Source organism: Thamnophis sirtalis, unplaced genomic scaffold, assembly GCF_051295495.1.
Source record: "Thamnophis sirtalis isolate CommonGarterSnake01/CBP01778 unplaced genomic scaffold, rThaSir2_p1.2 scaffold_2, whole genome shotgun sequence".
NCBI classification, from domain to species: Eukaryota; Metazoa; Chordata; class Lepidosauria; order Squamata; family Natricidae; genus Thamnophis; species Thamnophis sirtalis.
This window is the reverse complement of record NW_028261382.1, coordinates 54,546,100-54,689,513: the sequence shown is the minus strand read 5'-3', so window position 1 is coordinate 54,689,513 and position 143,414 is coordinate 54,546,100. Positions and strand designations below refer to the sequence as shown.

At 43.6% G+C, this 143,414-nt stretch overlaps 4 protein-coding genes across 10 annotated transcripts; 2 read left to right on the top strand and 2 right to left on the bottom strand.

Annotated features, from left to right (window-relative positions):
- Positions 1–18,171: 18,171 nt before the first annotated feature.
- On the bottom strand, positions 18,172–34,796 carry HORMAD2 (HORMA domain containing 2). The gene is made up of 12 exons (XM_087703484.1): positions 34,746–34,796; positions 34,498–34,642; positions 32,868–32,931; positions 31,780–31,816; positions 30,606–30,626; positions 28,572–28,598; positions 27,720–27,787; positions 25,230–25,381; positions 24,037–24,305; positions 22,129–22,222; positions 19,573–19,637; positions 18,172–18,264 (listed from the first exon to the last, which is right to left on the bottom strand). The coding sequence occupies exons 1-12, from the start codon at positions 34,794–34,796 to the stop codon at positions 18,172–18,174; spliced, it is 1,086 nt and encodes a 361-aa protein (XP_087559610.1).
- A 5,816-nt stretch (positions 34,797–40,612) lies between these two features.
- On the top strand, positions 40,613–51,571 carry LOC148048839 (acyl-CoA dehydrogenase family member 11-like). The gene is made up of 14 exons (XM_087705633.1): positions 40,613–40,731; positions 41,536–41,768; positions 42,885–42,984; positions 44,386–44,503; positions 45,550–45,692; positions 45,810–45,956; positions 46,521–46,615; positions 47,200–47,299; positions 47,797–47,937; positions 48,548–48,640; positions 49,121–49,228; positions 49,876–50,047; positions 50,842–50,908; positions 51,260–51,571. Exons 1-14 carry the CDS (start codon positions 40,651–40,653, stop codon positions 51,384–51,386), a joined length of 1,725 nt encoding a protein of 574 aa, XP_087561759.1. The 5' UTR covers positions 40,613–40,650; the 3' UTR covers positions 51,387–51,571.
- Positions 51,572–60,846: 9,275 nt separating this feature from the next.
- Positions 60,847–80,057, top strand: LOC106550432 (acyl-CoA dehydrogenase family member 11). Its single transcript, XM_087705632.1, has 14 exons — positions 60,847–61,028; positions 62,833–63,065; positions 64,800–64,899; positions 66,033–66,150; positions 66,840–66,982; positions 67,100–67,246; positions 68,283–68,377; positions 70,181–70,280; positions 70,777–70,917; positions 71,449–71,541; positions 76,774–76,881; positions 77,601–77,772; positions 78,664–78,730; positions 79,728–80,057. Exons 1-14 carry the CDS (start codon positions 60,948–60,950, stop codon positions 79,852–79,854), a joined length of 1,725 nt encoding a protein of 574 aa, XP_087561758.1. The 5' UTR covers positions 60,847–60,947; the 3' UTR covers positions 79,855–80,057.
- Positions 80,058–82,528: 2,471 nt separating this feature from the next.
- MTMR3 (myotubularin related protein 3) lies at positions 82,529–140,525 on the bottom strand. Of its 7 annotated transcripts, XM_087705624.1 has the most exons (23): positions 140,381–140,525; positions 118,898–118,967; positions 116,044–116,120; positions 114,309–114,398; positions 113,261–113,377; positions 107,905–107,937; positions 105,977–106,093; positions 104,253–104,335; positions 103,586–103,752; positions 102,454–102,550; positions 100,933–101,046; positions 98,343–98,548; positions 97,377–97,508; positions 96,906–97,017; positions 96,056–96,251; positions 95,316–95,501; positions 94,242–94,412; positions 92,423–92,568; positions 89,983–91,384; positions 88,287–88,397; positions 87,719–87,807; positions 86,526–86,552; positions 82,529–84,878 (listed from the first exon to the last, which is right to left on the bottom strand). In XM_087705624.1, exons 3-23 carry the CDS (start codon positions 116,110–116,112, stop codon positions 84,707–84,709), a joined length of 3,837 nt encoding a protein of 1,278 aa, XP_087561750.1. In that variant the 5' UTR covers positions 116,113–116,120; positions 118,898–118,967; positions 140,381–140,525; the 3' UTR covers positions 82,529–84,706. The 7 variants fall into 7 exon arrangements, with proteins under 7 accessions (XP_087561750.1, XP_087561751.1, XP_087561752.1 ...); XM_087705625.1 differs by lacking the exons at positions 105,977–106,093; positions 107,905–107,937; XM_087705626.1 differs by lacking the exons at positions 86,526–86,552; positions 105,977–106,093; positions 107,905–107,937.
- Between the last annotated feature and the right edge of the window lie 2,889 nt (positions 140,526–143,414).

Below are 143,414 nucleotides of genomic sequence, written 5' to 3'. Positions count from 1 at the left end.
CCTGACAGATGGCAGTCTAGTCTCTTCTTGAAAGCCTCCAAGGATGAAGCTCCCACAACTTCCAAAGGCAACTTCTGTTCCATGGGTTGATTCTTCTCAAGGTCTGAAAATTCCTCCTTATTTCCAGGTTGAATCTCTCCTTGGTCGGTTTCCATCCATTCTTCCTTGTCTGGCCTCCAGGTGCCTTGGGAAATAGCTTGAGCCCCTCCTCTCTGTGGGGGAGAAGGCTTGCTTTACAATCTTTTGAGAAGCCTTTTTAAATTAGGGGGCTTCCACTTTTTCTCTTTGCTCCTGCTCTGTCATATTCCCGAAATATATTGCAAACCAGGAATCCTAAAGCAGCGACATCCCCGTGCAAATGAATTTGCTTCTCTTCGTCAACGATAGTCAAATTGCACTCATTTCTATGAGCACGTTTTCCTAAGGATTCGCACCCTGTTCAACGTTTAGGCCTGCAAGGGTGGCTCCTTTAAAAAAAGAGGCTGCGTGCCTCCGATCACATTTCCTGGGCCTTGTGACTTCAAAGGGTATAAAGACTGAGAATTTCCAGGATGCGAGTTGTTTTTGTTCTTACTCAGCAGAACTCTTGGTAGCTCTTGATGTCTTAAATAATTATTACAAGGGTATCACCGGAAGCCAAAGGACTTGGCAGGGAGCCAGGCTCCGAGCTTAGGTTGCAAACAGCTGTTTCGGTTGTGCCTCAGCAGTGTGTTTTTGCTGCCCCTTGTGTTGTTCCTTCGCAAAACGCGTGAATCAGATCCGATCCAGCTTGTCTCCCCCCCCCCCCCCACACTACCACCACCACCACCGCCGTCGCCAATCCCTTTCCAGGAAAAGCCGGCTTCCATTGATGAAAAGCGAATTCTGCATTTCACTTTGCAAAGTAAAAGTTGTGTGTTTTTGTTTTCCTCTGTGGCAACCGAGCTGTTGGCTTGAATCAGTGGAGTTTAGCAGACGGTCAGCAGACGGTGGGAATTTCTGAGATTCCTCAATGAGGAGCAGATGTTTATGGGATGGAAGTTCGTGTTTCACATTGGCTCAGGCAGATGCCCTTCAAATGGATGGAAGCGACACTTGGAATTCCCGCATGGGCACTTAAACAGGTGTAATAAGAAGGATAGGTGGCTCAGTGGCTAAGACGCTGAGCTTGTCGATTGGAAAGGTCGGCAGTTCGGCGGTTCAAATCCCTAGTGCCGCATAACGGAGTGAGCTCCCGCTACTTGTTCCAGCTTCTGCCAACCTAGCAGTTCGAAAGCACGTAAAAAATGCAAGTAGAAAAATAGGGAGCGTCTTTGGTGGGAAGGGAACAGCGTTCCGTGCGCCTTCAGCATTGAGTCATGCCGGCCACATGACCATGGAGATGTCTTCGGACAGCGCTGGCTCTTCGGCTTTGAAATGGAGATGAGCAGCGCCCCCTAGAGTTGGGAATGACTAGCACATATTTGCACGCATATTTACCTAATAAGAAGGATATTGATGCCTGCCTTAGAGATGGATAAAACAACTGACTTGGAAATAGGGGTGACCCTCATAAAACTAGTCATGATTGGAGCTGCCTCCTACTGTTTTACTTTAGCCCAATTCTATTTTTTTATTGGAATACCCTTTATTAATTCATTCATTTGAACTTGAGGCTGTTTAGTTCCTCGATAATTCTGGGGAAGTTACAGAAAATTAAAAATTAAAATGTTTTAATAAAAAATAATAATAATAATAATATTTTAAGAAAGTCCTTGGTTGATATCTAGGACGCTGGCAGCAACTTGTATCAACCATTAGCACCAGTCAATGGTATTTGTGATGCATTTCTGAATGTCCAGTTGACTGAATTTCATGTTTAATGAATAAAGTATAATAATAATAGTGATAAAATAATAATAATAATAATAATAATAATAATAATAATAATAATAATATATTTTAAGAAGGTCCTTAGTTGATACCTAGGACGCTGGCAGCAAACCGTATCAACCATTAGCACCAGTCAATGGTATTTGTGATGCATTTCTGAATGTCCAGTTGACTGAGTTCCATGTTTAATGAATAAAGTATAATAATAATAATTTAAAAAAAAAAAGAAAAAAAAGGAAAATATATCTATAAATGTTAGTTTTTTTAAAATTGCCTGATAGGAAGAATGACACACCCCGCCTTAGTCAAACACTACTAATTGTAACTAATTTCCTAGACGTTCATTTCAATTTAAATGATTTTTTAAAAGTTGATTTTAAAAAGATGAACAAAAACATGGACACAATTGCAATAATGGAGGAGGTAATAATGATTGACTTTTAAGGCTGAAATGTTAAAATGATAAATTGATAAAAACTATATCATCTATCTATCTATCTATCTATCTATCTATCTATCTATCTATCTATCTATCTATCTATCATCTATCTTGTCACTGTAATCATTTTTTGTAATAACTTTCCATGGCTTTCCATCAGAACTGGCTGAATTTCACCCCTGGTTTAGGATTTCCTTCTTGAGCAAGGGGTTGCACTAGAATCCCTCCTCAAGGTCCCTTCCAACTCTGTTACTCTGCTAAATTATCAGCCTTATGTTTCAGCCATTATATCATCCTGTTTTTTGTGTACAAATAGTCCTCAATTTATAAACATTCCTAAAGAGCCAAGGTGGCGCAGTGGTTAAATGCAGCACTGCAGGCTACTGCTAGATCAGCAGTTCAGCGGTTCAAATCTCACCGGCTCAGGGTTGACTCAGCCTTCCATCCTTCCGAGGTGGGTAAAATGAGGACCCAGATTGTTGGGGGCAATATGCTGACTCTCTGTAAACCGCTTAGAGAGGGCTGAAAGCCCTATGAAGCGGTATATAAGTCTACTGCTATTGCTAAAACAGGGGGATCAAGCTATTCTCCAAAGCACCTGAAGGCAGGACAAGAAGACATGGATGGAAACTAATCAAAGAGAGAAGCAAGAAGGACTAAGAAGGAATTTCCTAAGAGTGAGAACAATGCATCATGGAATGGCTTGCCTTCAGAAGTTGATGGTGCTCCATCATTGGAGACTCTTAAGAAGAGGTTGGACCAGCATTTGCCCTGAATGGTATAAGGACTTCTGGTTTGGATTAGAAGACCGCCAAGGTCCCTTCCAACTCTGTTATTCTGCTGGAGAATTTCTACAACTTCTTCCTCGAAGCAGGTTGAAAAGGGGACAGACGATGGATTGCATATTTCTTTAGATACCTTCATCAATTGAAATAATGGGCGCATTTCTCAGGCCAATCACAACCAGCCGAGTTTATTAAACAGGGAGGGTAAGTTTAGGAAGTGTCAGAGAAATGCCTTGGGTTGTATCACAGTGGAGTTTCCTGCTGATGAAAAAGAAATGGGGCACGCCAACCCAGGAGCTTCATTCGTTTGAAATCATTGCCAGCCACAACATGGTTTGCTTCTGTGGAACAGGGATGCCTAGTGAGATGTTTTCTTTGCCCTCTGGATTGTAAGGAAGGGGGAGGGAGGGGAACCAAAAGAGCAACAAGCATGGAAACCACCATGGCTTGGAGAAATGCTCGCCCTCACCATCAAGGAAACCAAACAGGAGGACTGGTTTAATAGAGAGGGACATGATCAAAAGGCCAAGAAAGTTCAATTTTTGCATTTTGGCCTCTTGTGCGCGATTTCCGCAAGCGGATGGGAATTTCTTGGCTCGGTGCTAGGATTTCTTCAATCCCACGAGTCTGCTCCTGGGGAAGATGCCAGTTGTTTGAATTGCCTGCTACTCATGTCCCAAGGCCCACGTTGTTCGCTGTTACCGTGGCTAGCGACCACGGACGGAGGAAGCTGGCAAACACGCATACTCTTGACGTGCTGCTTTGCAAGCAGAGAAGCCCTGAGTCAGGAAAGCAATGATGCCAAAGAGCTGGCAGGGCAGGATTACTAACATCCAGAGAAATTCAGTTCATTCATATGGAGAGACATGACTTAATGGGCATTACTTACCTAATGATGTCATGATTCTTCATTCATGTGCAAATTGGACATTATTCGGTTTAGTTTGACTCATGGCTGAGATAGGCTTTGTCACCACAAAGCCAATCCAACCTTTTGTGATGCTTTATTAGCTATTTTTTTGACCCAATAACTGTTCTTCAAAATTGCTGCTTTCGGGGCATTTTGTAGGAAGATGTGGTAAAGTATGGGTACATGACTACTTTTATACCTCCTGCTCTGTTATTCCTAACAAAAACTGTACATAGTTGATATGGCCAAATCTAAATTTGCCAACTTACGATAAAGGTAAAGGTTCCCCTCGCACATATGTGCTAATCGTTCCCGACTCTAGGGGGCGGTGCTCATCTCCGTTTCAAAGCTGAAAAGCCAGCTCTGTCTGAAGACGTCACCGTGGTCATGTGGCCGGCATGACTCAATGCCGAAGGCGCACGGAACGCTGTTCTCTCCCCACTAAAAGTTGTTCCTATTTTTCTACTTGCATTTTTTACGTGCTTTTGAACTGCCAGGTTGGCAGAAGCTGCGACAAGTCACGGGAGCTCACTACGGTATGCGGTGCTAGGGATTCGAACCGCCAAACTGCCGACCTTCGTGATTGACAAGATCAGTGCCTTAGCCACTGAGCCACCACTTTAGATACCACTATATACCTCAATTATTAGGGCTGAGAGGATTTAAGGTGACACTAGTTGTTTTTCTAGATCACATGTACTGGTGTGGATTTACACTAGATCACTTGTACTAACTGAGGATTTATTACTGTTTCTAGAGATTCTTAGACTTAGAGCACAGAACATAGAATAATAGGATTGGAAGGGACCTTAGAGGTCTTCCAGTCCAACCCCCCTGCTCAAGCAGGAGACCCTGTATTATCCCAGTCAAATGGCTGTCCAGTCTCTTCTTGAAAACCCCCAGTGATGGAGCATCCACAACTTCAGGAAGCAAGCTGTAGGTTAATTTCCATCCATTGCTTCTTGTCCTGCCCTCAGGTGCCTTGGAGAATAGTTTGACTCCCTCTTCTTTGTGGCAGCACCTGAGATAGTGGAACTCTGCTATCATGTCTCCCCTGGTTCTTCTTTTCATTAAACTTGACATACCCAGTTCCTGCAACCGTTCTTCATATATTTTAGCCTCCTAATTATCTTTGTTGCTCTTCTTTGCACTCTTTCCAGTGTCTTTTTCTTTTGTATTGTGGTTACCAAAAATGGACACCGTATTCCAAATGTGGTTTAATTCTTTTTAGTTCTGCTGGGTAAATAATGGTCAATGTTCTTACCGAGCTTTCCTTCCGGTGCCCGAAAAGAAGGTTGTTCTGAAGTAATTTCCGAGATCTGGGGTAAAATTATGCTGAGTCTGTAGCATCAGGGTCTTCTAAAAAAAAAAAGAGAAGAGAGATATTGCATGGCTAAAACTGTTAAGCAACTGGTTTTGTGTAATAGTTAAAGCCAACAACAACATACAGAACCCATCTTAATCTAATAATGCCTTGCTAAGAAAAAGCTGCAGATTTCTGTGTATAAATTATTTGCTGTAAGCAAACGAGCAAGCCAGCACTGTTTTTCCAAGTTTCCAGATCACTAGTGAGATGTTTACTGGATATTATTCTCCTAAGCTGGAAATCAAATGGTCTTATAGGAAGAAATGGAAATAAAGACTGAACCCATCTCCAGGAATTTAAATGTAACCTTTTAAATAGGAGCCAGCAGGGTTTCATCAGCTGCCAAAAAAGCCAACTCAGTTCTAGGCTGCATCAACAGAGGGATAGAATCAAGATCATGTGAAGTGTTAATGCTACTTTATAATGCCTTTGGTAAGGCCACACTTGGAATACGGCATCCAGTTTTGGTCGCCATGATGTAGAAAAGATGTGGAGACTCTAGAAAGAGTGCAGAGAAGAGCAACAAAGATGATCAGGGGACTGGAGGCTAAAACACATGAAGAACGGTTGCAGGAACTGGGTATCTCTAATTTAATGAAAAGAAGGACTAGGGGAGATATGATAGGAGTGTTCCGATATCTCAGGGGTTGCCACAAAGAGGAGGGAGTCAAGCTATTCTCCAAAGCACCTTCAGGCAGGACAGGAAGCAATGGATGGAAACTAATCAAGGAGAAAAGCAACCTAGAACTAAAAGGAAATTTCCTGACAGTTAGAACAATTAATCAGTGGAACAACTTGCCTCCAGAAGTTGTGAATGCTCCAACCCTGGATATATAAATATATACCAGTGGTGTAGGGTTTCCTGCCTAGGCAGGGGGTTGGACTAGAAGACCTCCAAGATCCTTTCCAACTCTGTTATTCTATTTTAAATTATTAGCATGTGTCATGGAGAAGTGGTGCACATCTGGGGGAGACCAGCTTAGGGGAGGCATGTGGCAATCGAAACCATTGACTTCTTCCTTTCCATCAAAACAGACTTTTCAAATAATAGTTATAGGTAGCCCTGAATTTTCAGGCAATTTGTTTAGTAACTATCCAAAGTTACATCAGCACTGGGGAGAAAAGAAAGTGACTCACAATGATGCCTGTTGCAGCATTCCCACAGTCATGGGATCAAAAATCAGGCATCTGGCAACCGCCCTGTCGTTTGTGATGGTTGCAGCATCTTGGGGTCATGGGATCACCATGTGCAACCTTCCCAAATGGCTTCTGACAAGCAAAGTCAATGGGGGAAGCCGGATTCACTTACTGGCTGCAGGATTGATTTAACTGCAGAGATCCGCTCAAGGAACATGGCAAAATAGGTTGTAAAATCTGGCACACCTCCTTTAATAACTGCCTTGCTTAGCAATGGAAATCCTGGTCTCCATTGCAGTTGTAAATTGAGGACTGTTTGCATCGGCCCTTCCAATAACTGGAACATTGGACTGAACAGTTAGGGTATTAATAGCCTGGATACAACAAATGTTTAGTCCTTACCAGGGGTGGGTTTCTTGCCCCGTTCCAACCGGTTCGGTTGGAACGGGGCCGGCGGCGTCCTCGTGCACGCGCGCGGTGCACGCATGCGTACTAGCGTCTGCGCGACGCTCCAGCTGCTCCTGGACGATCGCGCAGGCGCTGTATGCGTCCTGTGCATGCGTGGAAGCGCAGAACTCGTCAAAACCGGGTAAGGACCGCGGGCGGGCGCGCCCTTCGCCGTTCCTGGAAGTTACTTAATTCCGGGTTCGGCGACCAACCGGTTCGCAGGGACCGTTGCGAACCGGTTGAAACCCACCCCTGGTCCTTACACAAAAAAGTACCAACAACCTGCCTTTGAATTCTTTCATCATAACAGGGAGGTAGCTTAGTCACTGAATGGATAGACTGTAGTCCACTTTACCTTATGCAGGATGTACAACAGATCCCCGATGTACAACAGATCATTTAGTGAATGTTTGAAGTTACAACGCCACTGGAAAAAAGTGGCTTATGACCGTTGTTCAAACCGTCGCCATGGTTCAATAGCAATAGCAATAGCAGTTAGACTTACATACCGCTTCATAGGGCTTTCAGCCCTCTCTAAGCGGTTTACAGAGTCAGCATATTGCCCCCAACAACAATCCTCATTTTACCCACCTCGGAAGGATGGAAGGCTGAGTCAACCTTTGAGCCAGTGAGATTTGAACCGCTGAACTGCAGATAACAGTCAGCTGAAGTGGAATTGGAATTGGAATTGGAATTGGAAAGTTTATTTATAGGCCGCCCTTTTCCCTGAGGGGACTCAGGGCGGCTTACAATTCATGGGGAAGGAAATACAAACAATGACACAAGAAGAATGCATAATTAAAATAGAACACAACATTCATCATTTGGGTGGGGACGGATTACAATCTTAACCCCAGGCCTGACGGGATAGCCAGATTTTAAGGGCTGTGCGGAAGGTCTGGAGGGTGGTGAGGGTACGAATCTCCACGGGGAGACCGTTCCAAAGGGTCGGAGCTACTACCAAGAAGGCTCTCCTCCGTGTAGTTGCCAGTCGACACTGACTGGCAGATGGAATTCGGAGGAGGCCTAATCTATGTGATCTAATTGGTCGCGAGGAGGTGATTGGCAGGAGGCGGTCTCTCAAGTACTGCATCCTAAGGCGATTGACATTCGAATGCTTGGCAATGGACTCGCGTTTATGACCGTTCCACTGCCCCGGGATCACGTGATCTCCTTTTGCGACCATCTGATGAGCCAAGTCAATGGGGATACGCTTAACAACTGGGTTACTAATTTAAGAACTGCAGCGGCTCTCTTAACAAACGGGGCAAGGGAAGTCGTAAAATGGGGCAAAACTCCTCACTTAGCGATATAAATTTTGGGCTGAATTGAGGTCGCACGTTGAGGACTACCTGTACTCAGTCCTAAATATTGTTTTTGAGCTGAAAACTAAGGAGCGGGGAACACACACACACACACACACACCAATAACCTTGAAGAAAAGAGCCCGCTCTCTCTCTCTCTCTCTTGCTCGCTTTAAAACAAAGATGATTTATTTCAGTTTGGATGCTGCCCAATTCCAATCAGCTCTTTTCACGGAGGTCTGTTTTTCTCACTTCTTGAAGCCTTTGAAGATTGTTTTGGGGGGGGGGGAGCTTCCTGAAAAGAACCCAGGTGCTGCCCAATGAGATCATGGGAAACCGTAGCGGAAGAAAGGAATTGTCAAGAGGTGAATCACCCCTTTTGCCCAGTGATGCCTGGCTGAGTTTGGAGGTGAGAACTAAGTGGGTGAAGCCACGTGGGGCCATTGTCTCCTACTGCATCACCGAATGAACTCTGCAAGGAGCTGAATGATGATCTGGAACTTTTATTACTCACTGCGAATTAAGAAAGGTCAACACTCCATTGACCAGACAGATCAAATGAGATTTGGCTCCGCAGAGCAGGAAACCAAAACTGTTTTCTGCTCAGTACAGCCCCCTACTTTTCCCTGTAATGAAAAGAAAAACAAGACAGTAATCCTAGACGGGACTCCCCTGAGCTCACACACGGAGTAATAGTCCTAGACTTACATACGTCACTGCTCCCGGAATTTCCACTCAAACTCATTGGGATTGTAAATGTTCTGACCCAGCCTTAGCAGAAGCAAGAAAACAGACTCTTGTCACGAAACCCCCTCTTTATTTACCTCTTGTGAATTAATTGCATTCACCCACCGAAAAGTGGGTGCTGGGTGCAGAAAAGTGGGTGCTGAAAAAGAGTTAACGGCAGCAACACACCTTATCAGTTCCTTGCGATAATTGCAAGGCCGCGAGCTCCCAGCCAAAAGGCTGCAAATTAAGTTCTGGCAAGCAGCCTCTGTGGCACGAAAGACAATGAGCAAAATCTTCAGAAGTACGAACTGTTGTCCTCTACGACAACCATTCCCCTTTCCTTCTATTTATTCCCCAGCCAGGGAAGGGCCATTTAGCGTTTGCTTTGCTTCCCGAGTCAACTCCTTGTTCTCCGTTGTTCACCTCTCCTAACTGCTCTGTGCGTACATGCATCTTGAACAGGCCCCAGCTGTTCTTTCTCCACACTTATTTCAGCCTCCAAAGACAGCTGCGTCTCCGGTGGCTGGGAAATGTCGGACGGCCCTGGCTCTATCTCTACGTCTGACGCAGAGAATCCATCAGAGCTTTCCCCAGGCCCTAGAACTGACCCAACTTCCTCCCCAACCTCTTCATCGACCGAGTCTGGCAGGCCACAACAGTAAATGAAGTCAGATCAAATTTTATAACAATTCATTAAGTGGTTATTTAGTGCTTATGCAGTCCTGAAGTGAATTTTGTTGGTGGAAATCGGCAAAAAAAGATGGCAAACTGCAATCACAGGACATCACAAAGGTGACTCAGTTGCCAATTGCAGCTACGAAACTGCCACAGTGGTGCGACGGCTGTAAGTAGGGGTCAGAAGGTGTTTTTTTCTGAGGGCATTGTAATTTTGAACCTTTATTAGATAAATAAATCAAGAAGTACCTGTCCTTGCCATGTCCTTTCTAAACCAGGTGAACAGGAGCAGGTCATTTCACCTCAAAGGAAAAGGGCCAAACCAAGTGAAGAAGGGGAAAATCATGAATGTTGGCCTAGAGCCACGTCACACAGTCACGGCTGCTTACACATGCTCTGCCTAGCAGCTCTGTTTTGAAAACTTGAAATCGGGTTGAAGCATAAGGAAGTGGCTTACACGGAGTGTCTTTTCCGGAAAAGCAGTGTGTCTTTAATACAAGAAGCGATTCCTGGCTAGTGGGGTGAGTAAGAGACCTCGGTGAAGGCAGGTGTATTCCGAGTTTGTAAGGCAAGGTTGGTGGGAGAATTCCCCTTGGTGAGCAGTTTCTTGAAACTAGGTAAAGGAGGCTGTGACTTGCAACACACACACATACACACGAAACACACACAAATTTGCATTGCCTCTGTTTAAGTTGGACAAGAGCTGAAATGGGAAATATTTCGATGCTGGTTTACACACCTCACAGTTTCCCCTGCTGCTTTTCCTCCCTCATCCAGAACATAATAAACAAGACAAGGAGTAACGGAGGGAGGATCATCAAAGGGAGAGCCAACTGAGAATTAAGGAGCAATTTGTTGACAGTGAGAATGATTCATCGAGGGAGTAGCTTGTCTCCCAGGATTAGGGGTGCTCCCTCACTGGTGGGGGGGGGAGATTCAAGAATAAAAGTTTATCTGGAATGGTATAGAGTTTTCTGCATGAGCAAGGGGTTGGACTAGAACAGGGGTCTCCAACTTTGGCAACTTTAAGCCTGGAGGACTTCAACTCCCAGAAGTCCCCTGGGGAATTCTGGGAGTTGAATTCCTCCAGGGTTAAATTGCCAAAGTTGGAGACCCCCTGGACTAGAAGACTTCCAAGACCCCTTCCAACTCTCTTATTCTATGCTCTAAGACAGCACTTACCTTGAATAAGTCTGTTATACCTGAGCTGCAGAATTCCAAGGAACCAGTCGATGGTTTCTCACTGCTGCCCTCCAGGGGAATCTGGATTATTGCAGCCCTGTAGTGTAGGGTACAATCACACAAAATTCAGTCCTTTTTATTCTTCGCGCACCCAGCTGAATGTTTGGAAAGAAACCACATAAAGGGTCTCGGTGCAGTGGTGGGACTCAAAGACTTTTACTACCAGTTCTGTGGGCGTGGCTTAAGAATGCTGCAAAATCTCCATTCCCTCCCCACCCCACTAACTTGCTTTACTGCTCTGTCCTCCTGTTCAGGGCAACCAAAGAAGACCAATCCAATAAGCTGGGACTCAGGAGGCAGCAAATAGATTGGGGCCAGCCAGAGGAGGTATTTGCCGGTTCTCCGAACTACTCAAAATTTCTTATCCAGTTAGCAATAGCAATAGCAATAGCAGCTAGACTTATATACCGCTTCATAGGGCTTTCAGCCCTCTCTAAGCGGTTTTACAGAGTCAGCATATTGCCCCCAACAACAATCCGGGTCCTCATTTTACCCACCTCGGAAGGATGGAAGGCTGAGTCAACCCTGAGCCGGTGAGATTTGAACAGCCGAACTGCAGAACTGCAGTCAGCTGAAGTAGCCTGCAGTGCTGCATTTAACCACCTGCGCCACCTCGGCTCTTCAGCAGAACTGGTCAGAACCGGTTGAATACCCCCTCTTGGGATTGTGTCTGCCATCAGCAGGATAACTCTCCTAAACCTGAACTGAACAGAGCCAAACTTGCTATTGTGGGAGGGTGATAAGAAAAGCATTCCAGAAAAATATCTTTTAGCGTGGAAGGAGGAAGAGCTGCAGCCTAGGCAACGGTCTGATCAATGAAATTTGAATCCAAAGGAGGAGGGGGTGGAGAATGCATCCCAGAAGAGACCCTCCTTAGTTTTACAGAGAGTTAAAAACAAGGGATGGGAGGGGTACTGTCGGGCTTGCAAGACTGATGTTAGCCCATCGACGTAGTGTAGACAAGAAGCAGAACAGAAGTACTAGCTGTATCATATCCTCCGTAGTCTGAAATGCGTGGTAGAAATTGCTCAATATACAGCAAATTGTATGGCATGAGTAGAAGATTCTCTTACTTCTAAAGCTGAGTTGGTGAAAACAATACGCAGAATGTGAGAGGCTTGTTTATATTCACTTGACTTTGGTTTCTCTGCAAAATGGTACCCAGTAGCGTGAGAGAAATCCCAATGGCCATCTTTTGCAAGATGCAAGAAAAAGCCAACACAGTTCTAGGCTGCATCAACAGAGGGATAGAATCAAGATCACGTGAAGTGTTAATACTACTTTATAAGGCCTTGGTAAGGTCAAAACTTGCAAGTCGTAAAAACTTTTTTTTCTTGAATGCACAGGCACAGTATAGTTGGTACCTTGCTCGATAGTAGTAACTGTGAGAGGGATCTTGGAATCCTAGTGGACAACCATTTAAATAGGAGCCATCCATGTGCAGCAGCTGCCAAAAAAGCCAACATAGTTCTAGGCTTCATAAACAGAGGGATAGAATCAAGATCATGTCAAATGTTAATACTGCTTTATAAAGCCTTGGTAAGGCCACACTTGGAATAATGCATTCAGTTTTGGTTGCCACGATGTAGAAAAGATGTGGATACTCTGGAAACAGTGCAGAGAAGAGCAACCAAGATGATCAGTGGATTGGAGGCTAAAACATAGGAAGAACGGTTGCAAGAACTGGGTATGTCTAGTTTAATAGAAAGAAGGACTAGGGGAGACATGATAGAAGTCTTCCAATATCTCAGGAGCTGCCCCAAAGAAGAGGGAGTCAAACTATTCTCCAAAGCACCTGAGGGTAGAACAAGAAGCAATGGGTGGAAACTCATCAAGGAGAGAAGCAACTTAGAACGAATGAGAAATTTCCTGACTTTAGAACAATTAATCAGTGGAACAGAAATTGCCTCCAGAAGTTGTGAATGCTCCAACAGTGGAAGTTTTTAAGAAGATGTTGGATAACCATTTGTCTGAAGTGGTGTAGGGTTTCCTGCCTAAGCAGGGGATTGGGCTAGAAGACCTCCAAGATCCCTTCCAACTCTGTTATTCTATTGTAAACCATATGCACTTCAGGCACAGCCTGTATTAGGATACAGAGTTAATATCAATGTAATAAACAAACCGACAAATTTTCATATAAATACTAGCTGCTAGATACAATCCATCAATCTACTTTTTAGCGAATAACTTAAAGCTATCATTTAACGCAATCACCGGGTTTTTTAACCAGAACTGAAAAGCTTCTTCCTGCTAGATTTTATCTCTCACACTAGAAGATCAGTTCCATCATTTACAAATAGGAAGGGGAAGATCACAAAGTTTTGCATCAAAAATCTCTGAAAGGTTTGCATCAATATTGTGTGCTTGGCCTCATGCAGCAGTATGCTTTACAAATTTACATGAAAAAGCAACCCCCCCCACCGCCCCCCAAAATGAAAAGAAGCAAAAGTACCTAGAAAATAACACTCCATTACGGGAAAACAAAATGTTTTCTAGAAATGACTAAGATGAGACTCGAGATAAGTCTAGCCATGCAAACTGAGGAAATGACTTTTTTTTTTGCTCGGTTCTTGCGTAGCTTAATCAAGTTAGAAGTAATGATAGCTATTTAAATTAGCACTGGTATTTTTGATAACTGGAGGCTCCATATACCCTACTGAGTAATATCACCAAGAAATGCAATCTATCTATATAAAAATGGCTCTGTGTGTGTGTGTATAACTCTGAAACTCCTCGAGCAATTTCAACCAAACTTGGTACACAGATTATTTACTCTCTGGGGAAAAAATGTGGATGTAAAACACCCCTCGGTGTGTGTGTTCTGTTAAGATACAGCCTGTTGTGCCTTAAAATGGCTTCTACTGTACTGCCGTAAAATGGCACAGTGGAGTTGCCATGGTAACAGCTTCACAGTACTCCGCAAGGGGGCTCCCTCTGGTAAGGGGGAAAATCCAACATTAGAAATTACGTTTGGTCCGGACATTTTCCATTTATTATAAATAAATACCCAGGCAATGCCAGGTTATTAGCTAGTTATTAATTAATAAACCCAAACTGTGGTTAAGAATGAGAGCTATACATGTGATTCTTCTGTATTTATTCGAAAATAAAGCGAAAACGGGGAGAATACACAGAACACATACACATCTCCAATGCATTCTCCTCCATGTAGAATAATCCACAACAAACATTTCTGGAAATTGTGTGCCCAGAGAAGCACAATGACACAAAGGTACCATACTACAGTTTAGCTGTATTTCTAAGCTTCTAAATTGTTAACCGACAGGATGATAGAATCTCTTTACATTGACAGAAATGTTTATCAAAGACAAGAATGGGAGATGCCTTCGTAAGTGACAGAATCAGTTTGCTCCAAGGCAGCTAGGCTGATAAGGGACCATTTTTTTCCCCCTTATTCCAAGTGGGTTCAAAATTGCCATTGTCCCAAATATATGCTTTCTGTAGAAATTTACCCAAAGTAGGTAACAGATCAGAAAGTACTGTCCAGGTGCATTACAGTCACAGCTATTGCTTCCAAGGTTGTCATAACTTTTGAGGGGCAAGAATCAAATCAAGTGTGTAGCGCTGACTTTCTTTTTCTTCTTCTGTGGTGCCCTCGTGTTTCCTTGGCTGGAAGCAAAGTCCATTTGCCATGTCTGCAAGAACCACCAAAGGGAACATTTAATGCAAGAATTCATATTCATATTTACTCATTCTGTTTTATTTTGAAATTTTCAATATTGCCCTTCACTCACAAAAATGGATTGCTGGACTCGGTACAAAGGTAAGTGAATAATGCTAATACGATTTGTGTTTATCTTACACAAATGAAAGAAAGAAGTACAAAAGAGGCAGCAAACAACATCCTTAGAATAAAAATAAAATTAATAGGTCTGAAGATATATTTTTTTCATTCATTTGAGATTTTCTGATTTCTTTTCTCCCCGCCCCGCCCCCATGTTAGGTTCTTAAATCTGCCTTGTAACATAATATATAATATGTGCTATATATGAAAGCCATTCTTGCCTAAATTTGTCAAAACATCTGTTATTAATATGAGATGGCATCATATGCATGTTCTCCAAGTTTAAATTCCCAATGTAATATGGTTGGTAAGGAATTTCTTGTTTTCAAAACGTTGCTCAATTGCTGATTTTCCTTACATATTCCTGATCGGAAATCTGAATGCTTGTAAATTACAAAATAACTTTGTGTAAGAAAGGAAAACATTTGTAACATAGAAAATGGGAGGTAAAATGCTGCAAGGGTTATTGCGACCATGTTTACATGGCAGTTAATTAATCCAAAGATGTTTTTTGATGAAACAGCAGGAAATGGGTCACAATTCTGTGAAGATATTGATTCCATATTCTAAAAACCTTGCGTGCAGTTTACGAATCCTGTATGATATCATGTTTCATAGAATCATACTATTGCCTTACCAGGGAAGAGTGACAGATCATTCTTTGAAATATAGTATTTACATCCTAAACAATATACTGCATGCAGGATTTAATTACCAATCCAAAGGTTGTTTCAGCCACACTGAGTAACTTCATTGAGGACATGTTGTAGCTCAGTAGCAAGCAGAGTTACAGCACTTGCAAAATTACTTCGGTTCAATCTCTGATATTATCCAAGAAATCTGGAAAATGCTATTACAGTAAAATGTCATCGCAACGGGACTAACTGGAACCCTTTGTTATTCACAAATGTCTGTTAAATATGGAAGCATCATGTGAGCAATCCTTAAATATGACAATTATACAAGCTTATGCTCTGATCAAGAGGACAAAAGTTGAGCTTTATGTTCAGTCAAGCAAAATTCACTCGTTGAGGAATTACAAAACTGAAAAAAAATAAAAGGAAGTGAATTGATGATAGAAAGATTTGGGGACCTCTGCTCTTAAAACATCACAGCTAAAGGGGTTTTTTTTTGGGGGGGGGTAGAATTCTGCCATGCCCCTGGTAGAATACACTGTGTTGTCCCAGAGTTGCAGAGGTTCACCTCCCACTCAGAAAGTTGAGAGGTCAATCCTAGGCAAGGACAGATGTTTCTCTATCGGGGCACAAAGAGAAACTATCTGCTGTGAACTTTGTGTAGGTATCACGAAGGGCATCTGGTCAATTAACACTCAACTCCAGAGTAGATTTAATAATTCTATGTATTCTATACACTTTTTGCGCAATTTTACACACATCAACAGTGACAGAACTGCAGCTCCATCAGTCAGGTTTTCTCTGCAGAAACATTATTTGAGCTGCGGTGGCGCAGTGGTTAGAATGCAATACTGTAGGCTACTTCTGCCGACTGCCGGCTGCCTGAAATTTGATGGTTTGAATCTCTGTAGTCTCAAGGTTGAACTCAGCCGTCCATCCTTCTGAGGTGGGTAAAATGAGGACTCAGATTGTTGGGGCCAAGAGGCTGACTCTGTAAACCACTTAGAGAGGGCTGTAAAAGCACTGTGAAGCGGTATATACGTCTAAGGGCTATTGCTATTTCTTTTAAACATTTTTTTTATTTTGATTAACGAATAAACCATCTTCATGGAATAGAAATCTCAACTAGATTTTTTTTAAAAATCACTTCTACCTTAAAGGGAAACCTGGTATTCCCAAAGAGAGAAGAGAATGTTTCCACAGTTCTCCAAATTAACTAGCCAGAGGATCTTTGTCCCACATTAGAAAAAGTCTTAAGTGTACTTTACAAGCCTCCCCAGTTAGCCATGTGAATCATATCTTCCTTCAGATCTCTAAGATGATAGGATTTATTGTTGGGCCAGTAACGGTCCACTAATGACCAAATAGATTCACTTAGCTGGTCCAGTAATGGCTCATGTAATTCTTCACAGGGAAACCATTATACCTTCAAAGTCTCAGTATTTAGTCATCCAAAATTGAAGACATGTCTGTTGTTGGAAGAAAAGTATCTTGGGAGGGTCATTTTAATATTTAATTCTGCTAGTGTTCAAATCTTCAGCTTAACTTTCTTCATCGTTTTAAAAGAAGGTAGGGTGAAAATATTTCTCAACCAATAGAAAGGTTACTGATATGCCTCTCTGGGTTAATTAACCAATAACTCTTAATTAGATTAAATTAGATTAAACACAAGAACTTTCGAAAACTCAAATGCGTTTAAAGACTCACAAAAAAATTTTTTTTTACCAAATACAGTAAGGAAAAACACAAAAGGGAAATGAAAAATTATGTGGAATTCTTTCCATATAAGCACGTCCATTGAAAAGTGACGTGGCAAGAAAGGCATCTTCTGGAGACCTGCTCTCTGCCTTCTCACAGACAGATGTTCCTTGTGCACTTCCCTTGAATGGAGACAAGAGAGGAGATCGCGATCCGCCCTCTGGCCTTTGGGAACTGCCAAGACCAATATTAGGGATGGGGAGATGGTAGAGTTTCCTAGGAAAGGATGGAAAAGGGTCCCCACCCTGTCTGCTACAATATTTTCCCTGCCATTCTTCTACCGAGAAGGGTGGGTAGGAAAGAACTGGAAAACTAACTTTTAGAGGAGGCTCAACATTTCCCAACACTAGCAAATTATACTCTGTTTGCGATCCTAGACAGTTCAATTTCTTTGTAATGGGTGTGGCCTCTCTATAAAATGAAGGAAATGTAATTGTCATGTTTTAAAAATAAAAAGACATTTGGACAGTTACCAGATTTAAGAGGCAGGCAAAGGACAATTTTTAAAAACTATTAAGGTACATACAAGGAGTTGCACTTGTCTCCTCTAATTTCTACATTATTCTGCTATTTAATGTCACTTTTCTCACCTCAAAGCTCAAAACTGATCTCTTCTAAAGTTGTATGCCTCACAGAGTCACCTTGCAGGGGGAATGGGTGGCACAGAAATTAAACCAGCCAATCAACCAACAAATAAAATCTATACAGGCTTATTTTTTTTTCCAAGTATTGCAAGCTTGCATTAAAAAAAACCTCGCAAGTGATATGCGTTAGCATATTTAGGTTTATACTGTAGAGCCCCATGATAATTAATTTGAAATTAATCAAAGGAAAATAAAGATGGATTGAGGAGAGCCATTAATCTGCAGACAAAATTAAATGTGCAAAGTCAATTAGAGTTTATGTGCAATTTTCTGTCAAAACTAGAAATCCTGTTTTTTTAGTTCTGCATTTCATAATATCTAGTCAAATGAAGTGGCATCCGGATATATCAATAGATCATATCCTGGTAGCATCATTTCCTGACCTTGCCCCATATTTCTAGGTACTTATCAATGTCTAATTAATGATTTCAGGACTGGGCGAATTTAACGAAATAGAAGAAAAAGAGAAGTAGGAACTAAGGATATGGTTACCATTCTAGTTTCCACTGAGTCTTTAAAAGAACATTTTTCTTGGACATGGGAGAAAGGGAAATTAAAAATTTAAAAACTAATAGGGTAAATTCTACAACATTGGTTAACAGAGCTGGAAGGGACCTTGGAGGTTTCTCTAATCTCCACTCAAGCAGGGAACCCTATATACCGGTAATTTCACACAAATGCTTGTTAAATGTTCTAAGAAATTTCTCCTTAGTTCTAGTTTTCATCCATTGTTTCTTGTTCTGCTTTTAGATGCTTGTGGCAGCCTCTTAGATATTGGAAGACTGCTATCATGTCACACCTAGTCCCTCTTTTAATTAAACTGTACAAATTCAGTAGTTTAGGGTTTAGTGCATTGTGCAAATACAGAAAAGGAAGTACAGTTCAGGAAGCCAAGTCATCTTAATTTAGTTGTTCAGTAAAATGCAAGGAAAGAGACTAAATCACACCCCCGTACATTCTTTAGCTTCCTTTGCCTACATTTTATGGTATTTGGCACAATCTAGATCCAAATATCTCACCCACGATGTGTCAAGTTGTGGTTTTTTTTGAACTGCCATCGCATGGATTCCAATGAGCGACCTGCTGCTCAATAATTTTGCTTACCTATTTCCTAATGAGACAATAGGTAGGGAAAGTCCCTCTGCTAAGCAAAACAGAATTAATGAATCATTCATAAAGTAATAGCTTTTCCAGACAAATAAACTATTTTGCCTGGTGGCTTGATTTCCATTTTTCCATGAAATGAGTCGCATGATCATTTAAGCCTACCAGTCCTGCAAAATAGGGAACAACAGTTTCCCCATGAAAAAAATAAAATAAAAACCTATCAGCGAACTGAACAATTGTTGGTGCTATAAAAGTACAGCTTGGGCACCAAAAGGTAGAAGAAACAACAGGCTCATATCAATTCTTCATTGATGAAATGTTCTCTTGCGAATATACACCAAATTGTAATATAAGCCATTAATTGGTGTTTCTGGAGAAGGCACAGTGTCACGGTATTTTAATGAGGACTGCTGTCCAGTGAATGACTCAGCAAATCTGGGATTGCTGACTCAAGAAAAGTGTCTAATTTTAAGCAAGAAATGGGGCTTAAGGGAACAAGCGGACCAGAAACCTACTCAGCCATTACTTCAAACAAAATACCAGATCATCATTTCAACTCTACCAGGCAAACTGATTTGATTTCTGAGATCAGAAATAGACGGAAGGCTAAGATTCTGTCTCAATTTTAAATGTTTAGTGAACAGACACAGGTTCTCAGTTAGATTCTTGTCCAATACAAACTTCTGGCTAGCACCAGATGACACCCCCCCCAAAAAAAGTCAAAACAGTGAGGCTCACTTTGTGAGATGTCTTAGTACCGCATTGTTTCTCTGCGTCTTCAACTCCATCCTTTCTGATTGTTTCTGAAATAAACAGTTTATATAATTTGCAGACACACATCAAAAATATTTCATATATAAAAGTAAACAAAGCTGGGGGAAATGACAATAATCTATCTAAACAGAAATTTGTCTGTGTGAAAGTAGGCATTATTTGTTAATTGAAAAATATTATAATCCCAGTCTTGAGCCAAAAACATCCATTTCCGTATAATCAAAGGCCAGAATAGTTCCTACCCACAGGCATCCAAAATTATTAGATTCATACAGCTATAGAAATGTGCACATTGAAGCAATATGACAAGCAAAAATAACATCTAAAACATATTAGGGGAGTGAATTATTTACAAATAAATATTGTAGTCCAGAAATTGAAGTGACTTGGGTAACCTTGTATAAAACTTACATGATGCATTATTTATGGCCTTTCATGAAAGAAAACAGAAACTGTAATATTTGAAAAATCTTCTCTTATGTCCATCAAAACCAGCTGGCAATAGCAATGCAGAAGTAGTTGATAATCGAAGGGACATGACATAAGAATACAGGATAAAAGAAAGGAGGGCACTACCTCCTAAGAGGTGGCGCAGTGGTTAAATGCAGCATTGCAGGCTACTTCAGCTGACTGCAGTTCTGCAGTTCGGCTGTTCAAATCTCACCGGCTCAGGGTTGACTCAGCTTTCCATCCTTCCGAGGTGGGTAAAATGAGGACCCGGATTGTTGTTGGGGGCAATGTGCTGACTCTGTAAACCGCTTAGAGAGGGCTGAAAGCCCCATGAAGCGGTATATAAGTCTAACTGCTATTGCTATTGCTATTGCTACCTCTGCTTTGATAACCATTTAGTCTTTGGGATTTTATACATTTTGATTTCATGTTTAAGTGGTAAATTTTAACCTTGTTCTTAATTTTGTTTCCAATGTTTGGTTTTAATCGTGTGTTTATATTGTTTTATTAATTTGTTTGTAAACAGTTGAGATAGGCAGTGTAGATTTTCAACAAAAAGTTAGACAATCATTTGTCTGGGATGACCTAAAATCTACTGCTCTGGGTAGGGAGTTGGACTAGAACAACTTTAGGGTCCCTTCCAGCCCTATGATTGTAGAAATTTAATAGCAATAGCAATAGCAATAGCAGTTAGACTTATATACCGCTTCATAGGGCTTTCAGCCCTCTCTAAGCGGTTTACAGAGTCAGCATATTGCCCCCAACAATCCGGGTCCTCATTTTACCCACCTCGGAAGGATGGAAGGCTGAGTCAACCTTGAGCCAGTGAGATTTGAATCGCTGAACTGCAGAACTGCAGTCAGCTGAAGTAGCCTGCAGTGCTGCATTTAACCACTGTGCCACCTTGGCTCAGTCTAATGACTGACTAACTGATTGACAAAAGAGAGAGGGGCGGAAAGAAAGGGGGAGAGGGAGAGAAAAGGGGAGAGGGGGGAGAGATACTTTGATAGATTATAATTAGACTGATTACATTGGGCGGGGGGATAAAAGCCAAACCAGGAAAGGGGGCAAACTTAAAAGACATTGATAAGGATTAGAAAAAAAAATCATTTATGTTTCTAACTTTGCTTTACAAAAGAAAATTCAAGAGTAGAACAAAGAACCGCCTTGCAGAAACACATATTCTATTAAAAATGTCTAAAATCAAATAATGTACGTACATTTATTTTTTAAAAGGCAATTCAATTCCTGTATTTTCCATATGAATGTAAAACACAGTGCATGAAGTGATAAGCATTTATATGGTTAAAGTTGTGTGTCCAACATAAACGATCAAAGTGAGTTTTGGAAGAACACATAAACTGAAAAGACAGCTTTCTGAAATAAAGGACTGGGAGCATTCATCTGTGTCCTTTGTAATGAAGAACATGGGGTTACTGTAAATAGAGTCCAGGAAACCATTATAAAATACATTTGATGAATGCTTCTATTCATTTGTGAGATTTTGCAGAGGGAAGCAAGGGATGACACATTTGCTACATGCAAATATTGTGACTTACGTATCTAATGGATGATACCACTGTTAGGAGGAGGAACATTAGGCTCCTCAGATACCTGGGCGATGCTGACTGTGACTTATGACCATTTTTCACACTTAACGATCGTTGCAGCATTCCCATGGTCACACAATCAAAATTCAGACACTTGGCAACTGGCTCGGATTTATGAGGGTTGCCTTGTTGACGTGATCACCTTTTGTGACCTTGTAGTCAAAGGGGAAGCCAGATTCGTTTAACAACTGTGTTGCTAACTTAGCGGCAGTGATTCACTTAACAACTGTGGCAAAAAAAGGTTGTAAAATGGGGCAAAACTCACTGACTGCTTAGCAGTGGAAATTTTGGACTGAATTGTGATCATAAGTGAAGGATGACCTGTACCTCAAAACCAAGCAATGTCATATTTATATGTCATATAAATGTCATATTTATATGTCATATAAATCTAATGTCCAATTAATGAGAATAAAGGCCTCTGGGATGTACACATGATGTATGCTTTAAATAGTTATACCTGTTATATCTGGATTCAAAGGGAGCATGTGCTGTGACACTGCCTTTTCTTCAAACATCCTATTTTTATCCATATAAGCAGCCATAAACTTCCTCTGCAAAACAAGTTCTATTTCTTTAATTCCAGTTAAAGGAAAACATAACTACATTTTTTTGCCTAACTGACAATAAAAGGCATTGTTCCCTTCACTGCCTGATACATTGCATGAATTTGGTTAACCCACAGGCTAAATATACCAGAATTGAAAGTTTTGCTATAAAAGTGAAAGTCATGAGGGAATTTAAAAACTCTTAGAATAAACCACAGGGGAGTAAATGGGTAGGTTTCTCTATCAGTTTTCTAATTATTTAACCAACATCACTTTCTCCAGAACACCCACTATATGAGAAACGAGAATGATAGGTATTTTCCATTAGAAATGTAAAACGTACTTTCATTAACAGATCCCTGCAGGAGAAGTTTCCTTTTCAGCGAGGATTCCACCTTCATTCATTTACAGAAAATCACACACACACAACACACAGACAAAGCACCCCACCCTTCCTTGCTCATTGGCAACGTCCCACAAATGAGATTTCGTCTCTGTTAATGTGACTGATTTGTGTCAGCACAAACTTACTGCTTTTGAATCTATCTGGGGGGAATTTGTGTGTGTGCATACGTGCAGATATGTGACTGAAATTACTACTGTAAAAACAAGCCCAGAGGGGCTTTTTTTCCTGGGTAAAAATCACTAAATTGGGACACTTTTATTTCCCCCTGTGCAAAAACAGGTATATTTTGACCTGGGCGTTCTGATTAAGTTAGAGGATGGGCTTTCTTCATTTTGGAAAGAGACTGCTGTCATGGCCTACAGGTAAAGCATAAAAATAAGAGTCATATCCTGCTCTAAGGGAGGAGGAATAATAATGGACAAATTGCATCCTTTTCCTAGGGGATAATATGCTTTTTTTAAACGAATGTTACCAGAAGTTCTTTTCCATTTTCACAAGAAGTCAAATATTAACTTTTCCTCATAGCTAATAAATTATTTATTTACTAGATTGATAAGCCACCTTACAAGGAGCTGAAAAGGATGCAAACAGCATCCCCACTCCCCATGTTTTTTCACCAAGAAAAAGCCGTGAGGTAACAATAAAAGAGAATATCTGTAACTCAGGGCTGGACTGTGGATTTCTTGGTGCTCTCTGAGCTACTGTCGTTTGTTTGCAGATGTTTTATTACCCAACTAGATTGATTAATACATTTAAATCTTGATCTTTCCAATAATATTCATACACCAGTAGTAGGCTACCATTTTTTTTAACTACTGGTTTGCTCGTGCGCGCCCGCGACACTTCTGCACATGCACAGAAGCGTCCAGGCGGGTGGGCGGAGCCTCCTGCTGCCGCCATTACCGGTTTGCCTGCTCCAGGCCAAACCGGGATCAACCCACCTCTGTCGTAAACCATACTGGCTCTCCCAGTGGGCCTTTTCTCTATGTTTGTAGCTTTAGCCTTTAAACTTTCCTTCAGGTCTTCATGGGAGATGGAGTTGATCCACCTTCAATGAACCTGGGGGGGGGGGGGGGGGTGTCCATGATCCTAGATCCAGATCTAATGTAAAGACAATTTAAACTTGTATTGTCAATACATATTCAAATAATCATGTCATACGCAGGAAGGGTTTTTTTTTAAAGCAAACCCACTGAAGAATAAACCTCCTAGGAATAAAGTAATTCAGCTTTGCCTTTAAAAAAAGACTCATAACAGTACATTTATCAGGAGTACTTAAAACAGGTGCCCTGCCTTTAAGTAATAAGGCTATATACAACTACCTCATAACCCATTTTACGATGGATGTTAAAACTCCCACTACGAGGTCACCTTCATTTTTGTACAAACTGGTTTGTGGAAAAGACAATGTAACCTGTTCTGGTACTTTAGTGCTGTCCTCTTCTTCATCTTCATCATCACAGTCTAAACCTTGGTGGGAGATTTCAGTAGGACCGTTCTCTTCCACCAGACTGTTCTCCAGCATCCCCACCCTTTTGCTGTCTGTTGTTACCCTCACTTTCAACACATGGAATCCAGTGGAAACAGATCCTACTTTGAGATTCACAGGGTCACCATCAAAAAGCAGACCGTCTGAGCTGTCGCCTTCCTTGAAGCCATGAGGCTGGTAATCAATGGGTGTGACTGCAAAGGAAGCAGGTGTGAAATCTGGAGCAACAGGTATTGCCCCCAAGACAAGAATCTATCTATCTATCTATCTATCTATCTATCTAACTATCTATCTATCTATCTATCTATCTATCTATCTATCTATCTATCTATCATCTATCTATCTATCTATCTATCTATCTATCTATCTATCTATCTATCTATCTATCATCCATCGATCCATCCATCTTATCTATCTGTCTGTCTGTCTGTCTCTCTCTCTCTCTCTCTCTCTCTCTCTCTCTCTCTCTCTCTCTCTATCTATCTATCTATCTATCTATCTATCTATCATCTATCTATTTATCTATCTATCTATCTCCATACATCCACCCATCCATCCATCATGGGGCAAAGCATCTAAATAAATTCCATGATCTTTACGCGCATATTTGCCCCAATAATTTATTTAAAACATGTTTACTTTTTGAGTCAGCCCAGAAATTTCTCATAATGATTTTTTTTTTAGATTATTAAAAATAACAATGTTATGGACAGAGATTATCTTGTCTATATAATACAACAGGAAAGGAAAAGAGGAGGAAGGGGAAGGAGAAAAATGTAAATTCTTGTTCCTAGACAGAGCAACTTGAATGCAACTACTGGGAGAGGAAATGACAGAGCTAGTTTTTAACAGAACCAGCGGTGAGAGGGTACCATTTCCCATTTCAAGGTTCACAAGTCCTGAGCTAGGATGTTCAATATAACACACACACACACACACACGGTGGGGAGGAGGGCAAGAATCTGGTCTCTGTTTTATTACTGGTTCCACATTTAGTTCTAGTTGAGTTGCAAGGCCAAGTCTTGCATTGGCAATTCAAGGCAACTTCTAACGTCTCTGGGTTGGGTTTTGTCCTAAGTGGGAGCCGGAATGGGTAGGAAATCTTGCCACTTACTTACCATCTTTGTAATAGAACAGCTTCATGGTCAAAGTCACATCATTAGGTAGGGGTCCAAGATGCTGCATCAATATATACAACTTGCGGACGAGTAGAATACTGGCCTTTTTAATTTCTTGGCTATTTGTTCCATTGTGAAAGCTGACTTGAGAACTACCAGGAAAATAACACATATGTTAAAAATGACCTTGACTGATGGGCTTAAACCAAGGTTGCACATGTAGCCTGCCAGCATAGATTCTGTAAATCCTAGAGGCTTCCCTGAATGGATGGGGCTAAGAATTTGGGTTCTTTTGCATATTTGCATAAGAATTGCTAAGATCTAAATTGCTGCCTTAATCTTTAATTGCTCGTGTTAGCAATTTCATTCCTAAAATATTCATTTATTTATATGCTAAAGATTAAAGGGTAAACTGAACTTTCTTCTTTTGCTTTCTTTTCAAGAGAAATGTACTTGTTTGATACAGGTAGTCCTCGAATTATGACCACAATTGAGCCCAAACTTTCTGTTGTTAAGTGAGACATTTGCTAAGTGAATTTTGCTCCATTGTATGACCTTCCTTGCCACATTTGTTAAGTGAATCACTGCAGTTGTTAAGTTAGTCACATGGTTGTTAAGTGAGTCTGGCTTTCCCCTTGACTTTGCTTGTCGAAAGGGGAATCATGTGACCTGGCAACACTGCAACCGTCATAAATATGAGTCAGTTGCCAACTGTCTGAAGTTTCATCAAACCATGGGAATGCAGCAGTGGTTGTAAGTGCGAAAAGTGGTTATAAGTCACATAACTTTGAATGGCCATTAAACGAACTGTTGTAAGTTGAGGACTACCTATATTGAAATATTATATTCAATCAGTTATTTATAGGCTGCCCACTTCCACAAAGGCTATTTGCAAGTATATTAATGTAGTAGCAACCATCAAAAAACAATATTCAATCACTTTAGCCTAACTGAAGCAGCTGTAATAGCAGCAGCAGCCATAAAAAAATAAATAGTAAATCAAGGTTTTCTTACAAGCCTTCCAAATCTCAGGTGGCAATGTATTTCACAGAATGGGGGAAACAATTTGAAAGGTGTATGATTTCCCTGTGAGCGCAATTGAAGAACTGTGATTGTAATTAATTGTGAAATTAAATAGAATCATACTATGATATTGCCTGAGTCACAACTTTGCAAGATTCACCAGAATAAGCTGCTCACAAAAGAAATAATTTAGAGACATTAACAGAACAGAACAAATGACTTCACGGGACACTAAATGATTAAACCATCCTAAAAATGGGACAAGAAAGGCACATGGACTAAATCCAAGCAAAATGTGCCATCCAAAAGTATTTTGGTCACTGAATAAAGTTGCTGTGAGCCCAGTGTTAAATACCTAAATCAACGCTACATTGATTCAATGCCAGATGGACTCCCTACTGTAAAAGACTTGTTAGAGACAGCTAGAGACAGCTATTTGCCACAAATAGGATGATACATTAATTAAGTCAGGGTAAGTCAGATGTCTATATTCCACAACTAAGACATTTGTTAGGATTGGGGTACCACTTCTCAGTTGCAGCGTAAGCCAAAAGAGTAAAAATTAAACACGGCATTAGGACAAATATAGAGTACGCGCTGACTCATTTTACTGGAAGGGCAGGACAAAGCTGTAGAGTCCTTTTTATAATTTCAGGAAGATAAATAGGACAATGAAGGCATATTGGTGGTTGGCAACTGTCTAGGATTACAAACTGGGTCATTAACAGCGAATTGACACTATGATGCACCAGGGCACATCTCCAAACACACAAAAAGATGACGAATACTCTTTTGTTGGACTACCAAACTTATGTCTCTGTGTGTCCCCGCTAAAGAAATAAGAAATGGTGCATTAATTCCCATCGCACAGAATGGGCCCAGCTTATATGATATATATATAGGCTGGATGGCCGGTACAACATATCTTTCTGTTTTTCACAAGCAGCTCCAGTTCACACAATGAGCAGAGACTACGAGACTGGTGCATAATGAAGGATGATGAGCTGTCCAAAAAAGCAGCTGAAGGGGCAAATTATTTTTTTGCCTTGCAGCTTCCAAAATTACCACATTATACCGAAACGTGCTTCAAAATTATACATTTCCACATGAATTGCACCACCAGGTGGAAAAAAGTTCCTTTTAGGTCTATGCTGAGTTTTTTTTTTTAAATCCACCTTGGTCTTCAGCTATTATTATGATTTCAAGCTGGTTAGATGAACGACTGAGAAGCGATGGTGTTTAAAAACGTTTGCTCTATAAGCAGCAATTGGCTACAGAAATCAGTTTCCATAGTTCTGAAAAAATAATGGATTTATTAATAGACATACATTAGGGACTACCCTTATGCAATGAAAATATTAAAAGTTAAAGAAGTCAGAATTTGCATTTCTAACGACAGTTTCCACTCGTGAGATATTTAATACAAAGTGTCTGCTGTTTCCAGGAATTAAAGAATGAGAAAGTTACCTAGCAAAGTCCATCTGAGGTCCATTCTTTGAGTATTTGAATTTGAATTGATAGAATTCTGTCAAGCGCTAAGGATGGAACAAAAAACAGAACTCAAATGTTTTCCTTTTTTTAAAGAGAAAACTGAAGTACTTATTTAATATACAAATACAGATTTATATTCGATCGGTGATCCTATTATTATTCAGAAAAGTTTATAGTTCTTTCCGGGCAATTGAAAAAATATAGCAACATGACAGAAAAGAAATACAGCATAACAAGAACAGAGACAGGCCTATAGATAGGCAAAGGCATTGAATAGGAAATAATATAATATCATTGCTACAGCAATGTCAAACTTTCTGTTAAAGATAGTTTATTAATTATCAGAATAACAGAATTGGAAGGGACCTTGGAGGTCTTCTCGTCCAAGCTTGCATACTCTATACCATTTCAGACAAATGGCTGTCCATTTGTCTTAAAAACTTACAGTGATGAAACGCCCACAATTCCCAGAGGCAAGCCGTACCACTGATTAATTGTTCTCACTGTCAAGAAATTTCTCTTAATTCTAGGTTGATTCTCTCCTTGATAAGTTTCCTTCCGTCAGAAATTTTCTTTATCTCGAATACTAGGCAAATTTAATGCACAAAGATAATCAGAGATTTGAGCAAAAATTGTCTGAAGGAGGGTGGAAAAAAGTGTGAAGTAACCCACATTGAATGAAGCAAAAAACAAATAATAATGATACTAAAGGGAATTTGCATATTTCATTTGCATCATGATCAAGGCAACTAATCAAATGAATCTTGGCTGACTTAAATATGAATTGAAAAAAATTCTGGCTTGCAGTTTATGGCTTGTGCCTCTTACCTCAGGCTCTTTGGGATTGGTATAGATCTGTTTCAAGAAAGTAGACAAAATTAATATGGCCCTTCAGTGAATTATTATAACAAAATAAAGCCAAACCACAGCTCTGTTTGATCACAGACTGATAATCATTAACTGCAGGAATGTTTCTTTTTTGTCATTCTTCCTGCATCTGTAACTAGTCACAGAAACTGAGCAAATGGTAAAATGATGAGGAGAGCGTGCCTATATTTGGATAAATTAGGTAAATTTTTCCATAAGCCAAGCTCTTATCCAGAGAATTGTTCACCACCTACATAGATAACTGTGGTCAATTCATCAACCCTCCCAACCCACAAGAAATTTGCTTTAAAAATCTCTAATAGCAGAAGTGTGTGGCCGCCTTTAATTTCAGTGAGGGGTGTGGGGTTTTTTTTCTCTTTTTTTTGCAGAACAGAGATAACATGATCTATTTAGCTAAGATGGCAAAGTGATGCAATTTGCCTCACCAAACCATTTTGTGCTACTTTGAGGTCTCGTTCAATTGTTCCACTAGTGGAAAAAGGTTTTTATCTTTCCAATAGCAAACAGAAGAATTGGAAGAGAAGTTATCTTTCCGGACATTTGTACTTCAGTTCAGTTTCAGTTTATTATATTTATATGCTGCCCCTTTCCCCCGAAGGGGACTCAGGGCGGCTCACAACTCAAACCGGGGAAGGGGGATACAGACAAAAAAATTTAAAAAACAAAGCATAACAATGTATAATTTAAAACTCACAACAGTCATACCATTCGAGACGGGGGCAACAGCTCTTTAAAAGCCCCAGGCCTGTTGGAACAGCCAGGTTTTGAGGGCTTTGCGGAAGGCCTGGAGGGTGGTGAGGGTTCGAATCTCCATGGGGAGTTCGTTCCAGAGGGTCGGAGCAGCCACAGAGAAGGCTCTCCTCCGGGTAGTCGCCAGTCGACACTGGCCGGCGGATGGAATTCGGAGGAGGCCTAATCTGTGGGATCTAATCGGTCTAGTGGAGGTAATTGGCAGCAGGCGGTCTCTCAAGTACCCAGGTCCAATACCATGAAGGGCTTTATAAGTGATGACTAGCGCCTTGAAGCGTATCCGGAGACCAATAGGCAGCCAGTGCAGCTCGCGGAGGATACTTCATTTCTGCCTTTTTCCCCTAGTGGGAGGTGTTAACGCTTGGTGAAACACCTTTGTCAAAACAATGCACTCCTTCAACCTGCCCAAATTTATAACTTCCATGAAACTATCTAGTGCAATATCCCAGATTGTTACATTCAAGCAGAAATATAATAAATATAATAATCTATTTGATTGATTGATTGATTGATGTTGACTGTCAAGCACGTAAATTGGGAACTTCGGATGAACATATCACTATTATGGTTGGTTGCAGTACCTATTGTCCTTAGTTTGATCTTCTTTACACTTACTGGAATGAACTCCCCGCAGGGATTCGGACCCTCACCTCTCTCCAGGCCTTCCGAAAAGCCGTCAAAACCTGGCTTTGTCGGCAGGCCTGGGGGAGTTCCCTCCCCACTCGACATGTATGGTTGTGCGACTGTTGCCTACTTTTATTATTTTTATTTTGTCTTTTATGTTCCCCCTTTTTTTCCCCTTTGAATTGTTCGCCGCCCTGAGTCCTCCCGGAGAAGGGCGGCATACAAATAATAAAATACCAATACCAATACCAATACTTTTAGCCCAATGTTTTCACTTTGCTCCTTGACTTTATTATTACAGCTTATAGATTCTTTGCATTTCACCTATCAGGGCAGTGTCAGGGTAGTGAAGAAAAATGGAGGGGAGAGTGCGTCTTGGTTAACTACCACTCTGATAAGTAAATAATACGCAACAACTCTAGAAATGATCCATCACAATGATGGTGATGGAATGAAAAAAAATATTTTTAATAAAAGAGTTGAGATGGCAATGCTTTGGATGTGAAAGACAAACCCTTCTGTATTTGTCATGATACGATAGGATTCCTCAAGCTACCCTTTCTAAACTGAGAATGAAGAAAATTTGCAGATAGTACTTACTGCCAAAACTGCCATATGTAGCTGCAAAATAGACAGAGACTGCTCAAAATGTGCATTTTATTTACAATGTGCCCCATCATTGCCTTTCAACCACAGTCACCAGAAGAGAAAAAAAAATCTTCTATTTAGTGTGCCACTTTTTATTTGCTAGTTGGTTTCCCTAAGAGGAGAGGTGTTAATGCTAAGGGAGAAGAGAAGAAATCGTTCTCCTCACAACGGGACAGACCTACTTCTGCAATAGTTGTCATTTCCCCATCAAGAATTTGAAGAATTTCAGGATTCAGATGAATTGCAAGAACATCACTGACACTCTGTGGCCATTTGGCTTCATTACAAAGGCAGAAGCTGGGGATGATTTTTTTCCCCCCTTTTTTCAGCTGTGTTTGTCTAAATACGATATAAATTGTCTTTCTATACCAGAAGAAAATTCCCAACTTAAATCACTGTTTTGCATATTTCAGCTACTTTTCCAAGGACCCAAACTGCATCCCTCAACCTTTTTTCAAAATTAAAAAAAAAAAACATTTCCAACCATGCAAATATTTCCTTCATGGTATTTTATGTGTCTAAAAAGCAATAATAAATCTGAGGATCAAGGCAATAGAACTTTAGATGTGGCAGCATTGCACTGTTAAGATCACTTGAAACACTCATCCAGTGGCATGAATTTGTGATAAGATATTTGGCACCAAACATGAAGGTTTAAGTAATTTATCTTCCCTTGATTAGATAAGGAAGGACTGGAAAAACCAGGGATCAAATGCATACTCAGTTTAAAATTACTCTGGTCCAGCCTCTTTCTTAAAATCTTTTATAATTATAATAAGTTGTAATCTTTGCATGCAACTTAACACCTTCCTAGCACAAAAAATGGCAAAATATACATTTTACACAGAGATCTAAGCCCCTTTCATGTCTCAAAGTATTGCAGTGCATCAGGCAATCTTAAAAATATGCCAATTAATTAGATTTATTAACACTTCTACAGTCACTCCGAAGGCAAAATATCAAAGTTAAGCATTTGAAAGTTTTCAGCACACGATTTGTGTGGCATTGCTTTTGTGTGTATGGTCATTCAAAGCAAAATAACAAGAAGACTTTTTCCCCCTGAAAATTTGGGATGAAATCACATTGTTTCAAAGACACTTTCAATGTGAGTTTAATTACAGCTTACATAGTTCTTTTCCAGTGCATCGAAACATCCCTGGATCCTATCAAAGAAGACATGTAGATGAGTAAACATTTCATTTCATTTATTTCATTTATTAAATTTATAGGCCGCCCAATCCCGGGGGACTCCGGGCGGCTTACAATGAAAGAAGAAAAAAAGAAAAGCAAAATAAATAAAGAAATAATTAAAAATTCACAACACACATACACTCTGATCGAGGCTGGATCTTAACACTAAGGTCAACAGCCCCATGCCTGCCGGAACAGCCAGGTTTTAACGGCTTTCCTGAAGGTCATGAGAGTGAGTAAGGTCCGGACCTCTGGGGGTAGCTGATTCCACAGGGTCGGAGCAATAGCAATAGCAATAGCAGTAGACTTATATACCGCTTCATAGGGCTTTCAGCCCTCTCTAAGCGGTTTACAGAGAGTCAGCATATTGCCCCCAACAATCTGGGTCCTCATTTTACCCACCTCGGAAGGATGGAAGGCTGAGTCAACCCTGAGCCGGTGGGATTTGAACCGCTGAACTGCTGATCTAGCAGTAGCTTGCAGTGCTGCATTTAACCACTGCGCCACCTTGGCTCACAGCCACAGAGAAGGCCCTCCTCCGGGGGCCTGCCAGCCGACACTGTCCGGCTGACGGTATCCGAAGGAGGCCCACCCTGTGGGATCTTATCGGCCGTAGGGAGGTGTGTGGCAGTAGGTGGTCTCGTAGATAGGCTGGTCCTAAGCCATGTAGGGCTTTAAAGGTAATAACCAACACCTTGAATTGCGTTCGGAGACCAATTGGCAGCCAGTGCAGCTCGCGGAGGACAGGTGTAACATGGGTGTATCTCGGTACACCCAATATCGCTCGCGCGGCTGCATTCTGGACTCCAAAAACTATTGGTACAAGAAATTTCTAAACTCGCAGGTGCAATTAACAGCTGATCACTAATAAAATGAAGAACTGAAATGCAAAATTTAAACCAGATTTAACAGTAAAGGTAATATATATGGCTTTGCACAACCATTGGTTAATGCTATATATTTAAAGTATACTGACATACAGATGCTCAGTTCTGTACTCTGGCATTATTTTCTCACTCTTACCATTTTACTACCTGAAGTGCTCCTTGGCAACTTTTATCTTCTCGGAGGATTTTTAAACATATATCTGAAAAAAGAAGTATATAATGATCTAGAATTAACCAACATTTTATCAGCTTCATTTTCAGGTGCTCTGAAGACTGAACATTGTGAAACGCTGAAGTGTGCAATTACTTTTTAGTGCATTTCAATGACAGTTCTAACGAAAGCCTTATAATGTCAAAATATAAGGTGATTTTCCCAGCACAAGCCAATATATTTACAGGTACGATGCTCACTTGATGGGCTAGGGGTAATAGTTACCTTCTAAAACTACTGTCTTTTGTCTTTTTATTTTATTATACTAAACCAGATCACTATGAAGAATATAGGCCAATTTACATGGTCCATTTTCATAACAATATACAATTATGAAATTATTGTGAGATGAAGAGTTATTAAGCTAGGTTTTCAACTGGGATGAAATGAAATGCCATGATTGGTGTGGTGGCAAAATGTACTGCTCACACACACATGAAGTGCATTCACCCCCAAATCTCTTAGATGCCACTCATAGATGTGAACTGATTGTAGGAAAACATTCACAATGAGTTGAATTCTCCCTGAGTGGACTTTGCTTGTCAGAAAGTCACAAAGGGTGATCACAAGGCCCTGGAATACTGCAACTATCAATAAACATGAGCGTCCAAATTTGGATCACTGTATTGCAACAGTTGTGAAACATAGTCATAAATCACCTTCTTCAGTACCATTGTAACTTCAAACAGAACTAACAGGTTCAGGAGTACTTGTTTTACTTTTTACCTGCTAATAAGTTTAGTAGTTCGGATCTTCAAAATGCTTTGGCTGTTTTATGTGAGACAAGTTTGGGCCACTACACTGACAACAGTTCTGGGGGCTGCAAAAAGGGAGTTAGGCGAACAGCTGGCCCGTTCTTGCTCCCCAGCAATCTCAGATAAGGGAGTTAAGACAGCAAACATGGTTACCCTCTAAATAGCAGGTTCCATAAGAGCTTTCCAGGAAGAGACCTCGCAGGTAACTGATGCAGGTTAATTAATTAATGGTTGATTCCCTTGATGCCATTAAAGATCATCTGGGCACAATGAAGTCAAGAGTCAGGCTATGTAGAAGCTAGGACTGCCTACATAATTTATAGTTCTCCCTTTCCTAAGAACTGCCCCAACCAGCTGTCAATGCTTTCTTGGGAGTCAAGTGTACATTGCAACTATCATAAATATGAGCCTCCAAATTTGGATTACTGCATTGCAACAATTGTGAAACATAGTCATAAATCACTTTCTTCAGTACCATTGTAACTTCTGCCAAAATAGCAATAGCAGTTAGACTTATATACCGCTTCATAGGGCTTTCAGCCCTCTCTAAGCGGTTTACAGAGTCAGCATATTGCCCCCAACAACAATCCGGGTCCTCATTTTACCCACCTCGGAAGGATGGAAGGCTGAGTCAACCCTGAGCCGGTGAGATTTGAACAGCCAAACTGCAGAACTGCAGTCAGCTGAAGTAGCCTGCAGTGCTGCATTTAACCACTGCGCCCGGAGGTAGGCGAACAGCTGGCCCGTTCTTGCTCCCCAGCAATCTCAGATAAGGGAGTTAAGACAGCAAACATGGTTACCCTCTAAATAGCAGGTTCCATAAGAGCTTTCCGGGAAGAGACCTCGCAGGTAACTGATGCAGGAAATTGAAACTGCAAGCAGTCTTTTCACCAGAATCAGGGACTCTTGCTCAGAAGCAATTCGGCTTGGAAAGAGGGCCGTTTCCTGTGTCAGACAAAAATGAGTTGCGTGTCTGTTAAGAAAGCAAATTCAAAAGCAAATCCCCAATTTTCTTTCCTAACCATTTTGTTCATCTGGAGTTTCATACCTTCAAGGTTTTACGCTTCTGGCTGTTGTGCATGATTTGGGCAGTAGCCATATTAATTTAGAGAGCTGGCTTTTGGGTCACAACCTAAAGGAAGACGAGACAGTTCTATGTTTGATATAATTTTTACATTCAAACAATGTGCATCCAGCTTATCCTTTGATCTGATCATGTGTGATGAGCACAAATTGCCATCAGCACCCTCCTGAATATGATTTTCTTTCGTCCCCAGATCCTGCCTCTGAAATATCTCTGAATTTTTCTCCTTTCAAATTCTGCATTTTATGCATTGCTGTTCTTGATGCATTTTTTGCTTTTATGTCTTTTTTGTTTATCTTTAAAAAAAATTTTTTAATGGGATAAGGATAAAGGGGCAAAATAAATGGCTGGATAAAATGTAACAGAAGGAAGTAAAAAAAGACATTATAGATAGAAAATATAACAGAGTTGGAAGGTACCTTGGAGGTCATTTAGTCCAACCTCCTGCTCAAGGGGGAGACCCTATACAATTTTTGACAAGCCGCTATCAAATCTCTTCTTGAAAACCTCCAGTCCAGCCCACAACGTTTGATAAACAAAATTTTACAATTTTACAATGTCATAACTTTTAAAATATATTGTATCAGTTTGGCAGCTGCTTCTTTTAATTATTTTTGAAAAGTTTAAACATTTGTTTCACAACATGACAAAAAGGACATCATGGGTAAAAATACATCTGTGAATACATTTTAAATAAAACTTAACTTGTTTTTAATTTTGTTTTTAAATCGATTTTATGTCCTGTTTTGTTTTTAAAGGTTAATTTAAAATCAATGCAATGGGCAAATGAAGAGAAAAAAGTTCTTTTTAATAATAGTTTTAGCTGAAGAGACAAAAGGGTGGTTTTTTTTTTAGTAATTTAAGGAATAGCCAAGTGAAGAGAAAATGCACTTCGTAATAATAATCTAAGCAATAGAAAACTGAAGAACAAAGAGTTCTTTTTAACAATAATTTAAGGGGCAGACAATGGTGGAGAATTGAATTGAGACAGAATATCAATTTATTATGAATTATTCAATAAAGATAAGAATGTCTCAGTTTTGAGGAGATTGTTTCGTTCTATTGTTTTAAAGATTTAAACATTTGTTTCAAAATATTTAAAAAGGGCAAAATAAAGAAGAAGATAAAGACAAATACATTATGGGTGAAAATAAATCTGTGAATACATTTTAAATACAATTTGACATGTTTTAATTTTGGTGTTTTTTTTTTAATCAATGCATGTTAGCCCTGGTTTGTTTTTAAATCAATGAAACAGGCAAGTGAAGAGGAAGATAGATAGATAGATAGATAGATAGATAGATAGATAGATAGATAGATAGATAGATAGATAGATAGATAGATAGAGATATATAGCTATAGATAGATAGATAGATAGATAGATAGATAGATAGATAGAGATAGAGAGATATAGATATAGATATAGAAATAGAAATAGATATACATATAGATAGATAGATAGATAGATAGATAGATAGATAGAGATAGATAGAGATAGATAGATAGATAGATATAGAGAGATATAGAAATAGATATAGATATAGATAGATAGAGATATATAGATATAGATAGATAGATAGATAGATAGATAGATAGATAGAAAAATAGAGATAGAGATATATAGATATAGATAGATATATAGATAGATAGATAGATATAGAGAGATATAGAAATAGATATAGATATAGATATAGATAGATATAGATATAGATATAGATATAGATATAGATATAGATATAGATATAGATATAGATATAGATATAGATATAGATATAGATATAGATATAGATATAGATATAGATATAGATATAGATATAGATATAGATATAGATATAGATAGATAGATAGATAGATATAGATAGATATAGATAGATAGATATAGATAGATAGATATAGATAGATAGATATAGGTAGATAGATAGATAGATAGATAGATAGATAGATAGATAGATAGATAGATAGATAGATAGATAGATAGATAGAGATAGAGAGAGAGAGAGAGAGAGAGAGAGAGAGAGAGAGAGAGAGTGAGTTTAAGGGGCAGGTGATGGAAGAGAAAAAACTCTTCTTCATAATAATTTAAGGAATAGCCAACTGAAGAGAACATATAGTAACGAAAGGCTCTTTTTAACAATAATTTAAGGGGCAGGTAACAGTAGAGAAAAAGCACCTTTGAATACCAGTTTATTATAAATAATAACATGGAAAAAATAAGAGTAACTTTTCAAAAAAGCTCTGAGGGGATTTTGGCGGGAAGAGGGAGGCCATTTTGATCCACCCATCATTTCCCCCTCAGGCACCTCATTCCTCCATCCCTGCCTGGGCAGCTCTCCTCTCAGGCGCCTTTTTAGCCCTTTTATTTCATTTTCTTATATTTCTTTTTATTTATTGCCTCTTCTATTCTCCCCCCTGGTTCAGAGCAGCCTATAAAGCTCCCAAAAACACAGATTAAAATAGCTAAAATAATATTTCCTCTCGTAGGGAGTTGTGTTCTGACTGGGCTGCCTGCTTTTTCTCTGTCTTTGGAGCATCAAAGCTCTTTTCATTTTATTTGGGAGGCAAAAAGTGGCCCAAATTGGTAAAATTCTGTTTTGTTTTTTTCTCTTTTTCTCTCACTCTGCCGTCCCCAATTCTGTTTGGTTAAGTCTCAGACGAAGCTCTATTTTCAGCTGAAGCAAAATAAAACTTTGGGTGGGAAAAAGGCAAAACGTTCAACTTTTTTTAATGAACGAAGCACACAAAGTATTATTATTTTTCTTCTTCTTCTTTCAGAGTCTAGCCTGCTTTTGCATTACCGGCCTGTTACTATATAATAGGGGATTTTATATATATTGGAAGAAAGTGAAGTCATCCTCATCCTTAGGGGGAAAGGTAGACTTATTGGCAGTACTACAACAATTAAATAATCGATTTAATGTTAAATAGCCTGTCTTATATTGCCAAGGTTCCGTTTCTCTTTGAATTCACTGCTGCTTCACTGCAGTTAACAAGCTTCCTTCTAACATTGTGTGTGTGTGTCTGTGTGTGTGTGTCTGTGTGTCTCCCTTTGCTGTGGTTTTCCCCTTTTCCAGTTAATCTAATCTAACCTCCTCCTGCACCATCCCACCTTTTCCCCTGAACGTGTCCTCAACTGTTGCTTTACAACTTTAACAGCTTTAAGACTGTGGACTTCAATTCCCAGAATTCCCCAACAATTCCCAGAATTCTCCAGCCGGCATGTTTTAAAATGGGTGGATTTCTACTCCCAGAATTCCCCAGCCAGCATGCTTGAAAATGGGTGGACTTCAATTCCCAGAATTCCCCAACAATTCCCAGAATTCTCCAGCCGGCATGTTTTAAAATGGGTAGATTTCTACTCCCAGAATTCCCCAGCCAGCATGTTTCAAAATGGGTGGACTTTAACTCCCAGAATTCCCCAGCCAGCATGTTTCAAAATGGGTGGACTTTAACTCCCAGAATTCTCCAGCCAGCATGCTTGAAAATGGGTGGACTTCAATTCCCAGAATTCCCCAACAATTCCCAGAATTCTCCAGCTGGCATGTTTTAAAATGGGTGGATTTCTACTCCCAGAATTCCCCAGCCAGCATGTTTCAAAATGGGTGGACTTTAACTCCCAGAATTCTCCAGCCGGCATGCTTGAAAATGGGTGAACTTCAATTCCCAGAATTCCCCAACAAACTCCCAGAATTCTCCAGCCGGCATGTTTTTTTCCCCCAAAATCTTTTTTAATGAGAATTTTGAAAAACAAACTTTTACAAATATTTACTTCCCTCCACACACACACACCCAAACCTCCCCAATCTCCCCCCCCTTCCCAGAACCAATACAGGGTATAAATCTTTAACAAAAATATACTTAAAAAGAAAAAAAAAGATAGTTAATAACGTCTTTCAATTGAGCTTTAGCTCCTCCTTGCTAGATTAGCTCTAGACAATTTATATCATTCCTGGTCTTTAATCATAAGCTAGGTTTGTTACTTTCAATGTCCATTCTTGAATAGTAGGGAAATCTTTCTTCTTCCAGTGTTGCACCACTAACAATCTAGCTGCAGTTATTAAGTGCAAAATCAAATTAATCTCTACAGCTGTACAATCAGTAATTATACCTAACAAAAATAACTGAGGGGTAAACTTTATCCTTTTTTTAAGAACATTTTGCATAATCCACCATATTTTTATCCAAAATGCTTTAACCTTTTTGCAAGTCCACCATATGTGAAAATATGTAGCATCCACACAATCACATCTCCAGCATTTAGGTTGTAAATTCGGATACATAGAAGCCAATTTTTTAGGATCTAAATGCCATCTATAAAACATCTTATAAAAGTTTTCTCTCAAATTTTGGGCAAATCTCTAATTTGTTTGAGTAAATTATCCTTGACTTGCATAAAACCGATTTTTTTGATCTATTTTCCATCTGGCCTGTAACTGCCCATACTGAAACCATGTTTGAATTACCTTTTCCTCTTTTAATACATCCAAGGGTTTTAATTGCAGTACACCTCTTTCTAAAGTAAAAAGCTGTCTGTAAATAATTACATCCTATTTTTGTACTATGTTTATATTTTCTATTGCGGGTCTAGGAATTGCCCACATGGGTATCTTATCATTTAGTTTGTATTGATATTTTTTCCAGACCCGCAGTAGAGCATTCCTTAAAATATGACTTTTGAAATTCTTATCCACCTTTTTGTTATATAGCAGATAAGCATGCCAACCATATACTAAATCATGCCCTTCAATATTAAGTATTCTATCATCTGATAAGTTAATCCAGTCACTACTTACAGATGAAACTACTGTTTCATAATATAGTTTTAAATTGGGTAATTTCAAGCCTCCTCTCTCACGCACATCTTGCATTATTTTTAGTTTTACTCTCGGCTTCTTCCCTTCCTAGCTGGCATGTTTTAAAATGGGTGGATTTCTACTCCCAGAATTCCCCAACAACTCCCAGAATTCCCCAGCCGGCATGCTTTAAGATGAACAGGCTTTTCTACTGCTTTTCAACTTCAGCAATTTCCAAGACCCTTGGACCTTCCCAGCACCCCTTATGGGTTTTATTCCCCAGGATTCCCCAACCAGAAGGGTGGGTGTCAATTTCCTGATTTTGGGCGTTCCTCCAGGCCTTCCTGTCCTCCACCATCCTCTGGAGTCCATTGAAGCTCAGGCCTGCTGCTTCAGTGGCTCCATCCAGCCACCTCTTCTCCAGGGAGTCCTTCCTCCTCGTTTAGTAATAACTTTGCTCATTTCTCTGCTTTTGCAGACCTTTTTGCTTGATGATGTTTTCCTGGGCTTCCCTGGGGAACGAATGGCCTGTAGATCCGTTTTTCTTCTAAACTTTTGGAAGATGGGAAGCACATCAGCTCTTTTCCAGTCCTCTGGTAGCTTGAAAGACTTTGTTCTTCTCAAATCACCTCTGACTCTTTGCCACATTGGCTTATCTCTTGCTTGGTTCTCTTCCCAGCTATTAATGTGAGGCTGATAGGTCTGCAGTTTGCTGCATCCGTTCCGCCGCCCTCCCTCTCTCTCTCCCTCCCTCCCTCTCTCTCCCTCTCCATCTCTCTCTCTCTCTCTTTTGAAGATGGGAGGGGTGAATTGCAACGAAGAGCCCCGAGGGCTGCTTACCAACCGCTTGGCGAACCCGCTCCCCACCCCTATCTCTTTGACCCAGATCAAAGTCGCTCTCGCAATGCCCGTGAGGATGGAAGAGCTGGCAGGTCTTCCTTGAACCGTGGGAATGCCCTCTCGGGCGTTTCGCGCGGGCGAACAAAAGCTCGTCCAGATCGCCCCGGTCGCTACATTCCCAACGGGAGCCTTTGCGGGAAGCGGGAGGCTGCGGAACGCTCCAGGACCCCTCTGCAAAGATGGAAGCGCCTCGGTTGGGGAACCCCTACCTGGAAGACCCCTTGCTCCTGGGTTACCTGAGATCCCATCTGCCTGCCCAGGTGGGTGAGCGCCAGGCGGGGGGCTCGGCGGGGGGGGGCCGCAGGGCTGGCTCGGCGCTTCTCCGCCCGTGGCCCCCTCCCCACCGCTTTTAGTCCTGAGCCCCCGACCCCTGGCCAGGTCCCTTGACCGGATAGGGACTGGAGGTTGCGGGAACCGCCGCGATGGATGAGGTTTAAGAACATAGAACGCATCGGGAGAGGTTTCCAGTTGTTCTTTCCTGATGGGAAGTGGATCAAATGAGATAAATAATTGTCTAGATTTTGGTGTTCGTGTGACATGCCAAGTAGAACTGTGGAGAGCTCCTCAATTTCTGTTCCCCAATACATGGACATGTTTCAGATTCAGAACCAGAGATAGCTGTCAGGAGAAGGAACTTTGTTTCAGACATGCCTTTTCAACGCTGTATTTTCATCATCTCACTCCACAAAAAAGGATGATACAACTGCAGTGAAAGAAAATAGAATACTAGGGTCGTAAGGCACTTTGGAGTGAATAGTAATGAATATGTGCAGAATATGTGCAGAAATAGTAATGAATATGTGCAGAAAAGCTAGTTTCCGGCTCACATATATTCTGAGTGTTTTTGTTTTTTTTAGGAAAGACACTGAGATGTAACCAGGTTGTACCAACCACAAACTTAGCTTGAGGTTTGAAGATGCAACATCAGCTTCAGCATCAGTGAAACCAATGGCCAAATAAGAAAGAAATCAGCAGCCCTCCAACTTAGCTCCTTTCAAAGCTACCTTCTGTGGTTCCTGTCCCACCACCTCTTCACGTTCCATATTTATGCATTGACCTTGTAGGTGTTTGCCGAGGTGAACGTTGACCTGGAACGGTTCGGAGCTCGCGTGAGAGATGAAATTGACTTCTTGGGCCGCGAGTGTGAGCTAAACCCACCCAGATTATTGCATTTTGATGCCTGGGGACAACGTGTGGACCAGATGATCACCTCCCCAGCCTGGAAGAGGCTGAAGGACATCTCTGCTGAGGAGAGCCTTGTGGCTGAAGGTTACAAAAGGAGATACTCCTGTTGGAGGTACTGCTGTGGTCTATGGGAGCCATGCAAAGCCATGTGAACCTGCTTGGCTATCTCTTGCATATTCTTGGCTCCTAGCATGGCTTAATGTTTGGTAGGATTCTTTTTTATAATAATAATTAATGAAATTAAATTAAGATGCTGCCCAATTCCCAGTAAATTTCTGAGGGAGATGGGCAGTTTAGAAATAGAAACATACATACATACATACATACATACACATACATACATACTCTGGTCATATTAAACGGCAAAGTCTACTTTATATTGCTTAGTCATTGAGTGCTTTGCACCCAAGGATTGTTTTTACTATAGTCTTCCTTTTTTTAACAAAATAATGACACCTATTAAAGTTTTAAGATACACAGATAAAAAGCTAATGCAAATTAAGAAAAATATTAAAAAGTAAAAAAGATATAATAAAAAGGGAAAAAAGATATCCAAAGACTTGCCTTCCCCCTATCTCGCAAGTACGAACAATTTCAATAACTTACCATAATTCTCAAGTGCATTGTTTGCAAATACCCTTGAATTCTTCCAAAGTTTTTGCTCCATTCTGTATTAGTGGGTCACTTCTCTTTCAGTTATAATCTTTAGTTTGTTTTGGTTCTATGTCCAACCTTCAAGAGTCCATTTATCATGTTTTTTTCTAATCCACAATATTTTTCCCATAGGAAGGTTTATTATATTTAATTTCAAAATCTTCCTCTTTTTACAGAATTCTAACTCATCCCTAAGACGAATTAATATAATTATTTATATGCAGAGCTATCCCCTTTCCCCCACACTGCTGCCACCGGTCTGCAGAGCCAGAAAAATTAAGGATTGCTGCTCTAAGCCTTCTGGAGAGCACTGTCATACATTCTCACTGCATGGAGCTGCTGTCTGCAGCAGATGTGGTGATCTCCAGTCCTCTCTTTCTCTGGAGAGGAATTCCGAAAAGCTGGTTCCTATATCAGCTCCTCATTTCATTGCACTTTTGGACTCTCCAGTAACCAATTTCTTTACCATTACTTCCTCGGAAGTCCTTTTCCCAGTAGTGTTTTAACTCTGGGAGTGACAGGATATTTTGTGGAAGGATGCCAAATATAGCTTCATATATTTCTCTTTTTATAGCCGTGTTCATCAGGCTGTCAAGCTGTATCTTTTTATAAATTCTTCTGCTTGCTACCCATCTTCTCTAGCCATGACTGATGGAGCAGCAAAAGTAATTGAGGTAAGCCTTTAATATTCAAGAAGTGGGACTGCTGGATTAAGCAACTCTTCTTATTATTTAAAACATCCAGGTGTTCTTACTAGTGTGTGTAAAATACTACTCTATTGTATCCTCTTAAAGAATAGATTGTCAAATTTATTGGAAAGTCACATCCATTTGGTACCTGTGGAATAGTCATAGCTCTTTTCATCTACCCCATCGGAAAATTCCCTGAAGGACAGTTGGATTCTGCCCCCATCCCCACCCCCATCCCCAACAACACTCCCAGGATCTGGCTCCAATTCCAGATCTTTTTACTTTGTAAGCCATCCAGAATCATCAAGAATGACTTGGGCGGCAATGTATATAATATTGACTAAATGAACATAAATAATATATTATGACCTGTCACTCCCAGAGCCTGTACAACGATACTGGACCATCAACCGTGGGTTTTGGTGTGCCAAACCCCACGGTTGATGATGCAACTTAACAACTGGTTCTCGAAATAGTCTTGAAAGGGAAGAGGTGAATATTTGGCTGCCGAGATCATGGGTGAGTAGAAGAACTGGTGTTGCCTATTTTTGGCTACTGTGGGTGGGGTCGGCAGAAGTATGGTTGCACACCCTGATTTGCTGAGAGAGACATACTACATCCAGAAGTCAAAGGCCAGGCTGGTCTGAGCCCAATCCTGGTCCTCCGGGATTGGGCGGCCTATAAATCTAATGAATTGAATTGAATTGAATTCTTCAGATACAAGGCTAGACAAGGTTTAGGCAAGCGAATGGGTGAAGCACCCAGAACTGAAGGCACAAGAGTAATTATCAAGCTAGCCTATAAGGGATCACTTCCAGGCATCAGGAAGCCTCCACCAGAGAGATTTTATAGCCCGGGCTGCAGCTGTTTGCTCCAATTCATCTGGCATTCATTAGTCCTAAAGAGCCACCCAGGAGAGCAACCCAAGGCACCCTGCCTTAGAAGGAAGCATTGGGGCACCTCTGCGTCTGTTAATTGGAAGCCCCTGGCTGGGTGGCTGCCTAGGTTAATCCAGCTCAGAACGTTGTGTGCTAGCAGGAATTGATTCCGGCCTGGTTCCTCTGCCATGTTCCATGTGGTACAAAGGCCTTGGTGATTGTCCTCCTCTGAGCTTGCCGTAGGCCATGACCCTTCAGAGCTGTGGGTGTAGTATCTCCGGAGAAGCTCCCTTGCCTCCCTTTGCTGCTCAGCGACTTTAGCCATGGCTCTGCTGTGCCAGGGATCCTGACTAAATAGCTGCAAATAGGCCCCCTGATTATGATGGTGACCACCATGTACTTTTAGTCCTCTTGCTTGTGCCAACCCATCTCATATAGGAATTGAAGGCAGGCTGCACCCATCTATATACAGTACCTGCCTTTTGACTCTTGCTTGCAACTCCAACAGTCTTTAGGTATCCCAAAACCCTTGGAGGAAGCCTATGCTCATTTGACATCAAGTGACCCCAAGACATTCTGGATCTCTGGCCAATGGATGACTGAACGCAAAGGCGGCTCTGATGTTGGTAAGGGCGTGCAACACGGGAGACCCAATTCTTTCTTTCTGAAATAATAGAGTTTAGTAAAAAAGAGTTTAGGCATAGATTAGGCCTCCTCCGAATTCCATCAGCCAGCCAGTGTAGACTGGCAACTACCCGGAGGAGAGCCTTCTCGGTGGTAGCTCCGACCCTCTGGAACGAGCTCCCCGTGGAGATCCGGACCCTCACCACCCTCCAGACCTTCTGCGCCGCCCTTAAAATCTGGCTGTCCCGGCTGGCCTGGGGTTAAAGACTCTAACCCCTACTCGAATTGTATGATTGTTGAGTTCTTAAATGATGTAGTGCCTTTATGTTGTAAATTGTTTGTCCTTCCCCCCCCTTTGCACTGTGAGCCGCCCTGAGTCCCCCCAGGGAAAAGGGCAGCATACAAATAAAGTGAAAACTAAACTAAAACTAAGAGTGTATTCGGGTAGGCTGACTTATTCAACAGTATGCATTTAGAGAAGTTACATTCATATGTTAGGCTTGTTTTCCAGACAAGTTTTGTGGGGTTTCTTTTTTTGTTATGTTTTGAATTTTGTGCTTGCTTTATGCATGCGATTCTATAAAAAGGGGAATGGGGTGTCCATAAACTACAACTTGCACAATGGCTATGCAAGAGATCATCTTCTAGATTATTTGTCAATGCTCTCCTTCTGCAATCATAGATGGCAGATAAAATCAGATACCTTGTTCACACAGAAATCACCCTAATACCCCTGATGAAACTGGAAACCTTACAACATATCTTGAGAAATTGTGCTGCCACCTAATCTAACTATTAATAATTTTTAAAAGGCATTTTGGTGTTTTAAGGTTTGGTATCTGATCTGGCTGTAATAAAAGGTTTGTTTGAGCAGGCACTACCTCTAGAAGTCTCACAGCTTTGTGCTGGGGAAATAGGAAGAGGGGGTTGTGAAGGTCACCATAAACACATGAATGAAAAGCAGAATCAAAATCTAACTAATCAATCAGTGGTCTTTGGTCATCTTTTAGAGGAAATTCGTGTCCCAAGAATACTTTTTTCCCCCCAGGAGGTGGAACAGAAACTGTTGCACGGGAACTTCCAGATGGCTCCTATAGCCTGCACGGTTTCAAATGGTTCACATCAGCGGCTGATTCAGACATGACATTGACCCTGGCAAGGATCGTGGGCCCTGATGGGCAGATAAAACAGGTCAGATTCCCAGGCCAACCCAAGAAATATGAAACAGCAGCTTGCAAGTAGTTGTGTGTAATGTCTGAATTCCAGCTCGGTTTATTTGGTCTGACGCTATCACCTTTTGTGTGGCAGGGCTCCAGGGGCCTCTCTCTCTTCTACCTGAAAACATATGAGGATGGGAAGCTGAACGGCATAAAAATAGAGAGGCTGAAAGAGAAGATGGGCACGAGGGCATTGCCAACTGCAGAGCTGTTGCTGGATGGAGCTCGAGCACACCTGGTAGGAACCACAGAGGAAAGCATTTCCTCCATTCAGTACATTGAGAGGAGCACAGAGAGTGCAGTCGGGCAGGGAGGGCTGCTAATTTTGAAAGGAGAGAATCAGCAAGATGGCAGGGATGACTTAGACCAGTGTTTTCAAGCTTGGCCATTTTGGAATATGTAGACTTCAGTTCCCAGAATTCCCCAGCTAGCACATGGATTTATACCAACAATTGTTCAAAAAGCTTTAGACCCCAGAGGATGGTACAACAGGCCTCTTCGGAGCATTCAATAACAAACATGGTTTTAGCATCCTATGTTGCTGCTTTGCTTGAATTGTGTTACTCAGCTTTATGGTCCCTCTGATCTGCAGACTTTGTACATTTTTAGAATTAGTTATTTAAATTGAAATGTTGGTTTGTAGGTCCGGTCTTTCTAGTAGTTTGCTTCAAATTCTCTTCTCTTTCTCAAATCCTGAAAATTTTGTTTTTTGTAAATGTACCAATGTTGCCCGTTTAATTGCATTTTAGTTTTTAAGGAGAACCAAATCAAATAATTTGAATCTGTAACTCATTGCTTTCAGATCACTCCAGAAGGCCAGGGGATACATTACATTGCCAATATGATGAACATCGCTAGGATCTATAATGCTGTGTCTGCAGCAGCAACTATGAGAAGGTGATTTTCAAGACTGAGTAGTAGAAGCAACTAGGAAAAACTACATCTGGGCAAAATTAAAAGCAATTCAGCTGTACTGTTATCGCAAGGATAATTATGCAAACTTAAATCAGTGTGAACAATTGGAAAACGTAGTTTGGCATGTCCTAAATTTTCAAACTGCTAGAGATATGGTGACATCACCTGTTGGCCAACTTCCTGCCGACCATAGAGGATTACTCAGGTGTATTAAGCGTTTCGACATCTTCACGCACCTATCTGCAAACTTTGTGTTAAGCAAAAAAAATATATATATATGCCAAGGAAAATACCCATTTTGCTCTCCAATATTGGCAGCATGTTCTTGAGTGGAGGGGTTGTTTCTTTAGTCTGTATAAAGAGAAATGGAAATAATTTTGCTGCCTAGAAGTTGGAGTGATAGAGGAAGAAGTTTCTGGCATTTTTATTATATTAATGTTATATCCCTCGAGTATATAATATTACATACTGATTCCCTGACTTTTTGCTTTAATTAAAGAATGAAATTAAATTCTGGGAAATAGCAGAAAGTTAATGCCTGTGCCTGGATTTGCTCCCATCCGTAGAATTGTTGACCTGGCACGGGATTACGCCACCAAAAGGGAAACCTTTGGAAAACCCCTGCAAGATTACCCTTTGCATATGCAAACTCTGGCACGAATGGAGGTGAGCACATGGCCTCTTGGGCCAGGGGCACTTGGGGAAGATTCCAGCACGTTCTCCTACTATCGTTTGGAATCAAAGGCCAGCGTAGGGAAAGTAGCATACAACTGGAGAACTTTAACAACATAATGAAGCATGCAAGATTCAGAAAGTTTAACCTACTAGGGAAGGAGAGGCAGTTTGCTGTAGTGGAAATGGGGAGTTCTAGTCCAGCCTGAAGTCGAAAAGCCAGCAGGATGACCTTGGGCACTAGGAAGCAGCAGCACTCAAGGGCAAATCGCTTCCGAAGACCTTTCTAAGAGAACTGCAGGGATTTGTCCAGGAACTTGCCACACACAGGGAAACTGCCATTGCTACCTGCAAATCGTGGTTTGTAGTTTGCCATGTGATTATTGCTCCGGGTAGTTGCAGAGGGAGGAAGCAAGAGGAGGAAGGGAGGAAGTTGCCAGTCTCAAAAAATGCTGGTTTTGCTCACACAAACTCCCTTCCCACTTCCGCAGGTGCAAAGCCAAGCAGCGTTCCTCCTGGCGATGGAGCTGGCGAGACTGCTTGGCCTGGAAGAAACGAAGAAGGCGACGGAGCAGGAGAAGCACATGCTGAGGCTGCTCACCCCTCTCGCTAAACTTTATACGGCAAAGCAGGTCACGCTCAGTTTGATGCCATTGCAAAGCGGTCTCCACGACTGGCAAAGAGGCCAGATTATTAATAGGGGATGAGGGGAGGAAACATCTGCGCAGGCTGTTATATTCTTGACCGGGCTGTTTGGCCATTGAGTCTACGGCAGGGCTGTCAAACTCCCAGCCCATGGGCCGGATGTGTCATGTGCTGGCCACGCACACACGCATTTTAGCGAAGGGGGAAAGAGTCCCGATACGACTGGCAAAGAGGTGCCTATTCAGGGCCATTGAATCTACGGGATCGAAGAATCCGGAATCATTATCAGCCCCTCTTCCCCTAACGACGTTTATTCAGAGGCATCAGTTTTTTGTCACAAATCAATGAAGGTAGATGAATGAAATGGCTTTATCAGAAGAGGAGCTACTGGTTCTTGGTTATTTGATTTGGCAGATGACCATAAGCAGACAGGCCCCCGAATCCTCAAATAAATGTGGCTGAGATGTTTTATCAGCGCTTGAGGATCAAATGCACAAAAGCAAAAATATTGAAACATTTATTTAGTGGACTGTTGTTTGTCCTTCTCTCAGCCTGGCATATTTGTCGGATGTGTAAACAAGTCAGTTTGTGTTTCAGGCTATCGCTGTGACCTCGGAAGGCTTGGAGTGTTTCGGAGGACAGGGCTTCATGGAAGACACAGGACTGCCTGTTATTCTTCGGGATACCCAGGTAAAGAAGCACTGGACTTTTCTTTTCTTTTTTTTACTCCTTCTCTACTTTCTTATAGCCAGCTGCTATTTTAGGGAGAAAAAGCACAGAGAAATTTACACCTTAGTTCCTTTGTTTCACTTTTTCATCCTGACATAAATTTTGTTATCACAGAGTTCTGAGATCATGAAGAAAAGGTGGGGGTGGGAGTAACTCAGGCCTCTGAATACCGAGAAAGTGCTTTTTAAAGGAAATAAAATGTCCTTTAAACTGAACATTTGTCTTTGAAAAAAACAACGGGGGCATGCTGTAATTCTTGGAGATGTTCCAAATATTTGGAAACAAACCCATTTACAAAGAAAAGTGTTCAAGGGTACATTTGTAAAGTCATGACTGACATCTGTTGTTACTTTTAAGCAATTCTAGTGAGAATAACACATACATTCATAGAAATGTGGGGGAAAATCTGCTGCTTGAGCTCTGCCTCTCTTTCGCCACCAGGTGCTATCAATCTGGGAGGGAACCACCAACGTCCTGTCCCTGGATGTTCTGCGCTGCATTCTCAAGAGCCAAGGAAAAGTGCTGGATGTCTTTTTCTGCACTGCCCAGGTTGGCACCAATACCTGAGTTTGTCACACCACCTATAAATGTTAAAATTTGAGATGTGCCTAGTAGTAGGAGCAACAGGCTCACTTGGCCTCATGTAAACGGAGACGGTCTTTATTAATATTGATGTGCTGCTATTGCCCCTTCAGAACTCACTTCGCTGTAGTTTGCGGTTTATTCATCTTGCTCATAGCTAACAGAAAATAATCTTTTAAGTAGCACAGTCCAAATTTACTGCACTACTTATTTTGCCCACATTCAGGGTGAAAAATGTAACCATCTGCCAAAGTAGGAACCAATTCAGGGATCTTAAGTCTAAAGCATCCAGAGACCTCTGAAAATGACAATTCCATAACAACATTTAAGATGAGTTCTGGTAGTCTCAACCACAATTTTGGGTACGTAACCCTCAAAAGACCAGCCCAGTCCTTAGCCTGAGCAAAGCTGTGACACTCTTCTCCACAGGTGCTTAGGTCACCAGTTCATTTGGAGGTGTCACTAAACCTATCCTTATTTTTTTTGCAACACTCTTGGTGGGAATAGAGTATCCTATCTTCAAAGAAGTAGCAGCTGAGTAACCTCGTTTGCTTGCCAGAGGTACTGTGAGTTATTATGTCCGTTTGTTCTGTGACTTGGGGGGTTTCTTGCAGGCCAAGTTGGAGGCAGCTACCCAGCAGTCCGAACTGCAGGCTTCTGTGCAAATAATTCAGAATAATCTGCAAAAACTCAAGCAGTTTGTTCGAAGAATGAACTCAAAGGGAGAAGCTGGCTGGCAGCTGGCAGCGAGAGACTTTGCCTATACTCTGGCATGGATATATGAAGGTAGGGAAAGAATTGCTTCAAAATCTTTTGCTTCATCTCAGATTGTTGAATGTTGCTCAAAAAGACTTTGAATGATAATCCTCTAAAACAAACCAGCATTCAGAGTTTGAATGAATGCTTAAAAAAGATTATGTACACACACACACACCAAAAAGAGGAAGGTAGAAAGAGGCTCATTGCAGTGATGGAGCAGACAGAAATCGGAAGTCTTAAGCTCCACATCTGTTGCCAAGCAGACTAATTAGAGCATCAGCAACACTAGCTGGTGGTATGTGCAGCACTGAAGGTGGGAATGGTGTATGCTAATGTTAGAAATCTAAAAACACCAAAGATAACAGTGCAAGACTGAATTGATCAAGGGGGCAGGAAAACCCACAGATGGGTTTAAATTTAACATCAACAAAATTAGTCTTCTCTTCTATAAATGGGATGCCCTGCTTTTGTGCAACCCCAGGGGTTTTAAGTCAGGAGCCCCTTCCTAGGCATGCTTCTGATTCTTTAACAGGCTCAGGATTCTTTCCTAGTTCCATAGCTCATGCTGTGAACTGTTCTCCCAAATCCAAGCTTTGCAGTGGCAAAAGAAGAAGCAGGAAGATCTTTCTTTAGGGGAAAGAGGTTCCTGAAATGCCGCTAATGGGGATTAATCAGAAGACTTTAAAGGGAGCTTGCAAATTATTCCCTACAGTGGAAAATTCCCCATGTGATCAAGTGTAGAGCTGATTCAGGTTACAGGGTAGATCTCATTAGGAAGATGAATCGGAAATGTCCATAGACTATGTCTTTAATTCCCACAGGAGTCCTTCTACTGGAGCATGCCGCCAGGGCTGGCGCATCAGCCACAAACATCTACGCTGCTCAGAGGTATCCATTAAATCTAATTCCAAAGCAAAGACTGAGAAACCCAAAAGATTGCATATATTAACTTGAGAAACGCACATCCTCACCTGCATGAGCAGGGGCAAATATGTGCACAGGCCATTTAATTGAGTGACAGGGTTCGTGCACACTGGCCGCAAGGCAGATGCTGTCAAAGCTTTCTGCTATGTACTCCAATTGGATGTTGATTGTCACAGACCTCCCTTGGTAGCCAAGAGCTGCCATCACCTTTCAATCATAGCAATAGGAAGCAACGTTGAGATAGACTGGGTCTGAAACTGGGAAATCCCATCTTAATTTGAAGGTAGGCAGCTTTCTCCTCTCTTCTTTCTGCAGGTGGTGTCAGGAGGATGTCTGCCTTGTGGACAGAGAAGAGAAGGCTGGTTCTTACAATTCTAAAGCAGCTTCCCTGGATAAATCTTTGGTTTATGATGGGTATTCTTCTCTGAGAGGAAAACTGTAGCAATTAACAGCTGATCACTAAAAAATGAAGAACACGAATACAAAATTATTTAACAGTAAAGATAATATCTCTGGCTTTCCACAACCCTCGAGTAATGCTCTATATTCAAAGTGCTTGGTATTATGGCATTCAATTCTCATTTTTATCATTTGAATACCTGTAGTGATGTCTGGCAACTTTTATTCTCTCAAACAACACCTATTTTAATTACTTTAATTATGGAAGGCCATTTGGCTCTATCTGGACTCGCTTTTTAACAACATAATCAATGCGCAATTCTATTTCTTTTTCTTCCTTTTTCTTTTTATTTTTTTTCCTTCTTACTGTGTTTGGGATATGTTAGGAGTATGTATGAGATTGAATGAATGATCCCACTTTTTATTATTATTACTGTTGTATTTTTGTGTTCTTAATTATTACGTGGGGATTGTTTGAGTGAGTGAATGAGTATGTATGATTCGGAGGACCTGGTGGGATTTGCGGGGGCCACCGGGGTGGTTGGGGGGACTACATCCACGGGAGAGGGTCGGAGCATTGCGGTCATAACAGGGAGAGGCAGATATGGCGGGGACTTTAGGGCTGGCCATCATCGGGGAAGGAGGGTTCGCTACATCACAGAGATCCCTCCTTCCGGCCCTACAAATCCCACTCCAAGGTCAGATGGCGCGAGTAGTCAGGACCCTGATCTCAGGCTGCTGTCGCTAAATGCCAGGTCTGTTGTTCACAAGGCTCCCCTCGTCCGGGACTTGATAACAGACGAGGGCGCAGACCTGGCATGTATTACTGAGACCTGGCTGGGCACAGAAGGAGGAGTCCCCCTCGTAGAGATGTGCCCAGACGGGTTTCAGGTGCTTCATCAGCCGAGAGCTCAGGGAAGGGGTGGCGGTGTGGCTATTGTAATCCGGGAGTCTTTAGTACCTCGTAGGATCCCTGCTCCGGAGCTTGTCGGGTGTGAGTCCCTACTGGTGACGCTGGACCTCAAGGGTCAAGTGGGTTTGCTGCTTACGTACCTGCCTCCCAACTGCGTTGCAGCAGCCCTCCCCTCGCTCCTCGAGTCAGTAGCCGAGCTGGCAGTTGAGTTCCCTAGGCTTATGGTTCTGGGGGACTTCAATTTGCCTTCGCTCGGTGAACACTCTGATGGAGCGCAGGAGTTCATGGCTTCCATGACAGCCATGGGCTTGACCCAAGTAATTCGAGGCCCAACTCACTCAGCGGGTCACACGCTCGACCTCGTATTTCTTTCGGAGCAGTGGAGTTATGATCTTGGTCTGAGGGGAAATGAGATCATTCCCCTGTCGTGGTCAGACCACTGCCTACTGAGGCTAGACTTCCGGAGGCCAAACCCCCACCGTAGGGAGGAGGAACCGACCAGGTGGTTCCGCCCCAGGCGACTTATGGACCCAGTAAGGTTCCAGACGGAGCTTGGGGTTATTCCAGATACTCTCGCCCACAGTTCGGTGGAGACTCTTGCTGCTGCCTGGCACTCGGCAGCATCGGAGTCTCTGAACCGGATTGCGCCACTACGGCCCCTTCGGGTCAGCGGCCCACGGAGGTCTCCTTGGTTCACCGAGGAGCTCCGTGAGATAAAGCGCCGGAGGAGACGCCTAGAGCACCTGTGGAGGTCTGATAGGTCCGAGTCGAGCCGGGCACTGTTGACAGCTTGCACCAAGGAGTATATTCGGGCTCTAAGAACAGCCAAAAGATCATACATTGCCTCCTTGGTAGCGTCCGCCGAGTCCCGCCCAGCCGCCCTGTTCAGGATAACCCGCTCCCTCCTAAATAGGAGGGAGACGGAGAACCCCTTGCAGGGTAAGGCTGAGGAGTATGTACAGTTCTTGGCGGACAAAGTTGCTCGGCTTCGATCAGACCTGGACTCCACTCTTGCAGATCCAGCCGAGACACAGGGGAATGATCTGGCAGACCATCTCTGGGTTGAGTTTCAGGATGTTGCCTCCGGGGATGTGGACAAGGCTATGCGAGCTGTGAGTGCCTCCACCTGTATACTGGACCCGTGTCCCTCCTGGCTGGTTGCCAACAGCAGTGAGGTGACACGAGGCTGGATCCAGGCGGTTGTTACCACCTCTCTCCGGGAGGGGCATCTCCCCACCGCGCTGAAGGCGGCGGTGGTGAGACCCCTCCTGAAGAAACCGTCTTTGGATCCAGCAATTCTTAACAACTATCGTCCAGTCTCCAACCTCCCCTTTGTGGGGAAGGTTGTTGAGAAGGTGGTGGCCTTCCAGCTTCAGCGTACCTTGGAGGAAGCTAACTATCTTGACCCCTTCCAGTCTGGCTTCAGGCCCGGCTACAGCACAGAAACCGCTTTGGTCGCATTGACCGATGATCTCTGGAGAGCCAGAGATGGAGGCTATGCCTCCATCCTGGTTCTCCTTGACCTCTCAGCGGCTTTCGATACCATCGACCATGGTATCCTTCTGCGACGACTGCGGGAGGTGGGGGTGGGCGGCACTGTTTTGCAGTGGTTCTCCTCCTACCTCTCGGACAGGTCGCAGTCGGTGTTGGTGGGGGGGCAGAGATCGTCCCCAAGGCCCCTTACTTGTGGTGTGCCGCAGGGTTCGGTCTTATCCCCCCTACTATTTAACATATACATGAAACCGCTGGGCGAGATCATTCGAAGGCACGGGATAAAATACCACCAATATGCGGACGATACACAGTTGTATCTGTCCGCCCCGTGCCAACTCAATGAAGCGGTGGAAGTGATGAACCGGGGCCTTGAGGCTGTTAAAGACTGGATGAGAGCTAACAAACTGGTACTCAACCCGGAAAAGACCGAGTGGCTGTTGTGTTTTCCTCCCAAAAATTTGGCTAATGTTCCATCAATCAGGCTGGGGGGACAAAATTTACACCCCTCAGACAGGGTCCGCAACTTGGGAGTCCTCCTGGACCCACAGCTGAGTTTCGACCATCATTTGTCAGCTGTGACCAGGGGGGCATTTGCTCAGGTTCGCCTGATGCGCCAGTTGCGGCCCTACCTGAACCGGGAGGCCCTCACAACAGTCACTCGAGCCCTTGTGATCTCTAGGCTGGAATACTGCAACGTGCTCTACATGGGGCTGCCCTTGAAGAGCATCCGGCGACTTCAGCTAGTCCAGAATTCGGCCGCGCGAGTGATCGTGGGCGCACCACGGTTCGCCCACATAACACCGATCCTCCGCGAGCTGCGCTGGCTACCTGTTGGTCTCCGGGTGCACTTCAAGGTCCTACTTACCACTTACAAAGCGCTCCATGGTAGTGGATCTGGCTATTTGAGAGACCGCCTTCTGCCAATTACCTCCCTGCGTCCCATCAGATCGCACAGGGTAGGCCTCCTCCGAATCCCATCCGCCAGTCAGTGCCGACTGGCGACTACGCGGAGGAGAGCCTTCTCAGTTGCAGCTCCGACGCTATGGAACAATCTCCCCGTGGAGATTCGCACCCTCACCACAGCCCAGGCCTTCCGCACGGCCCTCAAGATCTGGCTATCCCGTCAGGCCTGGGGATAAAAAATCTAGTTTGTCCCCTCCCGAATGATGAATGAATGTTGTGCTCCATTTTTAAAATTATGTATTGTCTTATGTTTTTGTCTTGTACCCCCTTTCCCGCGTTTTGTAAGCCGCCCTGAGTCCCCTCAGGGAAAAGGGCGGCCTATAAATTATAATAAATACGAAATATGAAATACGAAATTCAAAGTGATTCTTAATAGACTACTTCCAGCTATATAAATGGGTGCGAAATTAATTTTTTCTCATAATTTGTCCAATAATGTCATGATGGACATATCACTGTAGCTATCTGACACCTGTGATAAATGTCTTGAAATATTGAATATGGATATTAAAAAAAAAATCTTTCTCTTTTAAATTATAAATCTGCTTTCGTGACTCAGAACAATGCGGATTTCCTTTTTCTTTCTGTAATTCTTCCATTCTGATTTCTTTTTTTAAAAAAGAGTTAAACAAGATTTACACAGAACCTTTTCTAAGTTTGTTTATGCATGATAGATTTATTTAAAAAATAATTTCTGTGCCTCTGCATACTTTGAATAAAGAAATGTCTGACTTGCTGTAATTATTTTCTTCATAATTAACAAAATATATTATCTCTGGTTCTCTTTCTCTTTCCACAACTCTCAGGTTTGCACCTGTGTATTATGAAATTGGTTCAACATATCTTGGGCTAAACAACTAAATCCAAATAAATGAAGACAGGTGGATTATTGTTGTAGTTTGAGCTTATTTTCTTTCAGCATAGTTTGTGATTAATGGTTGATTCCCTTGATGCCATTAAAGGTGGGCACAATGAAGTCAAGAGTCAGGCTACGTAGAAGCTAGGACTGCCTACATAATTTATAGTTCTGCCTTTGCTAAGAACTGCCCCAACCAGCTGTCAATGCTTTCCTGGGAGTCAAGTGTACATTGCAACTATCATAAATATGAGCGTCCAAATTTGGGTTACTGCATTGCAACAATTGTGAAACATAGTCATAAATCACTTTCTTCAGTACCATTGTAACTTCTGCCAAAATAGCAATAGCAATAGCAGTTAGACTTATATACCGCTTCATAGGGCTTTCAGCCCTCTCTAAGCGGTTTACAGAGTCAGCATATTGCCCCCAACAACAATCCGGGATCTCATTTTACCCACCTCGGAAGGATGGAAGGCTGCGTCAACCCTGAGCCGGTGGGATTTGAACAGCTGAACTGCAGAACTGCAGTCAGCTGAAGTGGCCTGCAGTGCTGCATTTAAGCACTGCGCCTGGAGGTAGGCAAACAGCTGGCCTGTTCTTGCTCTGCAGCAATCTCAGTTATGGGAGTTAAGACTGCAAACATGGTTACCTTCTAAATAGCAGGTTCCATAAGAGCTTTCCGGGAAGAGACCTCGCAGGTAACTGATGCAGGAAATTGAAACTGCAAGCAGCCTTTTCACCAGAATCAGGGACTCTTGCTCAGAAGCAATTCGGCTTGGAAAGAGGGCCGTTTCCTGCGTCAGACAAAAATGAGTTGCGTGTCTGTTAAGAAAGCAAATTCAAAAGCAAATCCCCAATTTTCTTTCCTAGCCATTTTGTTCATCTGGAGTTTCATACCTTCAAGGTTTTACGCTTCTGTCCGATGTGCATGATTTGGGTGGTGGCCACATTAATTTAGAGAGCTGGCTTTTGGGTCACAACCTAAAGGAAGACGAGACAGTTCTATGTTTGATATAATTTTTACATTCAAACATCCAGCTTATCCTTTGATCTGATCATGTGTGATGAGCACAAATTGCCATCAGCACCCTCCTGAATATGAGTTTCTTTCGTCCCCAGATCTCTGAATTTTTCTCCTTTCAAACTCTGCATTTTATGCATTGCTGTTCTTGATGCATTTTTTGCTTTTATGTCTTTTTTTAACCTTTTAAATCCTTTAAAAGATTTTTAAACCTTTTTATTTTAAAATAAAACATTTAAAGGGACTAAATAAATTGCTGGATAAAATGTATCAGAAGACAATAGAAAAGGACAGTGTAGCCTGAATATAAAACATGAGTCAAGGAAAAAAAATTGTCAGAACATTAAAAATGCACTGTCTCAGTTTTGAGGGGTTTTTTGTTTTTTGTTTTTATTATTGTTTTAAAAGTTTAAACATTTGTTTCAAAACATTTAAAGGCCAAAATAAAAAAAGACAAAGACAAAAAAAGAAATTATGGCTGAAAATAAATCTAACTGAATATAATTTGACGTGTTTTCCATTTGATTTTTAAAGCAATGCATGGTATGCCCTGATTTGTTTTTAAATCAACCCAACAGACAAGCCATTTTTAGTAATAGTTTAAGGGGCAGGCAATGGAGGAGAAAAAGCTCTTCTTCAGAATAACTGAATTGAAGAGAAAATATACTTTATAGCAATAATTTAGGCAACAGGGAGCTGAAGAACCCAAGACTCTTTTTAACAATAATTCAAATGGTAGAGAAAAAGCTCCTTTGAATATCAATTTATTACACGTAATAAGATGGAAAAAATAAGAGTAACTTAAGCTCTTAAAAAAGCTCTGAGGGGATTTTGGCGGGAAGAGGGAGGCCATTTTGATCCCCCCATCATTTCCCCCCTCAGGCACCTCATTCCTCCATCCCTGCCTGGGCAGCTCTCCTCTCAGGCGCCTTTTTAGCCCATTTATTTCATTTTCTTATATTTCTTTTTATTTATTGCCTCTTCTGTTCTCCCCCCTGGTTCAGAGCAGCCTATAAAGCTCCCTAAAACACAGATTAAAATAGCTAAAACTCGTAGGGAATTGTGAACTGACTGGGCTGCCTGCTTTTCTCTGTCTTTGGAGCATCAAAGCTCTTTTCATTTTATTTGGGAGGCAAAAAGTGGCCCAAATTGGTAAAATTCTGTTTTGTTTTGTTTCTCTTTTTCTTTCCCCACTTCTGTTTGGTTGAGCCTCAGGTGAAGCTCTATTTTCAGCTGAAGCAAGATAAAAATTTGGGTGGAAAAAAGGCAAAACGTTCTATTTATTTTTTTTAGTGAATGAAGCGCACAAAATATTATTTTTCTTCTTCTTTCAGATCCTACCCAGCTTTTGTATTTGTGAGCTGTTATTATATAAAAAAGCTCTTCTTAATAATTTAAGGAATAGCCAATTGAAGAGAAAATATGCGTTATAATAATAATTTAAGAACGAAGGGCTCTTTTTAAACAATAGTTTAAGGGGGAGGCAGTGGTAGAGAAATATCTCCTTTGAATATCTATTTATTAGAAATAATAAAATAAAGAAAATAAGGCTAACTTTTCAAAAAGCTCTGAGGGGATTTTGGCGGGAAAAGGAAGCCATTTTGATCCCCCATCATTTCATCCCTTCCTCAAGTCCTGTCCGGGCAGCTCTCCTCTCAGTCGTTCTTTTAGCCTTTTTATTTCTTTTTCTTTTCTTTTTCTTTATTTATTGCCTCTTCTGTTCTCCCCCTGGCTCGGAGCAGCCTATAAACCTCCCAACAGAAAGATTAAAATAGCTAAAATAGTATTTCTTCTTGTAAGGAGGGGTGTACTGACTGGGCTGCCTGCTTTTCTCTTTCTTTGGAGCTTCAAAGCTCTTTTCATTTTATTTGAGAGGCAAAAAGTGGCCCAATTGCTACAATTCTGGTTTGTTTTATTTCTCTCTTTTTCTCTCACTCTGCCATCCCCTCTTCTCTGTAGCTCAAAATAATATTTCTTCCTGGAGGGAGTTGGGTACCAATTGGGAAGGCAGCTTCTCTCTCTCTCTCTCTCTCTCTCTCTCTCTCTCTCTTCCTTTTGAACATCAAAGGTCTTTTCATTTTATTTGGGAGGCGAAAGATGGACCGATTGATAAAATTCTGGGGTTTTTCTTCTTCTTCCTCCTCATTTTGACATCCTTGATTCTCTCCCTCATGTAAAAACCAGATCAGGGGGAAAGCTGTTTGCACATGCTCTATGGAACCGTTCTCTTAAATAGGGAAGGTTGTTGATTAACCATCAAATAAAGTTCTATTCTCAGCTCAAGCAAGACAAAAAAAAAATCAGATCCAGTTTTAGTTGCTGCAATATAAAAAAAAATGTTGAGAAAGAGTGCAGAGAAGAGCAACAAAGAAGATTAGGGGACTGGGGGCTAAAACATATGAAGAACGGTTGCAGGAACTGGGTATGTCTAGTTTAATGAAAAGAAGGACCAGGGGAGACATGATAGCAGTCTTCCGATATCTCAGGGGCTGCCCCAAAGAAGAGGGAGTCAAACTATTCTCCAAAGCACCTGAAGGTAGGATAAGAGGCAATGGATGGAAGATTATTAAATAGAGAACAGTTGTAGGAATTGGGGATGTCTAGTTTAATGAGAAGAAGGACGAGGGGAGACATGATAGTAGTCTTCCAATATCTCAGGGGCTGCCACAAAGAAGCCGAAGTGGCACAGTGGTTAGGGTTCAGTACTGCAGGCCATTTTAGCTGACTGTGATCTGCAGTTCAGCGGTTCAAATCTCACCGGCTTAAGGTCGACTCAGTCTTCCATCCTTCCGAGGTGGGTGAAATGAGGACCCAGACAGACTGTGGGGGCAAGTTGCTGACTCAATTTGCTAAAAAAACCTGTAAACCCCTTAGAGAGGGCTGAAAGCCCTATGAAGCGGTATATAAGTCTAATAAATAAATAAATAAATAAATAAATATAACAAATAAAGAAGAGGGAGTCAAGCTATTTTCCAAGGCACCTGAGGGCAGGACAAAAAGCAATGGGTGGAAACTAATCAAGGAGAGAAGCAACCTAGAACTGAGGAGACATTTCCTGACAGTGAGAACAATTAATCAGTGGAACAGCTGATTGAAGTGAAACCCTATCCCATTTCCGACAAATGGTTTTCTGATCGCTTCTTAAAGACTTCCAGTGCTGGAACACATTCAGACCTTCTGGAGGCAAGCTGTTCCACTGGTTAATTGTTCTAATTGTCAGGAAAATGCTACCTTAGTGTAGGTTTCCTTGGTTGTTTTCCATCCCTTGCTTTGGAGAATAGGTTTGTTTGTTTGTTTACTTACTTACTTGTCTAGTTTGTCAAACACGTACGAGATAACAGGCATAAGTATAAACATGGACATGAACACAGGAAATGGGTATGAATAAATGGGGACGGTAGGACAGGGACGGAAGGCACTCTGGTGCACTTATGCAGGCCCCCTTTTACAGACTTCTTAGCAATGGGGTGAGATCGAAAGTAGACAGTCTAAGGTTAAAGTTTTGGGGGTTTGAGGATGTAACAAGGGAGTCGGGTAGAGCATTCCAGGCGTTGACCTCTCTGTGGCTGAAGTCGTATTTTCTGCAATCGAGTTTGCAGCCGTTGACCTTGAGTTTGTATCCATTGTTTGCCCATGTATTATTGCAGTTGACCCCCAACTCTTCTCTGTGGCAGACCCTCGAATATTGGAACCCTGCTATCATGCCCCCCTCCCCCCAAGTCCTTCTTTTCACCAGACTAGACATCCCCAATTCCAGCAACTGTTTTCTGTATGTTTGAGCCTCCAGTCCCCTAATCCTCTTGGTTGCTCTCTTCTGCACTCTTTCTAGAGTCTCCCCATCTTTTTTTTTACATCGTGGGGAACCAAACCTGGACGCGATATTCCAAGGGTGGCCTTACCTCCCTTCGCTTCCTCCTGTGGCGAACTTCGGGGAGCTGGCCGTGCGCTCGCACAGGCACTGCAGAGACTGCCCGGCTCTTTTGCCATAGGAGAGGATGAATTGGGGAGCTTCCCGCCGCCCAGCAGCAAAGAACAGCCCGAAGAGCTGCCTGACGACCGCTAGGCGTCCCCGAACCCAACCTGCCTCTTTTGGACCCGGCCCAGAACCGGTCTGACAACGCTCCGGGGATGGAAGAGGTGCCCGAAGACTCGTGGTCTTTTTCTCTCGCACGCGCGTCTCCCCTCAACCGTGACGATCGCCTGCCCGGGGCACCCGCCTATCCCTAATCCATGCAGGAACGCCCTGCGAGGGGAGCGTGGGCAAAACCTCTCCCTGGTCGCAGTGGCACTTTTCCAGCGGGAGCCTTTGCGGGAAGCGGGAGGCTGCGGAGCGCTCCAAGACCCCTCGGCAAAGATGGAGGCGCCTCGGATAGGAAACCCCTACCTGGAAGACCCCTTGCTCCAGGGCTACCTGAGAGCCCATCTGCCTGCCCAGGTGGGTGAGCGCCAGGCGGGGGCTGGGCGGTGGGGGCCGCAGGGCTGGCTCGGCGCTTCTCCGCCCGTGGCCCCCTCCCCACCGCTTTTACTCCTGAGCCCCCGGCCCCTGGCCAGGTCCCTTGACCAGATAGGGACTGGAGGATGCGGGAACAGCTACGCTAGATGAACGAGGACTCCTGCCCGGGCAAGGGGGTGGACTAGAAGACCTCCGAGGCCCCTTCCAGCCGGAGGATTCTAGGAGAGTGACAACCGGGTCGGAAAGCTCCAATTCTCTGCGTCTCAGATTTGGGATTGCTGCCTGCCCTGCACTTGCTCGGGCAAAAAGCAGAAAGAAGGGAGAAATTAAAATACTTGGAGTGGGGGAACCCTTCCCTGGTCCTGGGACTAGAGCAAAAGGGGCTCCTTTGCCTTAGCAGCTAAAGGGTAGCTTTTATCCTCTAGCATCTTCCATTCCTCTTCCAAGCACAGTTTGCACCCGTTTAATGCCAAAGATTAAGAAAACAGAGTCTTCCTCCCTTCCTGACAGGGTCTTAAGTCATAGGAGAGGCCTCTTGTGTAAGGTTGTCCTCTCCAACGTTCTTCAAAGGGGTGCTACTGTACAATTTTTTCCTCCCAGCCAGATGGTGTGAGGTTGCAAAATAGGACAGGAAAGTTTATATCATGCTGAGAAGGAAAGAAAACTGGCATATTAATCTGTAGAAATTAATTAGGAACTTAATATGTGGGGGGAGGGGAGTAAACTGAGTTTCCATGAAAAGAGCTCCATCTTCTTTTAGAGTTATGATGGCAGAGTTGGAATGTTTTTCCTGAAGTAGTCTTAAACTTCAATATTTCCATTTTTTGGAACCCTGTCATAATTTTGAACACTCACTGATCCTTGTTCATTAAGTGAGAACTACCTTTAGAATATGCTGTCTCTGCTGTTTATTCAGACAAATTGTGTAATGCAACATTATCAAAAGGAAAAATATTTAAGGAAATACCTTTGGCATATATATGTTGATGCCATTGCTTGCCTGAGGGAGATAGTAAGCAAACTGGAATGGAACGGAATGTTTACATTAGCATCCTGATACTGGAAATACACATTTGCAGTCTTGAAAAAAAAAAGCAATGATCCAATTCACTCATTAGATTACAGCAATAGAGTTTCAATTTGATACAATACCATTGCAAACAAATGATTATACAAAAACATACTTAATTTGTAGCACCTACAAGTTAAGCACCTGTGGTCCTTGTAATACTGCTTTCACACCATTAGCCACGGTGGCTATTTGGAGTTCTGGCTCAGCCACATTGAGTGAGTAACATTTTCTGCCACCCTTACCTTATGCAGTGCAACCTGAAAATTGTGAAATCATTATGTACAACAAATGTGGTGCACTTTGTAATATTCCACCATAAGTAAATCATCCATATCACCAGTAGCTCAAAAGTTATAAGTCACTTTTTCCAAGGTCTTCATAACTTTCAAACTGTTGTCAAACAAATGTTTAATATTCAAGGACAAGTTGTACATTTAATGTACATTTTCCTCCAGCTGCCCAAAGACAAATCATGCATTAGATTCCCACTCAGGCTAAAGTTCTGAGTGTTCCTTAGGAAAGACACTGAGAGGCGACTTGGTTGTTCTGAGAACTAACCACAAACTTAGCTTGTTTAAGAAGCAACGTTGGATGAAACTACTGGCCAAATAAGAAAGAAATCAGCAGCTCTTCAACTTAGCTCCTTTCAAAGCTACCTTCTGGTTCCTGTCCCACCACCTCTTCACGTTCCATATTTATGCATTGACCTTGTAGGTGTTTGCCGAGGTGAACGTTGACCTGGAACGGTTCGGAGCTCGTGTGAGAGATGAAATTGACTTCTTGGGCCGTGAGTGTGAGCTAAACCCACCCAGATTATTGCATTTTGACGCCTGGGGACAGCGTGTGGACCAGGTGATCACCTCCCCAGCCTGGAAGAGGCTGAAGGACATCTCTGCTGAGGAGAGCCTTGTGGCTGAAGGTTACAAAAGGAGATATTCCTGTTGGAGGTACTGCTGTGGTCTATGGGAGCCATGCAAAGCCATGTGAACCTGCTTGGCTATCTCTTGCATATTCTTGGCTCCTAGCATGGCTTAATGTTTGGTGGTTTTTTTTGTTTAATAATAATTGATTAAATCCACTTTGATTAAAGTCCATTAAGAGACACCAGAAACAACAACATATATTTTAACCAACTAATCCAACCTCATAGTCCTTTCTTTTCAATTTAAGTATTTTGGTCTTTAGACCCATAAAATCAGCAGTCTCCAACCTTTTGGACACCGTTCTATGGAAAACTATTCTTCCAGGAACCCAAGGTGGGGAAGAGTGGGGACTGATTTCATGCATTATCTAGATCTCACGGATGCAGATGAAGCTTGGCTTGTTTGCATGGTCCAGTTAGAAACGAGCACTGGAAAGACCTTGATCAACAGGACCTGTCTGCTTTACCCAAGTACATTTTTTTTCAGTAGGCAGGGCCCTCTGCACAAACATCTCTAAATTTCAGAGGGTATTAACCAGGGGTGAAATGTTATGAACCGGTAGTAAAAAAAAAATGCTTTAAAAAGTAAAAAGAAATCCCGACGATCAGCTGTGCCTGATTGCCTGTCAGGTTCCTGCTTGTTGCAGGGGATGTTTTATGTGAAGTCCAGTTGTTTTACATTGTGTGTGAGTCAATTGTGCAGCTACGTCCACCCGGTCACATGACCAGCAACCCATGCCCACAGAACTGGTAGGGAAAAGTTTTGAATTTCACCACTAGTATTAAACCTAGCATATTGCCATCCTCTGCTCAAGCAGTTCTGAAGGGTCAGTATAAACAAGTTCCACATGAGCTGAGATTGTGAAACTATCCCTCATGTCCTGTTGTATTGCCTCCTCCATAAAGATTTATGTACCAGATTAAATATCCCTGAAATTCCAGCCTCTTTTATATACAACTACTATTATTGGATTGGCATATTATAGTAGCCCTGAACGCAGCCTTGTTTTGCTACGCTTGCCTTTAAAATTAGGCAGACCACTGATGATTTTACCATCAGTTGTAATATGTTACTACATACTTCCCTGTTCCGTAACATTCTTTTAATGTTTAATTTTTGTGCTGGTCTGTGAGCATAATAAAGATTGATAGAAACCTGGCCATCCTGCTTCTTCTCACTTATAGATATTAGGTCTTTTACAAATGTATTTTAACTTTGTCTTAAATGTTTATCATCTACTATGATAACTTTTACACAAACACACACACACACACACACACAAACGCACACACACCACTCTGCTTGTACTGGTCTACTACCGCAATAAACTGAATTGGTAACTGCTTTTGGGATATTAAGAACCTTCAGCAGTTTCCAGACGTGATTTAAAAAGGATGGGTGCAAACCCAATCTCCTTGTGAAGCTGGCAAACCACAGCTTGACTGAAGATGGCTTGGGTCCCAGGGCTCTAAACCTGTGGGAATCTATTCTCTTCTGGTCTCCTGGTGGGGAGCTGCTATCCAGAATACATGTTGGGCGATCCCAGGTCCCCTCCTTGTTCAGAATTCCAGACAGGACTTCTGAGAAGCTGGCTCCTTCCCCATTTAGTGGCAGTCATGGGCTCTGCTCTCCAGGGAGTCAACTTCAATTACCAACTGCTTCCTCAGAAGTCCTTTTTCTTTTCCAGTATTTCAAATCTGCCACATAGGCAGTTTGGGGAGGCATGCCAAGTACACCTATGTATTTTTCTTTTCGCAGCCGTGTTTATCAGATTGCCAAGATGTATATTTTTATGCCCTTTTCTGCTACCTATGGATGCCCTCTAGCCATGACTGACGGAGCAGCAAAAGTAATTGAGGTAATTCTTTAATGTTGCAAAGGGGGAACTAAGTGACTGCTTTTGTTATTTTAAATCTCCGGGTGTCCTCGGTAACATTTGTAAAAATCTCTCCTTCGTTTCTCCTATCCCTCTGTCTTATGCTAACAAATTGAAAAGTCACAGCCATTTTGTACCTGTTGAATAGTCATAGCTCTTTCCATCTACACCACCAAAAATTTCCCTGAAGGATGGTTGGATTCTGCCCGCCCCCCGCCCCCAAGCAACAGTCCCAGGATCTGACTCCAATTCCAGATCATTTTACTTTGCAAACCATCCAGAATCATCAAGAATGACTTGGGTGACCATTTAAATTTTCTTCAATAAATATAAATAAATTATGTCCTGTCATTCCCAGAGCCCATACAGCGACATTGGGCCTGTGAAATAAACCCCAGTTCATGATGCAACTTAACAACAGGATCTTGAAATAGTCTTGACAGGGAAGAGGTGAATATTTCGCTGCCGAGATCATGGGGGAATAGAAGAGCTGTTTGGACCACAGCATCCTTCAACTGCTGCGTATCTCTTGCTACTGTGGATGGGGTCGGCAGAAGTGTGGTTGCACATCCTGATTTGCTGAGAGAGACATACTACACCCAGAAGTCAAAGGCCAGGCTGGTCTGAGCCCCAGTTGACTTTCTGCAGATACAAGGCTAGACAAGGTTGAGGCAGCGAATGGGTGAAGCACCCAGAACTGAAGGCACAAGAGTAATTGTCAAGATAGCCCATAAGGGCTCACTTCCAGGCATCAGGAAGCCTCCACCAGAGAGATTTTATAGCCCGGGCTGCAGCTGTTTACTCCAATTCCTCTGGCATTCATTAGTCCTAAAGAGCCACGCAGGAGAGCAACCCAAGGGACCCTGCCTTAGAAGGAAGCATTGGGTGGCTGCCTGGGTTAATCCAGCTCAGAACATTGTGTGCTAGCAGGAATTGATTCTGGCCTGGTTCCTCTCTGCCATGCTCCATGTGGTACAAAGGCCTTGTACTTTTAGTCCTCTTGCTCGTGCCAACCCATCTCATATAGGAATTGAAGGCAGGCTGACAGATATTTCGTCTCTGCACCCATCTATATACAGTACCTGCCTTTTGTCTCTTGCTTGCAACTCCAACAGTCTTTAGGTATCCCAAAACCCTTGGAGGAAGCCTATGCTCATTTGACATCAAGTGACCCCAAGACATTCTGGATCTCTGGCCAATGGATGACTGAACGCAAAGGCGGCTCTGATGTTGGTAAGGGCGTGCAACACGGGAGACCCAATTCTTTCTTTCTGAAATAATAGAGTTTAGTAAACAAGAGTGTATTCGGGTAGGCTGACTTATTCAACAGTCTGTATTAGAGAAGTTACATTCATATGTTAGGCTATTTTTCCAGGCAAGTTTTGTGGGGTTGTTTTTTTTTTAATATGTTTTGAATTTTGTGCTTGCTTTATGCGTGCGATTCTATAAAAAGGGGAATGGGGTGTCCATAAACTACAACTTGCACAATGGCTACAAGCGATCATCTTCTAGATTATTTCTCAATGCTCTTCTTCTGCAATCATAGATGGCAGAAAAATCAGATACCTTGTTCACACAGAAATCACCCTAATACCCCTGATGAAACTGGAAACCTTACAACATATCTTTAGAGAAATTGTGCTGCCAGCTAATCTAACTATTAATAATTTTTAAAAGGCATTTTGGTGTTTTAAGGTTTGGTATCTGATCTGGCTGTAATAAAAGGTTTGTTTGAGCAGGCACTACCTCTAGAAGTCCAACCTACCTCACAGCTTTGTGCTGGGGAAATAGGAAGAGGGGTTGTGAAGGTCACCATAAACTCATGAATGAAAAGCAGAATCAAAATCTAACTAATCAATCAGTGGTCTTTGGTCATCTTTTAGAGGAAATTCATGTCCCAAGAATACATTTTTTTTCTCCAGGAGGTGGAACAGAAACTGTTGCACGGGAACTTCCAGATGGCTCCTACAGCCTGCACGGTTTCAAATGGTTCACATCAGCGGCTGATTCAGACATGACGTTGACCCTGGCAAGGATCGTGGGCCCTGATGGGCAGATAAAACAGGTCAGATTCCCAGGCCAACCCAAGGAATATGAAACAGCAGCTTACAAGTAGTTGTGTGTAATGTCCAAATTCCAGCTCGGTTTATTTGGTCTGACGCTATCACCTTTTGTGTGGCAGGGCTCCAGAGGCCTCTCTCTCTTCTACCTGAAAACATATGAGGATGGGAAGCTGAACGGCATAAAAATAGAGAGGCTGAAAGAGAAGATGGGCACGAGGGCATTGCCAACTGCAGAGCTGTTGCTGGATGGAGCTCGAGCACATCTGGTAGGAACCACGGAGGAAAACATTTCCTCCATTCAGTACATTGAGAGGAGCACAGAGAGTGCAGTCAGGCAGGGAGGGCTGCTAATTTTGAAAGGAGAGAATCAGCAATATGGAGGGGATGACTTGGACCAGTGTTTTTCAGGCTTGGCCATTTTGGAATATGTAGACTTCAGTTCCCAGAATTTCCTAGCTAGCATACAGAATTATACCAGCAGGTTCAAGTGTAGTCTTAAAAACAATTACAGATTGAAGCATTCATAATATAAGAGTTGTTCAGGCTCTGCATGAACACTTCTTTGGAGTGGAAAAGTTACACAAGGGAAGATTCTCACCTCTAGTGTCCGGTGCAGGTTATTTGAAAAGATTAGATTACTAAGTAAATATTAGCTTTATAGTTAAGAACAAAAAAAGCTTGAGACTTGCAAGCAATGTATCGAAAATCTTAGGAACCAGGGACAGGCAAAATAGTTCTCTTTTGTGCATCTATCAGCAAATTGTGATGGAGTATTTATTTACCTTTCTTGCCACACTTGTTAATAACTGCTAAGTTAGTAATAGAGTTGTTAAATGAATCTGGCTTCCCCATTGACTTTGCTTGTCAGAAGGTCATGATTACATGACTCCTGGACATTGCAACTGTTATAAATATAAGCCAGTTGCCAAACATCTGAATTTTGATTGTGTGACCACAGGGATGCTGCAATGGTTATTAAATGTGAACACTGGTCATAAGTCACTTTTTTCAGTGCCATCATAGCTTCAGTCATGAAAAAAATGGTTGTAGGTTGAGAACTACTTCTATTTACTAAATTTTTATGCTGCCCATCTTGCTGTTACAGGACTTTGGATGACTTACAATCTGATAAAATATTATAAAAGATTAAAGCAATGAGAGAATATATATATATAACTTAAAATAGCTAAGATAGTGGTACATCATAGAGTGGAAGGGGGATCTTCTATCCAATAATCATGTGCACAATGGCAAGCCCCCATCCAGATACTGTGGTCTAAAACTGTTTCTTTATGTTTTCAGATCTCCGCAGAAGGCCAGGGGATAGCTTGCATTGCCAACATGTTGAACATCACTAGGATCTATAATACCATCTCTGTACTTGAGAAAATGAGAAGGTGATTTTCAGTCCACCCCATGAGAAGTGGAAGCAGCTAGGAAGAACTGGGCAAAATTTGAATCAATTCTATTCTGCTGTTATCTGAAGGATAATTAGGCAAAGCTTAATTGCCATTAACAATTTGAAAATGAAGCTTGGAGTCTCCTGTCTTCCAGATTGCTACTTAAATACTCTTGTGCAGTTCAGTTTCCACATTTTCTAACTTTTCCACAGAATTCAGCTTGTGGATCAGTTTTAATTATGCATATTACAGATGTGAGTGGATTTGAGATTTGACCATAAATTGGGCTTCACTTATGTGTGGGGCATAATAGAGAAGGGCTATTTTTATTTTAAAACAATTATTGGCCTTAAAGGCTATAATAGAGGCCATGGGAGATATGATGTCACCTGAAAATGTAGGCCATCATACTGACGATCTGAAGTAAAGGAACACTCAGGTGTATTAAGCGTTTTGACATCTTCACGCACCTATCTGCAAATTTTGTTTTAAGCAAAAAAAATATGCCAAGGAAAATACCAATTTTGTTTTCCAATATTGGCAGCATGTTCCTGAGTGGAGGGGTTGTTTCTTTAGTCTAGGCATCCTCAAACTACGGCCCGTGAGCCAGATACAGCCCGCCAATGCAAAGTATCCAGCCCTTGGAACGGTGGGATGAAAAGTAGCTGCCAGTTTGTAAATAAGTGCTTTAAAAGTTTTTTAAAGTCTTTAAAAACAGCCTTTCAGATGTTTTTCACAGCCATGTGATCCAGGGCTGGTGGGTGAGTATGGAAGGGACGGCTTTTAAAATAGTGAGTGGATGGGTGGGTGTCATGTCTCCACGTCAAAATCAGCTGAAATTGGCTATCACTAATTCAAATGCAACCACAGTATAACGCCTGAAAGAGAATTCATCCACTGCTTTGATTCTTCCCATGTACAAAGTACATCCACCAAATTGGTTGTGGAACAATTTTGGGAGATTTTCATGTGTATATATATATATATACACACATACACAATGTGGCAAAAAGAAATCAGTTTGTCAAATCTCCAGCTTAAAAGACCTTCAGCCCTGTAATCCCAAATAAGCAGGCCCACACTTCCCATTGAATTAGTAGTATATTTATGTTGGTTAAAATTGTTCTTCATTTTAAATATTGTATTATTTCATGTTTTTTTGCACTACAAAGGAAGATATGTGCAGTGTTTATAGAAATTTGTTCATTTTTTTTTTCAAATTATAGTCTGAGGGATCATTATCCCTCCTTAATTCACCATTGGAAGCTGGGTGTGTAAAACAACAAACAGTTGTTTTATTCTCTTTTTAATGGCCTATTTTAAGGAGCTTGAATGCTGCTGTAATGAAATTAGGCAAGTGGCAAGAAAGTTTGCTGTTTTTCCCTTTGGGGTGGTGGTGTCTTAACTAAATAGATTCCTTGGGTTGAGCAAGTACAGCAAGGACGAAGACAAAATGAACTGCTAAATTGGCCACACCCACCCAGTCAAATAACCACCTATCCATGCCCATCCACCCGGTCCGATCCCTCAACAGCATGAGGGACTGAATCGGCTCCCTGTTCAAAAAGTTTGAAGACCCGTTTTAGTCTGTATAAAGAGAAATGGAAATAATTTTGCTACCTAGAAGTTGGATTGACAGAGGAAGAAGTTCCTAGCATTTTTATTATATTAATGTTATATCCCTCGAGTATATAATATTACATACTGATTCCGACTTTTTGCTTTAATTAAAGAATGAAATTAAATTCTGGGAAATAGCAGAAAGTTAATGCTTGTGCCTGGATTTGCTCCCATCCGTAGAATTGTCGACCTGGCACGGGATTATGCCACCAAAAGGGAAGCCTTTGGAAAACCCCTCAAGGATCACCCTTTGCATATGCAAACTCTGGCACGAATGGAGGTGAGCACATGGCCTCTTGGGCCAGGGGCACTTGGGGAAGATTCCAGCACGTTCTACTATCGTTTGGAATCAAATGCCAGCGTAGGGAAAGTAGCATATAACTGGAGAACTTTAACAACAGGATGAAGCATGTAAGATTCAGAAAGTTTAACCTACTAGGGAAGGAGAGGCAGTTTGCTGTAGTGGAAATGGGGAGTTCTAGTCCAGCCTGAAGTCGAAAAGCCAGCGGGATGACCTTGGGCACTAGGAAGCAGCAGCACTCAAGGGCAAATCACTTCCGAAGACCTTTCCAAGAGAACTGCAGGGATTTGTCCAGGAACTTGCCACACACAGGGAAACTGCCATTGCCCCCCCCCCCAAGCATGGTTTGTAGTTTGCCATGTGATTATTGCTCCAGGTAGTTGTAGAGGGAGGAAGCAAGAGGAGCAAGAGAGGAAGTTGCCAGTGTCAAAAAATGCTACTCTTGTTCAGACGAACTCCCTTCCCACTTCTGCAGGTGCAAAGCCAAGCAGCGTTCCTCCTGGCGATGGAGCTGGCGAGACTGCTTGGCCTGGAAGAAACGAAGAAGGCGACAGAGGAGGAGAAGCACATGCTGAGGCTGCTCACCCCTCTCGCTAAACTTTATACGGCAAAGCAGGTCACGCTCAGTTTGATGCCATGGGCTAAGTGGTGTCCACAACTGGCAAAATGGGCACCTATACAGGGCAGATATTAATAGGGGATGAGGGGAGGAAACATCTGCGCAGGCTGTTGTATTCTTGATGGAGCTTTTTGGCCATTGAGTCTACGGCAGGGCTGTCAAACTTTAGCAAAGGAGGAGAAAGTCCCGATACGTCACGTTACACCACTGTGATGATGTGAGTTTGAAAACCTTGGTTTACAGGATCAGATCAGCCCTTCTTTCCCTAACATTTATTCAAAGGCATCAGTTTTTGTCACAAACTCATGAAGGCAGAAGCCTTTGAATGAAATGGATTCGCCAGAAGAGGAGCTACTCTGGTTCCTGTTTTTTTGGTTTCCTAAAGACCATAAACAAACAAGTCACCGAATCCTCAAGCAAATGTGGCTTAGCAAAAGATAAAATACAAAAGCCAAAACATTCAATCATTTAAGTATCTGGAGCATGGCATATTTGTCGGATGTGTAAACAAGTCAATTTGTGTTTCAGGCTATCGCTGTGACTTCGGAAGGCTTGGAGTGTTTCGGAGGACAGGGTGTCATGGAAGATACAGGCCTGCCTGTTATTCTTCGGGATGCCCAGGTAAAGAAGCACTGGACTTTTTTTTTTGCATGTTTTACTTTCTTCTTTCTTGCAGTCTGCTGCTATTTCAGGGAGAAATTTACACCTTAGTTCCTTTGTTTCACTTTTTCATCCTGACATAAATTTTGTTATCACAGAGTTCTGAGATCATGAAGAAAAGGGGAGGAATATTTCATGCCTCTGAATACTCAGAAAGTTCTTATTTAAGGAAATAAAATGTCCTTTAAACTGAACATTTGTCTTTTCAAAGACAAATGTTCAGTTTAAAGGACATTTTATTTCCTTAAATTACAGAATGTAATGCTTGGAGAAGTTCCAAATATTTGGAAACAAACCCATTTACAAAGGAAAGTGTTTAAGGGTACATGTCACGCCCCACTCCATTCCATAATTAGGAAAGAAGACCAAGAGACTCCATGGGTTGGAAATCCAAAGTACTTTTACTAATTATAAATGGTAAGCGAGCAGCAGTGAAGCAAAATCTGAATAATATGGCGCGAAAGCAATTGATATATAGCAAAGCCCGTTCCCCCCCCTTAGGATCAAAGCTCCAGTCCAATCATAAGTCCTTCAAATGTCAGGTGTGAGATAACTTCAAAAAGACAGGCCAAGATGGAATGTGAAGGCCGTTGATGCAGGCGGGAAAACACGTACGCATGCGCACTCCCAACGACTGGTACATCCTAGAACATTCCTCCAGCATATCAATTAAAACCCTCCCACATACACGCCCCCCCCTTCCCGTTTCATGGCAGCTGAAGCAGCAGCAAAGCAGAAGCTGACATCCGGCCGTCCCCCGGAAAAAAGGCTGTTAGGCCTGGAAGAAGAAAAAAAAACAAACAAACAAGACAGACAAACAACAAACAAACAAGAGAGGGAAAGGAGAAAAGTCAAGGTTTGTTGGGATAAGAAGCATAAAATTTCCGCAGCAAGCGGGGGGCACGAACGTGGGACTTATCAACCCATTCCGTGTGGGAGGGGGGAAAATGTTTCCAAGCCACAAGATATTGGATGCGATTACGGTGGCGACGGGAATCCAGAATGTCCCGAACTTCAAAATGACGGTCGCCATCAATAAGCAATGGAGCAGGTGGAGGGTCAGCTGCGGGCCGTAGGTCGGAGACCCGAACTGGTTTGATGAGGTTGATATGGAACACCGGATGGACCCGGTTGAGATGTTTGGGCAATTGCAAACGAACAGAAACAGGATTGATAACTTTCACAATTGGGAAAGGGCCAACATACTTGGGACCCAATTTCTTTGACTTTTGTGTAGTATGCAAGAATTTTGTGGACAAATACACTAAATCTCCAACGTGGTACTCATAAGGCTGAGAGCGTTTCTTGTCAGCCTGCTTCTTATGAGCCTTATGAGCAGCGTCCAAGGTGGAAAGAGTGAGGGGCCAAAGGCGACTGAGACGTTCACTCCAGTCCGCAACGGAAGGAACCTGAGGCTGGGCCGTAGGCAGTTCGGGGATAGGGACAAAATCCTGGCCGTAAACGACCCGGAAAGGGGTGAAACCCGTGCTGGAGTGAACCGAATTGTTATAAGCCACTTCAGCATGCGGCAACAAGTCCACCCAATCGTCCTGTTGATAATTGATGAAACAACGTAAATATTGTTCAAGAACGGAATTAGTACGTTCACAGCCGCCATTAGTCTGAGGATGGTAGGCGGAGCTAAGGCCCTGGGCGGAGCCAATGCGCGTGAGGAACTCTTTCCAAAATTTAGATGTGAATTGGACTCCACGATCGGAGATAATACGGTCGGGGACCCCATGCAAGCGGTATATGTGAGAAAGGAATAATTTAGCCAACGCCTTGGCGGAAGGAATCTTGTGGCAAGGCACGAAGTGAACTTGCTTGGAGAACAAATCAGTAACCACCCAGATGACGGTGTGCCCTTGGCTCTCGGGAAGCTCCACAATAAAGTCCATAGAAATCTCCTTCCACGGGGCAACCGGGCGCGCGACAGACTGCAGAAGTCCGTGTGGTTTCCCCGGTGGCTTTTTGGCGGTAGCGCAAACCGGGCAACTGGAAACATAAAGTTCAATGTCCTTTTTTAAAGAGGGCCACCAGAATTGTCTCTTCACGAGGTGCAAAGTTTTGACGAACCCAAAATGACCCGCCATCCTGGAGTCATGCGCGCGACGAAGGACCACCAGACGTAGGGAAGCGGGGATGTATAATTTAGCACCAATCCACGGTAGATCGTCCCTCATGGTGCACTCGTCCCGATGGTTCAGGAACCAGTCGTCTTGAGGAAGAGCTGCTTTGAGGTCAGAAAGCAGATCGTGAGGCACGTCCTTTTGGGCCTTGGTCTGTTGACGTGTGAGCACCGGAGCTGCCAAGAGCGGTTGGACGATACTCAGTTTGGAACAATTATACTGAGGTAACCGGGACAAAGCATCGGCCATGAAGTTCTTTCCGCCCGGGATATACTTGAGAGTGAAATTGAAACGGTTAAAATATTGGGCCCAACGCATCTGCTTTGGGGAGAGACGGCGCGGTGTGCGCAACGCTTCTAAATTCTTGTGGTCAGTCCACACCTCAAATGGGTGCTTAGAGCCTTCAAGGAAGTGGCGCCAAGTAGCGAGGGCCCAACGGACTGCAAAAGCCTCTTTCTCCCAGACCGCCCAGCGCCGTTCCGTGTCAGTGAGTTTACGTGAGGTGTACGCGCAAGGTTGCAAGTTACCTTGGTCATTGGCTTGTAGCAGAACAGCCCCCACGGCGACATCACTGGCATCCGCCTGGACAACGAACGGCTGGTCGAGATCAGGATGTTTAAGAACTGGTTCAGCTGCAAAAAGGCGTTTAAGCTTTTCGAATGCCGCCTGGCATTCCATGGTCCAGTCCAGAGGCTTACTGGGTTTTGGTTTCGGGTCGCCTTTAGTTTTGAGCAAATTAGTAATGGGTAGAGCAATGTCGGCAAAAGAGGGAATAAATTGACGGTAGAAATTAGCGAAACCCAAAAACTTTTGCAACTGTTTACGCGTTTTGGGAGCGTCCCATTCAGTGACCGCCTTCACTTTTTCAGGGTCCATTTCAACGCCATCAGGGGAGATACGATAGCCCAGATAGTCAATAGTAGTTTGGTGAAACTCACACTTAGACAACTTGGCATACAGGTTGGCAGCACGGAGTTTTTTCAAAACAGTGCGCACCAGGTTGACGTGGTGGTCGTAAGTGCGGGTATAAATGAGGATATCGTCCAGATATACGATAACGCCCTTATAGAGGTGGTCGTGTAGGATCTCATTAATAAATTGCATGAATACAGCAGGAGCCCCCTGTAGGCCAAAAGGCATAACCCGGAATTGGAAACAACCAAGAGGGCAATTGAACGCGGTCTTCCATTCGTCCCCTTCCTTGATGCGTACTCTATAGTAAGCTTCTCGCAGGTCCAATTTTGTGAAGATGCGTCCCTTCCCCAATTGTGCCAATAAGTCCTTCATCAAGGGTAGTGGGTAGAGGTTTTGAGAACAGATGGCGTTTAAATTTCTAAAGTCACAACATAAACGAAGAGACCCATCTTTCTTCTCACGAAATAGCACAGGGGCCGCCACTTTGGGGCGGGCCGGTTCAATGAAACCACGTTTCAAATTTTTGTCAATGAAAGAACGCATCTCCTCCATTTCCCTGGGCGACATGGAGTAAATGCGGGGTTTTGGGAGTTTGACCCCGGGCAAAATGTCAATGGAGCAATCAGTAGGCCTGTGGGGGGGTAGAATGTCTGAAGATTGCTCGCTGAAGACTTCCTTAAGATCCAAATATTCTTTCGGAATTTTCTCCTCTCCTGCAATACTCTCCTGCCCCCTAGCGGCCACTTCAGGAACGTTAGTGACGTTTGGCTGGGTTGGAGAGCCCTCCCCCACTGGAGGCACTTTGGAGCGAATACGCAAGCGGCCTGTCCGCCAATTTATGTGAGGGTTCCATTTCCGGAGCCATGGGATGCCTAAAATAAGTGGTCTGTCCATGCCAGGTGCGACCACAAAAGAGATTAATTCAGTGTGGGTACCCATTGTCATTTCCAAAGGCTCAGTAAAAAAATGGGCGCCCCCCCCCCCTGCAATGGATCCGTCTATCTGGCAAAAAACAATAGGGGTTTTCAAAGTGCGCAATTTGAGGCCTAATTTCTCAACCATGGCTGGGTTGATCATGGACTGGGAACAGCCGGAATCCAGTAATGCTAGGAGGGTGGCAGGTGTTCCCTCAGGAGGAACTTTTAATTCAATAGGGAGTAGAAGGGGCCCCTTGTTTGAACTCACCCAGCGAGGTGAAGTGTCGTCATCTGAGTCATCAGAAGAAGAGGAGTTAGCATCCGCGTCATCCTTCAATGGTTGGGCAAGAGGAGGGGGGTTGGTTTCTCCAGCGAAAGCTGTTTCCCTCTTTTTCTTTTCAGAGCCTCTTGCAGGCTTCTCCTCTCGTCTGGCAGGTGGTTGGGCGGAGAGGGGTGATTTCGCCCGACAGAGGGGGGCGGTATGCCCAAGCTTGCCACAGCGAAAACATGTTAAAGGTCTGGAGGAGCCAGAAGGGGGCTCTCTCGCGTCGCCTCGGCGTTTGGAAAGCGCTTGAGCAGCAGGAGGGGGGAGGGCCTTGGCAGCCCTTTCTTTCCGCTTCCTTTTTTCTTCAGTGGCATAGCGCAGACGAATTAAATCAAGCTCAGCGTCAGCCGCATGCTCAAACCAAGTGATTAAGCGCCTCGGGAGGTTACGATTAACACATTGTTGATAAATTTCAGGGTTTAAGCCTTCAGCAAATCTGTCCAGCATCGCATCCTCCCCCCAGCCTCTCATGTACTGAGACAGACATTGAAATTCTTGGATGTATAAATGGTAAGCGAGCAGCAGTGAAGCAAAATCTGAATAATATGGCGCGAAAGCAATTGATATATAGCAAAGCCCGTTCCCCCCCCTTAGGATCAAAGCTCCAGTCCAATCATAAGTCCTTCAAATGTCAGGTGTGAGATAACTTCAAAAAGACAGGCCAAGATGGAATGTGAAGGCCGTTGATGCAGGCGGGAAAACACGTACGCATGCGCACTCCCAACGACTGGTACATCCTAGAACATTCCTCCAGCATATCAATTAAAACCCTCCCACATACACGCCCCCCCCTTCCCGTTTCATGGCAGCTGAAGCAGCAGCAAAGCAGAAGCTGACAGTACATTTGTAAAGTCATGACTGACAACTGTTGTTCTGCCTTTGAGCTCTGCCTCTTTTTCATCACCAGATACATTCAATCTGGGAGGGAACCACCAACATCCTGTCCCTGGATGTTCTGCGCTGCATTCTCAAGAGCCAAGGAAAAGTGCTGGATGTCTTTTTCTGCACTGCCCAGGTTGGCACCAATACCCGAGTTTGTCACACCACCTATAAATGTTAAAATTTGAGATGTGCCTGGTAGGAGCAACAGGCTCACTCGGCCTCATGTAAAACAGAGACGGCCTTTATTGATGTTGATGTGCTGCTATTGCCCCTACACTTCGTTGTAGTTTGCGGTTTATTCATCTTGTTCAGTTAACAGAAAGTGATCTTTTAAGTAGCAGAGTCCAAATTTACTGCACTACTTATTTTGCGCACATTCAGGGTGAAAAATGTAACCATTTGACAAAGTAGAAACCAATCCAGGGATCTTAAATCTAAAGCATAGGCAGACCTAGAGATCTCTAAAAATGACAATTCCATAACAACATTTAATGTGTCAGAAGAAAAATGTTGACATATGATTGTGGAGGCATTGTATTAAGTAAATTTTAGCTAAATGCAAACAATTTAAGATTGGTTCTGGTAGTCCCACCCACAATTTTGGGTACGTAACCCTCAAAAGACCAGCCCAGTCCTTAGCCTGAGCAAAGCTGTGACACTCTTCTCCACAGGTGCTTAGGTCACCAGTTCATTTGGAGGTGTCACTAAACCTATCCTTATTTTTTTTGTAACACTCTTGGTGGAAATAGAGTATCCTATCTTCAAAGAAGTAGCAGCTAACCTCTTTTGCTTGCAGGAGGTACTGTGAGTTATTATGTGTATTTGTTCTGTTACTTGGGGATTTCCTTGCAGGCCAAGTTGGAGGCAGCTACCCAACAGTCCGAACTGCAGGCTTCTGTGCAAATAATTCAGAATAATCTGCAAAAACTCAAGCAGTTTGTTCGAAGAATGGACTCAAAGGGAGAAGCTGGCTGGCAGCTGGCAGCGAGAGACTTTGCCTATACTCTGGCATGGATCTATGAAGGTAGGGAAAGAATTGCTTCAAAATCTTTTGCTTCCTTACCATAAAGTCATCTCATTGTTGAATGTTGCTCAGAAAGACTTTGAATGATAATCCTCTAAAACAACCCAGCATTCAGAGTTTGAATGAATGCTTAAAAAAGATGCTGTACACACACACACACACACACACACAAAGAGGAAGGTAGAAAGAGGCTCATTGCAGTGATGGAGCAGACAGAAATCGGAAGTCTTAAGCTCCACAACTGTTGCCAAGCAGACTAATTACAGCATCAGCAAAACTAGCCGGTGATATGTGCAGCACTGAAGGAGGCAATGGTGTATGCTAATGTTAGAAACCTAAAAACACCAAAGATAACACTGCAAGACTGAATTGATCAAGGGGGCAGGAAAACCCACAGATGGGTTTAAATTTAACATCAACAAAATTAGTCTTCTCTCCTATAAATGGGATGCCCTGTTTTTGTGTAACCCCAGGGGTTTTAAGTCAGGAGCTCAGCCATGCCTAGACTGCCTTCCTTTCATTTGTCCCCTTTAGCTGTTGCATCACCTTCCTAGGCATCCTGATATTTCCCCTTTCTAGGCATGCTTCTGATTCTTTAACAGGCTCAGGATTCTTTCCTAGTTCCATAGCTCATGCTGTCAACTGTTCTCCCAAATCCAAGCTTCGCAGTGGCAAAAGAAGAAGCAGGAAGACCTTTCTTTAGGGGAAAGTGGTTCCTGAAATGCCGCTAATGGGGATTAATCAGAAGACTTTAAAGGGAGCTTGCAAATTATTCCCTACAGTGGAGAATTCCCCATGTGGTCAAGTGTAGAGCCGATTCAGGTTACAGGGTAGATCTCATTAGGAAGATGAATCGGAAATGACCATAGACTATGTCTTTAATTCCCACAGGAGTCCTTCTACTGGAGCATGCCGCCAGGGCTGGCGCATCAGCCACAAACATCTACGCTGCTCAGAGGTATCCATTACATCTAATAGCAAAGCAAAGACTGAGAAACCCAAAGGATTGCATTCATTAACTAGGGAAAGTTCTGCCATATGGCTGGAGCAGCTCCTCTGAAAATTGAGAAAGGGCAACCTGAATAGGATAAGTGCCTACCATGAGGCCAGAGAACTGATTGGAGATCAGAGGAAAAATGAACAGAGACCCAACAAAGAGCAGCTGATAGCCTTAGTGCCTGCAGAGGCGATGAGTTCCCCACAGCACCCCTGAACTTAGGTGTGATTTTTTCAGTGGCACAAACTGGATTCCCCCTTGTCTTCCCTCCTTTTAAACATTAAATATGGAAATAGGAGTCAAAGTGTAGGATGACAGCAGCTGTTTTCACCCTGGGAGTGATCTACCTCACCCACCCACCATCACCCAAACACACCCAGGCAGCCCCCTGGTTTCCAAAAGGCCTGTCCACCCTTAAGATACAGGCAGTCTTCTAATTGGTTGTGTGAACAAGTTCGATTCCTGGATTCTGGAGAAATCACTCACCTCTGTCCTAACAAGGGGGTGCACCAGGGGGTCCGTGGACCAGTTCACAGCATGCCAGAAACTGGGCCATGCAAACAAATGAAGCCCCACTTACCGGATGCAGGAAGCATGCGAAACCATGCCCCTTCCGGTCCATGGAAAAACCTCTCCATGGAACCAATCCCTGGTATCCAAAAGGTTGGGGGAGAGGGGTGTTGGGGTACACAATAATTTATTTATAGAGTTGCTTAAAATGCTCAACTTTGTTTACCCAGTTTTCTGATCTAAGTCCCAAAGGCAAGAGGCCATCAAAGCTTTTTGCTATGTACTCCAATTGGATGTTGATTGTCACAGACCTCCCTTGGTAGCTAAGAGCTGCCGTCACCTTTCAATCATAGCAATAGGAAGCAACGTTGAGATAGACTGGGTCTGAAACTGGGAAATCCAGTCTTAATTTGAAGGTAGAAGGCTTTCTCCTCTCTTCTTTCTGCAGGTGGTGTCAGGAGGATGTCTGCCTTGTGGACAGAGAAGAGAAGGCTGGTTCTTACAATTCTAAAGCAGCTTCCCTGGATAAATCTTTGGTTTATGATGGGTATTCTTCTCTGAGAGGAAAACTGTAGGAAAGCATCATGAATGCGAAAGAAGCCATCTGGTGAAGGACATGACCTGGATGAGAAGTGTGTCTGTCTTATGCGTGTATGTGAGTCTCAAATTTTCTTTCCAAAACAAGTCCCATGAAAGGACCCATGTAGACAATGTTCCAACATTAACATTAAGGACCTCTACTGTACATTAAATGGTCAGTTGGCTTCTGAACTCACAAGGTTTTGAAATAATTCTTGAAGGTAGAAACAGTGTCATCACTCTACTTTAAATATATAATTGTAAGCAATCTTTCCCATTTCTTGCTCTCTGGATGTGCTGGACTTCAATTCTCATGTCTCATAGAACAGGTTATCCACCAGGTAGTAGAAGGATAACACATCTGAAAGAGACTGGAACTGGAAAGGTAGTAAGTACTATTATTGTAAATCTATAGTAACAGAATCTTGCAAACCTGAATAAGCTTCTCTCTCCCCTCTTGGAGTGAATCAGGAAAGGACTACCGTAGATTGAGACATTTTCTCACATTACCTTTTGGGCCCCCTTCTCGAAGACCTTTTTATCTGGCTTTTGCTTTGATAATGCCTCATCTTTCTGTTCGTTAAAGCAGTCTCCCCCCCCCCCCCCTGCACTGTCAAACCATTAATCCAGGCTCAGCCCAAATATATTCAGGATCCCTTCCCTGATTTTTTTTCTTCCAAGAAATAAATTTGGCAGTTAGTTGTCATAATTAGTAAACTAATTGCTGGCAGCCTTTGAAACTCCTCTCTTCTATTTAGCATTATAGCTAAAGATACAACAGAGCACATTGTAATGAAGCACTCAAAGCAGCTCAAAAATTTTTTTTTAAACTATTTTAATTGGTACAAGAATGTGAACTACAGTAACCAATGGCGACAACTGGATACCAGATAATAGTGCCTTTGCTCTTTTAAAATAATAATTGCGCTTACTGATGCTTAGCTTGATGCAAATGACATTTTCTTGGGTATAATTTCCATAAAAATAAACTTTATTCTGACTCTTCTGCCTTACTGTATTCCACATTTCCCCCCATGAAGATCCACTGTGATTTCCTTTTCAGAGTTGAGTTCCTGCATTCCTTTTATCTAGACGTCAACCATGAAAACTTCCATAAATTTAAATTCCATATTTCCCGTGGCCAGCTGTTGCTGATGAAGCAAATTCCAAATTGCTGCAATTACTTGCAGATATGGATAGTGGAGGATCAAAGTTCTGCGTGCCGGGAGATTGCTTTTATATTTTTAGTAATCTGAGGGGAAATGGATGCCTCTGTTTAGCGAGGGCTAGAAGAGTTTAGATGTTATGAAGGGATGAGATACATCCAAAATATCAATGGATCCCTGCCGTAATGACTGAGTTACTGACATAAAGTATGAGAACAAGAATGGGAGGTGCCCCAAAAACCTGACTGGCTAGTGTTGAGGACAGAGTGCAGAACAGCTTCGCTTTTCCATTGTTGTTTTGATAAAGAAAAGAAGAAAGCAACAAGAACAATTTTTCCAAAAGGATATTGCTCCCCAAAAACAGCCAAAAGCAACCAACACAAAAGAGCTCAGACTAAATTATAAATTGGGCTACAAATGTTGTACCAGCATGAAGCACAAGTTTCCCTGTGAATGCTCAGTCTCTTTCTCAGATGGAAGCCTTTGATTGCCATTTACTCATCCGGGAGATAGCTGGCTTGTTGGCTTGTTTGTTCTTACCACAGTGACACAAAGTTTAAAACCATCATAACAAGAAAAACCCATGATGTCCCAGTTAAGCAATACACCGCTACCCTTAAAAAAAAAAAAAACCACATCCCCAAGAGAACTCATCCGATTGCCTGGCTCAGTAGCCTGGAAGAAATTTCCATAAAACCTTCAGTGACTTACCGTCTTTTCAACCAGGTAGGGTTCCTGGTAATTGGAAAACCAGAGAAACTGGGAAAAATGGTGATTGTACTCCTCTTTGTGGAATTCCACAGGACTACAGAGTTGCGGCATGCACATCTTATTGGTTTATTAATGAATTGTGTCGCTCGACAAACCCCCAACTATGGAAGGTTAGCACAATTAACTGGGAATATAGAAACATGATGATGTGGTGTCGTTATACCAGGTGTGCCATTGTCTGTTCACAACTGAGGATTGTAGTGCTTTTAACTTTGTCAAAGTGCCTTTTCAAACCACTTTCAACGTTCTCAGAAAACTGAATCTGGTTTAGGCTTCAAGCAATATGAAGAGGATTCCTTACAGCTATCTAGGAAAATAAAATTGCCTGGTTAGCTTTTAAATATGATGGCCTTGAAATGAAGGGAAGAGATCTCCAGATTGACCTATTTCAGGAGGAGGAAATAACAGTTCAAAGATTGGGGCAGGTAAAAATTAGGAAGTAGCTCAACAATTGTCCCTCTGTGCAATCTCTAAAGTTTATTTCATTTTTATTTCTATATTTAATCATTCTAAAGTCTACATTTGACAAAAAGTGAAAAATATAAAAGTAGTTTTGCTCCTCTTTAGAAGATTTATGTAGTACATTCTCTCTCTCTCTCTCTCTCTCTCTCTCTCTCTCACTCACTCACTCACACACACACACACACACACACACACACACACACACAGAGCGCTGGGTTCCCTGTTTCACATCCAATGGGAGAAAATATGAATAAAAAAAGTGCTCCATTGATTCAAAAGACTAAGAGCTGCAAGCGTTTATTCACACTGTACATCACAGACCCCCAAAACCCGTATTGGAACCCCTTGGCACCTCTTATGAACTGCTGAATGTTAGACCTCCTTTTCGCCATCTGTTTGTACCATAAAATCACACTGGATCAAGTGCATCACACAATACCATTCCCCTTTATTATTCTTTTTTTGTCTGTCTGTCTATAAACTGTCTCGCTGCACACCAGTTGCATTGGAAAAGCATAGATTAGCCAGCTTTCTGTATGTCACCTCAACAACCTGTTTCCACATTCCCAACCTGGAACTGTATACCTCTACTGATTTTCCCAGTGTTTCATTCCTTTGGGGGAGGGGGCGGAGAGAGAGAAAACGACACTGAAATTTTGTACAGGTCCTCCCAGTTGGAAGCAGACAAGGAGTGCAAAGAAATTACACTCCGCTTGCATTAAGGAGAGGGCGTCCCTGGCGACGCGCTCCTGGAATTTGGATCCTTATTTTTAAATGTCTTCCCTGCATTGTTTTGTTCTATGCAAGAGCTGCGTCCTTTACAAGCAACCTGGGAAAATTGAAACGTCAAGAACGAAACAGATTGACAAACATTTTCCTTCTTGGAATCAGTATGAAAACAAAAACTGTTTGGCAAGCCTCACTTTTATATTTCCTCCTTGGCAACAGGCTCACAAAACCAGTTTCCCTTTGGAAGGCCAGTCTAGTTATTACAGCACAAACGCTTAGAATAGCCTAGGGGTTGTGTTTCTTGTTCCTTTTACGCCCGTTGTTGTGTAGCTTGCTCTTTATGGCTCTTGCAGAGCTTCATGCCAGGATTGTGAGCTTATGGCAGTTCTGGGTGTAGGAACCTCCCAGCTGGTAGTAATCAAGGCCAATGTTGCAGAGGAAATATATGGAAGATGTTTGATGTGTGGTGACACAGAAAGACAGGAATCGCATGTACCAATCTAAGCTCTCCAAGACAAAATAGGTGAGAGCAATAGGAAAAGAATTGATTCTGGATGGATTCAAGCATCTTATCACAGATTATAAACTCTCTATTATAATTCTTCGTCCCACTCCAAAACCATAAACTGAGCGTATTTTAAAGAGAGTGGAGGAGGGAAAATACAAAATTTAGAAAAATAGGAGGACTCTATCAAATGTTGATGGGGTGACATTAACAAACTGAGCAGGAGGAAAACAGTTTCAGATTGTTGTGGCCAAGACATCTCTTTTCGTAACGCCTCATTTTGGGGGCTTCCAGCAAACCCACCTTTTCTAACCAGCTCTAGAGCAAAGTAAAACCATCCCACTCTTGCTTCATGGGGTTGTTTTGTGAAAAGGACACCTCGATGCCATCAGGCCACCTGGACTTTGCACAAAGCCTACCGAGTGCAGTGAAGCAGCTCTACTTTCTGTGTAAACTAGGTTTAAAATGGGGGCAAGGAGAAGCATTTCAAAAGCTACCGTCAAAGCCTAGGCACCGATTCCTTTACAAAATAAAAATAAAAATGGATGTACAGAATTTTACATCGGGGGGTGCCGGTTTAAAGGCACCCTTTCTCCTTTCGCTTCCCCTCAAAGCAAGCAGGCATCTCTTCTTAGCCAAGGCCTCTCCGCCCTCGGCCACAGAGGAGTGCCCAGCGTGGAGATCCGCAATCCACCCCTTGCATTTGGGCAACAGGCATAATCCAGCCAGCTCTTTTGAGAAGGCCGTTTCCGTTTCTTCTAGCAGCAACAACTCTCCAAGCAGCATGGGGCTGCTGGGAAGCCACAGGAGTGACTGAAAGCACTAGCCCTAATGCTACAGGTATTCACAATCTCTCTGGCAATTCACCTTCCTCTCCTCTCGCAAAGGGAGAACAGCCTGCCTGCAGCGCAGGGAGACTCCCCCACTAGACCCCTTGCACCGTCTTCCTGCAAAATCCGCACTAAATTTACATGAGAAGGATGGAAAGGGAATGGGAAGTAACAGTGGGGAAGTCCTGCTCCTGCTCGGCCAGGATCTACCTACCCATCATCCTCTCTCTCTCTCTCTCTCTCTCTGAGCAGTAACCTGTACTTCCAGCTCAAAGTGCATAGCTCCTCCAATCCTACCAGCTTCAGTCCACCGGCAATCGGTGTGTCTCCTTCGAGGGACAAAGGCAGCTTTGTCTCCTCCCAGCTTTCCTTCCAGGCTGGAGCCTCAGTTTGAGGTGGCAGCAATGGGTTTGTCCAGTTCGAGGTCAAGGCTGGAGCTACTGGGGTGCAAGCTGCTGTAGCAGGTTTTGCAGACCCGGCTGGGTTCGAAGAGCTGTTGGCTGGGGACCGGCGCCTTCTGGTTACAGCAGCTGGAGCAAAACACATTTCCACAATTCCTTCGGTCAGAAACAGGAAGAAAAAGAAACAAAACAAAACACGAATGAGTTTGCAACGCAGAAACGCAATTTCTAAACAAGAACAGCCTGGTTTAAATTAGGCAGAACCACCCCAGGAGTGGAGGTCTGAGTTCCTTCCCTTCAGGGATGGGCCTATTCCTGCAATACAAGGGTCAGGAGCAGAAGGAGGCATAAAATCCCTTTCGGGTGGTCAACGTGCCAGTGCTGCCTGCAATGGGACACTTGAGCTCTGCCTCCAGGTGATTCCCCAACATTAACACCAACCGATCCTGAGGAGGGCAAGAAAATCATGTGGCCTGAGGGAAGCTGTTAGGACTCGGAGGGAGTCCACTGTAGCCCACCGAGGCTTCGGCACCAGAAAACGTGAATCTGCCATGCAAAGTCACACAGCAAGCCGCAAGGGAAAACAGCCCATGGGTCGTGAGCAATGTAGCAGCTGAAGGACTGGCTAGTGGTCAATCAGCAGGGGCATTCTAGCACATGCACCCGGTCTGGGTCACCAGAGACAAGGCACCCTCCTTGCTTAGGGCGCCACTTTCTCAAACTGAGACACTGGAGTGAAGAAACGCCTTTTGCGTTTCATCCCAAAGTCTTATTCCAAACTTTATGCGGCTTTCCTAGAGAGATGTGATGCTAGAGAAAAGGATGTAACAGAATAAGTCCTCCCCCACCCCTTTTGATTTAAACTTTACTACTTGGCTGCAATTTTGTTTTATGTTGTCCATAATCTAACTGCAAGCAAAAGGGAGCTTTAAAAAGGCGGGGAGGGGGGACCTGACCCCTGGTGAATCAGCCTTCAAATATCGAGCTAAAATATTTCTATTAGGCTAGTCAAACTAAGCTGGAATAAATGATTTCAGAGTTTACTTATGGATTCAAACAAAGAAACAAAAAACAAAACAAGAACAGCAGGAGGGGAACTTTGGTAAAACAGAAAGAAAACCATGATCCCAAACAAAAGCAATCCTAATATAACTCTTTTGTTAAATCAGCATTGCTGATTTAGGATGGAAGAGATCACAGCAGAATCTCCTGCTATGGGACAAGAGGCTATTTCTGAGATATTTTGAGAAGCAGAGGCTGTTCATGGAATCCTACCAGGGTATATCTCAAAAATATCATATTGCCCCCAAAGAAGACCCAGGCCCACTAATTGGTTCCTTTTGCTCAAATCCTAAAATTGACTGGTGGGACTGATAGAAAGGCAGAGTCCTTGATAATCCACATTAGCAAAGGTGAAACTATGGACAATACTGACTTTTAACCTAAATTTTATCCGTTGGAGTTCTGTTTAGCTCTTTTATTTGCTTTTAGATTTGGGACTGATTGTTCCAGAACCTGTGAGCTACCATCAGCTGTCCCATGACACAACAAGACCAAGACCATAATAATCTGCTGATGGAGCAGTGCAGATGAGCCAGCTGCTGTCGCAAGGGAAACATTTTGCAGGTTAAGACAGCCCCCAACGTTAAACAAAAAGCCACGGATCCCACATCCTATCGGCGGCTTGTGCTTTATAACTTTCTGGGAAAAAGGAAGGCGGGGGGGGGGGGGAGGCATATGTTAGTCTGGAGAGCTGATCGGAGAAATGCGGACAAGATAACAGAGGCCGATGCAAATGCTCACCAAGTCTGATCAACATGTTCAGGGTCCCTGCAGGGAGGGGAGAAAAAGCTCAGAGCTGACACTAAACCAGAGAAGTTTAAAAAGTATAACTGGGGCCTTTGGAAGGTTTTTTTGGCCTAGAGTGGGGAGCTTGCGGCTCTCCAGATGTTGCAAGATGCAGGTCCTGGCGACCTCAGCCGGCATTGCCAATAATGAAAGATGCAGCGGTATCTGGAGGGCTTTGGCTTCCCAACTTGCCTGTGAGTGGCATTCTTAAAAAGAAACTGGTCACTTCTTCGTATTGTACTTTATAAGGAAATACTCTGCACGGTGAGCTCTGGGGAACACATTCAGGTCAAAGATTCTTACACACCTCCATTATCCATCCATTGAGGCAGTCTGCTATACCTCTACACAGCAGCTACTCTGAGCTCTTCTATTTCCAGTCAACAGGCATGGCAAGAACTCATGCAGAAACACAGGTGGTCCCCAGTGAGAGCTGTTCTTTAAGTAGCCTGTGCAATCCAAAGTCTAAGAAGACTTTGTGAGCTTTAAATATGGATTTACAGCAAATTTACAGGTCCACCAAGGAGTCCACGGCCCAGTCATGGTTGCTAAGGTCACTAGTGGAAGATGTTGGCCAAAATTATTCAGGCAAACAAACCCAACAAGGGAGCTGTTGGTCAGGACGCAAACAGACATCCAAAGAGACAGACTAGGAAGATGATCTTCCAATTAACCAGTGACAACAGACCCAGGAAGGCTCTAGCCCAACCTTTACTTCCACCGTCAACCAAACGGGGCTGCTTTTCAGTCAAACTACTCTCGGCCTCAGACCCACCCTTGCAATGTGGAGACAAAATACAGATATTCATTATTTTCAGGGGTCTGAAAATATTTCCAATAGAAACACCCTGAACATTTGAAAGGATGCTTTATCCACAGAAGAGGATGGCCCTTTTATTCATGAGCCAGAACAAACAGATTAGATGAGGGAATTGACGAGAGCTAAATAGATATTTGCTATCGGGAGAGTTGTTGCCGCCAATGGAGATGATGGAAGCATCGGAGAACAACATCTGTCTGCTGCTCCTGCTTGCTAAACAGCTGGATGCTTGGCTCAGGAGCTGCACTAACAGGGACGGATGTCTTCCAGAGGTCCAAGGGCCTAGTGGGAATTGCTGTCTCGGGGAGCGCATGGGAAGGCACAATACCTGCAGTGGTGTTTTCTGCTGACAAGCCAGAAGACACTGTCACAGCCGTAACAGTGCGCAGCCAGGTGATCGGGCAGCCACCGTGTCACCTAGAAAGACAAGAGAGCCCTTGCTTTCAAATGTAACACCGACACATGAGCATCAAAGCAACGGGACAACAGCAGAAAAACGAACGGATTGAGAAGCCCCAGCATTTGGGAGGGAGGAGAGAAGGAGGAGGAGGAGAAAACACCTGAAGATTCTTCTGGCAGAGAAATCCCAAACCCAGGTGACTCGATCTATGACAAAGCTATCACATGCTCCCTTCTCTCCGCACACGTCCGCGAGCAAGTGCCCAACTCCCCAAATGGCTTTCATCACTTCCCAAAGATGCAGAGCGGAAAGCAAGCGAGTCTTTGACACAGGCAGAGAGGTGGAAAGGTTTTTGAGACGGCTGCAGAGTCAAGGAGGAAAGCTTATCAAGACCGGTGTTAGGACCAGAGGGAAGGAATCACAGAGCGGCATCGTTAGTATTATCGTGTGCTGATTAGACAAGGAGAGGGCGCAGGAGATGGATGGAGGCCTGTACCTCTGTGTCCTGTTTATCCACCTGCTCCCAGCTGGCTTCAGAGAAAATCTCTGTACTGCAGCGAGACAAGCAGTTGTGATCCGGATTGCTTTCTGAGTCAGGCACTGAAGTCTGTTGGCAAACAAACACAGCTGAGCATAACCTACTCCCAGTCCACGGAAGGGGTTAGCAGCTGAGAACGGGGCCTCTTCTACATCTGCTGTGGGGAGCAATCAGATCAGAAGTTGGGAAAAGCAGGGTGGGAAAACTGATGCTATCAACCTCTGGAACACGGTCTCCCATAGTACACTGAGACTGGTGTATGTCCCTGTCTGTCCTGTCCTGTCCTGTTTGTCCTGGGTTGCAATAATTTTTTGGGAGGGCTTATTTTCAGGGGAGGGCTTATTTTAGCACATGTGCTCAAAAGCCCAACTTGGTTTATTATCTGGGGAGGTCTTATTTTCAGGGAAACAGGGTATCTATCTATCTGTCTGTCCGTCCGTCCGTCCGTCCATCCATCCATCCATCCATCATCTATCTATCTATTATCTATCTATCTATCTATCTATCTATCTATCTATCTATCTATCTATCTATCTATCAGCTATCTATCTATCTATCTATCTATCTATCTATCTATCTATCTATCTATCTATCTATCTATCTATCTATCTATCTATCATCTGTGTCCATCGATCCATCATCTACTTATCATCTATCTGTCCTTATCCATCTGTCTTTATCCATCTGTCCATCTAACTATTTTTAAAAAAAACCTTACATGTTGAAAGAGATACATGTTGCTATCTGAAAAGCAAACAACCATCTTGAAGATTAGTATCAACCTCAGCAGAAAGCTTACTGAGAAAACTTGGGACAAAGAATTCAGCAGGGAGGGGATCCTGGCCAGACAACCGTCTTACTCAGAGGACGCAACAGACTGCTGCTTCTGATCTAACTTGTTAGACCAGCCAGCCAGCTTTCTAACCCCCGTTTCCTTGTTACATGAATGCAGAACTGCGTTTCTCAACCTTGCAAAATTTAAGATGTGTGGACTTCAATTCCCAGAATCCTCTGTTCAGTTGAACCATTTCTAGTTTATTTGACAAACCTGATTTGGTGAAGGTTGCCTTAACCAAATGGGAGAAACCAGTTAGAGACTGGACATGCTGGAAAAACACCCCCTTCCCCAAATGAAAGAATGAAGCCACTGTTAAAAATGATCTCTCTCCCCAATCAAACATTTACTGATGAAAGACATACACCTCCTTCAAAATAAAGTAGTTAGCCTTTTAATTAGCCCTGAAGATGCCCCAAATGATTAAGAATTCACCCCAAACCAGGACCAAACCAGAAAACTGTTTCAACTGGGTGGCCCTTGGTGGCCTTCAGTGCTGGAGTGCTCTATACTGGGGGATTCCCTCCCTCGCATGTCACCTATCCTCTACGTTTTTGCTTTCTCATTTCATCTTAATTGTTTCACACTGACTATCTTTTAAACCTTGTCATCATTTTGTAAGGTGCTCGGAGTTGCTCCAACAGCGAGAGGGGCAGCATATAAATTTAATAAATAAACCAACTCAATCAGTGATAAGTCATTGATGGGCCGCATGTCTCCAGGGCAGCCTTTGGTTTGGGGCTGTGCTCTGTGCTGCATTTCTGCCGCTTGGCACAAGCGGAGCCAAGCCAAGAAGAAGAAACGGTTGTATGTACTTACCACTTCATCCCCGTACTCCCCGTTGAAGCGCAGCGAGCTGTTCAGATACTGGCTTTCCAACCGGCTCTTCAGCTCCTGCACCTGCTTCTTCAAGCTCTCCACCTCCTGCTGGTGCCCGCTTTCAATCTGACGGAGGCGTTGCTGAATGACGTCGGCATAGATGGGCATCCCATCGTCATCCAGATGATTCCGGGCAGGCTGGTCCGGGCTGCCCGCTGTTTGCTGCCGACCTGGGATGGCGTGAACCCATTTGTGGTGGAGGTTCCTTAGATGCAGCGAGGTGGAGCTGCAGCTGGCGGGGGAGATTTGCCGGCCGAGGGGAACTTTCACCCTGCTTTCTTCCCCGTTCAGGCAGTGCCCGTTGGGCGCAGCGTATTTCTGAGGAGCAGCAAACCCTGCCGGGCTCTCGGCCGTCTTGTTCTCGGATGCCAGGTCTCCATTGCACACCACCTCTTTATAGTCCATTAAAGGCAAGGCACACGGGGAAGGGTTGCTGCTGTAAGGAGTCCTATTTAGAGCTGCGGCCAACTTGTGTGCGTCCATCAAGTCCTCCCTCTCCAGCCGATTCTCCACCGTCTGGGAAAGATCGTTGACGTTGTTGTCCATAGGATGACGCCAATGGGGAGACTCCTTCTGGGCCCTTTCATCCCTGGCTCCCGTTTCTATTAAGGTCTCGGTCGAGCTCTCCATGTTTGGTGTGGGCGCCTCAAGTCCTACAGGCAACGGTGGGATGGGATGGGCAGGACTAGGAGCATTTTCAGCTTCTGCTGAGCTACTATCAACACCCTCCTCCTCCTCCTCCTCTTCCTCCTCTCTTGAAACTTCGCTATTTCCAGGATTGTCCCAAAAGCCAAGTGGCAGCTCTCCCCCCTGAGTTGGCTTCTGGACCGTGCAAGGGGCAGCTGGGTGACCCTCCTCTGGCCCTTGGAGCTCAGAAGCACCCTGTGATACCACCTGTTGATTAGAAACTGGATTGTCTAAGGTTTCTGCATCCGCGTCGGACTTTTCACAAACAGTAGGAGAACCGACCAGGTGTTCAGTCCTGCGTTCCTTGTCTAGCGCGAGATCCCCTTCTCCTTCCTTCCCTGCCCTTTCCTGACTACCCCTCGCATTCTCCTCAAGGCCCCCTTCTTCTTTGGTGGCTTCTTGCAGGATGTTTTCCATCTGCCCCTCGGCCACCGCTACCGAAAGCTCTGCTCCAATCAGAGTCCTGCCTTGTTTGCCCAAGCCTTCGCCCTCAAAGAGGTCGTCCCCCGGGTTCCCGAGGTTGCTGAGCTCCAGGGATCGGCGATGTTCCTGCCATTTCTCGTTGAGGCTTGGGTCGCTGCTGCGCCGGTTGGTGGGGGCTACGCTGCTGTCACAGGCTGTGGTCAGATTGTCGAAGGACCTGGTCTTTGGTAGCCTGCAGAAGAAGATTGAGAGCCATCAAAGGTAAGTCTAACTTTCTTATCAAGCTCTTATATAAGAGAGACTGTAAACCGTTGGTGGACTTTCTGCATGCTAAAGAGATGAGATGGTTAATAGAGGGATTTGAAGATGTAATGTTTAACTTAATCTGTTGACTGCTCTCCCCCTCCTCTAGAGATAGATAGATAGATAGATAGATAGATAGATAGATAGATAGATAGATACATACATACATACATAGATATAGATGATAGGTAGATAGAAGATAGATAATAGATAGATAGATAGATAGATAGATACATACATACATACATACATACATACATAGATATAGATGATAGGTAGATAGAAGATAGATAATAGATAGATAGATAGATAGATAGATAGATAGATAGATAGATAGATAGATAGATAGATACATACATACATACATAGATATATAGATACATAGATATAGATGATAGGTAGATAGAAGATAGATAATAGATAGATAGATAGATAGATATAGATGCGCTATAAAAAACAAAAAGAAGTAAATTCTCCTCCCCTTTTATGTGTTTTTGCATTAGTGTATGTGTATATATGTGTACACACACACACACAAACACACGTAAAAGGGGAGGAGAATTTACTCCTTTTTCTTTTTTCCCCCCACCACCCAGCCAGGGTAGATCCTACCTGTTAAATTTACTTAAACAGTTTTTCCTCTTTTTTCTTTGTACACTATTTCCTCTCTCCCTCCCCCTGTTTTTGTTGTTAGGGTTGAATGTATGCTTTTGTCTTGTTTCATTTCGTTTGCTTTTCTGTTTTGTATTTTACTTTTTAGGATAAGACAATAAATAATAATCTTTTTTTAAAAAAGAAAAGAAATTCAAAATGTAAGTCTAACTTTCCAGTGAGTTGCAATGTCGACCGTTGTGGGAGAGGGTGCTTTTCTGCAAACCAGTGCATTTTTACATTTTATGCACCTGCTGTTGGTTCAACGTGTGGACAGTGAAAGGAGCACGGCAGACCTCCTGCAATCCAAGCTCACCTGCCCAGAGGCTGATCCTCAGGGTTGGAGCCTGGGACGGGATACGGGGCACAGGTGTCATCCACAGGGGTGGAAGGTGAGGAGCAAGGCAGGTACACGGCACTCCACAGCATTAGGTTGCGCACGTGGCACACAGGATACAGCACCTAAGAAAGATGACCAGAGACTGAGCCCAAGCCGAACTTAACAGTCTGTTTAGTGACTGTTCGGAGTTACAACAGCACTGAAAGAAGTGACCCGTGACCATTTTTCACACTTATGGCCATTGCAGAAATCCCACGGTCACATGGTTTATATTGGAATGCTGGACAACTGACTCATATTTACGATGGTTGTGTCAGCGTGCAGGCCTGACAGGTTGCAGGGTTCCAGGGTCCTGTGAGCATCTTCTGGCAAGTAAGGTCAATGGAGAAGCCAGATTCACTGAACAACTGTGGGACTAACAACTGCGGCGATTCACTTAACAAACGTGGCCAGAAAAGTTGTAAAATGGGGAAAAGGCCAGATTTCTCGCTTAGCAACATAAATGTGGAGCTCAATTTTGGTTCTAAGTCAAGGACTACCTGTATTTAAGGCTGCAGTGGTAAAGCTTTACGAAGTTGAGGTTATATAAATTGGCAATTTATTATTGTTATTATTATTACTACTTTGGTTATGGATTTTTCCTTCCCTGATTATATTACTGGCCCAAAAGTTTGGGAAAGAAAATTTCAGGCATGTTAAGATTTTTGACACTGACCCCTGCCAGTCAGTATCAGTATGACAGATACTGTTTATTGCTGATGGGTTGTTTGCAATTTTCGGTCTGTGCGACTCTCAGCTGTTGAGTGTAGAGAGATGCACAGAAATGTTAGTTAGAAATAAAAAACCTGCCTTCCTCTAATCAGGTACAACTGTAAAATGAGATCGCCCCCCCACCACTCCAAAGAGGGTAGAAATAACAAAAAAAGGCACCAATGGAGAAAAATAAATTAGATTAAGGCTGGAGGAGGCCCGAGAAGAAACCACTAACTAACTATGTGGCTTCCTGGATGAGCTCAGTCGGTGTGAGGGAATGAGCACCTGGAAAAGGAGGAAGGGGGGCCCCTGGGGGTGATCCTGGCAGGACCACCGTGGTTTTCCAAGAAGGAGACAGTGTATTTTGAGAGAGAAGCCCAAATTAGGAGAACGCAGTCCCAAGCTGTATGGGGGAGGAAGGAAGAGGTTCAGGGGAGGGGTAAGCCACTATGGCAACTTATATGAGCTGTGAACTTCAACAGGCCTATAGCGTGGCTGGCTCAGGAATTCTGGGAGTTGACGTCCACAGGTTGTAAAGTTTCCACAGTTGCCCACCTCTGCTCTAGAACCTGTCAAGAGGTAGCAATAGCACTTAAGACTTATATACCACTTCAGGTTGCTTTACAGCCCCCTCTGGGCGTTTTAGAGTCAGCCTCTTTCGCCCAACAATCTGGGTCTTGATTTTACTGACCCCGGAAGGATGGAAGGCTGGGTCGACCTTGAGCCAGTCAGGATTGAACTCCTGGCAGGGGGGCAGTGTTAGCCTGCCATATTGTTACCTATTAAGTTAGAAGTTATAGCTTTAGTCTGGGAAAGTTCTGTCCGTTAGGTACAAGCAAAAAAAGGATTGAACTTGGTTGGATTTCACTGCCAATGTGTTGTGTCTGGGCTGGGGGGGGGGGAGGGGGGGCTGACAGCTACCTGCATCCTCTGCGGAACCTGCTTCACGGGGCAATTGTAAGAGTCAAACAGGGAGAAAAGGGGGGGGGGGCTTAGGTCCCTTGGAAGAAAAAATATAGGATGAATAAAAACCAGTACATACAGATTCAGATTGGGAGGAGTAAAGCAGGTTTTTGAAGGCTTTGTTTCCTCCCCGCAGCATGGACCACACTGAGCAGGTCCGTTCTTGGGTGTGCTTCTCGCCTCTCTCCTTCGCGTTGTTGCACAGGAATGTACCAAAGAGGCAGGAGTAGGTGTGTTGCACCAGCTTGACCTACAAGAAAGGAGAGTCCTGGGACCTGGCCTGGCAGAGATAATATATTATCTTGTTCACTTGGAGCCCATCATGGTCTGGAATGACACACATCGATAGATTCAACCACTGGCCTCCACCCATGGCAGCCTTCTCCATCTTTGATGAAATGAACTTTTAAAAAATGTTCAAGAAAGTACAAAGAAAGAGAAATAAGCCATGGACTATTAACAACAACTATCTAATTTCTGTCCAAGAAGTGGTTGAAAATGAGATGACGAAAGATACAAAAATCCTCGGAATATTATCCTCCTGTTTTTAAGATGTGCCTCATTCTGATAGTTTGCATTAGAAATTACAAATCTACATAGTCCTACTGAACAGTGATTGGACCTACACCAAAACTGCAGCTTAATAGATCTTACTACTCACTTGGAACACTAAGAATATTCTTGGATGATAAATTATTCAACTGAAAATGACTCCCTGGGAGCTTAACACAAAGAATTGTGAAAATTCAAACTGTTTGAGCTGTTTGGGATGCAAAGTCCTCTAGTTTTGCCTGTTTGAGACTGTGCCTCAGAATTTGCAAGGCCTGCTCTTTTAACTGTTCTTTTGCTGGGGGATATCTCCAGGGAACCCACAAGTTGCAACATTTTTATCAACAGAGGGTGCAGCTTCCTCTTACTCAATGTACAATCCACAACAATGGAACAGACTGTGTCAAAGATTAAGAGAAGAGCCTGAGAATGCGATTCATCAAGCAAATCTCTTATTTTTTCCCCCCAGAGTGAACAGCAGAGTTAGAGATGAGCTGAATCCCTCCTTTTACTCCAAGGTAGGATCTGGACAGTCAGATTGTGTAGACTCAATGCATTAAAACTGCTGACGTGGGAATTATCTGTGGGGAAAATAATCACTTACAAGGAATGCTTCGTTAAACTCGAAGGAGCAGGGGAACTGCCTCTGGAGTTGATGGACGCAGTCGAGCCACTGCAGAAACACGGGGCAGCGTTCGTTGAGGTCATCCGAGTTCTCGCCGTGGCCACAGCGGTCTGCAAACTTATGGCCGAAGTCCAGCCATTCCATCTCCACCAGCACTTGGAAACCCTGCGGGAAAGAAGCCGATCATCCTCTCTTGATCCACTGAAGCCACTCTGAGACAACCGTAGCCCTCCATGGCCCTGACAATCCACATCAGGGAGGGGAGTCGGATCTTTGCAACTTTTAAGACCTGTGGACTTCAACTCCCAGAATTCTCCATTCTCTGGCTAGGGAACTCTGGGAGTTGAAGTCCACAGGTCTTGCACTTGTCAAGGTTGGATGCCCCTGATTTACATGGAATCAAACCTCTGGGGAAGTGTCAACACACCAAGGCTGCTTTAGTGCAAGAAGGAGGGTTGTGTGTGTGAATCACTTCTGGTTATGTCTGCAATATATCACTGCCACTTGGCCTTCCCCAAAATTAACCTAAGTCCCTTCCAGGCTCCACCTGCTTTGCTCATCCTAGGACACAACTTTGTGTCTCCTGATACTCTAAACACCACCTTTTCTCAGCCTTCCCTTCTTCCAGTGAGCACCACCACAAGCGTTCTAGCTCAAAGCCTCTTCTCAACCCAAAGCCGAAGGTGTCCCCGATTTAGACCTGCTCTGGAGAGACAAACCTCAATGGTCCGGTAATACGGATCCAGCAGCAGCTTGGACAGAGCCACGATCTGCGGGGTCCGATCCCAGCCATCGGAGCAGTGCACCAGGACAGGCCGCTGGTCTCTGTCTACCGCGTGAACCACCAGCAGGGCTGATTTGAGAAGCACAGAGAGATGCTGGAGCCACTTGGTGCTCTCCAGAGCCGACAGCCAGCTGCAGAGGCAGACAAGAGGACAACCTGACTGTGATGGGCCGTTAGAGCACAGAAGGGCTTTCCTTGAATGGGGAGTCACTGCTCGGCTTGGATTAGTGCAGAGGGCAAAGGAGTCTGAGATAAAGAAGGGCGAGGGGTGAAAATGTTTATAGGTAGTCCTCAATTTGCAACTGTTTGTTTAGTGACCATTCCAAGTTACGACGACACTGAAATAAGGGATGTTTTTCAGGCTTACGGCCCCTGCAGCATCCTCATGGTGACAAGACCAACATTCAGATGCTTGGCAACTGATTCGTAGTTACAACGGTCGCAGCGTCCCGGGGTCATGTGATCCCCTTGTGCATCTCTCTGACAAGCAAAGTCAACGGGAGAGCGAGATTCACTTAACAACCTTGGGGCTTCATTTAAGAACTGTGGCAAGAAAGGTCAGAATGTGGGGCAAAACTGACTCAACAACTATCCAGCTTAGCAACGGCGATTTCCAGCTCAATTGTGGTCTTATGTCGAGGACTTCAACTCCCAGAATTCTCCCACCAATTATGCGGGTGGGGGCAATTCTGGGAGTTGAAGTCCGCAGATCTTAAAGTGGCCAAGATTGGGGACCCTTGTAGTAAGGCAAGAAGGGAGGAGTGGGGGGGAGAGGGGCCACTTACTTTCCCGGGTCCGGCATCTGTGTGCACAGCAGCCTCAGTGACTGAAAACTCTTCCGAATAGAGTGGATGTTAGCCATTCCCATGAACACCACTTCACAGTTGGGATAATACTCTGTTCAAAAGCAGGAAAGAGAGAAGCGATTCAGGTAAATCCAATCTTTCTGACTGACAGCAAATGAATGAATGCCTTCACTGGCACTGTGAGCAAACAACAATGGGGACGTAAAGGCTAAGGGGTCAGCATGGCAGCTGCCAGTTGGAGAGGAACCCAGCTCCACCCTCTCTGGCATCAGTTGCAACAGGAAGGATGGGGGAACAGACAGGGCAGATCCTCAACATTTTTACGGCATTGTCCTTCTTCCCGAACTACCTACCCTTTCTGAAGCCGGCAGAGCTGAGTCCAGACATGATTTCTGCCTCGAGTATATAAATGCATGAGCACCTGGAGATGAATTTAACCTTAAGACCTACCTGGACATTCACAGCCCCCTCCTTTGGCTCTGTTGGCGACTGCGGCTGTGTAGGAGCGTGCATCTAAGATCAAAAGCTTCTGAGGCTGGATGGCTAAGCTTTCTGCTCCTGAAGCATTGGAAATGGAAGAATCTGGGGAAGGAGCAGGCAAAATAGAGGGACAATGAGAAGGCGGCTAGCACAAACGGGCCTCTTTCTCTCTAACGCTCACCCATTTTATCAGTGTTTCTCCATCTCAGCTACTTTAAGATGGGTGGGCTTCAACTCCCAGAATTCCCCAGCCAGCATGGCTGGTTGGATATTCCGGGAGTTGAAGTCCTCCCATGGATGGCTGGGGAATACTGGGAATTGAAGTCCTTCCAATTTAAAATTGCCACGGTTACAATTTTACATTGCTTTATATCAACCTGGAGTCATCCAGATGTGCAGGGCTGCTATTTCCAGAATTCATAGTGAGCACAATAAGGGGAGCGGCAGTCCCGATGGATGTGCAGCAGGCTAATTTGGAAGAAACCTCTTTAGTTTATCTGGTTGTCAAAAGAGATGGTGGAAGATCTGTACCTTCACACTTGCGAGATTCTGTTCATGTAGCTTTACAATAAAGTAGAAAGAAAGAGCCGTGGTGGCACAGTGGTCAGAATGTAGTATTGCAGGCTAACTCTGCTGACTGCCAGCAGTTAGATTTTCACCAGCTCAAAGTTAACTCAGCTTTCCATCTTTCCGAGGTCAGTAAAATGAAGACCCAGATGGTTGGGAGCAAATGCTGACTCTGTAAATTGCTTAGAGAGGGCTGGAAAGCCCTGTGAAGCAGTATATAGTTCTAAGTCCTATTGCCAAATAGCTCCTCAGGTCCTGCTTCCTACCTGGCCTACCTGGGAAGGCTGGCGTCAGTGGATGTTGGCCCTTTGCATTGCGCAGACAGCCAACCTTTTGGACACAAAGTGAGGTTAACCAAGTCGAGCTTACCAAACTCTGCGTCGGAGAAGTCTCCCCCATTGGAGAACTCTCGCGAGCAGTTCCCATTCACCAGTTTACCGCTGCTCGACTTGGAATCAGAGGCGCAGGCTTTGGCCACCGACTGGACAAGATGTTCGTCATCAGCGTTTCTCCAGCCCCACCAACTGACCTCAGGCTGCCCGCAGCGAGAAATGACCGCCCCGTTGTTCTGGTGCCTGCATGGAAACAAAAACCAATCCAGCGATATTGTAACAGGAATTAACTGCAGGTCATACACGCACGTAACAGGAACGAACTCCCACAGAGGACAAACAAGGACTTAAGAGTAGGGGTCCTCAACCTCCAGGCTGTGGCGTGTTTGAAACTGGGCTGCAGAAGTGGCAGAGCAGCGAGTGTGTGCAGCTCCATTTGTGCAAGCGGCAGGTGGGCATATGCGCGGCTCGTGCAAATTGAGCTCTGCGCTCGCTTGGCTACTCCTCATGCGGAATCATCCACCCTCTGCTCCCTCGTCGAAGGAAAAGCCAGAAAGTTGGGGACCGCCGACTTAAGAGCCTTAGGAAGCTCTCTGAAGAATTGCAAAGGTAGTTTAGCTCGTCTGTTTAACATGATGGCCTGTGGAACAACTCTCTCAATATTGCCAAAACTGTGATAAAATGCACTAACGTCCGCTTTGGATTTAAACATGTTTTGTGGATACTGGCGAAGGAACGTGCTGCTTAGATATATCTGAATACTTAGGAGGATCTGAGTTTGCTTGTTTTTCTTTTTTGTGAAGAAAACTACCAATGAACAGCACACCCATAAAACATTTTAAAAGTATGCAGAGAGAAAGAAAAACAAAAACTAAAGACTGAATCAGCTTTTGCAGGAGTCTGAAATAACCCAGAGCTATCTAGAACTCGAGGTCAGCCGACAGTAGCTGGGTCGATGCTGAATAGCAACGTCAGCAATTTGGACCTGCCTTTTGTTTAAAATCGAGAGACCAACCGGGAGACTCATCTAGAGTTTACCTAACCTGCGAAAGCCCAGAGTCAGTCCCTTCCCGAGAAACATTTTAATGATCCCCTGCGGACCTCTGCTCTAGGTAATCATCTGCAGAGGATAATCATCCATTTCTACAAAATGAAACAGCATTTAGCTCTGCCCCTCTGAGCCTGGATTTGAAGGAGGAATCGGGACCTCAACAGCCTGAAAAATGCCTGGATGTTCAGAAAGGGGAAAAGCTATTCTTCTTACAGAAGTAGAAATTAACATGTCTCACACTGCTGCTTTTATGGCAAAACTATCCTTAGTTTTAACAGGGTAATAGCCCGTTCAAAAGCATTATTTTCTTTTTGTCTTTACAGGAATACAGATAGTCCTCGGCTTACGACCACAATTGAGCCCAAAATTTCCATTGCTGAGAAAGGCAGTTTTTAAGTCAATGTTGCCCCATTTTACAACCTTTCTTCCCATAGTTGTTAAATGAGTTCCTGCGGTTGTTAAGTGAATCTGGCTTCCTCGGTGACTTTGCTTGTCAGAAGGTCACAGAAGGGGATCAAATGGATAGGATAGAAGAGAACAGAATAGAGAATTAGAATAGAATATTGAATATAGAATATAGAATAGAACAGAACAGAATAGAATATAGAATAGAATAAGGAACAGAATACAACATGGAACAGAACAGAACAGAATAGAATATAGAATAGAATAAGGAATAGAACATGGAACAGAACAGAATAGAATATAGAATAGAATAAGGAATAGAACATGGAACAGAATAGAACAGAAGAGAATAGAATATAGACTAGAATAAGGAATAGAATAGAACATAGAACAGAACAGAATAGAATATAGAATAGAATAAGGAATAGAACATGGAACAGAATAGAACAGAATAGAATAGAATAAGGAATAGAATAGAACATGGAACAGAACAGAACAGAACATAGAATAGAATAAGGAATAGAATAGAACATGGAACAGAACAGAATAGAATATAGAATAGAATAAGGAATAGAACATGGAACAGAATAGAATAGAATATAGAATAGAATAAGGAATAGAATAGAACATGGAACAGAACAGAATAGAATATAGAATAGAATAAGGAATAGAACATGGAACAGAATAGAACAGAATAGAATAGAATAGAATATAGAATAGAATAAGGAATAGAATAGAACATGGAACAGAACAGAACAGAATATAGAATAGAATAAGGAATAGAATAGAACATGGAACAGAATAGAATATAGAATACAATAGAATATAGAAAAAAGAATAGACCTTTGGACACTTCAGCTGTCTTAAACCTGAACCAGTTGCCAAGCAGCCAAATTTTGATCCCGTGTCCAAGGAATGCTGCAACAGTCTTAAGCACGAAAACCGACCATCAGTGGCTTTTTTCAATGCTGTTTAACTTCGGTCACTAAACAGACGGTTGTTAAGCCAAGGACGACCTGTATCCATCCTCTCCCTTCTAACCCTGAAAGGATGTTCACTTTGATAGCAAAAGGCACCTCCGAAATCCGGCCCTGGGATTCTGCGAACCGACCCACAAAAAAAGCGATTCCCCTAAGATTCCAGAAAGACGCCTCCTCCGGGAAGGCCTGACCTGTAAACCACCACAGGGATGCGCTTCCAAGATCGGAAATTGGCCACGCTTTCCAGCTCTTTGTCCGTTATCCAGACAGGCACGATGAGTTCTTGAGGGTAGCTGCTGCAGAGCCTGCGTGGGAGAGAAGAGACGAGCCCCGTGTGAGCAGGCACACCCGGCCTCTCCTTCCACCTTGCTGCACACGTGAAACAGCAAGAAGGAAAAAGGTGGATGCACAGTAAAACTAAGCAGCTTTCTCCCCTCCGTTTTGGTTCTTTGGCTAAAGCAAGATCGGCTTGTTCACATCTTTTACTGTTCAGCTTAGACCTTTGTAGGAAATGGACAACTGATTCAGCCACGTTTCCCCCTTCCGATGAGAATGGAGTTTTATTCCAGTTAGGTTTTAAGTCACGACAATCAGTTTCAAATTAAAAAAACACTACATGCACAAATAGCTGTAAAAGAGAGGCCAAGGACCCTTGCTGGTTCAGCTAGCAATTGCTTCTTCTTTTTTTAAGGCTAAATTTGCACCACTCGAAATTCAGAAGCAACAGGGGTTGGGGTTGGGAAGAAGCATCTAGGTAAATGACCCACAACATACAACTTGCTACCCTGCAACAGAAGGCAGCACTGCGGGTTCAAAGTTTGTAAAACTATTTTTTTTAATTTCCCACCTTTATTATTTTAATAAATAACTCCAATGCATCTACCGTCTCCCATTTTCGCCACAACAACCACAACAATCCTTCTTAAATGGGTAGAATTGACTCTGACTGGCCTAAAGTCACCCAGTTGGCTTTCATGCAGGACTAGAACTCACAGTCTCCTGGTGATTGGCCCAAAGTCACCCAGCTATCTTTCACGGCAAAGGTGTGATTAGTCCAGTCAGCCCCCCCGGCTTGCATGCCTAAGGTAAGACTAGGATTCACCGTTTCCTAGTTTCTGGCCTGGTGTCTTAACCACTAGACCAAACAGGCTCTTTCTCAATAAATAGATGATCATAAAAAAAACCGAAGCTTTTCTTTCCTGTCCAACGGTCTTCATAGCTTCACTTCCTCAATCTCGGCAGGCAGCTTCCATTTGGGGAAAAGCAGTGATCATTACCGTTTCTCACTGCGGTACAATAACAGTTTCCGATGTAGAATTTATTGAATAGAACTGGCTAAGGCATAACTCACTGTTGGGCTCCCATATGTATTGAAACAAAACAAAACAAACCACAGGACGGCTAAAAGCCAAAGGCAGACTCAAAAGTCAAAGCTTTTTGAGACCAGAAAGAAGAGAGCGATAGTTGCATCCATCTTTCCACTGATTAGCTTGTAAAAGCTTGACGGAACATCGACAATGGAACGCCAGGTTCCTTCGATCTGCTTTTGGAGGCATTAAAGCTGTTCCCAAAATGTCAAGTTGCTTCGAATAATTTAGCAGCATTGGCACGCGATCACAGCCGGGGCCACGTACAGCTGGAATGTTGGGCTTTGAGGAGAGCAGATGGTTTTCTGAGGGGGCAAAGCCTTTGTGATCATCTAAAGGGCTTACTTGTACTTCTCATTGATGTTGGAGATCCGCCAGGCATTGTTCATGTCAAAACCCATCCGTTCCACTTCGTTTTTGAATCTTGAAGTCACGTGCTCCCCTAGATATCGGAAGAAGAGCGAGAAGAGCGAGAAGCAAGCAGTATGTTTGCAGAGGGAGATATTCCCCAATGACTGAGCAATAGCAGAGCAGTCCTGAACTCCTCTTCACTCTTGAGTCTATTCAGAAAAGCTTTTGAAAAGCTTATTAATCCTGCCTGACAGCAAACACAATGCTCCGTAAAGTAGACAGGTCCATCCTTGACCACTTTAAGACTGATGGACTTCCATCACCCAGAGTTCTGGAGGCTGAATTCTGAGAGTTGAAGTCCACGGGCCTTAAAATTAACGAGGCTGGAGACAAAACATGCAAACCTCTTATTTGCTTCCCTGAGCTCTGAAGGGAAGCCGAACAATTCCCGGCACGGGATTGTGCCATGTAGGAAGGACAATGCAAATGCTAACTTTGCATCCAGCCACGTGCCGGCTGACGCTCCACAAGGTCAAAACCCTCATCTCGTGCACAAGCCCATCTTCCAAGAGTCATCAACTCCAATGGGGTACTCCAAAGATTCCCTTATACCAAGAGTGCCCAATCTTGGTAACTTTGGCTTTAGGAACTGTGGTGGCGCAGTGGCTGGAATGCAGGATTGAAGGTCCTTCTGCTGACTGCTAGGAGTTCGATCCTGACTGGCTCAAGGTTGACTCGGCCTTCCATAAAATGAAGGCCCAGATTGTGCTGACTTGTAAACTGCTCAGAAAAGACTGTAAAGCACTGGGAAGCGGTATATAAGTCTAAGTGCCAGTGCCCTGGGCCTGTGGACTCCAACTCACCAGAATACCCCAACCAGCCAGCCATGAGCAAAATGGTGACCCCATGACCCCAATGATGCAACCACCAAGCGCCTGAATTTTCATCATGCAGCCTTTGGGATTTGACCGGTCATAATCCACTTTTTTTTTTAGCATGGTTGTAACTTTGAATGGTTGCTAAAGGAATGGTCGTAACCTGAAGACTGCGTGTAATGTACCAGATAATGGTTGTTGTAAAAAAAGCGAACAAACCTGTCCTAGTCCCAGCCAAAGACCCATCGTACCTGGGCGGCACAAATCGCCATGTTGCTCCTTTTCACTGGCGTACACCTCCATGCACCAGGCATGGTAAGCGAAAGAGAAAACGTCCTCTATCTTTGAGGGGGGGCGGATGGCGTTGTTCAGCCTCTTCAGCCACTCTTGACACTGCTCAAAAGTCGAGAACTGGCACCTGCAAAAAATAAAAACCCATGCAAAAGCCAATAAAAGGCGCGGAATGTTTTAACTTTCCTTCACAAATATGCAGCTGACCATGAAATTAGGGGCTAAGGTCAGAGCAGACCAGAAGGAAATCATCTATTGAGGAAGAGCTTATTTTAAAAATAATCATTATGACCTGCACACTCATTTTCTGACAGATCAGGGGTCTCCAAACTTGGCAACTTTAAGACTTGCAGACTCCCAACTCCCAGAATTCTCCCAGAATTCCCTAGACAGGCTGGCAGATGAACTTAACAAATAAATAAATGATGGATAAATATTGAGCCATTATTTTTGACATCCCAATGCCATCCACTGATAAATCAAAACTTTTGAGATTATTCCGCCAGTATTTTGCTGGTGCTGTTAAAGCGCAATTCCTAATGATTCAAAGGCAGTTGTGTTTATTTTAAAGGAGGGGAAGCCACACTTAACTAACATAAAATACGGACTGGGTTGTGCCATACACACCTGATAACTTTGCAATCTTTGCAAGTCAAGTGAAGCTGGAAAATATCCCGACACTCCACGCTTTCTATGAGCTGCAATGGAACCTGTGATGGAAAAGGTGACATAAGATTTACTCCCGAAAGGCTAACACCCATTTTCTCACAAGGATTTAGTAGACAGCTGGAGCCCTGGAATGAAACATTACTCACACTGGCAATTACTGGTAGCATTTCCCTCCCATTATATACAAGTATCCAAGGTTAAATCATGAAGTAAAGCGATGCATAATATGACATGTAGACACATTTCTCATTTTGATCTAAAATCCACCTTGATGAAACTGCGTTGCGTTCAACTCTACTGTAAAACTCCCAACGTTTTAGTACATGTCTCTGAATTTGGCCATCAGGAATGAGGACAGTTGACACACACAAGTGTCTAGGGAAATGCTTAATCATCCAGGTCACAGTTACCCCAAAGGTGCTTTTCCAAAAGGAAATGGACTTTCTTGGGTTTTTTCCTCTTGAAAACATTTCGTTTCGTTCTCATCCAACGAAATGCCTTTGCAACCGACAACTCTCTTTCTTCAACAGCTCTTGCCTCACTAACTTTCAAAATTACTCTTGAGAACTCGAACAAAGCTGAACTATGGGGAAGAGGGGCAGCGTTTCAGAAATTGAGAAAGTGTTTGCAAAACTTCCCCACATTCAAGTCTGGCTTGACTTCCCCAAAGACTTAAAAGGGTGTCCAGGCTCACATAGGATACTGTGGCTTTGTTACACTACACTATTGAAGTAGATAAATTAGGTAGAACTAATGTAACCTTATTAATTATAAGCCACCAAGTTAAAAACCAAACAACACAATGCTCTCGCATTGTGGGAATCAAAGCATTCAAAAACCCAAAACCCAATTATAGATAGTCCTCAACTTACAACCATAATTGGAACCCAAATCTCAGTCACTAAGTGCTGCAGCCATTAAGCGGGCCATCATATGACCCGACTCCATTTTACAACCATGTTTACCCATGGCCGTTAAGTGAATCACCATGGTCACTAAATGAACTGCATGGTTGTTAAATGAATCGGGTTGCTTGTTGGAAGCCAACTGGGGACAGCCATCGAGACCAAATTCCTGTTCACATGACACGTCTGTGTGTGTGTGTGTGTGTGTGTGTGTGTGTGTGTTGCAATGGTCATAACTTCGAGCCGGTCATTCCCCCCCCCTCTTGAAGCTGTCATAACTTCAAACCGTTAAACGAAAGGTCGTTGAGTCGAGGACCACCTGTAATTGAATAGAGGAAAAGCCAGAGAAATCCTGACACACACACACACACACACACACACACACACACATAGAGGTTGAAGGAATAACCAATCTTTGGAAAAGAGGGAGGGAGGAAGGGGGAGACTACATCACCATGGATGAGCCGGCTGCCAAGGGTCCGAATTCTGATCACATGACCATGGAGAGGCTGCCCCGTGTAACTTGAAAAACGGTCGTGAATCGCCTTTTTCAAGGCCGTTGCCACTTTGAACAGTTGCTAAGCGAACGAATATAAGTCGAGGATTACCTGTGTTAGAATTGACTGACCAGTTGGGTGTCTTGGGAAGAAGGCTGTCCCCCCTCAGAGAGCCACTTTGAAAGTGAATTATATCTAGAAGTCAAAGGCTAAACTAAATATTCTAGTCTTCTCTTGACTTCTTCTTCCTAACACTCTTTGTTTCCCCGTTGACACTTACAGCCCCCTCAGTTGTCACTTCCTCTGCTCCTTCCTTCCATCTGTTCCACTTTCCTTCCTTCTGAACAATTCCCTTTGTGTACTTCATTCCTCTCCATAAAAATGGCGTATTGACTCCCTGGGAAAGGCATTTCATGCTCCTTCGGATTCTGCCTTTTTGCCAAGCATTATATTCCCCCCCCCTCCAAGCAATCTCCATGCTGAAAACCACCACAAATCAAAACACATCATGCAGGTTCAATCATTGGTGCCAGCCTCCAATAACGATTTGCTGAATTTTGTTAGCAAAATGCAATGTTTTGATAAAATAGTGAATCGACGGTTTAGAGGGGGCAAGGGGAGGGGGAATGTAAATCCTTTGGAAATGGGGAATGGGAAAAGAAACAACTTCCAGGAGAAAGAACAACAATAAAAAAATGTATGCCAGGATAAAAGCGAAAAGGAAGGGAGCATTTTAGAAATTTAGATGGGAATGACAGGGATATGTCAAAAAGCAGAATTGAAAATGGATGCTATTAATTGTCTGTGACCAAGAAAAATTGGTGAAAAGGAAAGCGTGATTTTGAGAAAATAATAGGCTGCTGCAGGTGTAGTTGCTGTAACTGGAGAATAAGGATGTGGTTTGTTTAGGAAGACCGTTTAATATCAGTGTGAAGATTGCATCTGTGCCCAGCAATTAGGAGAATCCCATGATTGGCTCCTCTAAATTGGAGGTCCATAAATTGGATTTTTTGGGGGGGATTGTAACTTTATTTTCACTCTTTTGTTTTGTGAATTTAAATGTACTGTTCCACAAAGGGGGTTCTAGGTTTCAGATCTCAAGGTGGCCCCAAAAGATTGAGGAACTCTCCCTTACCCTCCCCCCCCCCCAAAAAATAGGTAGCAAGAGTGAAAGTTTGACTTAAATCAGGAGTCTCCAAACTTGGTAACTTTTAAAACTTGTGGACTTTGACTCCCATGACTGGCTGAGGAATTCCAAAGTTGGGGAGCCCTGGTTTAGGTAACAAAAGCTCAGAGAGACCCCTCCCAAAGTCACCCCTGGATGAAGCTGACGAGGCCTTCCAAAATTGAGAGGTGGGATTAATGAACAAAAATGTTTGATGGGTGTGGCAAAATTCAGGAAGAATATGGCAAAAAATAGTTAATGATCGTGGTGCAAATTAGATCTTGTCCCGTTTCCCTTTCCTTGTCTTATCTTAACCCTTTAATTTCTTTGACTCGCTATTCCTAACCCCTTTTCAGTGCTCTTCGTTAAGACGCTCCCTCCAAGAGCCAGATTGGTCCATACATTACCAATTACCTTCCCGGTTATGAATGAGCATGCAGAACTAGTCAAGCTTACCCCTGGCATTTCACAGAGCCTAATCTCTAGGAATGTGGATTGCCTGTAATTAAATAAACAATCTCCGAAAGATATTTGAAGCTTCTGGACTGGCTGCGTACTGTGGCTGGGAAGAGTCACTTTGGGGGAAAATACACGAGCAAGGGAAGTTAAAATTTCAAAATTAAACCAAATAGGGGAAGAAAGACGATGGTGTTAATTCAACGTCAAGTCTGAACCCTTGGAACGGAGGGAACCTATCCAAGACTTATTCAGGGTCAAACCCAGTTCAAATGTGTAGCTTTTGGGAGTGACCTGATTTGGACGAGCAAGAGAGAAGCCTCTTACATTTCATGCATGCATAAAGTATCCGCGTTGAGTTTAGTTGTTGGGCGTGTCAGCACTTCAGGGAAGCCATCATTCCATGAGTTGGCCACTTGGGTCTACTGAATCTTTTATTCGGGTATTTATTTATACAGGAGGCAACTTCATGCTCCGACACGATCCATGCACGCCTGCCTATGTCGCAAGCCACGGTCAGCACATGTTCACTGTATTCCAAGCAAAGGTGCGGCAGTACAAGTGCTAAACAATAATGTTCTACTTACTGAGATCTCATAAGCGGCAAACTTACAGACATTCTAATGAATTGCAAACAAAGGACAAAATTAGGGGGGATCCAAAGATGGGCTTAAAAACCTGCATCGTCTAGGTAACTAACGAAGGCAAATTGAACACTGGGCCCATTAAACCTCATGCCCTGATTGGAGGGAAGTGGTGTTTTTTAAAGCAAAACGGGATTGTGCATTTCATGGAGTTTGGTGCTTACAAAGGAAGCATCCACGGAAGAACACAACGTATATAGACCTGTTTTTCTCATGGCAGTCTGCTAAGACAAGGATGGTGAAGTGAATTTTGGGTTACTAATTTCTGCCTGCACAAGATGTTCTGAAGCGAAACCTCAAGAAATTCCCTCCAGTGTTACAAAGGAGGAGTTGTTTTTTGTGGTTCAGGGGCCAAGTCATGTCCGACTCTTTGCGACGCCCTCGCACACCAGGCTCCCCCGTTCTCCCAATATCTCCCAGAGTTGACCCAAATTCATGCTCACTGCATTGGAGACACTGTCTAACTAAGCAACAAGGAAAGAGTCAGGGGATTCATTTTCAATGAAGCTGTGAGATAAAAGCTATCCAAGATAATCATGCCTAATAAGGATTTCGCTTGTTCAGTTTACTCCACCAATAAAAAAAAATACTAAAAACGGGAGAAGAGCTCTTCAAAGTACTGAAAATTGCAGCTCCACTACTTGGAATCAAACCATTATAAAATTACTGAATGCAGTCAGAAGGGACCAGAGAGATCATCTTAACTGACTCCCTGCAAGAATCCTCCTAGATGAAATCTCCAGCCCTATTTAAACACCTAGGTAAAAGGTAAAGGTTCCTCTCGCCCATGCGTACTAGTCATTCTTGACTCTAGGGGGCGGTGCTCATCTCTGTTTCAAAGCCAAAGAGCCAGCGCTGTCCGAAGACGTCTCCGTGGTCATGTGGCCGGCATGACTCAACGCCGAAGGCGCATGGACCGCTGTTCTCTTCCCACCAAAGGTGGTCCCTATTTTTCTACTTGCATTTTTAAGGTGCTTTTGAACTGCTAGGTCGGCAGAAGCTGGGACACTCACTCCGGGAGCTCACTCCGTTACGCAGCGCTAGGGATTCGAACCACCGAACTGCCGACCTTTCTGATTGACAAGCTCAGCCTCTTAGTCACTGAGCCACCACGTCCCATTATGATAGGGTATAATAACAGACTATTTGCAAGTCGGTTTGTTTTTCCTTCCCTCCCTCTTTTACCCTATGGAATAACAGAGTCGGAAGGGGCCTTGGGGGTCTTCTAGTCCAGTGTTTCTCAACCTTGGCAACTTGAAGATGTCCGGACTTCAACTCCCAGAATTCCCCAGCCAGCATTCGCTGGCTGGGGAATTCTGGGAGTTGAAGTCCGGACATCTTCAAGTTGCCAAGGTTGAGAAACACTGTTCTAGTCCAACCCCTGCTCGAGCAGGAGACTTTCCAGCAGTTGTGGTTTCTTCAACAGCCTATGAATCTTCTCTTCAAGACTGTCTCCAGGGTTCTTTACCTCATTCCTTTCCTTAAAACATTTATATAGCCGCCCATCTTATAACCAGCTCTGGGCGGCTCTCAATCAAAAGTTAAAGGAGCATGAAAGCCGTATCAAAACTATAAAACCAGACACATTAAAAACAATAAAGACCTGGCGCCAAGCCAACCTTCCAATGGGCAGTCACCTAATCTTAAACCAGAGCTGGTGGTGGTGGTGGGGAGAACCACCAGGTCTTCACACTTCCATGGAAGACTAGGAGGGTGGAGATCGGCTGGGGTTCAGGGTCAGGGTCTTCCACAGGCCAGGGGATGCTACGGAAGAGGCTAGCTAGCTCCCCATCAGTTGGCAGCAATATTTGAGGGAAGGATTCGGGCCTTGTAGCCACGTATTTCAAGGCTCCTATTTGAATCTCCTTTCTCAAAATCTCAGCCTTGCCCGATTGCCACAGAGAACGCAACCCCCTCTGAGGGGTCCTGGGTGCTCTCTGAGCTTGCTGGTTTTCTTGCAGACGCTTCATTACTCAAACCAGGTGGAATCATCCGTTTGGGTGATGCAACGCCTTGCAAGGAAACCACCAAGCTCAGAGAGCACCAAGGATCCCTTCATTTCAACGCCCAACTACGAATATTCTCCTTTATCAGTGCCCACCGCTCTTCCACACAGCAGCTCTTTGTAACCAACTATATCACAACTCTCCCGAGCCTTTCCCTCGCAAGCAAATAATGGGCTGCGTTTGCACAAGAGCTGGTCTAGTCAAAGTGATCATCGCTGTGTAAACTATGGTGGTTCAATGGAGGGGGCCAACATGTTGTGGGAACCTAAGTACTAGCTTTGTATTTTATGCAAACCAGGCCGTATCGTGCCATTTTATGGTTTGCTTTTGGCTAGCCATGTTATATACCATTTCCCCGAAAATAAGACCTCCCTGGATAATAAGCCCAATTGGGGCTTTTGAACGCACGCCCTAAAATAAGCCCTCCCCCAAAATATTGCAACACAGCAGCAGCCATGAGGTGACCACACTCGCTGCCTCCTGCATCTCAAAAATAGTAAGACTTGCCCGAAATTAAGGCCAAGCGCTTATTTCGGGGGGGGGGGGTCAAAAGAAAATAAGACCCTGTCTTATTTTCGGGGGAAATGCGGTAGGAACACAGCAATTATACGGTTGGTGAACCGAGGTTGGGAATTTGGTGTGGTTGCACAAGCCAGCTCACAACTGAATCTCTTGATCTTGGTGCTGCCTTCCGCTGTAGTTTCCCGAGGTTTCTCATCACAGCAATTCCCATGCAATATTAAAGAGCATAAATTCATTTAATATTACATAACGCTCTGAGACGGCACCCATTCCAGGCGCTCGTTCTCGCCTAGCCGAGCAATAACTCAACTTTCATGCCAGCCGCAGTCGCATTCTTCATTTAGAATGCTGTCCATTGCTAAACAAACAACATTTTTGTTCCTCTGAGGTTCTTGGGCAGGTTAATTTTGCAACTGATTCGCTGCACATCAAAGACAAGAATCGGCTAACATGGAAACGAACTCGCAGCTGCAGAGAAGAGAGAGGGAGAGAGGGAGGGAGGGAGAGAGAGAGAGAGAGAGGGAGGGAGGGAGAGAGAGAGAGAGAGGGAGAGAGGGGGAGGGAGGGAGAGAGAGGGAGGGAGGGAGAGAGAGAGGGAGAGAGGGGGAGGGAGGGAAGGAGAGAGAGAGAGAGGGAGAGAGGGGGAGAGAGGGAGGGAGGGAGGAAGGGAGAGAGAGAGAGAGGGAGGGAGGGAGAGAGAGAGAGAGAGGGAGAGAGGGGGAGGGAGGGAGAGAGAGAGAGAGAGAGGGAGAGAGGGGGAGAGAGGGAGGGAGGGGGAGGGAGGGAGGAAGGGAGAGAGAGAGAGAGAGGGAGGGAGGGAGAGAGAGAGAGAGGGAGAGAGGGGGAGGGAGGGAGGGAGAGAGAGAGAGAGAGGGAGAGAGGGGGAGAGAGGGAGGGAGGGGGAGGGAGGGAGGAAGGGAGAGAGAGAGAGAGAGGGAGAGGGAGGGAGGGAGGGGGAGAGAGAGAGAGAGAGAGAGAGGAACCAATCCAGCCAAGTCTGAACAGGGATATCGTTCTGATTAATTACAGAATTCTACTTTATGGATTAGCACGAAGGCCCTGTTAAAAAAAAACGGGGGGAGAGGGAGATTACAGCTAGGTTTGGGTTATGATCATGTGAAGGCAGGCCATGGAAGGTGGCGTCCAGAAATAAACGGCCAAAACTTGGCTTCTTAATATGAAGATATAAACCAGAGCCATTTTGGTGCAGTGCTTAAGCCAGTGTTTCTCAACCTTGGCAACTTGAAGATGTCCGGACTTCAACTCCCAGAATTCCCCAGCCAGCGAATGCTGGCTGGGGAATTCTGGGAGTTGAAGTCCGGACATCTTCAAGTTGCCAAGGTTGAGAAACACTGGGGAATTCTGGGAGTTGAAGTCCGGACATCTTCAAGTTGCCAAGGTTGAGAAACACTGGGGAATTCTGGGAGTTGAAGTCCGGACATCTTCAAGTTGCCAAGGTTGAGAAACACTGGCTTAAGGAACCAGACTAGAAACCTGGAGACGGTGAGTTCCAGTCCTGCCTTAGGCATGAAAGTCAGGTGGGTGACTTCTGTTTCAGCCCAGCCCATCTCACAGAGTTACGGCTGTAGATATGAGGAGGAGGTGGAAAAAGTATGATGTATTTTCTCCGCCTTATTTATACAAAATAATAAAAAGCAGGATTAAAAAGAAAAAATCTAAAGTAAAGATCTAAAGCGAAGGGATGCGGTTATTTTGCTTCAACAGAGCGAGGCTACCAAAATCCCTACAGAGACCTGCCTGGTGTCTGCCATACCCCTTTACGCTTGCTTGAAACGTCTCCTTTTTTTTAATTTAAAAAGAAAAAAGAAAAGAAAAGTCTAATTTGAAACAGGTTAATAAAATGGTTGCAAAGAACCAGCAGTATTTATTTCCTGAAAGGCTTCAGAGTCTCACAGCCACAGAATTGGCATTCTGAACAAATAAGGATATTGACGACGTTTAGGATGTTCTTTGGGAACATCCCAGAAACGACAGGTGAGCTGGGGCGCTGCAGGTGGGGGAAGAGGAGGCCTCCAAGTAGGATCCTGACTGGCACACAGTTGGCTCAGGCTTCCGTCCTTCCGATGTGGGTAAAATGAGGACCCAGATTGTTGGGGACAAGATGCCGACTTTATATAAAACGCTTAGAGGGGGATGTAAAATCCTGCGAAGCGGCGTATAAGTCCAAGTGCTATTGATATAAAGGAAGATTCTCCAGGTTTTGTAAACCTGCTTGAGATTTTGAGCATCGCGCAGCCGGCTTACAACGTCCCAACAGCTCCACAACAAAGTTGGTTGGCATCGAGGTCTGGGCTGATGCCAAGTTCTAATTCTAATAGATTTCTTCTCCCTGGCGTTGCTTTGAGGTGACTCAGAGCTTCGTGCTGGGAGCGAAAGAAGAACGAACTCTTGCAGCCGGGCAGCTGCAAGGACGTGTTTTAACTTGCCAGGCTGGCGAGGAAACCCGCAAGTTTCCGCAGCAGAATATGCACGAGGGTTAAAATAGTCAAGTACGACAGCGATGCGCTCCTTGCTGTCAATCACCCGTTTCTGAACAAGAGCCTTGCGAGATCGCTTTAAATTTCCACACGCCTCTCTGCACTGGCACCAACGACCGGACGGCACGAGAGTTGACGGGCAAGGAATTGAACTGCCACCAATGACAGATGTCGGCCAAAATATTACGCCACGCTGGCTTTTCAGATATTTTCACCAGCGTGGCTCCCGCTTCCCCCACCACCAGGGTTTCTGGTTCAGAAGAGGCCACTTACGTTCACCACGGATTCCTTAAATTTGATGTGAAGCCTGTAGTTGGACAGGGCAATGACGGCATCATCTGCTCGGCCGACGTACTCTGTGCTCTCCCCGTGAAGTTCGAGAAATGGGACCTGCAGAGACAGTGGAAAGAACCGTTTCCTTTACAGGGGGAAGGCGGCATCTCAAGGACGTCTACTTCAGAAATGCGCGCCCCTTGAAAGTTACACACGATTGGTGAAGGAAGGCAAACATACGTGTCCCGGGATAATGATGTGAGATCAAATTTGGGTCGGTCGCCAGGACCAGGGATTTACCCTTCCGAGTTTTCAGACTCATGCTGGAGAACATCTTCAAAAGGCGCTTTGGGCTGTTCTGTGACTCGTGTTTATGTGGTGCCTTCCTATTGGCTAAGTGGTGCGTTGAGGGCTGGCGGCTGGCTGCCGTTTCCTTGTGCCGCCAAGCCCTCGGCTCTGAAGTATTTGACAAGCTGGGGGTAATTCAGCACTCCTGTTAACTGACAAGGGACCCGTTTCCCAGGCTTCAATCATTTCCCTGGCTGTTTTTGTACCTGCTCGGCCAACAATCATCGTAGCTTCAAAATTGAATGTGCGTCTTGTTCATTGCAATGTGAGGCTGCCAATGAGTTCGGGCCTCCTCGCCTGACCGCTCGCTCGTATTCTTGCAAGCTCGGAAGACAAAACCTTTGGTCTTGGTGCCCCACCTAGATTGGATCCTGCGACATTATCCCGGGACACGTATCTTCGCCTTCATTCGTGAAGTTCGATGACCTGATGGTGGAAGGGCCCGACCATCAGAATCCTGGTTGTAAGTCCCCTGTTTTTCAGGTGTAGCCTTGAATGGCCGCTAAGGGACCAGTGCTAAAGTCAAGGATTGTCTATACCTAGAATTTTTGCCACCAAGCTCACTGCTTCAACCCAAGACATGGATCTTCTAAATTGAAACCAACTCAAAGCACCTCAAAGTTCTGCCGTCTGATCTAGACTAAAAACCCCACACAGCCCCGAATCCCACTGCAAGATCAAAGGAGAATCAAGTGATGACCTGGAGATTTTCATCCTCCCGGATCAGCTGCTTCCTGGGGAAGATCTGATTAGCTTGGATGCATTCAAGGCTATGATGAGTCTCTTCATCCTGAGAATGATCAAGTTTAGAAGTCAAGCCGACAATTCTGCTCATGTCAATACACTCGTGCTTGCCAGTCACATTTTTCTACTAACTGAATAGGCACGAAGATTCATCCTTAGTCGCCACATTCTGCAACTCTCTTCCTCTAACAAACCTTTTAGAGCACAGAACATAAAATATTAAGGTTAGAAGGGACTCTGGAGGTCTTCTGGTCCAATCTTCTGCTCAAGCAGGAGACCCTAAACCATTCCGGACAAACGCTTGTCCAATCTCTTCCTAAAAACCTCCAGGGATGGAAAAAGGCTGGCTGGGGAATTCTGGGAAGTCTTAAAGTTGCCTAGGTTGGATACCCCTGCTCTCTAAAACCTTTGACATTCATTCGCAGGTTAAGCCTTAGCATGAGATACCCAGCTAGTGGTGGTTTCCTCAACAAGCAATGGTTAAACCACAACTTAGTGTGATATGTGAACCCGGCCAGGTCTAGTGTTTTAGCTGCACTAATGATGTAATTTATTTTTCTAGCAGGAATTCTGAAAGCATCTCTCGTTGGGCTCAACACCTGTTTTCTCTCTGTGTGTACATTGGAAACAAGGGTTCAGAAGCACATAGAATGGGTTTTTTTGTCTGTCCGGGTAAAACAAAAAGAGAGGCGAGGAAGCTTCACCTGGATGAGCTACCAGGGGTAGCAATGGTTAACTTAAATCCTCAACTCACTTCTTTCATTAGAACCTGAAATTCTATATGAGGTCCTCAACAGAACTGAGTGAAGCTAACTGGTTTTTGCTAGTATTGAAATGATCTTCTGAAGGAGTTATAATATAATAACAGAGTTGGAAGGGACCTCGGAGGTCTTCTAGTCCAATCCCCTATGTAGGCAGGAAACTCTACACTATGTCAGACAAATTGTTATCCAACATCTTCTTAAAAACTTCCAGTGTTGGAGCATTCACAACTTCTGGAGGCAAATTGTTCCACTGATTCATTGTTCTCATTGTCAGGAAATTTCTCCTGAGTTCTAAGTTGCTTCTCTCCTTGATTAGTTTCCACCCATTGCTTCTTGTTCTACCCTTTGGGGAATAGTTTGACTCCCTCTTCTTTGGGGCAGCCCCTGAGATATTGGAAGACTGCTATCCTGTCTCCCCTAGTCCTTCTTTTCATTAAACTAGACATATCCAGTTCCTGCAACCGTTCTTCATATGTTTTAGCCTCCAGTCCCCTAATCATCTTGGTTGCTCTTCTCTGCACTCTTTCTAGAGTCTCCACATCTTTTTTACATCGTGGCGACCAAAATTGAGTGCAACATTCCAAGTGTGGCCTTACCAAGGCCTTATAAAGTGGTATTAACACTTCACACAATCTTGATTCTATCCCTGTGTTGATGCAGCCTGGAACGGTGTCGGCTTTTTCGACAGCCGCTGCACACTGCTGGCTCCTATTTAGTTATAATCCTTTAGCATTGTTTCTCAACCATAGCAATTTGAAACTGGGGAGACTTCAACTCCCAGAATTCCCCAGCCAGCTTGGCTGGCTGGGGAATTCTGGGAGTTGAAGTCCGCCCAGCTTCAAGTTACCAAAGGTTGAGAAACAGTGGTTCATCGCAATCAAACTTTGTAAGAGTGCTGCTCAACCCCCGGAGGATCTGTACACGTACCATGACAGAGCTTAGCTGCAAGGCAAGGTCCTCTCCCTTGCTTTCCAGTTCTCCGGCGCTATATATCATGGGAAGATCTGGAAGACAAAATTAGAAAGCGGATGCTGAGAGCAGGACATCTGCGAATAAATATTACAATATGGGATGTATCAGAATCGCCCCGCAGACCAAAAGGACCTATGTAGAATTCTAGTGATAAAATTTAGGAAGAAGCATTTACTATTTGCTTAAAATACTTACAGACTACATTTCAACCCAAAACTCTTACTGAAGTGGCTATGTATGAAAAGACGTAAGACTTTACTAAATTAACATATAATCTATGTAAAAATGGCAAAATTCTAAAAGACACCAGGGTTCAAATTTGAATGCGACTCAATGAACCTGTTCTGGAAAAAAAAATGACTTGCATAATACCTTTAATGATGATATGATGATAATATAATCAACCACAAATCTGACTTGTTTCCCAAGTGTTTCCTCTACTACAAATTAATTCCCTTTTAAATCTTTCTAGTGTTCAAATGCCATACAATTTAGTGTCTGCTGTTCAAAGGCTAAAAGTAAAATATATATATATAATATATTTCATTTGCTGGGCACACCTAAAACAGCTCCTCACATTCTGGGCAATTCATTTCCTAATTAAGTCCAACAACCGTAACGTTCAATTCAATTTTAATGTTGCTGATACCACAATTCTAAGGTGGGTGTGGAGATTCAGTGAGGTCTCTAGCATTGCTGAATCTTAACTACAAGTCAGCAAAGCCGCAACTGGGAATCCTGGATACTGTTGTTCGATATGGCATCGGAAAGCAAATCGTCAACCCTAAATCAATCATTTTACAGGTTGGTTGTCAGTTATATATTTCAAGCTTAAGAAGTGTTATTCCAGTAAACTGATTAGTTCCAATAACATAAATTTTTTTTTTTTGAAGTTTCTGGTCTGATTTCCTGGAGATGGTAAATTGTAAAAGTAGCTTGTTGGATTTTGGCTTAGGGCTTCATGTGGATCTACCACGTGTTTTTTGTAGGTTAACTTACAGAATAACAGAGTTGGAAGGGACCTTGGAGGTCTTCTAGTCCAACCCCCCTGCTCAGGCAGGAAACCTTACACCACTTCAGTCAAATGGATACCCAACATCTTCTTTAAAAAGTTCCAGTGTTGGAGCATTCACAACTTCTGGAGCCCAGCTGTTCCACTTGTTCTAACTGTCAGAAAATTTCTCCTTAATTCTAAGTTGCTTCTCTCCTTGATTAGTTTCCACCCATCGCTTCTTGTCCTGCCTGAAGGAGCTTTGGAGAATAGCTTGACTCCCTCTTCTTTGGGGCAGCCCCTGAAATATTGGAAGACTGCTATTATGTCTCCCCATGTCCTCCTTTTCATTAAACCAGACATACCCAGTTCCTCAGATGTTTGAGCCTCCAGTCCTCTAATCCTCTTTGTTGCTCTTCTCTGCACTCTTTCTAGAGTCTCCACATCTTTTTTACATCTTGGCACCAAAACTGGATGCATGTGTGGCTCTACCAAGGTATTATCCAACTTATCCAACTGCAGTTTATTATTAAACAGAACATGGCTTTGTATGATACGGGAACCACCTTTTGGGAAGGTGAGCATTCCGTCAACCAGACCTAGAGAAGATATTCTGATCTGCACATTCACCATGATATGGATGGGAGTCCCAAATGCAAGCAAAGAAGCCTCTTAGCCACCAGGGAAGGTCACATATCTATTACAGCCATTTCTGCTATGGTGCTGGCTCGGACAAGGGACAGAATGACAGAAGTGCAAAGTCCATCTTCCCCGGTGACATCCTAAGTTGGATCACAAATATAATGACCTCAACTATCAGCATGTTGGACTCTCCTGGCTAACTGATGCCATTTAGAGGGATGAAAGCCAGCTGGGTGACTTTAAGCCAGTGGTTCCCAAACTTGGCAACTTTAAGACTTGTGGACTTTAACTCCCAGAATTCTCCAGCCAGCTCTGCTGGCTGGAGAATTCTGGGAGTTGAAGTCCACAAGTCTTAAAGTTGCCAAGTTTGGGAACCACTGCTTTAGGCCAATCACCAGGAGACTGTGAGTTCTAGCCTTGCCTTAGACACGAAAGCCAGCTGGGCGAACTTTTGGGCCATTCCCTCCCTCTCATCCCAGCTCACCTCACAGGATTGTTCTTGTGGGGAGAACAGGAGGAGGAAGGAATATAAAAACAATAAAGGCGGGATTAAAAAATTCAAAGCGAAGAAGAACTTCAGGTTGTTGCTGACTAAGAAACTGGATGGAAGGAGAGAGAAATATATATATATATGCATAATCTAATACGGATCTTCCCTAATTAGAGACTTAATGAAGCAAAAGCGTCACACAAAACTGGTTTTGGAGCAAAGGGGGGAAATTAATCACTGGTCCAGACTGTGGCTTTCCTGATCATATAAAAGCACACAATTTGTGGATAATTAAGTGAAGAAGAAAAGGAGGAAATCTAAAATGAGGACTCAGATGGTTGGGGGACAAGAGGCTGACTCTGTAAACCACTTAGAGAGCGCTGTAAAAGCACCGTGAAGCGGTATATAAGTCTAAAGGCTAAATTGCTATATACCATTGAGCAATCCAGCACAAATATTTGAAAGGTTAAAGAAAATAATTAAAAAAAAATATTCTGCCCTTTCAGTACACTTCCACTAGTCTACAGGCAGAATCAAACGATTAAACATAAATAAATACCTAGAATGTGAAACAAGAATAAGCCGCTAGCTGTAAAATGATGCAAAATAATTGGCAGGATTATTATTATTATTTTTAATCGCAATTCTGGAAAAGGGAAACTCTGTTTAAGGATCTATAAACTTACCGATTAGCAATAAACCCCTTTGAAAAATTTTAGATGCGATTGTCGATCGTCAGGTATTTCACAGTGAAGGCTGAAAGGACAAAAGAGTATTCTGTAATTAAACTGCATCAACTGATTGTGAAGAAGCTTCATCCCCAAACAACATTTAAGCAGCAAAATGAAAGCAAAAATGCTTCTAACTTATTCTCCTAATCTTAGTCCATACAGGTAATCTTCGGTTTGCAACCATTAATGGTGGTTCAAAGTTACAAATGGCACTGGGAAAAAAAGTGACTTATGACCAGTTCTCACACTTATGACCGTTGCAGCACCCCCGTAGTGACGGCATTAAAGCTTAAAGTGTATTTACGATTAAAGTTTATTTACGATAGTTGCCGCATCCCGGAGTCATGGGAATTCTCATTTGCAACCATCCTTGACAAGGGGTTAATGGGGGGGGAGCCAAATTCACTTAATGACTGCACGATTCACTTAACAGCTATGGTAATTAGTTTAGCAACCATGGCAAAAAAAGATCGCAAAACGGGACAGAACTCATTTAATAACTGCCTTGCTTATCCACAGAAATCCGGCGCTCAACTGAGGTCATACATCAGAGGACTATATATATATATACAAAGGTTAAGTCTATAGATTAGGAAACCCCAATTTACTCAAAAACTCAGGGCTGGTATCTAAATCAAAACTAGGATCTCCAGGTTTGTTGCTCCCCAAAAAAGGATGCCACACTAGGAGAAGACCCTATGGTGGGGGGAACCGGAATTCCAGTCGGGAGAGGAAAAAGGATGCCGCGCTAGGAGGAGACTCTATGGTGGTGGTGGTGGGAACCAGAATTCCAGTCGGGAGAGGAAAATGGATGCCACACTAGGAGGAGACTCTATAGTGGGGGGAACCAGAATTCCAGTCGGGAGAGGAAAAAGGATGCCGCGCTAGGAGGAGACTCTATGGTGGTGGTGGGGGGAACCAGAATTCCAGTCGGAAGAGGAAAATGGATGCCGCGCTAGGAGGAGACTCTATGGTGGGGGGAACCGGAATTCCAGTCGGGAGAGGAAAATGGATGCCGCGCTAGGAGGAGACTCTATGGTGGGGGGACCAGAATCAGGTCGGCTCCAGAATTGAACGGGGAACTTCCGGTTGGGACCTTTGTGGCTCTGAGTGTTTAAGGTTGCCGACCCCTGGTTTGGACATAAAACCCCAGCGATCTCAGATAATGCAGAAACCAATCCAGAACAATTAAAGCGTTCAACTAAAAATTAAAAATCCTAAAAACGTGATGTTCCACCCACCCACCCTTTTCCCCCCGCTAAAACCAAGGACGGGAGACTAGACACAGACTAGAAGAAGACAAGACAAGGTCAGGAGGCAAGGCTGACATTCCCGTCAAATCTTTCCTGGGAGCCTGCCAATACGTTTTTTTCTGGCTTTTACAAGTCAACCCTAACCTACATCATCTCTCCCTTACAAAATCCAATTTCCTCCCCCCACCCCACCCTCCCACCCCCGGGGAAAAACAAGGATAAGCAAAAAATGAAAACAAGACAGATAAAGCTCCTCACGGGACAGGAAATGAAGGAATGGCCTGGCTCTTTGTAGGCCTAAATGACAGGTTATGGCACCTGATTATTACCAGGGAATAGAAGGTGGATTGTGGAAGACTTTCGTTTATAGAGGCATCAAATGGAAGTAAGAGACGTGAAGCTCTCCGTTCTGAAGTCCGCTAACGAAACGACGGGCTGGACACCCAAATTACCTTCCAGAGCTGGTCCTTTTTAATGGCGTTTCTTCTCTGCCTACCTGCCTTTTCCAGATTGGAAACCAGCTTTGCAGATACAATCTGCTTACAGATAACAACCACGATCCCAGCTTCTTTTAAAAAAATGCCAGCTCCGTGCCGGCTGATCTGGCAGAAAGCCGCCCTGCACGCTTGGCGTTACTTCTGAGTAAAAAAAGCCGGAGTAGCAGATCAAGCCGGCCTCAACCTCTCAGGCTGTATCTCAAGCAAACAGAAGCATGTGATAACACAAGTCAAAACATGCGCCCTCCTGCTCTGGTTCTGATAAGGGTTTTTCCCTCCCCCCCCTCTCCCCCGCCTATTAATAAACATCCGGTACACACACGTTCAAACTTAGGTCTCCGTTCTTGAGGAACAGAAATTCAGAAGGAGAAGGGGCTCGCCTGAACTAGTACCCTGCATGCATACATGCACACATATAGTGGATTATACATAACTAGCCGATAACCCGCCATTGCCCCGGTATTTATTTATAAGGGCAAAATGTCCGGACCAAACGTAATTTCTAATGTTAGATTATTTCCCTCTTACCAGAGGCAGCCCCCTTAGGGAATTCTTGAAGCTGCTACCATGGCAACTCCACTGCGCTGTACAGTAGAAGCCATTTTATGGCACAACAGGCTGTATCTTAACAGAACACGTACCCCAAGGGGTATGTTTGGTTGAAATTGCTTGAGGTGTTCCAGAGTTATGCACATCCATTCATATATAGAGATAGAGAATAGGTAGCTAGCTAGGTAGGTAGGTAAGTAAGTAGGTAGATGTATAATCCAGTGAAGCCTGGTCTAAAGTAATAGTTCTCAGAATCTTCTCCTTTCCCCTTCCAAATTCTTATACAGGTAGTCCTTAAAACAGTTCATTTAGTCACCATTCAAAGTTACACCACCATGGAAAAAAGGGACTTAGGACCACGTTTCACACTTACAACTGTTGTAGCAGCCCCATGTTCATGTGATTTACATTCAGACGCTTGGTAACGAACTCCTGCTGATGACAGTCGCAGTGTTCGGGGCGGGGGGGGGAGGGGGCTGATCGCCTTCTGACCAGCCAAGTCCATGGGGAAGCCAGGCTCATTTAACAACCACGTGACTAGTTTAACAACCAAAGTGATATTCACTTAACAGCGGCAAGAAAAATCTTAAAATGGGAGTAAAAACTCACTTCACAAACTTCACGCTCAGTGACATAAATGTTGGGCTCAGTTGGGGTTGTGCCTGTAAATAAATTTACGCAATCGTTTCACAGTGAGTTGCCTCATTCATGCTGGCATCTTGAAATGTGCTACTTCTGTCAGAATTGAGAGAAATCCCTTCAAGTGAAGCGTGACTTGGTTTCATGGGTCAATTAATGTGGTTTTCTGAGCAACAGCACAGGTAATCCTGGACTTAAAAAGCATTAAAACCACAGGAGGACAAGAACATCCCCTAAACTCCACGGAAGACGTTACCATGCCTGGTAACGAAATGTTTGGAAACCAACCCACAAGCTTGGAGAACGAAACCTTCGCACTCCTCCTACACCCGAGCTACAGTTATTCACCACTATTAAAACCAGTTGTTTAGTGATCTTTCGACGTTGCAATGGCGCTGGAAAAAGTGAGCATTTTAAATGACGACAAATGTTGCACAGCATGCTCCTGGCCACATGATCAAAATTTTCCCACTTGGCAACTGGCATGTACTTATGACGGTTGCAGTGTTCCCCTTTTGCGAACCTCTGACAAGCAAAGTTTCACTTAACAACTGTGTTACTAGCAAGTGCAGTGATGATTGACTTAACAACTGTGGCAAGAAAAGTCGCCCCACGGAGCAAAACCCACGTAACGACGGTCTTGCTTAGCGGCGGAAATTTCAGTCTTCATTGTGGTCATAATTCGAGGACTGTCTGTATGGAAATGGGTTTTCCTTGTCTTCCCCAGAGATTTTTCTTCCCCATTTCCAATTTTAGCTACAATGATGGGATTTCTTGGGAATTGTCCAGCCACATACACACAATTCTGGTCCTATTTAGCTTTTTTTTTTTTTGAGATCAGCCACAGCAGATTTGTGTTGTGTTGTGTTCTCAGGCAGGGGAGAGCTTTGTGAATAAATAATTCACAGTAAATGATAAATAATATTTGTGAATAAAACGATATTCCTAAAATGTCATCAAACAGAGGGGTACGTACAGATATTTCAGCGACCTCTTTTCCCATCCATGGCTGTAGCCTTCAGGACCACACAAAATCCAAAGAGCCGTTTTCTCAGATTACGATCAAAGGAGCAGACAAAGTTTTTGTTTAAAGAACCCTCTAATTTTCAAAAATCGAAACTCTGCGAGGTTCGTACTTGAAAGGAGAGAAACGCTAAAACTCCAAAAGTTTTATCGCTTGTTCCTCAAAGCTGACCGAGGAACGTTTAGCCAGAGTCTCGCTTAGCAACAAAAGCTTTGGGCTCCATTGTGGTTTGGAAGACGAGGATTATCTGTTACCTTTATTCATGTGTTTAAAGGGATTTATCATGTCGTTGCAAACTGGCCACAGTCACTTAGGTGAGATACCCGATAAAGAAATTAAATAAACAAATAAACACCATTTGGGAACACATGCAAAACTTCCTTTCCTCCTCACACAATATTCCGTTATCTTCTTTTTAAGCGAACCCCTTATCCATATTATTAAAAGTGCCGGTGATACGGTTTGTCCCAAAATGCACACTTATCACCACCCAATTAAGGGCAGCTCCTCTTTTGAAGAAGAAAGCACACAGGCAGATAATATTACCCTGGTTTCTTTCGGCAGGAAAGAGAGACGCCCATTCTCCAGCAATTTCCCAAACGGAAACCTTGAAGAGGTGCATCCACTGTTTTCAGTTTGCCCTCTGTAATTCCCAGCCTTCTGATCAAACATTGGGTGCAGGTTTGCGGCAATTTAATGGGTTAAGAGGGCTCTTCCCAAAACTGAGGATGGCATCACTTCCCAGGCTCCATTAGGAAGAAAATACAATGCCCTTGCACTGTACAATAAACACCAAGGTAAAAATAAGCCTTCCCCTTCCAATCTTGGGTATTTTATAACGCCCTAAAATTATGCCAGGTGATCTCTTTAATGTAGAGCTTTAATCCACCTTAGAAGGATGGGCGTGGGAATTGAAAGGGCCATACTTTGATCTGGGTAACTTTAACCTGGGTAAACGTAAAGGTAAAATCTCAGACTTGAATTCATTATCCTAAGGGCCAAATAGCCATGCTTTCTATTTCATTCATTCATTCATTCATTCATTGCCTCCCATCTCCACTGGGGGCGATTCTAGGTGGTTTACAAGCAATAAAACTGTTCATTCCCGACTCTAGGGGGCGGTGCTCATCTCCTTTTCAAAGCCGAAGAGCCAGCGCTGTCTGAGGATGTCTCTGTGGTCCTGTGGCCGGCATGACTCAATCCCTTCCCACCAAAGACGCTCCCTATTTTTCTACTTGCATTTTTTTACATGCTTTCAAACTGCTAGGTTGGCAGAAGTTGGGACAAGTCACAGGAGCTCACTCCGTTACGCAGCGCTGGGGATTCGAACTGCCGAACTGCAGACCTTTCTGATCAACAAGCACAGCCTCTTTGAGCCACCGCGTCCCAGTACACAACATTAAAACAATAAATAACATGGAATTTAGGTTCAAAATTCATCAAGACGGGAAGGAAGGGAGCGAAATGAATGGGGCAAATGGGGGTGGGGCAGAGATGGAGTGTTTCCTTGGTTCATTAATTAGCAGTTTTTTTGGGAAGGCCAAAAAGGGAACGTTGTCCATGGGGTTGCAATGGGTCGGACACAACTTCGCAACTAACAAGAACAATGTACCATATTTATATATCACAAAGCTCAAAACTAGTCCTGGAAGGATGACAAGAGAGGAAAAAAAGACACTCACCAAAAAGGTTCAGAAAATAAATAAATAATCAAATAACATCCTCATTAAGGAGATAGATAGATAGATAGATAGATAGATAGATAGATAGATAGATAGATAGATAGATAGATAGATAGATAGATAGATGATAGATAGAGATAGATAGATGATAGATAGATAGATAGATAGATAGATAGATAGATAGATAGATAGATGATAGATAGATGATAGAGATAGATAGATATAGATGATAGATAGATAGATAGAGATAGATGATAGATAGATATAGATAGATGATAGATGATAGAGATCGATAGAGATCGATAGATAGATGATAGATAGATAGATGATAGAGATAGATAGAGATCGATAGATAGATATAGATGATAGGTAGATAGATAGATAGATGATAGAGATCGATAGATAGATAGATAGAGATAGAGATAGAGATAGAGAGAGAGAGAGAGAGAGAGAGAGAGAGAGAGAGAGAGAGAGAAAGAGATCTTGGATCTTGAGCAATAGATGAACACAGGTGAGTCTCTACAGCTTGAGACAGGCCTAAAAACACCATTCCGAACCTAAGCAAGAAATAACTATCAGGAAATGCAATATTGAGATGTCAAGAAAAGACAGCATCCAGCAATAAAAATAAAACGGATGAAACTGTCCAAAATCATTATATAAAGTCCATGGGCCCGTAGTCAACGTATGTGCATGCGTGTTCGTGCCACTGAATCAATCCACAGTAATTTATTCAAACCAGACTCGGCAGTCATTTCAGAAAAATGTGGAAGGGCGGCTTGAAAATTAAGATCCAAGTCAGAAATTTAATTAACAAAAACGAACAAAAGGCATTCATTCGTTTTATCGATGGGTGAGGGTTTCTTCTCTCCCCCCCCCACCCCGAGTTCAGCCAGAGGTTCTGAGCAAGAAACGGTGTTTTAAATGAATTTCTTGATTAAGGAGCCAATCTGCAGGATCTATATGAAAAGGACAGGCATATATCTATTGAACTTCTCACCAGTTGAAAGACAAAGCGCAGGTTTCAATTCTCTGCCTTTCTAGTTTCACAGGATCGTTTGCTTTTCTCCTCTGCAAGCAGGTGGCAAAATGAAGGTATGGAGAAGTGGCTGTACTGTACATTTTCTATCGTGGTTTTTTTTTTTGGGGGGGGGGGTGTCTCGTAGTAGGCATCTTTCCTGAAGATTGACTTCACTGTAGCCGAAGTGAATTATCAAACTTTTATTAGGTAAATCATCTTATCTAAACTTCTCGTCACATCAGGAAAGCTACAGACAATTTTTTTAAAAGGACAGAATAAACTGGATTGCTATTACATCTGCTCACTTCTTTGGAATTTTTAGTCTCTCTTACACAGGTAAGTCCTCCACTTATGAACACAATCGAGCCCAATATTTCTGTTGTCAAGTGAATTTTGCCCCCTTTTATGATCTTTCATGCCATAGCTGTTAAGTGAATCACTGCAGTTGTTAAGTTAGCAAGACAGTCGTTAAGTAAATCTGACTTGTCAGAAAGTTGCAAAAAGGGATGACGGACACTGTAACCGTCATTAATGTGACTCAGGGGTCAAGCATTTAATTTTGATCACTTGACCATGGAGCTGGGGCCACAGTCGTGTGAAAAACAGCCGTAGGGTTGTTGTAACTTTGAATGGTCACTAAATGAACTGTTGTTAAGCCGAGGACTACCTGTATCGGTTTTCTTAAGTCATAAAACAAGGACCCTGGGAAGCAACACACACAACTTTGAAACGTTAGGCAGAAAAAAAACAAACCACAAGTCGAAGCAAAAGTTGAATTACTGGGCAAAGCAGTCTGCATTTCAGGCCCAATAATGCGCAAACCAAATCCTGCAGGAATGCACGCTTGTGAGAATTTTTTTTTTTTAAATGTTTACTTAGCAAAAAATTAAACGTGAAGAGTGGTCGGAGCAACATTCTTTTCCATTTGAAAAGTGCATTATCGTGCTGTGAAAGCTTGCCTAATAAAAGTAGAAAGGTTCACTGCGTGTAGACAAAACAACCTAATTTGATCATGCTAAATGCCCAACCACAATTTCATGTTCCCCATCCACAGCAAATTCTTGTTGCCGGGATTGTGAACAGTGAAGACAGAAGCAGAATATCTGGATTTCTCCCCCCCCCCCCAATGCGTGCTCTTTTAAGTAGAAAATGGCACGCCACAGACTTTTATTCCACAGCTATTGCAAATTCCAAAACTATTCTCAGACCAAAGATAATAGCGGACATCGTCTCTGCTCCAAACAATTCAAATTCATTTTTGTGCATTTGTTAAATAAACCTAGTTCCAAAGGATGGCAATAAGGATGCACTTAGAAGTGGTCTAATTATAGTTTAATATGTTGCGCTTAATAGGAAAAATATCATTAGTGTTCTATAAAAACAACTACAGTATTTTTCGGAGTGTAAGAACCTTCATGATTTTAAAGAGGTAAATTTAAAAAAAAAAGTTTTTGCACTCTGCAGGCCTCCCAACCCCTCGGCATGCCTCGTTCTTTGGGGGGGAAAGGGAGGGGGCACGCAGAACTTTGGGAGGCTCCTAGAGTGCTCCTGGGGGCTGGGGGGGCAAAAACAGCCCATTTTTTGCTCATTTATGCCCTCCCCAGCTCTCAGAGGCACTTTGCAAGCCTCCCAAACCCTCTACACGTCCATTTTAGTGAAGGGGGCAGTGTTTCGGGAAGTCCAAAATGCTGTATTCAGTGTATAAGGCGCACCCACTTTTTTGAGGGGGGAAAAGGTGCATCTTATACTTTGAAAAATATGGTACTTTTAAAAAATGAACCGGCAGCTTCATTTTTGCACCTTGTTAGCCTGTTAAAAGAAATGTACTAGCTGACTCATCCATAGCCCCCAGTATTAGCAGATCCTGGAAATCAATTAGGGATAGAACTTCCTACTAAAAAGCATACTGTTTTCAAAGGCTTGCTTTTTATATGGCATTAATTTCCCACCAGTTGCAAACTGATGTCAGCACTGACTTATTTCCATCCTAATAGCTGGAGAATATCAATGCTATGGAAGCCTGTCTATTGCAAAACAATCCCATTAAAACTGGACAATCTTGTTATTATTAATAAGTCCTACCTCCCAACATTCATCCTGTTATACAATCAAGAAGCCCTTGCAAACATTTTGACTCTTATCTCCCCTGCTGAAAAGAACATCATGTACACCATCTCCACTTACGACCGTTCGCTTAGAGACCGTTTGAAGTTACGGCACTGAAACAAGTGACTTGGGACTGTTTTTTTTCACCCTTATGACGTCTCTCGTGGTCACCTGATCAAAATCCACAAGCTTGATTGAGCGAGATTCACTTAACAACCGTGTCATTAACCTAACAACTACAGTGATTCACTTAACAACTGTGGCAAGGAAGGGGCAAAATTCACTTAACTATTTTGCTTCGCAACGGAAATATTGGGCTCAACTGTGGTCGTAAGTTGAGGACGACCTATGTTGAAGTCTCATTCTGTGGAATTTAGATGCCAACTATAATGTTGAGATTAAAGGGGCAGAATAAGAGAGAAATATGTTACTGATAGGAACACGGGAGAGGAAATATGCATGTGTCAGGTAAGAAGAATGTATGTTGGAGAAGGGGAAAGATAAATGGGAAAAAAACACCTTCCATTTTCTCCATTGGAAGGACTAAAAACCCGGGAGAAATATCAGAAGAAATAAACATAAACCTGTTTTCACGTTGTTTTGAAAGGACAAGGCAGGAAGCTACGACAAATGAGGCACATACATTAAGATTTATTATTTTTTGTCAACCCCATTTCCTGAAAACGTAAGATGAGTGACAGGTCCAAGCAAATATGAGCAAAGGCTTGGAAGGAGGACTTGGGACACCTGCATTTTCCAAGCATTCGATCACCAGATTCCTAGACACAAATTAAACGTTGGTATTTTTTTTAAAAAAAAAAAAATTGGGGTAAAAGTCTCAAAACCCGCCAATCCCTGGAAATCATCTTATGAAAAAAGCCTTCTCCAAAGGATTAGCTTCAACAGGGGAGGCCATTCCACAGAATTAGAGGAAAGAACGATTGCCCGGTCCGATTCACAAGCTCCGTTGCATTATCAAGGGATTTCTATTGAGACGGAGTTTTGCTGACTCAACTGTTTTGCTCTCTCTGACCCGATGGGCATAATTTCACCCAAATAAACCCACACAATGGCCTACTGTGATAGCCTGATTCGTACAACTCGCACGCAAGATCTAACGGCTGGGTTTAACACCGCGCTGAACGACAAAACAACCCCACGGGCCCTTCAGCCTGGTAAAAGTGTTTAGCAATAGCAATAGCTGTTAGACTTATATACCGCTTCATAGGGCTTTCAGCCCTCTCTAAGCGGTTTACAGAGTCAGCATATTGCCCCCAACAACAATCCAGGTCCTCATTTTACCCACCTCGGAAGGATGGAAGGCTGAGTCAACCCTGAGCCGGTGAGATTTGAACAGCCAAACTGCAGAACTGCGGTCAGCTGAAGTAGCCTGCAGTGCTGCATTTAACCACTGCGCCACCTCAGCTCTTCCCTGTAATGTGTTAAAACAAAACACCAGACAAAATGTTGCCAGTATGTGGTTATGTATTAAATTTCGGTATATTTTATGATGAAGGACGTTTAAATAATTATAGTCAAATATAAATGGAGGTATAAGGGTAACATGTATAAATATTTGAGTTAAAATACTTGAGTTAATGTGAATTAGGCTTGATGACTGTGGAAGAAATGCACGAAAACCTTTTGTAACCAACTGATACACTTTCTGCAATATGTAAGGAAGGAAGATTTTATGTGTTGTGTTTGTTTTGAAAATAAAATAAATTTAAAAACAAAATATCAGACAAAGTGTATGTGAAGCATCAACGCAGGAAGCTTAAATCTCAAATTTATCCAGTTTCCGGCAGGCTGCACTATGTTAAGAGTGTAGAATGACATATATAAATACTGTAACCGCCCATGTAAGTTTATTTTTTAAAATGATTTTTTTCTCTCTCAAGGATATAACAATGCCGTTTATTAATATTTTGGGAATTAACTGTGCCGTTTGGGGCACGATGTGCCAACGCCAATAATGGAAAGCTGACAGGTAGCAATTAAGTATGGATTCGCCTAACAAGGAAAGCCATAATGTGAATTGAATTAGTGTGTTGCACACTGTGTGAGCCCAGCGTTGTGGTGAGGTGTATGGATTAATAGAGAGTGCCAACCAGCCAATGGCCTTGATTCACTGAAGTGGATGCACATTAACTAAAACTCCCAGACTTAATCCTGTAATTGATTTTGGGTACAGTAAGGCTGGACGTGTATGGCCTTCTAGGAAAGTAAAGCCGTTAACAGGTAGCCAAAAGGGACTGAAAAATATTTAAAGGTCCTCAATTTATGACCATTAATGAACGTTCAAAGCTGCAATGGAGCTCTCCAGGGGTACTTACGACCCAGATTTAAAGTTCTGATGGCACACACACACACACACACACACACACGCCAGCAGTCACATGACACCTTGACAACTGGTCCACATTTACAGCTATTTGCAGTGCACAATAATTTTGTTTTTGCCAGAAAATGGCATTTACTTCTGCTTTCCCGCAAACGAACGCCCACTGCAAGCAATGGCTTCGCTTAACAACCGCATAGTTCACTTAACAACCAGCACGGAAAAGGTTGTAACATCGAGGACTGTCAGTGTGGTGAATGACTTCTGGCACAACTTACGACCGTCTGGGATCAATTATGGTTTTAGGTTGACGGCCACAGGGGTGCTGCCCGCGGATCTTAATGGATCCCTGTCCTTTTATATCGATTCGATGCACTGATCCATCCGACTGGACTTTGTTTATATTTTTAAAAAAGCACCTTTCAATCAAAATGAAACAGGAAGCTGCTATGCGGCCTCCCTCGGGGTTCTCGGTTCCTAGGAATCTCTCTGAGCTCCAGATGGGCCCCGTAAGAGTTATTAGGAAATTAAAAACGATGCTGCAGATGTGCACGCCGTTTTAGAAATCCCTCCAGCTGCTCAGGAGGAGGCCAAAGATAACAGGGGAGTCTTGGGGGGGGGCTAATGGGAAAGGCTGAATTACAGTAACAGGGTGTGGGACCCTCGTCGCTGTGCTTTACAAAGGGCAAGCCTTCCACGCTGCTGTTTTTGAGGGGCTGTTCATGTCCCGCTCTCAAAATGTGCCCACCCACCCACAGAAAATAATCAGGGACCCTCAGCTTTGCACCCCTGATAAATGTAACCAGTTGTGGCTTTTTTTTCAAACGCCACAATTGCAAGGCAGGAAGGGGTCCTTGGTGCCCCCTGAGCTGGGTGGTTTTCTTGCAGGCGTTTCATGACCCAACTAGGTAACATCATCAGTGCTGGTAAGGGAGTGGGGTTTGCAGAGGAAGAGGACTGTGGGGTCCTTAGTCCTCTCTGAGCTTGGTTGTTTTCTTGCAGGCATTTCATGACCCAACTAGGTAACATCACCAGCCTATCTCCTACATTTTCCTTCAACAGGTTCACTAATTACCATGTTTCCCTGAAAATAAGACAGGGTCTTATTTTCTTTTGACCCCCAAAATAAGCACTTGGCCTGATTTTCGGGGAGGTCTTATTATTGTTGAGGTGCAGGAGGCAGTGAGCGTGGTCACCTCATGGCTGCCGCTGGGTTGCAATATTTTGGGGGAGGGCTTATTTTAGTGCATGCGCTCCAAAGCCCGATTGGGCTTATTATCTGGGGAGGGCTAATTTTCAGGGAAACAGGGTCGCGATCAACTCCAAATGGGAATTCCCCTAGCATTTTTAATTCACGTGAACTGTAGCAAATTACCTTAAAAGGGTTTCCCACAGCGAATGTAACTGAATCAAGACAGGTTTGCTATTAATCATATGTTCAAGCTGATTGCTATTAATTGCCCTGTTCCTTTAAATGCCTGTACTAATTTCATAAGCAAGAGAATCTCTTTATCTCCAGGAAACACAGACCGCGAAGGCCTTCCTTTTTCTGACACGGCTGCCTTTGGTGAGCTACCCTAAAATCTTGCATTGGCTTTTCCACAGATTCTTAGAGAAAGGACTTTGTGATGGCAAATTCAGAAGTTTGCCCCTGCTTTAAAAACAAGGAAACCCCATATTTCTGGGAGGCTGTTTTGGGGAGGTCTGCGGAGTGCAAAAACTTTTTTAAAAAAATTTCAAAATCTCGGTGCGTCTTATACTCCGAAAAATACGGTAGGTTTATGAGCAATACCGGTATGTGTTTGGCACTAACGTAGCAACATGTATAAACATTTATTCTGATTCAAATGCCCTTCTTTTCCTCTGCTGCTTCCTTTATATTTCCTCCCGAGAGAGCTGTCTTCACGTTCTAAGTCACTTTTTTATGAACGCCGCTTCATCATTATTTTGGGATATAACCTAATAGGCCATTTTTAAAAAATTAACTCAGTGAGTCTTCTTCCCAGACCAAAACGAGACACACGTTTGAAACAAAACCACTGCGCCGAACGGAATGGAAATAAATAAAGAGACTGCAAACCCAACTGGCCCCCCCTGGGAATCATTGTAAAATATGTGACATCAAAACCCAGGAAGGTGGCTGGCACATCCAATGGCATCCCAGCCCTGAGGGAAGGAGTGGAGAAGAATGCCCAAACACCGGATGGCACTTGGGAAAATAAACACGGGCAGAAGCCAAGAGAGAAAGACGACTCCTGTTCCTGTTGACCACCAGCAATGTTGGTGTCCCTATTTGTGTAAACAGGCTGAAAAGGGAGTTTGTTCAATTGAAAGAGGCCTCAGCCACCTAACCCGGGAGGGGAAAAAAACCCTCAGCATCTTTCTCTGCGGGCAGGAAGAAGTCGCGGGCATGACTTAAGCAGAGGTAACGCAAGTTGTTTCTCTTTTTTTTTTTTGCCCCTTCAACTCCTGTGTCAGGAATGCCAAGGAAGATGGCACAGCTAAGATGGGCAAATCGCCGACCCCCGATACCCCGGTTTGGCCGATTTTCAGCTGCGCGTTTCAAGCCATGCAGGCCGTCCTCGACTTATGACCATAATGGAGTCCCGAATCACACACTGGTTACGTGAGTTTTGCCCCGTTTTACAACCTCCAATCCCTGCACGGTTGTTAAGCAAAGCCTGCTTGTCAGAAGGTGGCAAAAGGGGATCGCGTGAGTTCGGGACCCTGCCACCGTCATAAATAGGATGAGTCCGTTGCCAAGAGTCTGAATTTTGTTCATGTGGCCAGAGGGATGTTCCAACCGTCGTTAAGTGTGAAAAAACAATCGTTAAGTTACCCTTTTGCCACCTTCATTAAATAAAGGGCTGTAAGCCGAGAACGCCTGGGAGTTTCGGATCTTTTAAGAAGTGCAATTGAAAAGCTCCCGTGTTTCCATTCTTAAACCTCCCCCCCCCCAAAAAAAAAGGGAGGGGAAGGAAAACTGGTCTTGCCCTCTACAATAATAATGTCACCAGGACTTCCTGTTCCTCTCCGTGATCTTCTCTTGCACCGTCCCCCTTCGAAGACCGTGGCATTGCAGCACACCTGACACCCAGAAGGTTTTTTTTTTAAATATTTACATTCTATTGAGGCTGACATTCCTTAAATATCATTTTAATTTAAAACTGTTTCATTAGCCTATTTCTGTCAGTCACTTGGAGTAATAAGCGTGTCTGGGGCACGTCTGACATGCTAAGCAGGCAACGTAAAATCTAAATGGCAAGAGTGTTTAGGCTCCCACAACGCCAGCAAGCCGCAAAAAAACCCCAGCGTGGCTAAGTTCCCATTATGCTTTATTGCCTCCCGTTAAATCATCGGCCTGATGGATTTATATACTTTTTGTTCAGGAGCTCAAAGCAACACACACAGTAGTCTCTTCTCCCACTTCCCCCCCCCCCCAAAAAACCCCAACAATCTGGTGAGACAGACTGGCTGAGAGAGGAAGTCACTCAGTGAGCTTCTGTGGCTAAGAATGGAAGAGATCTTCCTGGTCCAACAAATTAATCTTCACATTAATGTTCCTCAACCTTAGCAATATTAAGCAGCGTGGACTTCGATTCCCAGCATTCCCCAGTCAACCCTGGCTGGCTGGGAATGCTGGGAATTGAAGGCCACCTATTTTTACCAGCGCTGAGAAACACAGCTCTGTGCTATATTTTATATAGATGGTTCCATACCATATTAATTGGATTCCTGCAAAGCTATGATCCACAAACTAACCAAACACACTTCAGCCTAACTGTAAAGGTTCCCCTCGCACGTATGTGCTAGTCATTCTTGACTCTAGGGGGCGGTGCTCATCTCCGTTTCAAAGCCAGCGCTGTCCGAAGACGTCTCCGTGGTCATGTGGCCAGCATGACTCAACACCGAAGGCGCACGGAACGCTGCTCCCTTCCCACCAAAGGTGGCTCCTATTTTTCTACTTGCATTTTTTACCTGCTTCCGAACTGCTAGGTTGGCAGAAGCTGGGACAAGGAACGGGAGCTCACTCCATTATGCAGCGCTAGGGATTCAAACCACCGAACTGCCAACCTTTCCGATCAATAAGCTCAGCATCTTAGCCACTGAGCCACCATGTCCCTTTTTATTTATTGTATTGATTAAATGTTTACGCCCCTCATTTCCTCTACAAGATCTCTCTGGGTGGCTGAGAACTTCTTCCTCGTACAGCTTGGCACAATAACCAGCAAACTGGTTGTCAATATATATATATATATATTACTGGAGAACTGCTGTTTTTCCAATTTTTTTAGACCTTCCCAAAAACAATTCCGACTGGAGAACTGGGAAAAGATCTGTGACCCGGAAAAAAAAAATCACTTGAAGGAAGTCATAAAGGAAAAGGTGCCAATACTTTAATCCAGAGTAAAACAAGTTCCTGCAAAAATTCAAAACCAAGTAAGGTTTTTTTTTTTTAAATACTTCAACATGAGCATGATAGATCACATGAGAACCAGCTGGTATAGCTCTTTAACGAGCTGTATAATTTATTTGGAAAGAAAAAAAATCAAAGGAGGAGGGAGCCTTACTTCCTCTTACCTCATTACAGTCCCATAAGCATAATAGCAACCTGCAATTTTGCCCTTGAACACACACACACACACACACACACACACACAGTATCCCTTTTGAATTCTTCTTAGCTCTTTTTCTGCCTCCCTCCCTCCCTCTTTAACACCTCTGCAGTTATATAATTGCAATGCACAAACTCAATATGGCACCAGGAGATATTCTGCTTTCTGCCATATGAAATGACACAGCAGTTTGCTAGCCCAAGCTATAACCTCCCCCCAACAAAGCCCTTGCTACTTCTCCTGCTGTTTTTTCCAACAGTTAGCCCCCCTGTGTCCCCCCCCCAGCCACTACTTGTGTCCTCTCCATCCTCACCCAATCCACTTCCCCTTTTTGGATAATTCTGGAATCTGTCCGCCTGCTTCCAAACCTCTACAAATGTCCCACTCTGGATTTTTTATTTTTTTTTAAGAAGCAACCTAAAGAAATATCGAGTGACAATTAAAATTCAGCAGCCTGCAGGGAGAAGATCGGGAATCCTGAACGGAGGAGTGTTTAAGCATCTGCAAATACTTCCGGTCAGCTGAAAGGGAAGCACAGCTGGGGAAAGCCTGGAGAAGGTCTTATAAGAAATGGGCATTTCCATTTGAAGAAGTGCCCATTGTTAGCCGAAAGGCTGATAAAAGCTGGTTTTATTCGGACTTCACTTGTAAAACTCCTCCTGCCTTGCAGGCCCTGCAAAGCCAGGGTTCGTTTTAAAGGGATGGTTTCTGAGCAGTAAAAATTAAGCAGAGAGGCAAGAAAAGTCTACAGTACAGAACGTGAGGCTGTGATGGTGGACCTGTGGCACGCAGAGCCATTGCCAGCTGCTTCTCATGCGTGCCAGCCGGTTGGTCTTCACAACCTGAAAACAGCCCCAATAAGGGCCGTTTTCCGGGCTGTTTTGGCACCTTTTTTGGGCCGTTTTCCAGGCCTGAAAAATGTTCTGAAAATGCCCCCCAAAATGCACAAAAAGCATGCACACATGCACCAGACAGCTGGTCTTCGCATGTTCCAGTTCAGGCACTCGGTGCTGAAAATGTTCGCCATCACTGACATAAGGGGTGGAATCGTCAGAGGCAACCAAAACCGGAAGTATTTTGCCATTAAACGGCACAATACCACGACCCCAAAGCTACCATCCCACTTTTAAGACATGGCTGAAAAACCGATTGAAGGCCAGAATTTCCACAGCTAAGCAAAACGTAAGTTAAGTGAGTCTTCCCCCCCCCCCCCGCTTTTTACCACCTTTCTTGCTAGGGTTGTTGTTAAGTGAACCTGGCTTCTCCGCCACCGTCATAAATGCGAGTCAATTCGTAAGCATCTGAATTGTGACCGCGTAACCAGGGAGATGCTGCAATGGTCATTAACTGTGAGAAACGATCAGAAGCTGGTTTCCCCCCCCCCCAAGAGCCATTGTAACTTTGATCGGCCACTAAATGAACAGTTGTAATTTGAGGACATCTGTACATGAAAGACTGTGCAGGAAGTCCTCAACTTACAAGTTCATTTAGTTCAAGGTTACAACGGCCCTGAAAAAAGTGGATGGTGATCATTTTTCACACGACTGTTACAGCATTCTCCTGATCACATGGTTTATATCTGGATGCCTGACAAATGACGCATATTTTGATGGTCATGTGACCCCCCCCATTTGCAACCTTCTGACCAGCAAATAGCAGTTATACTTATATACCGCTTCATAGGGCTTTCAGCCCTCTCTAAGCGGTTTATAGAGTCAGCATATCGCCCCCACAGTCTGGGTCCTCATTTCACCCACCTCGGAAGGATGGAAGGCTGAGTCAACCTTGAGCCAGTGAGATTAGAACAGCCGAACTGCAGATAACAGTCAGCTCAAGTGGCCTTCAGTACTGCACCCTAACCACTGCGCCACCTCGGCTCTGCAAAGCTAACGGGGAAGTCAGATTCAATTTACAACCGTGTGAGGGATGCAACAACTGCAGTCATGTGGCAAGAAAAGTCGTAAAATGGAGCAAAACTCAACCAATTTCTCACTCAGCAACGTACAGTGGGACCTCGGGTCCCGAACAGCTCAGGCCACGAACAATTCGGGGGGTGCCGACCGAAAAACTCGCTAAAAGCTGCATTCAGGCCACAAACACATCCTCGGATGCCGAATAAACACAGCCGCGGCAATTCCCCCTTCCGCGCCATTTTTTCCGTGCGCAATCAGTCTTGCTTCTGGTTGCAAACAAATCGGGTGCCGACCGAAGTCCTGGAACAGATCACGGTTGGCACCCCAGGTCCCATTGTAAATTCTCAATTGTGGTCGTAATTCGAGGACTACCTGTCTTTTAATAACCAACGTGCTGATACTCGTGTTTAGTCATTTGCGGTCGGTAAGGCTTTGGGAAGGCGGCTTTTTGCTCCAACTCCGCAGCATTATTTCTCCCCACATGCAACTTGGGGAGAGTTGCTTTGTAAACCTGTTTCCCTCCCTTAAATCACAATAATCGCAGCCCAGATTACAGTGAGGGAGGCAAAGGAGGACGGATTCCCCACGCCCTTTTCCAGGTAGCCTAATCTGCATGATGAATGGAAGCGAGGAAGTGGAAGATGGGAGTCACTCGGAATTAACCACCGCTGAGCTCAAGGATGATTTAATGCTAATCAATACTGGCTGGAGTTAGGACCGGCTAGGAAAACAGAAAGCTCAAACTCGAAAGAGAAAGCTGCTACACATCGTGGTGGGGAGAAAGAAAGCAAAGAGACTCGGTTTCCTGCCCTGGAGGTGAAGATGTGGCTGCAACCAGTCTTGGGAGAGGCAAAATTACACCTCTCCTTTACTTACCAATTTCTACAGACACACAACAGCACAAAAGCAGATGTGGCATCCTTGCTTCCTGGCTTAAAATTGGGACTTTTAAAGCAAATGTGCATTTGCCTGGGCTGGCAAGGAGCAATTCTGTGTGCTCCAGTCAGGGGATGAGCCCCCCCCCTTGAGGTCTTTAGGGGTTTCTCTTCAGAGCTTAGCTGCCTGTCTGATAGGAAACCCCCCCCCCCCCCGAGATGCTTCTCAACTCCAGCTCCCATCAGCCCATCTGACTCCCCAACCCATAACTTTCCTTCTTGGACTGTCCCCAGGGCTGGTAACCCCCTTTCCAAGATACCTCAGCCACCCCTTTTCCTAGGCCCCTCCAGAACCATGCTTCCCAACCTGTCCCCTGGTCGGGGATGAGGGCACTGGGAGTCCATCTCCACAGCAATAGCAATAGCAGTAGACTTATATACCGCTTCATAGGCCTTTCAGGCCTCTCTAAGCGGTTTACAGAGAGTCAGCATATTGCCCCCAACAATCTGGGTCCTCATTTTACCCACCTCGGAAGGATGGAAGGCTGAGTCAACCCTGAGCCGGTGAGATTTGAACCGCTGACCTGCTGATCTAGCAGTAGCCTGCAGTGCTGCATTTAACCACTGCGTCACAGGAGGGGGACCAGGCCTTTCTGCCCACCTCTGCCTTCACTGGTGCAGACCAACTCCAGCATCCCTCCTGACGTCTATGCCATCCTTCACCTCCTCTTCCTTCTGGTGGCTCAATGGCTCAAAGGCAAAATGGGACAGGGAATTATCATTCCTTCTGGCGACTAATTATTAATGGCCAGAAGTGATGGTTTTTATTATTATTATTATTATTATTATTATTATTATTATTATTATTATTATTATTAAGATTTAATCTTCAATTCGATTCAGAGTCTGGGACTGGTAAAAATTTAACAGTTCAAGTCATAAGGTCCCAAGACCTAAGAGCTGTTAGGATGAATATTTATCATCATCATCATCATCATCATCATCATATTTAATCTCCAATTCGATTCACAGGTAGAAGCTTAAACGGTTCATGTGCCAATCAAGGACCTAGGAGCTGTTAAGGTAACATGTAAGTATAGAAGGTGGTTCCCCCCCCCCCAAAGTCAGAATATTCCGGTCCAGTAAATTCAAAATTCCCCTGTATCTAGGCAGCCCTTTTGGGTATTGCTCCTAGGGCTCCTATTACTATTGATACAACCATGGGCTTCTTCCTCTCCCATCGCTCAATTCCAACCTGCAGTTTGTGGTATTTTGTTATTTTTTCCCCCCTAGTCATTTCTCGTCAATCCGCACATCACCTGGTATTGCAATAGACATCCAAACTAGACTGTCTTGTTTCTCTGTGTCATAGAACCATAGATGTGGGTATATGCATAATTTTGTATGTATTTATGTATTTATTCATTCTGTCATGATTATGTAGGGTATATTGGAAGCGGTGACCCTTTGAGAGCTGTATGCAATGCAATTTCATTTTAATGTATGCCCATTAGTGTACGTTTAAAGTGACAATAAAGTTATTCTATTCTACATTGTATTCTATGGTCTATATTCTATTCTATTTTCTATATTGAATTCTATATATTCTATTCTCTACATTGTCTTCTACATTCTTTTCTATTCTCTATATTCTTCTATAGTCTCTTCTACTCTCTAGATTGTATTATCTTCTCCATATTGTATTCTATATTCTCTTCTCTATATTGTATCCAGATTCTCTATTCTTTATACTGAATTAAATATTCTGCTCTCTTCTCTATATTGTATTCTATATTCCCTTCTCTTCCCTATATTGTATCTATATTCTCTATTCTTTATATTGTATTCTATAGTCTCTTCTCTTCTCTGTATTCTTGTATAGGTATATTATCTTCTCTCCTTTATATTGTATTCTCTATTCGAAATTCTCTTCCCTTCTCTATATTGTATCTATATTCGCTATTCTTTATATTGTATTCTATAGTCTCTTCTCTTCTCTGTATTCTTGTATAGGTATATTATCTTCTCTCCTTTATATTGTATTCTCTATTCGAAATTCTCTTCCCTTCTCTATATTGTATCTATATTCGCTATTCTTTATATTTTATTCTATATTTTCTCTATATTGTATCCATATTCTCTATTCTTTATACTGTATTAAATATTCTCTTCTATTCCCTATACTGTATTCTACATTCCCTTCTCTTCTCTATATTGTATCTATATTCTCTATTCTTTATATTGTATTCTATATTCGCTTCTCTATATTGCTATCGATATTCTCTATTCTTTAACTGTATTAAATATTCTCTTCTATTCCCTATACTGTATTCTATATTCCCTTCTCTATATTGTATCTATATTCTCTATTCTTTATATTGTAGTCTATGGTCTCTTCTCTATGTTGTCTTCTCTCCTTTATATTGTATTCTGTATTCAATATTCTCTATAGTATCTGTATTCTCTATTCTTTACATTGTATTCTATAGTCTCTTCTCTATGTTGTCGTCTATAGTTGCATTATCTTCTCTCCTTTATATTGTATTCTGTATTCAATATTCTCTTCTCTCTATTGCATTCTCCATATTGTCTTCTATTCTCTTTCCTATCTTCGCTTCTCTATTCCATCCTCTCTTCTACTCTGTCAAGGACCCAGGCTTCCTCTTCTTCTTCTTCCTCCTCCATCCTCCTCCTCCTCCTCCCCGTCCCCCTGGGCGACTCAGGTCCCCCTCCAGGGGCCAAAAGGGCTCGTGCTCCCCCTCCTCGGTCCCCTGCCCGCAGCTTCCCCCGTCCTCCCTCCCGGAGGGCCGGAGCCACCACAGACTCGCCCTCCCATCCCCCCCCCACAACAAGGCCCGCGCGGCCTCCCCAACCGACCGACCTCCCCACCCCCATCCCCTCCGTCAGGCCCGGCAAGCTCACCCGGCAGCAGCGGCGGGGGCTCCCGGCCATGACGGCTCCCGGCGACGGCTGGGGCGGCCGTGGTGGCGGCGGCGGCAGCAGCAGCGGCGGCCGCTCCTCTCGCTGCCCGCCCAACCTCCGCCTCCCTCACCAGCCAAACAACATGGCGGCCGGGGCCACACGCCGGGGGCGGGCGAGGGGCGGGGCCGGGAAAGGGCGGGGCGCGCACCGCCGCGGCGCGGCCAATGGGAGCGGAGGGAGGAGGCGTGGCCTGCTTGGGGAACTCTCTTCTGTATTGGGAAGTGTTTTCGGTCTTTTTAAGGGGAGAATGGGCAGAGCTGGGGAAGGGACCTCGGAGGTCATCTAGTCCGCCCCCGAGCCTCCAATCAATCAGAATGGAACTGGGAAGGGACCATCTACTCCGGCCCCCTGGCTCAAGCAGGAGAGCCTCGAATCCATCAGAATCGAGCTGGAAAGGCACCCCTGAGGTCATCTAGTCCAGTGGTCTCCAACCTTGGCAACTTTAAGACCTGTGGACTTCAACTTCCAGAGTTCCTCAGCCAGCAAAGCTGGCTGAGGAACTCTGGGAGTTGAAGTCCACAAGTCTTAAAGTTGCCAAGATTGGAGACCACTGATCTAATCCACCTCGGAGGTCATCTAGTCTGGCCCCCTGGCTCAGGCAGGAGAGGAACTGGGAAGGGACCCCTGAGGTCATCTAGTCCAGCCCCCTGGCTCAGGCAGGAGAGGAACTGGGAAGGGATCTCGAAGGTCATCTAGTCCGCCCCCCTCGCTCAGGCAGGAGAGGAACTGGGAAGAGACATAAGAGGTCATCTAGTCCAGCCCCCTGGCTCAGGCAGGAGAGCCTCCAATCAATCAGAGTGGAACTGGAAAGGGACCTCAGAGGTCATCTAGTCCAGCCCCCTGGCTCAGGCAGGAGAGCCTCCAATCAATCAGAATGGAACTGGAAAGGGACCTCGGAGGTCATCTAGTCCGCCCCCCCCTAGCTCAGGCAGGAGGGCCTCCAATCAATCAGAGTGGAACTGGAAAGGGATCTCAGAGGTCATTTAGTCCAGCCCTCTGGCTCAGGCAGGAGAGGAACTGGGAAGGGACCTCGGAGGTCATCTAGTCTGGCCCCCTGGCTCAGGCAGGAGAGGAACTGGGAAGGGACCTCTGAGGTCATCTAGTCCAGCCCCCTGGCTCAGGCAGGAGAGGAACTGGGAAGGGACCTCAGAGGTCATCTAGTCCAGCCCCCTGGCTCAGGCAGGAAATCGTACACCATTTCAGACCGGGGGACAGTCCCGCCTCTTCTTGAAAGCCTCCAGTGATGGAGCACCCACGATTTCTGGTGACAAGCTGTTCCAGAACTTTAAAAAATGAAAATGAAAATAAAAGTAATAAAATCTAAAAGTAATAGTTAAAAATAATTTATCTTTTTTTAAAAAAGAACAAAAAAAACCGAATAAACTCAAAGGGGAGACATGACATTTATGGCTTATTGCCCCCAAATAATTTTGGGCCCTTGTTTTACCGACTTTGGAAGGACGGAAGTCTTGAGTCAACCTTGAACCTGGTGAGATTTGAGCCACCAAATTGCCGGCAGCCGGCACGCAGCAGAAGTAGCCTGCAGTACTGCACTCTAACCACTGCGCCCCGTGGCTCATGTAACTTGGTTGTTAAGTTTTCCCATTGCCTTTGCTTGTTGGAAGCTTCTGCCAACCTGGCAGTTCGAAAACAGGTAAAAAACGCAAGTAGAAAAATAGGAACCACCTTTGGTGGGAAGGGAACAGCCTTCTGTGCGGTTCCACCACAAAACCGCGGTAGACTAAAGCGCGCTCGACGAAAGCACGTATGTGACATCATCACAGCGCGACGAAAACAGCACGCTGTGAGCGGTAAACTTAAAATTAACGTGTAAATCTAAACCTAACCCCCCCAAACCTAACCCTAAACCTAACCCTAACCCTTAACCTAACCCTAAACCTAACCCTATACCTAACCCTTAACCTAACGCTAAACCTAACGCTAACCCTAACCTAACCCTAAACCTAACCCTAACGCTTAACGTAACCCTAACCCTTAACCTAACCCTAACCCTAACCCTTACCTTTATGTGAATCGGCTTGCTTTAAAAGCGCTTTTTAAAGCGCCCTTTTTTCTCCGCGGTCGTATTTGTCGCGCTGCTGATGACGTCATGTACGCGCTTTAATCGGGCACGCTTTAGTCTACCGCGGTTTTGACGGGTCACGTTCTGTGCGCCTTCGGTGTTGAGTCAGGCCGGCCACATGACCACGGAGACGTCTTCGGACAGCGCTGGCTCTTCGGCTGAGAAACAGAGATAAGCACCGCCCCCTAGAGTCAGGAACGACCAACACAGATGTGCAAGGGGAACCTTTACCTTTAATTGTGTGGAGGCTGCAAACGGTCGTAAGTGTGAAAAACAATCCTAATTCATGCTATTTTAACTTCGGTCCTCAACGAATGTCCAGGACTGCCATGCAAATGGAGATAACTCTTTCAATCTCTTATCAGAGCTGCCCCCTGATACGATTCCTTCGACTGGACTTGCCTTACTCATCCAAGCTGGCTATTGGTGGCCCTTGGAAAAGAAAGATGGTTGAAAAAGGATTTTCTGGCTGCACTCCGGGACTTTCCTGACCAATAAATGTTTTCCAGGCTGAATTCTTGGCTCTGATTTCCGGCTCTTGACAAGCTCACAGCTAAGCCAGACAAAAGATCCGCCTTCTGATTTATTGAAGCAGTCCTGAAATGGCCCGGATCAAGGCGAAAAGATTTCTCAGGGAGAGAGGTAGGTTTTTCAGCCATAAGCAGACTCAGATTAACAGATTGGGAAGGGACCTTGTAGGTCATCTAGTCCAACCCCCCGGCCTTAAAGCCAAAAAGGGGGTCCTTCTCCATGCAAATCCTGGCCATGAATTAGAAGTGCACCAGGATTGCAAACGGGTGTGTCTGGTTAGTAGGTCAAGGAAAAACTTTTTTTTTTAAAGATCCCGGGAGGTCATTTAAGGCAGTGGTCTCCAACCTTGGCAACTTTAAG

Excerpts from the sequence above, each read along its gene's own strand:
- HORMAD2 (XM_087703484.1), bottom strand. The coding sequence starts at position 34,796 with ATGGCTACTGCCCAAATCATGCACAACAGCCAGAAGCGTAAAACCTTG. Across the intron at positions 27,788-28,571 it reads CCAATCCCAAAGAGCCTGAG|CGCTTGACAGAATTCTATCA; the intron begins GTAAGAGGCACA and ends TTCCATCCTTAG. Across the intron at positions 25,382-27,719 it reads CCTCAGATGGACTTTGCTAG|TTCTCAAGTCAGCTTTCACA; the intron begins GTAACTTTCTCA and ends TTTTCCTGGTAG.
- LOC148048839 (XM_087705633.1), top strand. The coding sequence starts at position 40,651 with ATGGAAGCGCCTCGGTTGGGGAACCCCTACCTGGAAGACCCCTTGCTC. Across the intron at positions 40,732-41,535 it reads GATCCCATCTGCCTGCCCAG|GTGTTTGCCGAGGTGAACGT; the intron begins GTGGGTGAGCGC and ends TTGACCTTGTAG. Across the intron at positions 50,909-51,259 it reads AACATCTACGCTGCTCAGAG|GTGGTGTCAGGAGGATGTCT; the intron begins GTATCCATTAAA and ends TTCTTTCTGCAG.
- LOC106550432 (XM_087705632.1), top strand. The coding sequence starts at position 60,948 with ATGGAGGCGCCTCGGATAGGAAACCCCTACCTGGAAGACCCCTTGCTC. Across the intron at positions 71,542-76,773 it reads TTATTCTTCGGGATGCCCAG|ATACATTCAATCTGGGAGGG; the intron begins GTAAAGAAGCAC and ends TTTCATCACCAG. Across the intron at positions 76,882-77,600 it reads TCTTTTTCTGCACTGCCCAG|GCCAAGTTGGAGGCAGCTAC; the intron begins GTTGGCACCAAT and ends ATTTCCTTGCAG.
- MTMR3 (XM_087705624.1), bottom strand. The coding sequence starts at position 116,112 with ATGATATATAGCGCCGGAGAACTGGAAAGCAAGGGAGAGGACCTTGCC. Across the intron at positions 96,252-96,905 it reads CAGATGCCGGACCCGGGAAA|CTGGCTGTCGGCTCTGGAGA; the intron begins GTAAGTGGCCCC and ends CTGCCTCTGCAG. Across the intron at positions 88,398-89,982 it reads GGGAGTACGGGGATGAAGTG|ACTTCAGTGCCTGACTCAGA; the intron begins GTAAGTACATAC and ends GTTTGCCAACAG.